The sequence below is a fragment of the Rhodamnia argentea genome, chromosome 4 (genome assembly GCF_020921035.1).
Source record: "Rhodamnia argentea isolate NSW1041297 chromosome 4, ASM2092103v1, whole genome shotgun sequence".
NCBI classification, from domain to species: Eukaryota; Viridiplantae; Streptophyta; class Magnoliopsida; order Myrtales; family Myrtaceae; genus Rhodamnia; species Rhodamnia argentea.
Window position 1 is genome coordinate 29,866,186 of NC_063153.1, and position 143,760 is coordinate 30,009,945.

A 143,760-nucleotide genomic window follows, 5' to 3' on the forward strand; every position below is an offset into this window, starting at 1 on the left:
TTCGATTTTGTTGAGTTCGACTTAATAGGGTTAGGGTTCTGAATTCCTTTTGCGAGAATTTGATTTTCCCCTATTTGTTGAAAGATCTCGGTAGGGTTAGGGTTCAAGTGATTTTGCCCCAATTGTTGAAGCAATTGATTTGTCTCATTCAATCCGAAAGATACGACGTCGTTTCCATTTTATTTGCTGATTCAGCTTTCCGGCAATCCACGTGGGTTGGATTTACATTATTTTAATGCCACGTAGGATTTTCCGGTGACCCAAATTGCCGATGGCACTTAAGTGGTCCATATTTAAAAGTTATGGTACTCGGGTGATCGAAAAAAAAGTTGTGGCACTCAAGTGATCGCCGTACAAAAGTTATGGCACTTGTACTGTACTTACCCCAAATGGGAACATTACTTATGTCACTAGAATTGGCATAGTTTATCTTAGACACAATATTATCCTTAAGAATTTCCTATATATTCCTAAATTCGAATTCAATCTTATCTCTATTTCACAGGTTTGGGAGGACAATTCTTGCCTTGTTATCTTCAATTATGAAAATTACTTCTTTTAGGACCTTTTGATAGGCAAACTAATGGGCTTGGGTAGTGTCGCACAAGAATTGTAATAACATTGCCAATAATAGAACTTTTCTTTCCCATCAGCATTTGGGTCACAATGCTTGTTTCCCCATCCCAAATGTCCTATTTGTCCTTTGGCAAAGCAGTCACAAACACCATTTCCTACCAGTACATCTCGAGCTACTAATGCTTTTTCATTGATTCATGTCGAGATTTGTGGTCCCTATCATACTCCACATCGTGATGGAGCTCGATTTATTCTAACTATTGTGGATAATTATACCCGCGCCACATAGGTCTTTCTCATGCAATCAAAGAGTCAAGCTTTTTCTCATTTGTCAAATTTCTTCTCCTTGATAAAAATCAATTTGACAAATCTGTTTAGCTCATTCATACGGATAATGGGCGTGAATTTTTCACTACCGTGTGTTGTTTCTTTTCTTCTCATGGGATTCTCCATGAAGCTCTTGCACTTACACTCCCCAACAAAATGAGATTGTCGAGCGCAAACATCGTTATCTCTTAGAAGTAGCCTAAGCTCTTAAGTACCAAGTGTCTGTTTCTGAAACTTTTTTAGGAGATTTCATGGTCATGGCTACCTATCTAATCAATCGCATGCCAACTCGAATCCTTGAAGGTCGAACTCCTTTTAAGATGATTTTTGGGAAATGTCCAGAGATGGATCATTGGGACAATATGGGTCGTCGTGCTATTCGGTGCATTTTCATGGGATATCCCTTTCTACATAAAGGTTACCATGTCCTAGAGATATCTAGGGGTCATTTCTTGGTAAGCCGCGATGTTGTTTTGCACGAAGATACATTTCCTTTTCAAGAAATGATATCTTCATCTCAACAATCAGTCTCAACATTATATCGCTGCCAGTTTCTATCTGAAGAGGATTTATCCTTAACTTCACAATATGCTCTTATTGCAATGGATTCGATATCTTCTCTATCAATCATGCATAATTCAAGCCCGTCATCAACTTCGGACCTCATAATTGAGCATCCAGGATTGCCATCCATGGAGAACTCTTCTCCCGCTTGATCAATAACATCTCCACAATCGAATTTTGATGGGTCCTCTTCATCTGTTCATGAATGGACTCCCACTGAACAATCTCAACGCTCCGGTCGGTAGATTCATCCCCCACATGGACCAAAGATTATATATGTCCAATTTGAATTTTCCAAGTACTCATTATCCTGTTTTCTCTTATGTTTCATTTAGTCGACTATCATTAGAGCATATGTGTTTCATTAGTCACATATCCGAGGAACAGGAACCTTCTTCTTATGATGAAATAGCTCATGATTCACGTTGGCAAAAAGATATGGAGGCTGAGTTACATGCCCTCATAAAGAATCACACTTGGGGTGTTGTATCATTACCTCTACATTGAAAAACACTTGGGGTGTTGTATCATTACCTCTACATTGAAAATCAATTGCTTGCAAGTGGGAGTACAAGATCAAGTATAGGGAACATGGTTTTGTTGAGAGCTACAAGGCTTAATTAGTAGCTAAGGGCTTCACATAACAAGAAGGTCTTGATTACCATGAGATTTTCTCTCCAGTTGCAAAGGAGGTAACTATTCGTTCCTTATTATCAATTGTTGCCTTACGCAATTGGCCACTCCACCAAATGAACATCCACAATGCCTTTATTCATAGTGATCTCGACGAAGAAATCTACATGGATCTTTCACGGGGTTTATGCGGGCAGGGGGAGTCTCGAGTATGTTGTCTCCGTAAATTACTGCATGGACTTAAACGGGCGTTCTGACAATGGTATGCCAAGTTTACCGGTGCACTCACAAATATAGGGTTTCAACATTCCAAACATGACTATGCCCTATTTACATGGACAAAAGGTACATCATCAATCTATTTATTAATATACATTGATGATATACTTATTATGGGAAATAATGAATTTGCTATCAAAAGATTTAAAGCATATCTGCACTCCACTTTCCACATTAAAGATTTGGAACCAACCAAGTATTTCCTTGGCATTGAGATTGCTCGGTCGGATAAGGGAATCTGCCTCAATCAACACAAATTTATATTAGAAATCATATCAAAGTCGGGGTTGTCGGGATGGAAGCCAACTATTACTCCGATTGGGCAAAACACCAAGCTAACGACCCTTGAATATGACGTAGGATCTTCATCATCATCGATAAAGATCTGCTACTTAAAGATCCATCAAGCTATCAGCCACTTATTGGAAAACCGATTTATCTTACCATAACTAGACCCAATATATGCCATGCAACGTAGATTCTCGGTCAATTTATGCACAGTCCGAAACAGTCCCACATGGATGCAACAATGAAAGTTGTCAAATATTTGAAGGGATGCCCAAGGCTTGGAATACCTTTATCTCGCAATCACGACATGAAAATGACAACTTATTGTGACATAGACTATGCTACTTGTCCAATGGCTCGAAGATCCACTACTGGTTTTTGCATTAAATTGGGGAAGTTATTGATTTCATGGAAAATAAAAAAAATAGTCAATCATTTCGTTGTCATCGGTTGAATCCGAATATCGAGCCATGGCAAAGATTGTTCGTGAAATACTCTAGATACGAGGTTTACTTTCAAACCTTAGCGTAAGAGCGATGGATCAATCGTATTATTCTGCGACAATGATGTTGCACTCAAACTTGCGGCAAACCCATTTTTCCATGAAAGAACAAAGCATATAGAAGTCGACTATCATTTCGCTCAAGATAAAATTCATGAAGGAAAAGTTACAACAAGAGGAATCGAAACCACCGAACAACATGCAAACATCTTCACCAAACCACTATGTCAAAGACAACACACATATTTACTAAGCAAGCTAGGCGTATTCGACATACACAAGTCGCTAGCTTGAGAGAGAGTGTTGGAGATTGGGTTTGATTCTCTCTATTAGATCGATTGTGCAAATTGTGGATTGATTGAATCCATAAATCCAAGATTTAATCAATCCATTAATCGTGGAAATTAAGTTTGTAGAATAGGAAAAGATTGTTTCCTACTTTACATTTCCTTTGTTCTATATATAGCCCCGTGTACATGTAAGAAAAGATAAGAAATACAATTTCCTATTTCCAAATTCTTCTTTTCATTTGGTGTCGATACGATAAAAGTATTCTTTTGATCATTCATTTTCATTAGCCGGTGATCAATTTTAGGAAATGTTGGTCGATCAGTTTGCTTCATGTAAAGAATGTACATAGCAATTTGGTTTATTAGAAGAAATCTAATAATGCTTAAAATTTCAGTGAGATTGAGTGATTGGCCGAATTAGCTTATTGGATGCTACATTTTCTTGAATTCCGCCTCTTGTTTGCTTACGTTAAATTTGCAGATTGTATCGGTTCGTGTTGCAACCGGCACAAATGAAATTTGTCAACTATAAGAATGAATTGAGTTTCGGGTATTATCAATTAGATCGATATAGGCCCCTAGTCTCTACTCTCCGGTTAGGAGGACGATGTCATGGTCCAGAGATTTTTAACGCATAATGAACCGAGGATAATTCAAGAAGACCAGGTGACTCTTGAAGCTTCTAATGTCCTAGGGTTTCTCTCTCGAATATTTTTAGGGGTAATATGGAAAATGCATGTTATTCTAGAGTGTTCTTGTAATTAATGATGGTAGTTGTTAGATGTGAACACGAAACCTCCACCGTTAGATCAATGTTAGATCTACAATTGTAATTAGTGAGTGTTTGCATATATAGTACCCCTCTCCCTCTCATTTGTATCATCTCACAGGAAATATAATTTCATAAATTCCCTCTCTAAGCGTTTCTCTCTCTAGAATCCTTGTGAGTGTGGAAAAGAAATTACTAAGGCCGCACAGGTAAGAGAATACTAGATCAATCGGCCCGTGACAATTATGTGAGATACTCATCAGCAAACGAAAATCATTCAGCTCATTAATCATCTATTTACCATCAAGAAAATGTCTTTGCTCCTAACGATCAATTTAGAAAACAAGTAATGGAATCTGCTTACATATTTCTTCGGTGATGGGATTGCAGATGCTCCTCATTTACTTTTCCGGATACAAGAAACTTTAGAAAATGATTCGTAAAGAAATTTGTTTTTTTTTGGTCGGAGATTCGTAAAGAAGATGATTAGGACGAAATAACTAGAAGAAGATCTGCAAGGAAGGATGATGATTTTCACACTTGGTCAAAAAAAGAAAAGAATCCAAGACCTTATTGATATCTCTATCCTACGACAAAAAAAGAAAAATGAATCCCTTCCCAATATGTCATGAAACCCTAGAACATATCTAAGTTCAACGATTCCTAAGTGAAACCGAGTAATTATTTACTAAGTACGGTTTTTGGTGTCCCTCCGGCAACCATGGCGGTGAGATTGAAACTCACTTAACGTCTTGACCTTCGGGAGGTTCTTCCCACATCGCTTGCAATGGTAGGGATTTGGTGGACTCCTCTAGGTTGAAGAGGAGGAGCGAGGAGAAATCTTCTTGTTGGGCCAGCCTTTGATTTTGCTCCATTTCCCATTTTGCTGAGGGGAAATCAAGAAGTCATTGTGTTGTTTTGCTTTGTGAAAATTTAAAAAAAAAAAAAAACAAAGAAGGGAGAATGCTTGAGAGGACGAAAGTTATAAGTGAGAAAATTGTGTTAAACTCTATATATATATTATATAGAGGATAATACTCACTTATCCAAGAAAGGGCTTCCTTAAATTCATAGAAGTTTCATTTCCTATGAATCTTCAAAGAATTTTTGTAAAAAAAAATCATTTTTTTGAAGTAAGTTTTGGTAGGAAAACATATACCATTGACTAGTTTTCCTAAGTGATCCAAATGTCAAAAAATGAGAAAAATGTTTTCGCAGAATTTTTTTTTCGTGAAACAAACGGGGCCTAAATGAGAAAACAATTTAAGATTCATTTCTCGGGACCTCCGCGCCCTAGCCCGAGTCCATCTAGCCCTTACCAGAGACCCCAATCACCATGCTCGACCTCGGTGCCTGTGCGCGGGTCTATTGAGGTCGAGACCATGCATAGGCCCTCAACTTTCGAGCCAAGGTCCCCTGTGTCCATATCGCGGTCCATCAATGCTGGGCCCGGGACCACGATGCCCAAGCCTGGGTCCATCAATATCGTGCTGCAACCTCGGCCCTCGAGCTCAAATCCAACAACATCATGACTAGGACCTTAGCACCCATGCCCTGGTCCTTGGTGCATGAGCCCATGCCGAAGACCCCACCCGCCCATGCCGGGTCCATCGAGGCTGGACTCCGGACCCTAGGTGCTTAAGACCAAGGCCCAACATTCAGTCCTAGGTGTAATAGGGTCAAGCCATAGACCTCGGCGATTACACTTGGGTCCATAGAGGTCGGGCCTTGGACTTCGGTGACGGCATGTGTCACGCCCTGACTCTCGAGCCCGCAACATCCCTACCAAATTGCCACGAGGTTACGAAGGATAATGTCACGGGCGTATTATCGACCTATCAACTATATACGCATGTGGAAACGGTTTACTCCCGGACAACATATAAACAAACGGGGATAGCATAGCAAGAGATACATACCAAGACGGATAATCAAAAGTAGCATATGCGGTTACAAGACAGCAGATGAGTCTTAACCCTATTGAGCTACAAAAATATGCACAACCCCATACTTCGGGGCAGCTCACTAAGACCTCAAAAGGTTACCAGGTCAATAAGGTTAACTTCTCATCTACTCCAAAAGACTACCCTCATAACTTGGCCTTGGTATCCATAAAGCTCCATCACTTGGGATCCGAAAATGGTTTTCATAACGGGGTGAGATATAAATCTCGGTGAATCAAGCCTAAGCTCGGTTAGGACACCGATTCGCCTATAACATTCTAAACACAAGGATTATAAAGCCACGATATAAACATATATCTAGCAATCATACCACATGGCAATAATCATCCACATGCATACTTACCAGCCTTTGACCACACATAATGCAATGATTGACTCCATTCAACAGCCACATCGGACAATCAACTGAACACGCATCACACTAACAAGTATGCACTAGACACCACACAAGTCCATTTATTAATGATGATCGCGCTCTTGGCGCCACGGTGATGAGGATCCACGCGATCGGCGTGATCGACTCTCACAATTAATGCGATCCCGCATTCTTCCGGCAGGACCGGGCTACATTCCTTTTCCCTCTCGGCAACGGCTACTACGAGCAGTGTATCCAAGTGCACCCGTACGGCACGGCAAGTAGGCATCCCTACACGGGGCTTCGGTCCATCACAAGCTGCGATCGGCATCCGATAATCCCTTAAAACCGTACGTACCATACGTTGCATGAATTATCGTGCTTACGGCAAGTCGTGTGGTTCCATAAAAATGATACGGTGTGTACTATGTGTACAGTGCGAACTTGCCAGGAAAAACTCATCATCGTTCCTTCATATGACCATACAGCACACCCGACACATCAATCAATTTATTCTCTTTGATTTAGGTCGGATGCTCACACAATGTGCTCAAAGACTCGGCCCAAGGCCATTTTCATGCTAAAATATGTCTTTGATATTGCACACGGTCATATGCATATGCAGACTACCAAATAGACGCTGCAAAGACACACGAGACAATTAATTCCCAAACGGATGCCAATTCACTCAACGAGCAATCGGGATACTCAAATTAACATTTCAACGAGGCGATCTGCCCAAACAAAGTCATCAATTCAACACGAATAAACCAATTCAATTAGGCCACATAAAGGCTCAATTTTGTGCCAAAGTCATTGATTAGCCAATTCGATTTATAATAGCCAATCGATCGCTCGTCCTTAACATATCGCTCGCTCGCGATCAAATCACAACATACGATCAAATTCACTTAACAACAATTAGCAACAGAAAATTCTAATTTAATCGATTATGGTCATTTATCCTAAACCGGGTTTCTAACTAATCCGACCATAATCAAATATACCTAAATGCCCTATCGACTAGCTAACTAATTTGAGGCGCAATTAGCGCCCTAACCAAGGATTAGGGTCAACTCACCAAAAACGGTGGTCGAGGTCGGGTCGGGCACGATTTTCGAGGCCGGGGTCGAAAATCACTATTCACGCGCGGAAATACTGTTCACGCCGAAAACAACGTTCACCGGCAACACTGTTCATGGCCGAAAACAGTGACGAGTTCGGCGGTGAAATCGCTGCAAACGGCAGCGGCTCAAGAATTGGAGGTCCGGCGAGCGACGGAAGCTGAAAAACGGAACCGGCGATGGTAAAAACAGGGAAACCGGGGCTAAATTGAGGGGAAAACGATCTCACGGACCGAGGCGAGGCTGGGGAAGGCTGGGGGACTCACCTACTGGTCGAGGACGACCTTCGGGACCAGCTTGGGGCGGTGGATGGCTGTCGGAAGCGGCGGAACAGCGGCTGTACGTAACCGCGCAGAAAATAGAGAAAAAACGGACGTAACAGGGGAGGTCCGATCGAGCTCAAATCGGGCTCCACGGGCATCAGCCGGCCACCACAAGCTCCGAGGGACGAGATAGGACTCTAAGGAGGTCGTCGGTGGTGGTGGTGAGCGGCGGAAGGCGGCGGAGATGGCCGGAACAGCGGCTATAACTCGGGCGACGGAAAATAGGGCGGACGGGTTTCAAATCCGTTCCGGGACTGTTCGCGGCGGTCCAAAGCGGTGTACGGCAGTGGGTCGGAGTTTGGAGGTCGAAGGGAAGGTGATATGGTGGTGGGTGGTGGTCGGAAGTGGTGCGGAGTGGCTGGAGCAGCCCGGGCAGCCCACGGATGCGAAACAGAGCGATCCGGTGCCGGGGCTGTTCCGGGCTACCCGGTGGTTCTGCGGCGGCCGAAGGCGGAGGCGGTGAGGTGGCGGAGGAGGCTGGTGGTCGGAGGAAGTGGCTGGAGGTGGTGGCTCGCGAAAACGAAGAAGGGAGAAGGAGATGAAGTTCGGTTCGGCTTGGGAGAGGGGGTTGTCACACAAAACAGAGGAAGAAAGGGGGCAATAGGAGAAAAAGAGAGAGAAGGGGAGGAGAGAGAAAACTTTGACTAGGGTGGCTGAGGATTGACTGAAGGTGGGGTCCACAATCACTTCAAAATTAATTTTCCTCGTCTTATATGTATAATATCAAAGGGCGAAATGGTCTTTTGATAAATCGAGACCGATCGGATTTTTGGCTCAACCGATTGGGAATAAAATTTGGATTTTCACGGGCTAGGTTCGGTTCGGGAAAAGCTTAGGCGCGAAGATTAAAAATCCTAAGTCGCGGTGACCACGATTTCGAGACCCAATCGAAATCGAATGATATTTCGGGAAACGTCCAAAAATCGTCACTTATGTCCTTGCGATCCAAAAATTTGCACCGACTAAAATTCAATTTCTTCCTCTTTATTGAATTTGGGCAAATTACATAGTCCAAATTTCTCGGGCGTTACAGTATGTAGGTCCATTGACGTCGTATATGAGACCACGGAGGTCATGCCTATGTCGATCAAAGCTAACCCAGGTTGTCATCTTTCATCGTTGAGGGATGGATGCATCTTGTGCCCCGACACTCCAACAATGACGTCAAAATCGCAAATCGCTCCATGGAAGACAAATTCTTCCTCGTGAAGCGACGTGATAGCTAGGCCAGCATTGCAACGGATGTGAAGCACAAATAAAATTGACAACGGAGAAAAATGAAATAGGAGCAGAGAATATTTTGTTGTAGGACAGCTAACGAAGAAAATGATGAAGACATAAAGAGAGATGGAGGAAAATTTTACCGAAATAACAATATACCGTGGACCACAAATTCTTGAAAGAGTAGAGCCCATAACATTTTCTAATTATTTGTTATTTACATTTTTGTGGCCCAGAATAGGCCGTTAATCTCACAGTGAATTGAAGATAATGATGTATCATTTCTCAAATGAAAATGAGAAAAGATAGGGCCCACCACTCCTCTTGACCGTCTTCGTTTCATGCTAGATAGGAAAATATGAGAACGAGGGCGGTTTGGTCCACACAAACAACTTAAAACATAAAAAAAATTAAACATATATGAATGTGCTGGTCCGGTTCAAGTAGGCCGGGTGGGTGGTCCCACACTTTGAATCGAGAACCGGATCGGCTCCACGATTCTTTTACACACCCCTATCTAGTTGCTAAGAACCCAAACTCAAACACTGGGGATGGAGGCCAGGCCAACCTCGATTGGCCCGAACACTAGGGGCCCAATGTCGATGGACACGGGTGTGGGTGTTAGGTCCCGTGCCCGATCTCCATGGATTCGTGACCGGGCCTCGATGGACTTGGGCATGGACACCAATTTTTCAGACCTGACCGTGATGGACTCGGGTCCAAGAGCAAGGGACCGGGTCATGAGCACTATTACCAAAGTCTTGGGCCCGGCCTCCAATAACCAAGGCTTAGGTGCCGGGTCTAGGGCCGGACCTTGATGGACCAAGGCCCGGGCATGCGGGACCAAGCTTTACCTCTGTAGACTTGGGCAAGAGCGCCATGGAGGGGCACATGCATTGAGTTCTGAGAATCAATTTCAATGGACCTAAAACCAATGTCTGTGCTTGTGCTTTCGATGATCTAGGTTGGAGACCCGGGTGCCCATGTTGGGTTACTTGGTTTACCATGCGCAAGTCACAAGTGTTTGGATATTTGTATGTCTGTTTAGGAAAATCAATTCCTTTCCCAACGATCATTCCATTTTAAGGTGAAGCCAAACACCAAAAAATACTCTCATTTTCCTGAAAAATGACTTCTTGAAAAGTATTTTTTAGAAATGTCACCCGAAATAAACAGATAGTTGTACTATGTTAAGAAAATATTCTATTTGTTTTGTTCAAATTCGGTGTGGCCCCATATAATTAAACAGATTAAGACTTTCTATGCTTTATGAAATGTCATGACATCAGAATTATAAGAAATTGCGTTTTCACAAGGTTTTGCACTTGCTTATGGTACTCACCACAGGTCTTTGTAAAATATTGCGAAATACGTAAAAGAATAACATTTGCACTTGGTTACTGCTAAACATTGGGACATTATTAAAGACAAAAATTATTTTAAGATGTTTTACACTTTAGAACTTGTTTCATCACTTTTTTTGAATTTTAGTCCATGAATTTTTAATTTTTTTAATACAGTCCTCGAACTTTAGCCCAATGTGCAATGTCGTCATTGAACTTTTAATTTGTTCAATATGATCCATGAACTTTTGATACATATTCGATTCAGTCCATGGACAATATGAAAATGTTCAACGTTGTCCCTAAATTTGAATTAATGGAAGGATGGCATTGAGCATGTCCAAAAGTCTTACGACTACATTGAACATGTCCAAAAGTTCGGAGACTACATTAAATAAATTAAAAGTTCAGGGATCACATTACACACTAAGTTAAAGTTTAAGGACTCCGTTGAACAAATTAAAATTTCAAGGATCATATTGCACATTAGGCCAAAATTCAGGGATCATTTGTGTCATTATCCTTTCATTTTATAATTTGCATAATGCAAATACTTAATGAATTAGAAAAGAAAATTTAACTTAAATCAACTCCATAATCGACCAAATTGTTAGCACAAACAGACCAAGTGCGATAAGACCTCAAAGAGGGCAGTAGTTTTCCCCATTAAAGTATTATGGAAATCACCAATCTCGTTTCGATTTTCAAAACATAAAATATAAAAAAGTAGGAAAGTTCGGTTGTCAAGCCACAATGTCCTATGCGAATAAGTACCTAGGTTGTTTCGACGTTAATGACCAAAGGATAGGAAGAATTCCAAATAAGAGTTTGAAATGCTCTCATTTTTTCAAATAAAAACTTGAAAAATGGCCATAATTTTTTCAAATAAGAGGCCGACCTTGCCCGGCGGCTAAATGTTCAAGTCGATCAAGAGCATTTTCATCCAAAAATAATTTTAACCTAAATTTTAGTTAAATTAGATTATAAATAAAAAAGATAAAAGTTCTTAAAAAAGAAAAAAAGTACATGTGGGGGGGTTTGACCACCGCCCCATTGTCGGTGGGGTGCCGACTATAGTCAACGGGTTGGCGAGGGTTGTCGGCCAGGCTGACCCCTCACCAGCAATCGGGTGATGGCCACAAGTGGAGGGCTTGGATTTTTTTTTTTTTTTGTAAAGTTTTAGCTTTTCTTTTAGTTTGTCTTTTTTAGGATTTTTTTTAACCTAATTTAATTTAGATTTCATATAAAAATTAGGATTCTGATCAAAACAACATCATTTTAGTGTTTTAGTTAACCTTAGCGCCACGGAGGATGTTGGGAGATATTAAAAAAAAAAAAAGACATGTCAACATTTTTCGTAACCCAAACTAGACAGAGTTAGTGAAAGGATTCGTTTTTTACACAAAATCGAGTCTTGGGTGAGGACCTACAAGCCCTTATGGCTGCTAGTGAGGGTCGCCTCACCCAAGTCCTCATCGCCCAAGGGTGAGTTGACCCACGCATCAATCTAGAGAGGCCAACCCACACCCGTGGCTTTCAAGGGCAGCCTCGCCCAACCCTCTTTGGGCATAGCTAGTGGTCGTCCATCGCCCGAGATCAACCACCACAAAAAGAAAATAAAAAGCAGAAGAAGAAAAACAATGAAAAAAGTGAAGGACAAACCAGCCGATGAGGTCGGGCTATTTTCTAAAATTGACATGGCCACTTCATACCTCTATATAAAGCGAGGTCCACTTCAATTTTTTATTTGAGAAAATAAGAGCACTTTAAGCCATTATTTGAAATTTTCCTTTATTTAAATGAAATGATATGTTCACTAGAAGCCCTAAAACTTGTCTCGAAAGTGCAATTGAGTCTTCAAACTTGCAAATATTGTAATCAAGTCCTAAAATTTGTTAAATGATTTCAATCGAGTGTTTCTATTAGCACTGTCAATTTGTCTAACGAAAAATGCTTACATGACATTTTTAAATTAATTTACCTATTCTACATGAAATTTTTATTTATTTTATTTTTAAAATCTTATTTAAATTAAGTTAAAAATGAAAAAAAAAAAAAAGCTAAAACTTTATAAAATAAAAAGATAAAAAATAAAAATGGTAGGGCCTCCCCGGTGAGGCCCCGCCACCATCGCCGCCCATCACCGGAGGGGCCGACAGAGGTCACCAACCCTAGCCGAGGGTGGCCGGCTCTCGCCGGCGCCGAGTGAGGCCTAACCCGGATCTAAAGAAACTAGAACCAGCTGAATTCCAACCCAACAAAGTCATGGGACTCAGTCTTATTCATACAAATTCAGTTTTTAATTTAATTTAAATAATATTTCAAAAAATAAAATAATTAAAAATGACATGTAGGATAAGAAAATTAATTTAAAATTTTCAAGTCAGTATTTTTCGTTAGACAACTAAAGGGCTCGATTTAACTAATTTGACAAGTTTTAGGACTTGATTGCACTTTTTGTAAGTTTTAGAACTCAATCGCACTTTCATCACAAGTTTTAGGACTTATAGTAAACATATCCTAACAAAAATAGAAGTCCATGCGCTATAATTCTATAAAAAGTTAAAAAAAAAATAAAAAAACTAAAAGGTAAAAGTGATTCTAGAATTGAGAATATGAATTCAAGTATCACCTGAGCCAGAGTAAGATGTTTCAAACACGAACACATCATTTTACATTCCAACTGGAACCATGTCCATCAAAGGGAAAACACAAAGAAAGAACAAGCAAGAACTCTAATTTGATCTTACAGCGACTCTCGCAATGAAGAGAGGAAAGTCTCTCCACTCACACATCCTATGCATTTTTCTATTACTCGTTGCATTTATACAAGAACAATTCAAGGAAACCATACATATTATCCGTCTGTGCCGGCGTCGGGGGGAAGGCGGAGTCGTGTCAAGCTTGAGGCTCTTCCAAGGATATGACGGTCTCGAAAGCTCCCACCAGTGCCTTCACCTTGTTCTTCCTCTTCTCCATCAGCTTGCTCGAGGTCTCTGCAATCACGTCATTGTATGCTGGCGAATCCTTCTTCGAGTTCCCCTGAGTCAGTCTCTGGCTCTTGGACGGTGTAATGGTCTTGATTGTCAATGGCTTTGCTTCTTCTGTCACTGTGCCCTCCATTGTCGCATCTTTCTCTTCATCATTTGGTGTTATGGGCTTGTTCTGGTTCTGTTCTTCACCTGCTTGCTCGGGCTTCTCACTTGTAGCCTCTGCTTCTCCAGTTTCCGCAGCGACAGTGTCGGTCTTTTCCAGTGCATGGTCTTCAATTTTATCTTCTGAGTCAGCTTTAGCGACTTCTGTTGACATCTCCTCTTGTATAATATTGGACTGATCACTCAAAATTTGATCTTTGTCCTCTCTGATCTTGTCACCAAGAGAGGTTTCAATAGCTTCTTGTTCTGCTAATTTGTCCTTGGTATCTTCTGATTCTCTCTGGGAAAATTCAGTTGAATCATGATCTTGGTCCACTGTGGAAATGACACAAGCCTGATCTAGCAGAGTCTCTTGATCTTTCACAAGTTCATCATCTGCCAGGATGATATCATCATGTTCATCAATGATATTTTCAGGTTCCTGCAAATCCGGGGCAACTTCTTCCCCATGATCACCCTCGACTTTCACAATGATGACCTCTTCCATGTCTTTCACCTCCTGTTTCTTGTTGTCTAAGTTTCCTGATTCGGCATTCGATATCTCTGAATTTATGTCGGGACTGCTCGGAGGTCTACTCAACCAACCGGTCTCCTTCTTGATGGTTGAAGGAGTTGAAACTGGGCTCTTCCTTGTGTTCTTATTACCAGCTATATTTGAAGCCTGAGACTTGACAGGACCAGCTTTAGGTGTTTTTAAGGTCCTATCCAAAACTGGTCTCGCTGAACCGGTGGAGAAAGATGAAGATCTAATTGTTAGGGACCTCTCTCTTGGACCTGATGAAGTGAAAGTCTTTTGCATCTGAGCAGATGAATGAGACTTGTCAAAAGAGTTTCTTCTGGAGAGACTAGGCTTCTGAGCAGAAGCTCCAGGCGACAATGAGACATGTTTCTTTGTTGCGGGCTTTTGCGATTCAACCCGTGAGCTCACTGTCGGTTTCAGATAATTCGGGACTTGCCTATCTGATGCTGTCGGAGCGCCATTGGTGGTCGCAGAAGATGATGAGGTGGATTGCTTTAAAGTAGTACTAGATCTTTTGGTTTGGACGGTGCCGGTTGGACGATGATCCAAAGGAGAGGTGACCTTCTTTTGCTTCCCCAGAGAAGCGCTCTCTTTCAGTTTTGTCGCCATGTCGCTTGTACTGTCGGGACTGAGATAGAGGAAGTTCAGTACAAGCTGCAATGTGGAGGTCAAAAGTTAATGTGTTTGCGGATTGCAGATAGCACAAGGATTGTTCACATGAGACTGCGTTTGGTCGCTCGTATTCATCCTATTTTGCATTCGCAAACATCGGCAGATAGGATAAAAGCAGATATGTAGTCTCAAACTGGCCAAAGGACTTTTCGCTGAATAAATCTAATCTATACAATCTGATTGTTAAGACGAACCGGCCAAATCAATAGCCATAGACCCTTTGGGAACCTATAAGTTGTCGTCCTGTAAGACCAGCAATATTTCAAATCCAATGGAGGATTCACCAGAAAGAGAATCAAATTAATCAAATTGGTAGGAGTAAACAACAGCCTAACAATTCTTTACCAAAAAAAACAACAGCCTAACAATTCTTTCCCAGCACGATAGGTAATCTTTTCATGCTGATTTTCGTCCAGGAGATCCTGTATGAATGCATTGCAACTGACTTAACGTTATATCCCGGATTTGACTATCGATAACCACAAAGAGATACAGTTTCCGGAAAAGGCTGCAACAAAATTTCCTGCACAAATAGGATCCTGATAAATATGCTAGAGGCCAAAAGAGGCAGTCGAATCTGCGCATTAACTGCATAACTAGAAATTGTTTGAATCTGGCTATCAGGACAATGCGCTTGCCACATACTCGGGCGATTTCCCCTCGGCAATATCGCTATGACTATGACCCTGCACGAAAGGTCTAGGAAAAAGGAATATGCTTAGGTCCGCTGGTGATAGAGAATGAGTTAATGTCGTGGATTACGGAGCCCCTGCAGAAACTCTAGCGAGAAGGGTACCAATCGAACGGCAAGCAATCTGCCAACTGAAAACATCCTGATCCTAGATTGGAGCAACAATGAAGACCCAACACACAATGTTCTTCTCGCATCCATGTTGTGAAAACCTATGAACACATGATATGCAATGAATGACAGAGATGGTAACGTACCTTGATCAATGAAACATCATGTGGAGGAGAGTGAATAGGAAGGGACAAAGGAGAGAGAGAGCAAAGAAGACAGAGACTGAATATTGAGGAAGGGCCAGCTAATTTAATTGAAGGAATTGGAAGAGAGAGGGAGGGGGAGGCAGAGTGGTTGTTTTGGGTTGAGGAGAGGAGAGTGAATCACGCTGTGAACTCAAAAGGGGTGGTGGTGGAGGAGGTGGAGGAGGGGGAGGAGGAGGAAGGAGGCCATGTCATTGCAAGCAAACCAAACCATCCAACAACGAAAAAAACCAAACCTCATGTTCCAGAAGAGGTGTGTGGGGGGGAGCAAATTGTTTGACCTTTTCAAATGCCCAAAAAACCCCACCAAAATAATAATAATAAAATTAAGAGAGAGAGAGAGAGAGAGAGAGAGAATTCTATCATAAAAGTTAACGGGACACCTCTACATCTCAGCTAAATGGGAAGTCTTGTTTGATTTGCTTTTGGAAGATTTTCCTAGAATGGACCGACGCACTTTGGTGATCTAGAGGTTCTTGTTAAGGGAGATCGTGTTCGCACGTTTTGGTCGATACTTCATGAGCCAAGGACCACGTCGGTCCGTTCCGGATACGAGCAATTCTTTTGTGCACAGCACGCGTGGAAAGAAAGAGCATCAGTAATCAGTATGCCATCCCATTAAGCTGACCGGCCACGACCAAGCTAAGAAGAGAAGCAATTCTTGTTTCGTGTCCGAGCAACGCTGAGGAACTATTCAAGTGGATTTATACTTCCTATCGACATGTACGCCATGGGTATAAGGGGGCAGAGCCCTGAGACGCCAAAGGGTTCAATTTGAGCTCCCATCTCACTGAAAGTTTAGGTTTTGACCCATGAACAGCTACTATTATACAAGCATTGGAATAAAGAAATGATAGATGATAATTAATAGTGAAATCATCTGCTTAATGTAACCCTAATTTAAGGGTGAACCACGATAAGCGTTGTGTTTCAATTTCTCTTCCCTGCATTTACCCTTTATTTCGTTATGTTTGTGCGCTTAATCCTAATAAAGGATGCATCGGACGCTCAATCACGCCATCGTTTGATCTATGGCGAGGCTTGTGTGAGCTGTTTTACTCGAGTAGATGATGTCCGAGCGGCCAATGCACGTCTTCCCATGGTTGCGCAAGTTGAGAACCCGGCCCCGGGCTTAATTTGCGAGGAAGAAGCAACTATCTTGCCTTGCTTCATCATGAATGATCTTTTTCTTGATTGATCTACTCGGACTTTTTCATTTTACTACTGTAGTAACGCTAGATCAGGAGCGCTTGAGCCGTAGTATTGGGCTCGACCTTACAAGTTTGATCAAGTGCTAGAGACAACCTCAACCATTTTTTCCCTTTGAGCCCGGCCAGCCCGAACGACATATTTTCTCGTCACAATTCCAAGAATTATCATGGAGTTGGTTACCGGGATACACTAATTCGGCGGTCCGAAATGTCGCCGGCCGGGCGCTTTTGGAACCAGCGTGCTAGACTCTGCAATTGGAGTTTCTCTTTCTCGTCTATCGTCTTTCTGTTTGGGGGGAAAATGGTCGCGGTGAACGAAGTCAATCGTGCAACAAATAAACAAATTTGATGGTATGATTATGATGTCCCCGGACGCTTTTGGAACGAAGTCACGTTTTTAACCATAAAAGTCAGACAAATTAGTTTTAAGGTTATTAAGAAACCAATGCAATGAATTGTAGGAAGTTTTCATTTATTGATGGTATAAGTACATTGGAAGTCCTAAAACTTATCACGAAAATGCAATTGAATCCTAAGATTTTAAAATAAAAAAAAAGTACGACCAAGTCTTAAAATTTGTCAAATTTGTGCAATCAATTCCTTCCGTATTTAATTTGGATAATGAAAAATGCTGATGTGACTTTTGTTTGTTATTTCTCTCTTCCACAAGACGCTAACATGACGCCAACGTGAAGAAAAGGCTAAACAATGTTGTTTTGTAACCTAAACATTATTTAAATTAGATTAAAAAAGTAAATGAAATTAAACTTAAAAAAAACTGTGGTCAGAAATGACTGGCAATGGAGGGAATGACCGACCAAGAGCCGGCAAGGATTGTCGAGCCCTGGCCGGGGGCTATTGACCCTTGAAGACCGCAAGCAAGGGCCTGCAATGGTGACCCTCACCTAGATACCTTGACCAATTTGGGGAAGGGTTGCGACCCTTGGCTGGCCCTTCCAGTTCTAGGCACTAAGAGGGAGGCAGCGGCGAGGGCTACCTCATTTTCCCTCTTTTTTTCTTTTCCTATTTTTTTTAAAAGTTCGCTTGTATTTTAATATAATTCAAATAAAATTACTATTAAAAAATCAAATTTGGATCAAAACGATACTACTTTTGCCACGTTAGTACAACGTAGGAGAAAAAAAAAAAAAAGGAGAGTCTCGTCAGTATTATCCATTAGCCAAGTTGGATTGAGTTTACGAAAGAACTTGATTGTATCAATTCGACAAAGTTTGTGACTTGATTGCACTTTTTGTAAGTTTTAGAATACAATTGCACTTTCGTGATAAGTTGTAGAATGTTCAATGCACTCACCCCTTTGTTGATTTGATAAAGTTCTCTTCCCAAGACTTGCAAATCGATTATGAGTTTCAAATACTTTACACTAGCTAATAGGTTAGCTATCGATTCTTCTTTTTTAAATATACATATCTCCAATAGAAACTTTGTTACTACAAGCAAATTAGTCATGGTTGTGAATAATTATATAGAAATACGATAATGCTAACATAGATTTGCAACTGTAATTGAGTATTTATTTCAATTTCATCAACTAATACACGTAATGTCGATAAAATGGAATATTAATACATTCATCCCAGAGTTCAGACGAAGCAGTGTAAGGGCTTTACTTAGGTTCCGTTTATATAATTGTATAGACATATAAAGAAATGTGAGGACCTCTAGGGTCATGGCTGGGATGAGATGTGAGGATGGCAATCCAATATGATATATGATTGCGATGGACCTAATACCCGAAAAATTTCCCAACTTTAGCATTTGTCTCAATTATATCCAATTTTTTTGTTAAATAAAAAAATATCAACTTTTACTTTTGTCACGATTCTACCACCGTCGGCCTTCCGTCTATAACCACTGTTAGTTAATTCTTGTTGCTTGAATTTTCACGCCGAACTTAACAATGAATCTTCGAAATCGGGAAATAGCAAGTTTCACGGACGACGAGATTTGAAATCGTTTATCCAAATAATGAGATCTCCACGTCTAGCCATGCTTTGGGTTGTTGAGTGCGGGGGAGAGTCCGAAACACGTCATCTTGTGTGGCTTTGTATCTTCCGGCAATGTGTAGGGGAAGCGGACAACGGAAGAAAAGTTGAGGATTTTTTGTATGTCGGCTTCGCTGAAGTGTAATTCATTAACGATGTGAAACTGCCACGTATGAATAACTAACGATAATTATGGATGGAAGGCTAACAATGGTAGAATTTAGACAAAAATAAAAGTTAGGTTTTTCTATGAGAAAAGAAAGTTTTGGATATAATTGGGACATATGCTACATTTGATTTTTTTTTTTTTTTTGTGTTAAATCGATAGAATTGAGACAAAGTAAAAGTTTATGATTTTTTATGAGACAAAAGAAGTTTTAAATACAATTAAGACAGTTACTAAAATTAGAGGTTTTTTTTTTTTGGTGTTGAATCGATTGCGATGCGACCTGATCTACGGTCACGGCTGCGGTCATTTCTTGGCGACCCTAGTAGCCACCTCCGCACTATTGAGTGCGAATTTCAAACTTTACTTAGGTATGTGTTTGGTTGGTCTAATATTCAAGCATCTTTAATTAATGATAAAAAAAACCAAAATTCCATTTTATGTCTTTTGCTGCAGCCTAGCGTCTACATTGGACTGGGATCGATTCCGAGAGGGCTTTTGCTGGGTTTAATTACTTGCTATGTTCATTAGTATTACCTTGTAATTATGTGGGAAAAAATTATCCAATAATTCTTAAACCTATTACTACACTTTTATCAATTTGATCTCAAATTTTTAGTTGTGCCAATTGAGTCCTACATTTTCACGTTTTGTCAATTGAGTTTATCCGACCAATTTTGGGCAGAAGTTCTTGACGTGGATGTCGGTCGTCCTACATGACATGGCCGGTGCTAACGTGAACAATTTTTTATTATCTGTTTCAAATTTTTCTATAGATTTTTTTAATTCTTGTTTACTTTCTTTCTCTTTTCTTTCTTTTCTTTTTTCTTTTACTATGACCAGTGAGGGCTGCCGAGCCCTCGTCGACCGCAAGCAAGGGCCATGATGCTTGCCTGCGGTTGACGATGCTGGCCTCGCCAGACGGGTGCAGCAACGTGTGAGGCTGCCTTGCGTAGACTTGGATGGGGCTAGCCTCACTAGTGGCCGCGACCCTTGCCCGTGGCTTGCGACAGCTCGACGAACCTCGTTAGCCACATTAAGAAAAAAAAGAGAGAGAAACATGAAAAGAGAATGGAAAAGAAAAGAAAATTATGAAAGTTATAGAAATTAGAAAAATATTAAAGCATTATTAAAATTTATCTACGTCGGCGCTGGTCGTGCTATGTAGGGCGACTAGTGTCTACGCCAGCGATTTTCATTCAAAATTGGCTAGATTGACTCAATTGGCAAATCAAGAAAAAAAAAACTTAGGATTCAATAGGTGCAATGAAAATATTTTAGGACTAAATTAAGAAAAGCGAAATATGTTTAGGATTTTTTGGATAAATTTTTCAATTATGTTGTCGTAGGCCAAGAAGACTTTTGCTAGATTTAAATACTTACAATATTCGACTTCTATTACCTTGTAATAATGTTGCTAATACACTGTATTTTTTAAGTAAGTGATGGAGTTCATTTCGACAAAAAACAAGTAATGGAATTGATCGTCGAGCTTATATGTCCGATGTAATGAAACTATAAACTAAGAAATTTTATAATCTAATTCTTATATATCAAAACTAGAAGAAAATATTTATAATCACATTCCAATTAAAACAAACTAACGACGTTTAAGATGATGAAAATAAAATAGTTGTCTCCATGCATAACTCGAAAATTTACCCGCGACCAAAAAAAAAATATTATCAAAGACGGCTGGTGAAGACTTTGGACCTAAGGCTGTAAAAATTCTAGGATCTTCGAGTGTGTGTAAGAGAGAGAGAAAGAGTAAAGGCTACATTGTTGCTCAATTGACTTCGCTTTTAACTTGTTAGAATAAATGGTATTTATATCCAAACAATATGTATATGAAAGGAAATAAAATATCTTAGAAAATACCCAGTATCAACCAATATCCCTAGTATTTAATAGTATCTTGACAATATTCTCTAATAAGGAAATCTATCTCCACAAATAGACTTCGTCAAAGGCGAAGAATTTTCACTGGCATGGATTGGACAAACACAACGAAATTTGTATTGCCTTCGGCCAGTCTCCGACCATAAAAAAAAATGAGTGCAGTCGCATTTGAGCAAGGCAACCTTATTTTGCCGCCTTGGTTCGACGCCTCAGGTACAAAAGGCAGCCGAAAGATATACCGTATCAAGCAAAGACGACCAGGCACACGCAGCATACGGTTCGCAACAAAATTTATCGCCTTTACTTATGGCCACAAAATTTGGACCTAAGGCGACACGCCTTAACCCATTTTTATTTTCTTTGTGCCATAAGATGCCATCAATAGTACCACTAATTAAGCAAATCAACCACCGCATCTACATGAAAAGGTTGTGTGAGTGGAGGAATCCACTTTAAGGTAGTTGTTCCTGACCTATTAGGTGTGGACTTATTCTTTTTTTTTTTTTCCTTTTTTGAGCTGAAGAAAGTAGGTGGTCGTATTGGGTCTCCCGCTAATACTTTATTAATTTCTAAAAGGTCTCGTAAAAACTCATTTAACAACAACAATCTACAGAATAAATAAACAAATAAATAAATAAAAGCGGGGTTCATGATTTGTTCGAAAATCAAAGTTCTGTTTTCGTACCCACCGGCTGGTGGCCGCGCTGGTTTGCGCTCAATTCCTTTCACGAGAGGTCCTGGATTCAAAATTTCGTGGTACCAGTGTCTTACTTGGGCACTGTGGTGGTGGGGTCCTGCAGTTGCTCCCGAGGACTAGTCGTGCTTCACCGCTGGTTTGAGCGCAAGCTCGCCGGCCGCGCGGACACCTCGGTTATCAAAAAAAAAAAAAAAGTTTTGTTTTCGTGACACGTAGAGCGTCGTCCCAAAAACGACATGTGCTACACACGGTGCTAAGTGAATCAAGCTAACTTGTGCCAGTGTGTCGTTTCACTAACCTGGCCGACTTAGTCCGCAAGTCGCCCCACTCAACCCTTTCCTTATTCTTGCATTTATTTGTTTAATTATAGATTAATTTTAACCTTATCTTGTGTGGCTTAACAAGCAAAGAAGATGGAGAAATAGAGTCAAAGAGAATGTCTCCTTCGACCCTTTTTCTTTAATCACCCAAGCGATATGAGTGGCTCGTAGTCCCTACCTTGTTACTTTCCACTTGGCAAAACACTCTCGCTCCCCCTATATATTATTCAAATTTCAAGACTTTCAATAGCGCTTCCAAGAATTCAATATTTTTATTATGGTTATGTTTATTTACGAAAAACAAATAATTTGAAAAATATTTTCCCAAAATTAATCGCTTGTATCGCTTGAAATGATTAATCGATAAAATCTTTTTCACAATTGACAACAATTTATGTCTAAACGCTTTAATAAACGGTGAAAATATTTTTTGTTTTTTTTTTTTTGTAAACGATATAAGCGATCTTTTTCAATAAATATTTTTCGTGAAACAAAGCACTCTATAAGATTTCAATTTGTTTTTTGTTCGATTGAGCTGATGGCTATAGAGAGAAACTCCTCCTTTGTTGCTTGTTCTTGGACGGTTCCTTTCCTCCAAACACCCAATCAATAATTTTTTCCACCAGCCGACCCAATGTGGTGGAAAATGTTAGGAAAATGCATAAAATCTTCGAGTCACTCTTTGTTGATAGCGATTATTGTTGAAAATTTTAATGCTAAGAACCTCTTTTGGTCAACGTCTCTACTTGCTTCTTCCATCAATGTGATCGCACGAGTTCCATGATCGCACGTCTTTGTTCACTGGAGATCGATTAGGAAGTTGTAGTTTTCATCGTGTGGTTTGGGTCAAACAATGAATATACTTTTCTTTTCTTGTTGCCTTATTGTCTAGCTTATAGAAAAAGGATAATTTGTACTTTTTCCATTTATATCATCACTAGAACTTTTTGTTAGAATTGGGTAAAAAGCGTCCATTCATATAAATTCCGCATAAATTGTGCCAGTCCTTTTAAAGTTCTCCATGCTTCCAAAAGAAAATTTTAAACTATGCCTATTGTGTTATATTCCATTTAAACTATTTTTTTTTTTACATTAAAAACACCAAACTAGGCCAACATGTGACATATTCATTCTAAATTTTTTTTCGTGATACCAAAAATCATAAACTTGTACCTATACGACATATTTACCATCTGTGAGATAATTTTTCAATAAAAACGACGTCGTTTTTATTTTGCTTAAGCCATGTGGATTCCATATCAATATTGTTAACTTTTCTGCACCCATATCGGTAGATCTTTAGCGGTTCTTATTGATGGAGGGTAAATGCAGGTACAGATTTGTGATTTTTTGTGTCACAGAAAAAAAAAAGCTTAAAATAAATATGTCATGACATGCATAGTTTGGAGTTTTTGACGGCTTCTGCTCTCAGGACAATAAGATAGACAATAAGATGGAAGGAAGAGTCCTAATCAGACAACCTTTGAGACAGATGGGTTCCATAGTTGCTCAATTGCTAGTGGTTCCCGTGACCTTATTGGAGAATAAAGGGGTGGGGGGACACCGGAATTTGGGATGGAATGCGTATAAGTGGTTGGTAGGTTTATGGTCCCTTTGCTCCTTTTTCTTCTTTATCTAGCTTAATTTTCCTTTTCTGGCCACTTTCCAAGAAAGTTCCATCGGCCGTCCAAAAGGGTTTGAAAGTCAGTCAGCGGCAAATCCGTGTAGCCTCTCCAAGAATGAATGAGATATAAAGAGAAACATAAGCTTATGAAAGAGAAGTTATTTTGAGATTCTATTGTTTTTATTAATGATTTGAAATAATCTAGCATATTTTTAAACTTTGTTACGAATGGATCCTAAAGATATATTGCGTGAAAAAAAAAAAAGACGGGTCTTTCCAAACATGAGATGGAGAAATTGGACAAACGTAAAAGTACATGGAGAAATGATTAATTTATGGTCGAGCATGACTAGTATAGTCAGCTATTGAATGAGAATATCAAGGAGAGAAAAAAAAATGAAAATTAGGTAATAGGTAGATATATTTTCAGTTTTTCTTTGCGAAAGTTCGAGCGTTGTACAACCAATATCTTCAAGAAATTACACTCCCTAAAAAAGATAATTTAAAAGAGGAATGCTATATTATATTCTCAAGCCGCATTAAGGATGAATAAGCTTAACTAGGCAACTTATCATGGGTCTATCCTTTAGGTCATGAATAAGCCGATACACAAAAAAAAAAAAATCATTTCAACATCACCAAAGTAGCAATTTGCTCAGCCTAATCATCGCCCTAATGAATCACACGACTCTTATCCAAGTGCTTTTTCTCCAAAAGGGTCAAACCATAATTTGGACTTGTGTAGAACATTAAGCTGTTATAGGTGATCTATTTAATGGAGATGATCATTGACTAAATGCTTCAGTTCAGATCCTCCTCATCTGATGTTTTTTCTTTCTCTCCTCTCACACCCTTAAAAGTTTGTTCCCATCAATTGTCCCCCCGGTGTAAAACATAACTTGAGAATGACCATGTCCTAACTATATAGCGATAGTCGATCCGGAAAAAACGTAATAACACATAGACGATATCTTATTCCAAATATTATTTTTTATTTTTTTTTAATTTCTATGGCCAAAAGAAGATGATCTGATTATCCTGAACGGCAAGATATACAAACGGAAAGGGGCCAAAAAAGGAAAATTCCAAAACAAGGATAATTGCCAAAATAAAATAAAAATAAAAATAAATGGAATTAGAGGATAGGCGGCCCATTGAGATATGTGGGCCCATGCTGCTCTGTCCACAGAAAAAAAAATTATTTATAAAAAAAGAGTTAAGAAATATTTCAAAAATCCGGAAATGAATAAATTAGAAGGTCCTTGGAGGTGACGTGAGAGTGACCACCGGCCGTCGATGATTGACTTTGACTCTCCCGGGGGGTAGCCGAATCGGACGGCCCAGACGCGAGCGAGAAACCAATGAACAGGAGGGCGGCACTTACTCTTGTTCTTGTCGCGTCTTTAGGACTTTGGGAATTCGCACGGTATTCATGGTCCGGCGACGCTTTTAAGCCTTGGATCATTCGCACACGTTTTCGCCTCCCTCCTCTCTCTCTCTCTCTTCCTGGCGATTGCTTTTTTCTCGCTCTAAAGCTTCCTTCTTTCTCCGTCCCAAGGGAAAGGGAAACGCGAAGAAGCAAAAGCTGTAACGAGCCCCAGAGCCAGAGGTAGATTAAAGTTCTGGTTTTTTTCGTGTTTTGCTTTTGTCGAACCCCTTCCGGCTTTTCCCCGATGGGATTCCGTTCCGGAATCGGGTTTCTCGGCGTGGGTTGTTTCTGTTATCCTCGTTCTCGGATTATTTATGTTCGTGCGACTCGAGTAAGGTGATTCGCGACGATCGTGGTTTCGGTTTTTTGGCTTCTGCGATTGTGTTTTTGTTTTTGTTTTTTGGGTTTGGGGTCTGTTTTACAATCATCGTCGTTCATAGAGTTGAGAGGTGCTCAGCTTTTCATGCGCTCAAATCACGGAGAAAAGTGATTTTTTTTCCGGTTTTATGGAATGGTTCAAACAAGGCTTTTGCTTTGGAGGAAAAAAAAAAAAAACAAAGAGTCCGACTTTATTGGGTTGAATTGCGGGTTTGTGGCCATCTGGGTCTCTCTTATAACGCTTGCTCTCTCTTTTTTTCTCCTTGTGTGGTTGTTTTTGGAGAGGGGGACTTCGTGGGATTTCCTTTTCTGGCTGATTTTTTCGCTGTGTGTAGATAAAATTGGTCTCCATCTGTGAGCTCTCCTCCTTGACCCTTTGCGTGACGTGTGAAACTATCTGGTTCTGTGGCATGATTGTGTTTTGTGGTAAACGCCTCTGAAATATGTAATTGCGCATAGGCTGTTGGTTTGTGGAGTTTCAGACCATTTTGTGCTGTTGGGTAAGTCTGATTTTGCACTTACCTGGTATTTGCTCGTATGATGGCCTTCTGATTTCTCTGCCTGCTCTTGAGGAGGCTTTGGGTCAACTTCGGTTGCTTGAATGCTGTTTAATCAGCGTATGATGTGGTTTTAAACATAAGTGATTGAGTTTATGTTTCATAGCTGCATGTTGGGGTACATGTCTCGTTGCATGAAAGCTGCTTTGCCTCCATGCTCTTTTTCGTTTCTTTGAGCCTTTCTGTGGTGATCACATGTAGTTAGATCAGTTTTCAGGCCGTTTTGGGAAAATTTGATTGGGAGCTGGTGTTGTCTGCACCTGGCATCAATCTCATTAGATAGTATGCATTCTGCAATTCTCTCTGCTCTTTTATTGTGGTTCTTTTCTTTCTTCTTTGTGTAACATTGTAATGCAATAGAGGAAGTTTTGGACTTTGCCAATTTCTTTGTTGTTTCATCATAGTAATTAACATCATCAATTCTTTTCTGTATGCTGGAAAAGTTTCTATCTGCATGGCATGTTTTATCACGCAGGATTTCACACGTTGCTGTATCAAAGTATTTTATTGCCTCAGTTAACGGAAAGGATAATATTCTCTGTGATGGATTTTCTAATGAGTGTCTTTCTTGGAACAAGTTATTTATAAATTTTGCTTCGCCCTCTAATTGATAGCTTTGTTTGATAGGAGGTTAGGATGATAATGAATATATTGTGCTGATTCATGCAGGTTTTGAACGCTGGATACCTATGAACATGGATGAATTTTCTGGAGAAAGAACTTTTCACAAGTTTTCTGCTCCTTCTAGGGGATCTAGTCTGGTTATGCAGGATACTGCAAGCAGTAGGGCCCGAAAGGCTCAAATTTGCAGCAGGTTGGGATGTAGCAGCAGACTTAACTCAGTAGGTACACAAACTGCCTGCGTAGACAAGTACAAATATGCGAGGCCCTCATTTCGTTCTTTAACAAGTGGAAAAGAAATAGCAGGGAGCTCTTCCAGAAGTACTCTCACAGCAAGCAGTCAAAGGAAATCCTTCCTGGATCGTCAAAAGAAATTGTCTTCTCAGCTAAATTCTGATTCATCCGAAACTAGTAGTGTTCAGGATGAGGCTTATGTTCCAGAGGTCAAACCTCCACCAGGAAAGATGCAGAGAGGAATTCATCTTGAAAGTGGAAGTGCTGAATTTAGGGAAGTTGTACCGACGGAGATGGGAAGTTCTAGTGCAGCATCGAGTTCAAGATCCATGGACAACAATTCCCTTGTTATTAGTTCCGATAGAACAGATAGTTCCACAAATTCCTCTGTTTCCATGGCATCAAGAAGCATCAGCCAACCTACCCGAACTAATCTTAGCCGCTGTGGTTTGAGAAACATTAGGTGTAATTCAGCATCTAACGTCATCCCTTCTAATGGATCACCATCAAATGCAATGCCCAACAGAAAGAAGGATGTGGTTAAGAAGTCGAATGTTGAATGTGAAGCTAGTTCTTCAACTAGAGGTAAGATTGTCGGCAGATCATCATTGGAAGGACAAAATTTCAGTTCTGAGCCAGGCATATCCATATCTGAGTCAAGAAGAGCAAGATGCAGGGCTCTTAACCGGGACAGTGGTGTTACGTCTTTGAGGTCTCAAAGGTCGAACAATTATGCTGAGCCAAAGGGTTCATATCAAGGTAATTTGAGTAGGTCTCGAAACAGGTCCCGCGTTATGACCATGCAGGCCCATCAATCTCCAATAGCTGCTGAAAATGCTTCCTCTTCACATTGCGACTTTTCTGTCGAATCTGCCTCGAGTCGTGCATCTACATACAGTAGGCCAAGTAGTAGCAATGAGAGTTCACGACGTGCGATACCATCTGGTCTTGCTGAAATTGGCATCAGTCGCTCCTTGATGAATCAGGACAGGTTTCAACATTACAATATGGAGGGTATTGCAGAGGTACGTGGTTTTAGGTTGAAATTTTCTTTTTGAGAACATCAAGATTTCAAATGAGGTGTTTAAACAAATGTTAATTTTGTAAAAGCAATGTACATAATAACCCTGCCATTGTGCAAGTTCACAAAGGTCTAGATGGTCCGGAAACTGTGCCTTGTTTTTTTGCAAATGTAGCCTGCATTTGAAATCAAAATCACTAGTTGAGGGTGATAAAGTTACACATGATGTCGACGCAGGACCGTTTTGTTTGGACAGGCCACTATACTTTTATGGGCGGGAAGTATATAGATGTAAAATGTCCAAATTATGTTATCTAGAGGTAGATGATGATAATGGTCATGGTAGGAGCAAGAGCAACAGCAGCAGCAGCAGCAGTGTCCTTAAGCTTATAGAAATTTAAAGCTTGGGTGCAATTATCAGTTGCTGTTGACATTGCTGATCTAGTCTCTTTCCTTATTTTACGTTTTTGTTGTGAGTGTGTGGCCAGGTTTGAGAATGGGTTGGGTGTAGGGAATTGTTCAACAATGTCATGAGGTGCTTTGCACCACATTGGATAATCCCATGTCGTAATGAGTTGGTTTCTTTCAACATGATATATTCCCTTATCATGCTATGGCAATGTTGTGCAGGTATTGTTGGCTCTCGACAGGATTGAACAAGATGAGGAACTAACATATGAGGTAGATTTTTGTAGGTTTTGATGCACTACGGAGTTGCCTGTTGCTTTTTACTTTCTATGACCATCTTGCAGCAGCAACGTGCTCTAAAAAGCAATATGTCTTCTAGTGCATCACTTTTATGGTCAACTTTGAAAAGAGAGTGGATTTATATGATGTTTTCATAGGTTCTAGTTGTGTCATGTCAGTGATAAAACTCGCTTTCTTTCTTTTGCTTCTTGCAGCAGTTAATTGCTCTGGAAACCAACTTGTTTCTTAATGGGATGAACTTCTATGATCAACATAGAGATATGAGACTGGATATTGACAATATGTCATATGAGGTTTGTCTATGCATTACGATTATGTCATAAATCAGTTTTATTCCTTCGGTCTCATGTTTAGGACCCCATACTGCTTTTTTCGGTTTCAGGACCTGCTGGCTCTGGAGGAGAGGATGGGTAATGTAAGCACTGCACTGACAGAAGAAGCATTGGTGACGTGTATCAAGAAAGAACTATACCATCCTGCAGCTTCTGCTAGTGGGCAGAGTGATGATGTCAAATGCAGTATTTGTCAGGTGAGAATTGAAGTTAACAGGTTTTGCAGCATAATATTCTTGTTGCCACGGATGATTAGTGAGGCTTGGCTTTATGCAGAAGCGATTTGTTGTTTTGGTATTTTGAGATTAAAAAAAAATCTAAAAATATTTCTCCGATCTGCTGGTGCTAAGGCTTAATAGGAATAAATCGCTTGACTCTAGGACAACCGTTCCATAGAATACACAAGGTCAATTGGGTTTGCCAAATCCATTTGCGAGCTGAATATGTTACCTAATGGTGTTGCTGTCTTAGAAAACTGCAAACCTCAGTCGGCAACCCGCAAGGCCATCATGAATGTGTTCCAAAATGGGCTAATAGATGGAAGGGTTGTGTGAATTAGCTGCCAAAGCTTGTATTTGTGTATTAAAAAGAACTAAGTTTTAGTTGCTTTTGAAGTAGAAATGTGTTTCAGTGATTATGATTTAAACTGTTATGTCTCCATGGAGTTGTGGATTCTATCGGGGGGAAAGATCCTAACTTGAGGTAGTGACACTTTTTTTCTAGTTTGACATATTATTTGCCTTTTAAGGCAATTGTTCATGCTCATCTTCTTATAGTTTGAGAACAACTTGGAGATGACTCATTGTCTCAAATAATTGTCTTCTGGTGTTTCAATTCTTGTGAGTTCTTATGAAAAATTGCAAACCATTATTTTTAAATTTACATTTCATTTTGGACAGAACATGAACGCATTAAACTTATAAAATGAAAAGGCACTTTATAATTTTGTGAACAAGACAATCAATTCTTTTCCAATATTTAATAGCTTCTCAACTTAAGAATAAAAAACAGCAGTTTGCGGAATTCTTTTGATCAAGCCCAAGACGTTCACCTAGTTTTGTTCCATATGCCTAATTTCTTATTGCAACTGCCGGACTGTCTTTTAATTGTATTTTTCTTTGCCTTCTTGTGGTGGTTGTATCTTGATAATTCTGTGTACTGGTCACAGGAGGAGTATGTAGCAGGAGATGAAGTTGGGAGGTTGGCCTGTGAACATGTGTATCACGTGTCCTGTATACAGCAGTGGCTGCGGCTCAAGAACTGGTGCGCTATCTGTAAGGGCTCGGCAGAGCCCTCGCTGTCGTCTTCCCCGTCACAACTGACAAGTTGAATTCGGTAGTCTGATAATTCTTTGTAAAGGAAAGTACTTTTCTCCGCCTCCCACTCTCCGGTGTACATATTTGATTTTTTTGGTGCCTCATTCAATCAAATAAACCCTGCTCTCTAGGCTCTTGGTGGCAGAGGATGAACGTTCCATGAAAAAGACTGGAATACAACGTCTGATGTTTTCTGTCTTTGCTGTTCGTGGTTGGTTTTATGGTTTTGTTTTAGGGTGAATGGTACTTGGAATTCCTTCATAGTCCTGCATTTTTAAGAAGGAAGGGCTTTGTCCATGGAAGATGCCATTTTGCCGCCCATTTTGGTTATTTGATACCAGTTGGTGGCGCGAACAATTGCCTAAGCCCTATTTCTTCATCTGAATTTGCCATGTCCATTGGAGTACTACCAAGCTCAATGATACCCTTAATTACTGCCATAGCTACAGCAATTAAGGGGATTGTTTGTGTTCGACACGGTTGTTTGCTTATGTAAAGAATTAGCTGTAGACAAAGTTCACTGATAAGGGCTTTGTTCTTGTTAACCAACTATATTGTGAAATTGGACCTTTGACATCTAGAAGATCTAGGATGTGGCGGATGGCAGGCGGGTCTCAAAATGAGCAGCTCTAATGCAACTGGACTGGGCATTGTGGAGTGATTCTTAGTACCTTGGGAAGAACGAGCGAATGTGGTGTTGTTCGATAGGAATGAGATAATCTCGTTGAAACAGATCTTAGGGTCGACGGCGTCTAGATGCGCATGTCTCCCAAAGGCACGGATCTTAGGGTTGACGGATCGGTCTCCCAAGTGCACGGATCTTAGGGTCAACGGATCGGTCATCTAGACACGCTTGTCTTCCAAGGGCACGGGGTGTGAAGCCATACATCAAGGTAATATGCGACGCGGAAAAATGAGCACCAAGCCGGTGAACTAGCCAGTAACTAATTGGAAAAAATAAGCAAAACAAAACAGAGAGCCATGATCTTTGTCCCCTCATCCTTGTATCCTTTCGAGTGCAGGATGCAATCGAAAAAGTAGCAGCTAAATCGAAGTGAACACAATTCAGAAATAGTTGATGTAACTTATGAGATCCCTGACCAGTAATCTTCGGTGGTCTGAGTTATTGTGCTCGAGTGAGCAATCATCGGATTCAACCATTCAAAGACAAATGAACAAAGAAGCATGTCAACGGGGTTTTCTGAGTCTCAAGTTCTGTTTCCAAACACCAGCTACTACTCCATCGGACGGCTCGGTCAGCGACTTGGGATGCCCTTGATAACACTTTTATAAGTAGATTTCTGCTCGAGAAACACTTTTAGAGCAAAAATCTATTTGGTAATACAACTTCTGAAGTAGAAATCTGTTTGGTGAGAATTTTTACTTGTGAGAGAAACTTCTACTTCTAAAGTAAATTTTCACTTTTGAAAGTTAAAAAAAATTACTTCTCAACTCAAGAAGTACTTCTCGCCTCTCTCTTTTCATTACGCCATCATCTTCTTTTAATTACGCCTCTCTTGTCCAACCACGCCTCCAACGTCGCTGCCCACCGCCCGCTGCCAACCACCGTCACCCACAACCGCCCCTAACCTTTGCCGGCTGCCGCCGACCACCTCTCGTCGTTGTCGCCAACCACCACCGGTTGCCGCCGACTACCGTCCACCTCCGATCTCTGCCGATCGCCACTAACCACCACTCGCAGTAGGCCCTCGGCGAGCGCTGCCTCCTACCACCATCACCACCGCTGTTGAGTTGCCATCTCCGGTCGCCGGAGTACAAAATAATTTTTTTAATAATAAAAATTAAATTTTAAAGAAATTTTAAAAAATTGAAAATGAGTAAAAAATTTTCGGCCACCAATAATAATTCATCGTAGAAGATTTTATGTTAATAATGGTCAAGAAGAAAAAAATTTTAACCGTTAACAAATGAATTTCTACGATTAGAAATCAACTTCTTGAGCAGAAGTACAAAAATCTTTTGCTTCTAAGTAGAAATAAAAAAATCAACTTCTGATCAAAAGTTCATTTTTGAAGCAAAAGTGTTACCATGTGCGCCCTTGGCAACAACACCAACGGTATTTCAGTTTTTTAACAATTAAGAAGTCGGTTTCCTACTACAAATCCGCGCACAGAACTAACCTGTATCGAAAACACGAGTTCACTCAGGAATAAACTCCTTCCCAGAGTGACAAGCTTCATACAATTAGCCTATGGAGAAGAATCTTAGAAGGGAATCGCGACTAGAAGTAACACCACTACTTATTCGGCCTCAACTTACACTACGCCAGTTTAGTTTAACCCAAAAACACTTTTCTGCAGCTTTCATCTTTCAGTGCTTCACCAACGCCCAAAACCTAAAATTCTTTCCTTAGTATTCTAGCATTCCTAGCTCTCCATCTTCGAGTTAACACGAAACTTTCGCTTGACATAACTTAAACCTTTGAATGAAGATCAAGTGAAGCTTTCACGTAATTAGTTCAGTGCTTGCTGAGACCAGAGTCAACATTCAGGATTACAAGACATTATACTTGGACAAACTCCGCGGCTACACCAGCCCACATAAATACAAAAGTTACTCTCTTATTGGCAGCATGACAATTTAATAATCTACATCAGCAAGGATCACCAAGGAGAGCTGCGCATTTGGATATCTGCCTCGTTCAGTTACTTGATACAAAAGGCCCCTCCCTAAGTAGGGAAAAATAACAAGATATGACATTTCGTAGATTATCTATATTGGATACAGAGCATGTGTTCTGTCTCTATAAACTGTACATTTATATCGGGAGTGGCTCAAGCAGAACAAAAAGAATTAAATTAAGCACTACATAAGTGCAACAGTCGAGCAAGATATCAACCGAAGTAAATAGGCTAGGTGAATGGAAGAGCCAAAACATCAAGGCATTCAAAATTTTAGCTGAAGCCCATCTGCATGTTTACCTCGACCACCTAGCCGCTGATTCGGTGACTCCTGTTTGGTATTACAGTGCGACCGCGAAAACATGAGATCTCATCTGTATGCATGTGCATTTCTCTGTAACCTGACTTTTTTATTATCAGGAGAGTAATCGCAACTTGGGTACCTGAGTCAGCCAAGGATCTAGCCCAAATTTTCTATCCTTCTCTTTCTGCCAAAATAGTAAAGATCACATCATCAATGTTGCTCATAGAAGAAAGACAACTAAAAACTTTCAACTAAGAAGTTAGGGCTGTAGAACCCTCCAGTCAAGAAGCATCTTTAGCAACCATATTAGGCATAATTAGTACATTGGTATTGCATCTGAATGACACAATTAACACCAAATCCGTTGGATAATAGAGAATTTTCATGTGTAGCACCAATTCTATTTATTCCTTTTCGGTGGACACACTAGCAAATCCAACAACACACTAGGACAACATCCAAGATGATTACTTGAGAGATTAAGGAAAGTACACAAGCACTTCAACTTCTGTGGACTAGTCTAATCAAACGTTTGAATTGAGAATTAATATGCTTAAATAGCATGTGAAGATCTAAAAGTATCCATATTAAGGACAAAACACATAATCTGCCTAGCCTGAGGAAACTGGAAATAGAGTGTCCTTAATCAACAGCTCATACAATACCCAATTTCCAGTATGTTGGGGTTCAACATCAGAATCCTTAAAACACTATTAAGACTGATGTTCCACTGTGGGTGTTAGCATAAGTTATTCAAGCTCAAAAAATATATATGCTTTTATTCAACTTCCATAATCACTCCCTTCATTATGTTCGGTGGATTCCTTTGCGAAGCATGTAGATAAGCTTTTCTTTTTCATGAGGCGGAATGCTGGACTACTAATATCTATCCTCACACTAACCCATGTATATACTTCATGAGGCATCTGTATCTAAGAGAAGCAGCTGTCACAAACTGATTTGTGCCCCTCAACTTATCATTATATACCGGCATTCGAGCCTCCACCCTTATCACTTAATCTTGCAATTTTCTTTCTTTTCCCCTTGACCATGTAACTTTAAAAATATTTTTCACGGCAAACTATACAGCTTAAGTGAATGATTAATTAAAGGAACATTTCATTTGAAAAGTCAAGCGTGTAAATTTCTAAAAGGTCTCTCCTTGAGAAATGCCCGAGCCACAGCTTCCAATATATTTCATTATTTGAACCTGGGAGGAAAATAAGTCCTATCTCAATGCTCATGCAGTTTAAGAAACCATGTCCATTCAAAACCCACAAAATGAAAATCAGAAACCATGTCCACTGAAGAAACTATAGGCAAAGACACTGAACTCCAATTGTCAAAAATGAATATATCGCATGCATATGCAGATTACAGAAAATAATTGTCATTCCCGTAAATAATGTGGATATGATACTTGTCAAATCCCTTGCCAAATTGGGTAGATAACGGGATCAATCAATTCTGTGCATCAAACGACCATTGGTGACAGGTCTCACTTAAGGAACTGAGCCAGCAAAACATGCCATTGTGAATCTATTATAGCACATTGCAATAACTACACTCCATCATTCGTTCTCAAATCTGACACAAAGAATAGACAAAACCTACCCGTTCACACAGAACTATAATTTCAGAGACTATGTTCCTATTAAGGGACAATATCTATTGTGCTTCATCTACACTGAAGACGCATTTTGGGAGAAGATGAGATCCAAAATAGTCTACTTAAGGATAGGGAAATTTCACAAAACCAACCATCGCCGGTCAGAGGCTATCCTCAACCGACCATATTCCATTGCCCAGCAGGAAAAAAACCTGTCCATACTTCACATCTAATGAAGCACAGCACGTGAATTGATCAGTTTATCCTTCCTCACATTCGCCATTCCCTAACTCATTGTAAAAAATATGGCAATGTAATTCAGGGTTTCTTCATCGGTAATGGAACAGCTTTCCAGTTAGGCCAAGTGGATGAGTGTAATCTTTTCATGGATGGGTAGGCTTTCTGTAGTTTATATATGTCTATATTCCATGCATACCATCGACATATGTTACGTTTGCAACATATACACAGATGTCTATGTTTATATTAGGTTTGTAGGTCATTGCCAAAGAACCAGAAAATTAAGCATGCAACTCTAGTGAGAGACAGTCAGAAATTGTATGTTCTCCAATGTAAGCAAATTTAGACCAAAGTAGTCAAAATTACCTTTTCTACTAAAAGTGCTCTGGTGCTTGCTAAATAGTTATCTTTTATAGAGCCATAGAATTTCATTATTTTGGAAACTACAACAAATATTCATAGGAAATGTTGTTAGATTTATAGAATTGTATAAAAAGCATGTATGCCATAAAAGTAATTGATTTTTAGACTGGAATAATTTAACACTAAACTCAATGAACAATTCCACCACACCATGGTAAAAACCACCGTTAGAAAGTCCAATCCAAAAGCTTAAGCCGATAAGTGGAGGGAGACCACATGAATACAAAGAGCATACGGGACCAATTTACAACCGATGTGGGACAACAACAATAACAACTTCAACACCCCTCTCACGTGCAAGCCAGATTACTAGCGGCACGTGGAAATTGATTAATGAGGGGTGGGCCCACGTACACGGAAAGGAAAAACACTAGCTCTGATACCATGTTAAAAAGTATAACCCAAAAGCTTAAGCCGATAGATGAAGAGAGATTACATGAATATAAAGAGCATACATGACCCATTCACCACAAATGTGGGACAACAACTTCAACCACCACAAACAAATCATATTAAATATATAAATCTTAAATACCGACATGACAAATGATAAAACTCAAAATTGTGGACATAGGAATTCTTTATTGGCAATTTTCTTCAAAGTCAATGGTTTATATCATGATTTTGGATTGTTCTCTCAAACTAATAACTTGCATTAGGAGTTAATGGGGAGTTGATTGTGTCTATCAAAGAAGAAAGAAATGTAAAACATGAGGTTGAATTGTCCCTCGTCGACTAGCTAGTGAATTTTGTCAACTTGCATGGCTTTATAAAGCGAGGCTACTTCCATCCTTGCTCATAATTTTCCACCAGGCTGTTCCCACATTGACTACTAGTTAAGGTTGTGAGCATCAATGGCTTTTATAAAGCATCATTTAGTGTTGAAAAAGCTCTTCTTAAACAATGATTATAGGTCAGCGCGCTCTAATATTGAGATGGCTTGAGCATCCTTTTTGGGCTTTCTTAGGAGGCCATTAGAGATGAAAGTAACTGGAAAAATGAGAACAACTCAGCACGAGTCAACATACATTTTTCACTAGTGCAGTAATTTGACTCATGATCCTATTGCTGAGTTCACTCTGATTCCATTTGTAGTATGACCCGACAAGGATTGACAGTTTTGACGTGTGATATCATACAACTTCATGAAAGCTTCGACTACATTTATTAGCTTTTAGATTCAGGATCTGATAAAGACAGGCAATGCATTCAGTGTACCAAAAGCCAGGGTTAGATGGTCTTAAATTAAACAATTATTAATAGAGATCTCTTGACTTCAATAAAATCTAAATGTACCTATTTTAAACAATTGATTGGAGAGATGATAGTAAATGCTCCCAAATGGGAAGATGTTTGCTCAGTTTTGACGTAACATCAGGAGCATCTTTTCCAGCATGCATCCTTCTCCCTGATATAAAAGAAGGCACCCGGGGTTAGCTACAACTCTTACATACTGAAATAGAACTAGAGAATCTCAAGGAAGACAGGGAAATAGAAGCAGCTATAGACTCCAGGCGACTTAATTCGTTTCAACATGACATTTCTGCGTCAAGACTGCATAACTTTAAGAGTTAAAAAGTAGCTCGCACGAATTATACCAAGAAAAGCATCTGGGAGAACGGAAAAAGAAATCGATTTCTAACTATGAAATTTGAATCCTTCGTGCAAAGCCCATGAATCCATGATAAAAAGACAACATCCTTAAGGAAATATAAATGATTGACCATGGATTCATTGCTATTGGATGTTCTCACCAAGGCAACTGAACATAAAATCTTCTCACTATATGAGATCTTCATATTCAACTGACGTTCAGGAATTGGTAAGAGTCTTTAACTAATTCTCGGATGATCAGAAATTGCATTTACACATACACATTTCACAGTAGTAAGCAGTGTCAAGGATGTCGCCTTGGTGTGCAAAATCTTCGTGAGAAAGGGTGACTGAATGTTGATACAGCTGAACCAAAGTTTTTTGGAGAAGCTGCTCTCTTTCATTGATTATGCACTCAATACAGCTCGAAAGCCGTCACTAATTTTTCAACAGTTTCAATTAAATGACGAAGATGTTTCAAAGGCCCAGCCAGACTGAAGATTCACCTGAATGATTGTTTTCTAGTCAAAGCACGTATTCGATCTCCTCATGAAATCACTGCTTTAACCCCTTCACTTTTGCACATTCAGGATACTGATAGAGCAGTTGCTTTTCAAATGAATACTGCCAGACGAATGGCAACCCCTAGATGATACATTCTCCATCTGTGCAAAGTATTTAAATAATCTGGAGTCTCCAACCCTTGGTCTATCCAGGTTATCTTCACAATGATCTAAATCCTCTGATATGATGCGAAATGTCAATAAACAATAGATTAAAGTTGATCAACTATTTGACAGTCTGCAAAAGTAAACATTAGGAACTGTGAAATTCTACTGCACAGGTTTTACCTTTGAAAATCAATCCAAGAAAAACCTCGAACATCCTTGAATTCATTCTCATGAACAATGCGTTGTGGGAGAGCAGAAGCTCTGCACTGACTAAGCAAGCGAGTAAACCACAACGCAAAACGACAGAGCAATTAACAAAGGGATCTTCAATGAAGCACCTCTGTCACTTAATTCTGACTTCTCTCATTCGCTGCAGCAGGCAAATGCAGATTGAAACATGGGCACGTACTTGATAAGAGTAAGGGCAAGGGATCGGAACACAGCCACTTTTCTGAAGACTTCTATTAGTGCAATGGACTGTCTAAGAAGAATATATCAACAAAGAGCATCTCATCTCATCCCTCATATGAATGCATGGAAATTTTTTCAAGCAGCAATGGCCAGTCTTCTCCAAGTTGCTGTGGTTTTAACTCCATTGCAGCCTTGAAATCAAGCAAGGATATAGAGCATGGCAAACTCTCTTCCTGCATGCCTCCTACTACAGAGCTACTACCTTGTGTAGCCAAGTGATTTTTCAACGGGGACATGCCAATGCTGACCCTTCCTGGTACCTGCATCTTCTGAAGAGGATGCCCTTTTGGAACATTTACAGACCTTGCTCCAACCAACTCAACGCAAGACCTGATCAACTGCTTCAAGTATACATCTAAAGAACTGTTCAAGATATTCGCACAATCTTGTGAGACCCCTCCAATTCCCTGACCTGCTGCAATCTGCTCCATTCGTTTCTTCAGTGTTTCTGAGTCAAACAGCCGACCATAGTCATAACAGCTAACATAATCACCATTGCTTCCTACAGGAAAACTTCTGGTGCCGCCACCTATACTGGGAGAGCAGAATGGGATCCCAAGGGGTGCAACCAGAGGATTCCTTGCAGAATCTAAGATGTGAGCCTGCTCCATATCTTCCCTCTCTTCAAGAACAGGAACAAGTGTCTGATCTTTGCCATGCACCCTATATTTACTAATTGCTTGCTGAATTGATCCTTCCTTTTCATCCTCAGGAGGCCGAGTAACTGACCGGATATGCTGCAATGGTCTCTGGTAATTTCGCGGAGTCAACTCACCATTCTCCCTGATAACCTTCCTACCACTCTCTTCAATACTGGCAGAATGAGACAAGCAATCCACTTTGCCATTTGGTCCCAAAGGACTCAGCCGATCCTTGAATTTGCGATCACGGATTCCAGACCTCACCTTTCTAGGGGACAGAGGAAGGACACCATTAGACCACACTGAAACATTTGGATTTTGATTCGGGATGACTGACAAACTTTGCTCATGTCCATCTTCTCTCCTAAGTGAACTTTGTGGATCCTGAGAAACGGATGGAGGTGGAATTTTGGCTTGGAATGCGTTCTTCAGTATTGACCGTACCAACTGATTGTGAAGTGAAAGATTCTCTCTCCCAAGCACCCGACAGCATAGCTTGTCAAACTCAACCTTGTTCAGCTTCTGGCTCAAAAACCGATCCAAATAATAAAAGTACAGTTTTGACCTCTCTCCTCCTAACCTCTTGACTATTTGAGTTTTCAGGTCAACTAGATCAATTCTCGAGCTCTGCTGCAGTTGCATTTCTTCAAAATGGAATTATCAAAGAAGCACTTTCGAATAAATGCAGCACCCAACCAAAGTCAAAATCAAAGCTCTCCCCACCTCCCAGAAGCCCAAAATTCTCTCATCTGAAGATCACTCATTGCAAGAACAGCCGACTGGAAATTTTCTGGGAAACAGGGGCGCTCAAAGACACTCCAATACATGTCATGATCCAGAATTCCCAATAGCAAACTCACAAGTAATATTTAAGTTTCCAAGGAACACAGAATCGACCAACCGGGGAGCAACACAGAGGAAAAGCAAGTCTCATATCTTCAACAAAGACAGAAAAACCACGAGGGCAAAGCAGGTTTCAGCACATTCAGCCACTTCAAATCAAGCCACGCCACCCAACCGCAAGAATCAGAAACCCTAAATTTTGAATCATCCAATGGCGGTGCTTCGTCTCTGCTACAGAAAACATCAAATTAAGTTACTCGCCCGTGCCACAGAGCACCCATTGTCACACATCACTCAGAAGCTACTTACTTCGAAACCTTTGAATCTAAGTCCAACGGAAGAGATCGGAAAGCTACAAAATTTCAAGCAAGAAACAGAGCAAAGCTACGAAGGAAAGAATCCAATCGCACAGAGCAAGCACAATGGAGGACGAGAGCGAAGAAGAAGAGCGTACACGTAAAAGGGTGCCCGGAGATTGATTCGAAAGTTCGACCCGCGAAGCCGCCGAGGATTTGAAGAGGGTGTCCGACGGGGAGCAATGACGGAGTCGAATCTTGCGCAGCCTCGGAAACCCAGCTGTCGATGTTCGCTTCGGACCGGAGTTTCGTCGTCGGGAGGACAAATTGTTGGCGAACTCGTGTCGAGAGGCTTTGATCTGCGGAGCTCCTCAGTAGATTGCGTCCCTCGATCGCTGCTAATCCTACGCTCCCCTGTCTCTCTCTCTCTCTCTCTCTCTCTCTCTCTTCGTTCTTGGTCGCTCTCCTATGCTTACTCACTTCTTCTTCTTTTTTCTTTTTTTCTTTTTTAAATAATAATGCGGAAGTTCGATTTTGCGCCGAATTTTTTTACCCCAATTTCACAATTGCCTCCATGTTTCCTTCTTTTTTATCTCCTAAAGTTTGCTCTAATGTGCCGGACGGAGGGAACGGGATTGGTCAAAGTTTGGGGAATTTTTTCCCTCATGGATTGAGTTCTTGGCTGTCGATTAAAAGAGAAAGAAAAATCGGGGAAAATTCCCAAAAAAGAAGCCCTAAAATAATTACCCGATTTGAAAAGTACCGCCTCACGGCGGCCGGCCCTATCTCAATTGAACTTACCCTGGATGACTTCAAATTGAGTGACCCCGAGCTCATCACCGACGAGCACGTCCAAGTTGCACATGCAATTTCATGGCCTGCATGACATCGATTTTGATTTTCTGATTTTGTTCTCCGAAACAAAAAAGGATGAGAAACATATTTGGCAACGTAAATAATTTTGATTTTCATTCTGTTCCCGAGAACAGTTTTGAATCAAAAATAAGAATTAAAAAAAAATTGATTTTGAAAAAAAGAATCACTTTTTTGAAATATAATATATATATATATATATATATATATATATATATATTACGTTTTAAAAGCATGAATTGAACAGGCTAAAAACACATATAATTAACATCCCAATTTTTTGACCAAAAAAAAAAAAAACACAATCCCTATTTAAGTTTTATACTATAATTGATCTATTCATTGTAGCCACATTGAACAACAGATCATTGTACCATACTAAAATTACTTATGAGCGCCTAAAATTAATTTGGACAAGTGAGAACTAAAATATAACTAACTAAACTAATTTGAAATCAAACACTAATCCAATATAGTCTCTCCTTTTTTAAGCTTAAAATGACTCGTTATGATAGGAAAATTAAATAAAATAGCGTGCAAAAATGTTATATACAATATGTAATATGTTACATAAGAGAATCAATATGAACTAATACTTAATTAATTCGAAATGTATGATAAAATTTCACAAAATAACTGCGTAATTATTTGACTTAAATGACAAAAATTAGGAAAAGAAATTGTTCCCAGGAATAGAAATTTCGTGCGGTTACCAAACAAGTTTTTGTTTCGAGAACAAAATTCAGAAATTTTGTGCGCTTATCAAACATGTTATAATTCTTCAAAATTCATACGGAGAACATAATAAAAAAATCAATTCTAATCAAAATCACTTTTTTAGATCATAATTATTGTCATGTAGGCCCTTAGTACCTGTAATACTTCCTTCGGGGTTTTTGCCTTCGATGATGGAAGATTGGGGGAGGCATGGAAGGAGGATGGACCGACGCGACGCGACTCGACGAGGCGCTATTATTAGCGAGAAGAATGTTGTAAGTTCGATTTTCTATTTAGAGAGTTTGATGCGAGCGCCAATATGTGCTCATTTTAATCCATGAGTGTGCTAATTGCGGCTCCTTCACGCGGATTAAGTCTCCTTCATCGGTGATGATCACTCTCGTTGAGCCTGTGATATGTCTATGATGTAACGACCCCGAAGCCAAGATTCAGTGTGAATGAATCTTGACAGAAGATCTAAGACTTTTAATTAAAGCTTTTGAAGATATAGGCAACAATTAAAAGGTTAATAACTATTTTTTCAATGCACCTTGCAATCTCAATTAACCAGAAAATTACTAAAAAAAAGTCCTAAAACTAATGTACTCGTCAAATCAGTCATAAACCTTTACTTTTGATCGGTTTATTTATAAACATTTCAATTATTTACCAATTTAGTCAAAAAAATTTCAGTTATTTCAAGTTAATCCTAATATTTCTAATGGTTAGCGAATTTAGTATTCCAACTGATTTTGGCCGAAAATCGTTGAAGTGACAATCTAGTCAATGGCCACCTACGAGGGCCTCAATGTCCTTGCCGACCCTAGACGATGGAGAGAAAAGGGAAAAAAAATTAAAAAGAAAAATGTTAAAAAAATTTAAAAAAAATGTTGTAAAAACTACATACATCAGTATCGACCGTGTCACATAGGGCGATCGATGCCGACTAGTCCTCCACATCATCGTTATATATATATATATATATATATATATATATATATATATATATATATATATATATATATAATAGCCGAAAGGATTAAGTTTGCTAATTGTCAAAAGGCTTAAGACTGGATTAGCAAATAGTCTAAATGTCTAGTGTTAAATTGACGCAATTGAAATATTTATGGCTAAATTGGCAAATCGTCAAAAGAATATGTGTAGCCGAGTTAATAGATCAAATCGACACAATTTGAAAAATTCGGGGCTAAATTCGTTAATCCCACAAACGATTGACAAAGCATGTATAAACTCAAAAAAGGGCAACACATCAATTGTAAAAATTTATGGAACCATGACAACTGCTCTAAAAGCTTAAACCGATAGAGGAATTTGTGGTTTAATATTCATTAGGGAGGCAAATAGAGACCTGGAAAAATTTGAACTCGGGACCTCCCGCTCTAATACTATGTAAGAATTTATGGGATAACGATCAATTGCTCTAAAAGCTTAAATTGATAGAAGAATGCGTGATTTAATATTTATATATTCCAACATCAATCCAATCACTACATATACACATGAAGCAAAAATTCACTATTGCATGGTCTCTTTTGCATTCGATAAAATCAGGGAACGAATGCGTCAACAATGATATAATCTGATCCCCTTGGACAAAAATATCAACAATTGCATGGTCTTGCATTTTCAATCTACACTGCATTCATCTGCATTTGAAAATTAGGGACATTTTTCATTTTAAGAATTTCGTGGCTGCACCGAATATAAAACACGGGTGAGGTTATGAACGCGATAAAATCGGCCGGACATGCGATCCGACTTTGAATTTATGAATAATTCCCAGCTGAATACATAAGACATACTCGGCCAAATACAGAGCTCGAAAAATCCAGGGAAGGCAAGGCACGGAAAAGAGAGAAAATCGAGGGTAGAAGAGGCCGAGAAAGAGTTGACTTTTCAGTAAAAAGACAATAGGAAATAAGCATATGGGGGATTCTAGGCCAAAGAACAGGGCAGAACGGAGAAGACTTTTGGGCCAAAATAGAGGAGCGAACCTTGGTTGGTGTTTGTATTGCCGGCCGAAATCGTCGACAGGTGTCGTGTAGGTCCGGCCACCGTCGTCGGTGGTCGCAAGGTGAAACATCGGATGTTTTCTCTTCCATCTTTCGATTAGTTCACTCGCATGAGCTTATTGTCCGTTCGTAGTGGTTTGATCCAAGTGTTTATCCCCCAAAATGGGTCCGTAATCCCAAACCGAAGACATGGCACGATTCGCCGTGGAACGAGTTTTAACAGCTTTCGCGTTGAATTATTGTGGATGTTTTTATAACTCGTCATCGATCTTGATCTCTCTATTCATGACTTGTTTCGCCGTAGATGCTCAATAAAATTAATTTGCTTAAAAAGTTATTTGGGTTCGGTTCGGTTCGGTTCAATTCAGGCTTCCATTCGCACTTGCACGGGCACGTGCACAACCCGCGGTTGTATTTAAGCTTGGGAACGGGCTAGACGTCCACTCTCCAGACCATCCAGTCCACTTTTCGATTTGTGTGGGCTTCTCCGGGGCGGTCCCTTTGGCCCACAGTCGATTGCTTTCAGCCAAGGAATAGTGGGTGTCGAGCCCACTCGGGCCCGCCCACGGTGGCCTGTAATCGGTGTAGGATTGTCGAGGCCAGTTCTGGGGCCGTTTCAAGCTGGGGAATGGGCTGAAATTGTAGTTACACACTGCATCTGCAGAAGCTGCTCGTGGAGACAAGATTGAGCCTGCTCAAAGGTGTTGATTTCCCAGCAAAATGCAAGATGTTGTTCCCAAATTTGTCTGTAGATGCTCCGGTGACAATTGTGACCTTCCTCGCTCATCCGATACATAAGATCGAACCGAAGATATTTAGGATGGAATATGACTTGACCCTCATCTGAGAGACATATAGCAATAGGAAATGCATCCACATCTCCTCGACGATCTCGTGCATCCAATGGGTTGCATTGCAGCATAGGATAAGGGTGTTCTCAAAATGTAGTTACCTTCTCCGTAACCGAATTTCGTGAGTTGAAGTGCTTTATGATGCTTCAGTTTCGTGGATGGGCACGCGGCGGGACATGTGGCACTGCATTTTTTGAAGCGTCTTGAAGGATCAACATTGTTCTTTGTCAGTCAGTCATGTAGCAGACTTCGTGTTGCTTCATAACTTGCGTATTCTTATGATAATGTCGAATCGCTCTTCTCCAAGTAACCGAAAGAAGCTATCTTTCCGCTTTTGCACAAGAGAGTCGTTCGCACACCTAGCCAATCAAGAACAGATCGTCACAGAGCAAACCGCGTACTTACTACATAAGGAAGGTCTGGTAATTTGGGTTATCAGTATGCTCTTTGTACGTGTTGCTCCCTGTTGTCTGAATGATGCATTTAATTCCTTCTGCAATGCCAAATTCTCTCTTCTTATATTGTGAAGTGAAAATGAACTACATGCCCCTTGATTTGTCCCAAACCCGGGACCTCTCTATCGCTCAAGCTTTCCTGAAACTAACCTGATCTAGTCTTTGCTCTACTCATATAACTAATGATCCGGGAATTGGGAGAGAGTTCTCTGTGAAAGAAAGAAAATCTCGATCGGCATAGGCTGTGGCAATAGGGTGTTTACTGTTAAATGCTGATTAGAAAACTAACGTGCATAAATCAGACGCTGCGCTATGTTGAAGGCACTTCCACTAGGGAATGCTGATGGGATAACAGCTATTGAACTCAAAGGAGAGCGAACAATGTGGCCATTCCATTCCGTTAGCCAAGCCAGGGTAACGCCGAACTAGTTCCACGGCCAATTCTGTCAATGTCATGCCAACTGTTCTGAGGATAACAGCCCAAAGCATTGCACTAGAAGGGAAAGGTTCTCTCAAGAATCAGTAATCACTGTAGAATTTGGAGAATACGATGCGATGAATGAGCAGAATACCAGATTCACCTTCGAATGGACTTGGATCCACATCATCTCTTGTGGCTCGTAGCAAGTGTAAGATTCTCCTTCTGGCCGAATCGAGCTGCTCTGTGGAGTGTCAAGACATTGTCTCTGTCGCGCCTAAGAGGCAACTCTGCTCTTTTATTAACAAGCAATGTTGCGGCTTCGGCATTGCCGACTTTAACAGCTATGGCAAAAGCGGTCTGTTTCCTGCTGTGGCCAATGTCAGAATCTCCACGGACATCCTCCCGGTCAGTTTCTCCACAATGTAAATTAAGCTCTTACTCCGGACAGGCGACAGCGACATGAAGCGGTCTCTCATCTGTCTTTGCAATGCTTAATTGCATCAGGGCCATGCTCAAAACGTTTTTCCATGGCCTCACAAGCACCTCTCAGGACGGCTTTGCAGTGGCAAGTAACAGCTTGAATCTGTTTCAGTGTTCTCTCCTGCAGTCGCCATGAAAAACAAAAATGCATGTTCAGGTGCATCAGTCCAATTTGCATGCATTATAACGTTCTATATGTAAATGTCCCCTCTTTATTCATTTTCGGAAGTAATCAGCATTTTGTTAGCTTACCTATTGATTCTCCCTCAACAGTTGCCTTGGTCAGTCTATGAAGAATTGGAGGCCATCCTATTAAGAGGCCAATTAACCTTCAAGATACAAAGTTCAACCCGTGTTTCCTTCCAAGAACTGCTTCTCCTCCAGGACCTTAACACAGACATTGCATCCCAAGCTTCTGGACAATACAACATATGCGTACAACATGACGCCGTGTGACAAAGAAATCCACCATGGCACTAGCGAAAAGTCCACACATTGTGGACACAACTTCATTCAGAAATTGGAGTTTAAGGTTTGAATACTGACGAGAATGAGGCTGTCCTTGTAGGCATTAGAGGCTTCTTGAGGTGATCGTGAATACTATAGTTTCTTCCCTATCGTGTCGTATCTTATATCATTTCGTGCAGCTTCTTGCTGAATGCACACAAAACTACGTCACGGTAAGAGGAGATTTCAATATCTTAGGAATCTGTGTGGCCATAGGACTGCTCCGCCATAATTTTCCAGCAATCTGATAACTCTTTTGTTTGTCTTTTTTAGTATGTCTTTTGAACAATGAATTGTTCTGGCTTGTCAAAATAGTATTTATCCGGCAATCTGGAAATGCAAGCTCTTTATCTTACCTGAACAAGATCCGCTTTTGTTTCTTCTTTATGAGCAGGATCCACCTCATACAAAGCTGACGCTATTCTTTGGACAAAAGGTCACATTCTCCTTTCTTTTCCCTCTGACATGTACGGTGACGTTGTGTGGATTCAAATTGTACCAAAATCACAGATATCAGACGAAAATTTCACTTTCACAAAGCTGAATCCATCCAAACAAATTGTACAAAGATCGACTTCAACTTGCAATAGATAGAGGAGGACCTATTCAGTCACATAGTGATAGTAACAACTCAACGGAGAGGCAAGGCTCTAGTCCCTGTGAAATATCATCTGGGGGTTCAAAAAGAAATTTTGATTTCGTTCACTGTGAGTAGAGAAATTACTTTCCACATATTCTGTTCGCATATTATCATGCATGTGCGTCTATTAATGATCTTTTTTCGTTCTGTCGTAAATAGAAGTTCCTTAGACGATAGAAGAAGATCATGGACCGGGTAAAGTGCGAACCAACAGCCGAATGAGTTCCCGAAAACAAGAAAACCAATCATGAAAATGGGTATAGGCGAATGAAGGTCACTAAATTTTCATGATCAGACACTCATAACAAGACTTAACCCCTCCCCCCCAAATGAATAGGGTTGATGGTGTTGTAATTCTCAGCGAAATCTACGCATATTATCGTGCATGTGCGTCTATTAATGATCTTTTTTCGTTCCGTCATAAATAGAAGTTCCTTAGACGATAGAAGAAGATCATGGACCGGGTAAAGCGCGAACCAACAGCCGAATGAGTTCCCAAAAACAAGAAAACCAATCATGAAAATGGGTATAGGAGAATGAAGGTCACTTAACAGCAAGAAAATTTTCATGATCAGACACTCATAACAAGACTTAACACCCCCCAAATGAATAGGGTTGATGTTGCTGTAATTCTCAGCGAAAACTATGTCTCAGTCATTAATTTTGAAGGGGAAAAAGCAGTTCCTGATGGGGTCAAAAGCAACTGTAACAGATGGAGGATTCCTTGTTTGTTGCATGTTCTTGCTCGACTGAGACTGCTTTGAAGCCATGATTGAGGACTGCGTGCTCGACAGTGTCAGTGAGTCTGTTACTGGTTTTTGCTTGTCTGATCCTCTCTGTTGTAATGTTTATGCCAACATGTGAGTGGGCTTTGTTGGGGATATGGGCTTTTTTAAGGAGGCTTGTTGAAAATGGGTTGTTGTGAATTTAGAGTAGGAAGGCCCAACAAGATATGGGCTTTAATTGGTCTGGACTTAACCCACGTGGAACCCTTGTCGGTCCGAGATCACAAATTCACTCGTATCCTGCAGATTTCGAACAATAACGACCATGCACATCACATGGTCGGTGGGTCTGTACACCCAAAAAAAAAAAAATCAAACTCTTCCAAGAATCCAGACAAACAAGTCCTAATTTCAACTAGATCTTGGCAAATTCCAGTAATCAATCGTAAGAATTATGTGACCCATATTATTATTATTATTATTATTATTATTGATGGTTTAATAATTAATTATATGCTAAATCTATTAATTTTGAAAAGGTGCAATTAACGTGCTTTCATAAAAAGCACCTCTTGAAAAGGCGTCTCTTGATAATGTTAAAAGGAGTCTGGTCCTCCCTTCATCCTTTACAACAAAACAGCTCTTATGACGTAGCTAAACGTCCCTTTTGTATTATATCCTCCATCACTAGATATGTTAAAGATAACATAGGGTTAAAGGAGAGAAACCATTCTTTGTTGTCTCTTGTTTTTTGCAACGGTCACTTGAAGATTTCGTTATGGAGAAATGTAAGTTTTCTTATTGTTCGTGAAAATCATGAAGATCATCGATTCTTGTGATAACGAGTTTCCGCATAAAGTTTACGTTAATCGCTTATAGTTGGTATCGGAGCGGGGTTCATGATCTCATGATTTTTCAACAATATGTATGTATGTTGTTTTTGTACTTATGAATCAAGGCTCAATGAATTTTTGCGGCTTTGATGAAATCATGGGGCTTAATGAATTCACGTTGGTGTTGCTATTTATGGATTAATTTTTTTTTTTTTTTTGGGTTTTTGAACGTTTTGCCATATCGGGCAATTTCGGGTCTTGAAAGCAAATGCCAAATTCCGACCACTCACCATCCAAAATTCGTACAGTAGGGTCGCACCATCATGTGCGACAAAAGTCGTCAATCAATTCGGAATAATGATGATCGCCAAAAGATGATTGAGTGGCGGAAAGTTTGGATTTTATGGTTTCTGTTCAAGAAGATTTCGCTCAATTCTAGCCAACTTCTTGGCCATTGTCGCGATTCCTTGGACCTGTGCGGTCATGACGATGAGATCTCCAAAACACCAATTAATTTGGTCAGAGGTGGGTTGTTGGGGAAGACCAGACGAAGAAAGAACACGACGAAATATGGCGGAGAAAAGACAAACAGGAGCGAAGGAGGGTTGCTCGCGCGAGCAAGAAAGGGCACGTGTGCCACATGCACCCGCAAGCCTTAGGCGCGTGTCCGGCACGCGCTTTTGCCTCTGACGTTCATCTTTTTCCTGTTTTGTCTTTTTGGTCAAAGTTACAGTTTTGCCCATGTTTTGTTTTTTGCGCAAGACTATAGTTTTGCCCCTATTTGGTCCTTTTACAAATAAAATTACATTTTTGCTAGTAAAGCCTAATTACATTTTCCCCCCATTTAGTTAATTTACAGTTTTGTCCCTAGGCATATATTTACCATTTTGCCCTTGGATGTTGAATTTACGATTTTGCCCTTGGACACGTGAATTTAATAAAGCTTGAGAAATTAATGGTTTGCTAGTCACTAAAGTGGTCGAACCTCAAGTTTATTCAGTTTTTGAAATTCATAGTGTTTTATTCAATTATCCATGATTAATTAATGCTATGATTGAAATTGATATGTTAGATATCTTTATTGATGTCATGGATATATTGACATTCATTTAGTAGAAGAACTTCAGGATTAATCCAAAGGTTAATAAATTTCTTATATTTCATGAACATAATGGTTGGTAATTCATATATCTTATTAGGTTTATTTGTATTTCCAAAGATAGCAAATCATTTTTAATAAGATTATTAGTAATTGCCAAATGAAAGTAATTAGCATGATTATGGTTAATGTATGAGTTTTTTCTTGCATACTTGAGTATATGTATCTGTTTCTCTTCATTTGCACGCTTTGTCTATCCTATTATTCAATGAAATGAATTCCATGATTGGAGTGAGCAAGTTCAGTTTCACTTAAGTATCCTATATCTAGATTTAGCACTTCATGTTGAGAAACCAACTACTGTTATTGATGAGAGTAGCGATGATGAAATATCTTTCTATAAAGCTTGGAAAGATCGAAAGGACTAAGCTTGATGTTCATGCGAATAACAATAACGAACAACTTAAAAACCTCTCTTCTCAAAATTGACATTGCTAACGAATTTATGAAATTTGTGAAAGAGCGTTCTCAAGTCGCTAACAAGTCACTTGCTGGTAATATAATTGTTCACGTACCATGCATGAGTGTGTATCATGGTGTGACTATTATCCCTTGTGATAGTCAAAGTGTTATACATCTTTCTAAAGATCGGATGTATCATGAGAGGACAAAGCACATTAGTGTGCAGTATCATTTTATTTAAAACATTCTTGTTGATGGCTATATCAAGGTCTTGATTATTGACACGTAAAACAATCTAGGCGATATGTTGACAAAGCCCTTGCATATTACCAAATCCAAGCATTGGGTTAATGTTTGCTATAGTTGAATTTAACTTTGGTGGGAGGAGAAGATTATTTGTTGCTTATGTCTATTTGAGGAATTCAACCTAAGGTGGAGATTGGTTGAGTATGTCTTGAATTCTTTAGGGCTTTGGCCATGGTTATGGCTTGAGAGTAGTATAAATATTATTTTTCTCAAGTTATTGGGATAAGAAGTAGAGACATAAAGAATCTTTAGTTTTTGAGCTACCATATCCTTGAATTTTTATATTGGATTTCACTTCTCCTCTCCCCGTAATTTTTCTTGCAAGGTTTTTCACTTAAATCTGTGTGTTCATTTATTCTTCTCGGTTTTAATTTCCTTAAAACTTCTGCATTAGTCATAACGAATAGGTTATAGCTAATTGGAGAAACTTTTGTATGAATATCCATCGGTTTGTTTACGGGTGATAAAAAATCGTAACTCGGATGGATTAACCATTTCCCAAACTAGTCCATTTGATCTTAGACTGCGTTTGGTCGTCCGGATGTCTAGTCGGGATAGGATTGGATATGATAGAATAAGAAATTCATACGTTTGGCCGTCTGGATTTCTAGTCAAGATAGGACTAAATAGGATTTAATAAGAAATTCAAGGATTTAATCATATCATTTCTGCCATTTAGTGAATTGTGAATTTAAAGTCGGACATCTTTATATCCTATCCTATCTATTGTTCGGTAGAAACTGGATATGACTGGATTTATGATTGGAGCTGATACATTCCAGATGATGAACTCGTAACTTGCCTCTCTCTTCGATTTCTTTGCATCATCCTTGGGGAAATGGAACAAAGTGGGGGTTGTGAATTTGTGGCTCTAAATTTCTTCAGAAATGATAAGAAAGAAGAAAAGAAAAAAGGGACATTTTGGGGCCCGATAAATCTTTGAGTTGATGGGGCCGAAGAAAGGGAAGACAAACTAGATCGAGATCACCACTGGCGGCCTCACCTCTGCCAGAGAAGCCGAGGTTATCGCTATTACTGACCATAAATTTCCTACCAATGATAGCACCAGAAATGGAAACAGTAACATAAGGATCGCTGGTTATCTTAGACATTTACCCTTTGATTTTGCCTTTAACCTTGACGGGAATTTTACCAAGCACGTCCCCTAATTTGCTATGAAACATATCCAAATTGGGGCGTTTTTAGGCATCCTTCACCCAAATGTCTAAGTTTCCATGTAGGAGTTGCAACTCCAGCCATTGCTTGCTGGTCTTAATGGGAACATTCTGTTGACCCTGGACATGGGATGATCCTCTGAAGGACAAGGTTTCAGCGAAAAATGATCGAGCCATGGAAAAACTCATCATTACCGATGGAACTGAAACACTTGCAATAGTGACCGCTGTCGCCGAAGAGGTGGCCCGCCACTAGAGAAGATTCTCGCCACAACCAGAGAGGCGGCCCGTCGCTGGAGAGTTGGCTGGACATGGCGGAGAGGCGAATGAGGAGTGGCGGAGAGGGAGTGGCTTGAGCGTACAATTTATGGTATTATGGATAAGAGAAATTCTATCTGGCTCTATCTCACCCTCCTCCTAGGATAATTTTATCTCCCTATATCCCCTTTATCCTGTCTTTGAATAACTACCAAACATAGGATATGATAAAACATATCTCATCTTAAGTTTTATCTAAACGACCAAACGTAGTATTAGAGTTCGACAAGTCTAGCGGAAACCCTCACTTGTACCGGATAAGTTAGGTTAGATCTATCATAATCGTTGAATTTATGATTCTCACTCGTAATACCCACATAAATATCACCCGATCCAATGCGTTGGACTGGATTTTAGGGAAGAGATATGGCAACCCTAGAACTAGGTAAGCAAGGCCAATCACCTTTTCATTGTTTTCTCCAAAGGGCCTCGGTCACTTGATAATGACAAAGTTGGCAATGCGCCGGTTGGATCCACCGTGCCTTTCGAATAAAGAAGTAGGAAAGGTTTGTTTTTCCTATGACAAATCTAATTGGCGGCTCATCACGATCCAATTGTTACCCAGTAAATTACTTCTATAGAAGATGTTACCATTCATCGTGACACACCTTTTCCCAACTTTTGATATAGAAGGACTAATACCATTAAAATTTCTCAATTAATATATTTGTGCCACATTCATTCCAAATTAATTTTCGCAAAGTTCAAGTTGATATACCCGTGATAAATCTATCAAAGTTTTGGGACGAAATTAAAGTGAATGTGGCACAAATGTACCGGGCTTGGGATTTTTGTGACAAGAAAATTAGTTTCGGATAGATGTGACACGGATGTATTAGTTCATAATATTTTTATGACCTAAAAATTAATTTGAGATAAATGTGACATGCATATATCGATATATAATTTTTTATGGTACAAAGAATCATGTTTAGTAGTATAATCTGAAATAGCTATGTAGGATGGAACGGATTAATGACCACGAGGGCAAGCATCAAATTAATGAAAAAAGTTTGAGGATCACGTCGTGCATTTTGGACAAGTTCAAGATTATTGCCGTTCATCGCTCTTCCCCTACTTCACGTCGAAATCAAAGGAGGCTCTGCAATCGCGGCCCCATCGTCCAAAAGCACCGGGACCTTCTTGTGCGCTGGGTTCGACTTCAGAAGCAACTCGCTCTTCCCCTACTTCAAGTCTTCGACAATGAGCTTGTACTTGAGGCCCTCCAGTTTCAGAGCCCACTCGACCCTCGTGCAGAACAAGCTCGTCGCGGAGACGATGAGCTTTAACTTAGCCATGGTCGTGTTCTCTTGTTCTGTGCAGTGTAATCGAGTCGGGATCTCCCGTACATAAACAAATATGAGATGGGGTCTCGAAAATGGCCGCCGTGTTTAGTCAAATGCTGCGAAGTTTGAATCTTGGCGCAGAGAAAAGTCGCGGCCGTTGACGAGGAACAGTGAAAGGCAAGGCCAAGAAGGAGAAAATCGGAATAGATTTTATTAAAAGAAGGAAACAACACGCATCCCTTGTTCAATGACAGAAAAAAAAAACAGATAATTTTGACCTTTCGGGCTTGAAGAGATGGTTGGTGATGAAGCTGAAGATGGATGGCTTCCATGCTTCTCTCCGCCACACTTCTCGGGTCACCTCCTTCTGTTGCCCCGGCGGTGGCTCTCTCTCTCTCTCTCTCTCTCTCTCTCCCTCTCTCTTGTCTGGGTGTTCTTCAGGTGAAAGGTGGAAAAGTTTAAGTGCACATTATTTTTCTTTTGTGGCGTACGTGTTTGAAAAATTGCTTTTTTTTCGTTCATGAACTCAGTTGTTTTTAGCCGAACACTGGAAAAATGTGTGATTAAGCACAAATCTGGAAGAGGGTGTCATGAATTGTAATCTTCCATACATCGGAAATTTTAAGCTAAATCTGACTGGCGAGTCTTTAATGTCTCTGTTATCCAAACAGGGGATTATGAGTACATCGACGTGTTGACCAAGAATGAGGATGACCATCAGAATCACCACCAGCACCATCAAACGAAGAGGCTGAGGCTGATAATGGAAGTGGACTTCAAGTCTCGGTTCGAAGTGGCGAGGCCCACACAGAGCTACAGGGAGCTCACGGACGTGCCGCAATTGATCTTCGTCGGGGACGAGGTCAAGCTCAACCAGATCATCGCCCTCGCCTGGCCCGACACTGGCGGTGGCTTGGGAGAGGAGATGAGAGGGAAAAAAAAAAGAAAAAAATATAAAAAAGAATAAATGATGAAAATACTCTTCGGTCAGGCTCTTTTTTGAAATAAAGAGAGTACTTCATGCCCATAATTGAGAAAATAAGTACATTTGAGGTCTTTAATTGAAATTTTTCCTCCTTTTTTTTTCTAATAAAAAAATCATCAATTTTTACTCTAATATTAAATCTGTTCCTATTAGACTTCTACCCAAAAATTATCTTTAGTTGTCCCTAATTTTCATATCTTAAAATGATTTCATTTTGGAGAATTTTGACAATATTTTTTTAGATGGATTTGTTATCCATGTAAAAATGGCACGTCGGTCCGTACCTATCACCTCATTACTTTTGTGATGCTGATTTTTCATTGATGTGGAAATGCCACGTCAAGTTTGGATGGTCCACATAGTAGAATTGATAATTGAATGAAAGTTTGTGGCATTTAAAAAATAAATTGGGACAGATTTGATATTGCACCTAAAGTTTGGGGTTTTTCCGAGACAAAAAAATAGTTCGGGAAGGATTTGGAATTTGATCTAAACATGGTGGATTATATTTTGAGATAAAAAAAATTTTGGGATGGATTTGAAATTGAACCTAAAGTAAGAGGTGTATTTTTTTTACCGAGAAATTCTACTGCCCCGTCGCCTTGCTCGTGCGTTCATTCGCTCGTGCACCATGATGGCGTGCCTCGACTTCGCGGCCCCATCGCCTCGCTAGTTCGTTCGCTCGTTCACTTGCTCGTCCTTCTTTTTCTTGTTTTCTTTTAATCATTTCTTTATTATTCAATTTGTTTTCTTTTAATCATTTTTTTAAATTTCTTTTTCTTGTCGCTCCGTGGCCCTGTCGCCTCGCTCGTTCATTCGTTCGCTTGCTCGTTTTTTTTTCTTGTTCTCTTTTAATCATTTTTTTATTATCCAATTTGTTTTCATTTAATCATTTTTTAATTTCTTTTTCTCATCGCTCCGCGGCCTTGTCGCCTCACTCGTTTGTTTGCTTGATGACGCGCCTCGACTCCATGGCCTCGTTGCCTCGCTCGTTCATTCGCTCGCTCATTTTTCTTTTTCTTGTTTTCTTTTAATCATTTTTTTAAAAGAAATAAAAAATGCGCGAGGCAACAAGGCCGTGGAGTCGAGGCTCGTCATCGTGGTGCATGAGCAAGCGAACGAATGAGAGAGGAGACGGGGCCGCGGAAAGACGAGAAAAAGAAATTTAAAAAAATGATTAAATGAACACAAATTGAATAATAAAAAAGATTAAAAGAAAACAAGAAAAAGAAAATTTAAAGGGTTAATACCATGGAAAACCCCAAACTGGTGCACTTGTGACAAATTTATCCCAAATTATTTTTTTGACCACAAAAAACCCTAAACCGGTACACATGTGACAAATTTACCCTCTGTTAATTTTCATTAAATTTAACTATCAAATTGTTGATTTAGTGACATGTGATAGTTGACGGGTATACCAATATGGGGTTTTAACCCTCTATTTGTTACAGGTTTATCAATTTGAGATAGGCGATCTTGGGATCCGACAGGTGCGGTCTCGTGGAAGGCAAAAGCATTAGAGACGAGGTCTTCGAGCTATCGCATTTCTTTGTAAGATCGAAGACTTGCTTTCCGTATCATTGTTACCGGGTTATCCTCATGGTCTCCATGGTCGGAATCTTCACTGCTTGGTCGCCCTAAGGCTTACCTATTTATGTCAAATCGTGAACCTCCTTCCTTCGGTAGTCTCTTCTTGTACGATGACACCATCCATAGTGCACGGATGGGTGGAGCACCAAGGGTTGTGTCCTCCTATACCGTAGCGGACCAAAAGCCAAAACAAAGTGATGATTTAACTAGGGGTGAATTTGTCACATGTGTACCAGTTGAGGGTATTTCGTGGTCAAAATAATTAGTTTAGGGTAAATTTGTCACAAATATACCAGTTTACGGTTTTTGGTGGTAAAAAAAATAGTTTGGGGTAAATTTGTCACATATGTACCGGTTTGGGGTTTTTCGTGGTCAAAAAAATAGTTTGTGGTAAATTTGTCACGGGTGTATCGGTTTAGGGTTTTTCATGGTATTAACCCAAATTTAAAAATAAAGTTGTTCGGCACGCAACTATCAAACTGCCGTGCAACACCCAAACTGGTAAATAATTTTTTTTAAAACCTATTTTGGTGAAACAAAAAAAAATTATATATACTAAATTGGAAAAAAAGCCCGGGGAAAGCCCGGAATTTTGCTTCCTTGAGATTGGCGGTCCTAAGAAACGGTCGTACCCTTTTCCGCTTCATAGAGCTCGGAAACGTGCATTTGCTGAACTGAACTGGTGCGGCGGCTCGGGTACTTCGGTTTTTCTCTGCGTCCGGTCGCGATGGAAGGGCGCGACTATGAAGTGTTCTTGAGCTTCAGAGGACGGGACGTGCGCAGGGGCTTCGTCAGTCATCTCTACGCCCGTCTCAGAGATGCGGGAGTCCGTACGTTCGAAGCCGGCGAGTATCTCCCCATCGGCGAAGAGATCGGCCCGCGTCTGCTCGGAGCGATTGAGCAATCAAAGATCTCCATACCCATCTTCTCTGAAGGGTATGCTTCTAGCAAATGGTGCCTTGACGAGCTCGCTCGTATGGTGGATTGCAGGAGTAGGAAGGGACAGATAATCATGCCTATTTTCTACGATGTCCAACCATTCGAGGTTCGACGCCAAACCGGAGGTTACGGGGAGGCCTTTCTTGGGCACGAGGAGCGAGTGGACGATATGACCATCTGCAAGTGGAGAGCTGCTCTCATTGAGGTTGGAGGGTTAAGGGGATGGAACGTGGCTAACAGGTACCTCATTATCTTCCACCCTTGATGAACGCTATAATGCAGGGGACCAAGAGATTTAAGTGCGAAACCTTTTGCATCTCATCGTACCGTGCTTTATCTGTGTCGATTGTTAAGAATATTTGCCACTAATTGCGTGGCCTGTTTGTCTAAAGCTGATTGCTGTATTGATAGCTTTCGGAAGGAATGCGTGAACTTTTTTTACTGCAAACTACTCTAGTTATTGGATTATCATTAACCTTTGTGCATGTGTGTTATGCACGCGCACACGCATTGATACAGCTTAGGCGGAGAAGCTTCAATCATCGATGGAGTTGTCGCAAATGTGTTGAAGGTATTGAATAGATACTTTGTTGGAATCGAGCATCATGTGGAGGGAGTTGTGGAATTACTAAATGTGGAATCTAGTGATGTTCGTGTAGTTGGAGTACATGGCATAGGGGGCACCGGGAAGACAACCATTGCCAAGTCCATCTACAAAAGAATTTCTCATCTCTTTGATGGCTGTAGCTTTCTGGAGAGCGTTAGAGAAAATGTGAAAAAACCAGGAGGTTTAGTTAATTTGCAAGGTCAGTTGATTTCTGACCTTCTAGGTGAAATGCATAGACCAACTCGTATTGTCGTTGACGGGGCTAAGTCCCTTAGAAGCAGATTCTTGCACAAAAAAGTTCTGATTGTTCTCGATGATATTGAACCAAGCTTTGACCTTACCCCAGTTTTAGGAATTCTTGATTGGTTAGGCTCTGGAAGCAGGATCATAATCACTGCCAGAGATGAACAAGCTTTAGATGAGCTTAAAGTGTTCCTGAAGTATAAGGTCATGGGCATGCAACAAGGTGACGCCCTTAAACTTTTCCTCGCCCATGCCTTTGAGGGGAGATCTGCTCCAGATGACTTTGCCACTCTGTCTGAAGACATTGTATCAACTATGGACCGGCTTCCACTGACTATCGAGGTTGTCGGCTCGTATCTATTTTCTAAGAGCAAGGACGCGTGGGAGCGGACATTAGACGAGTTGAAAAAAGTACCTGAGCAAGTTCAACAGAAGATGATGGTAATCATCGAAGAATTGCCTGACAAGCAAAGACAGATATTTCTGGACATTGCTTGTTTCTTCGTTGGAGAGGACGAAAGTGTTACATGCTACCTGTGGTCTGACCTTGATTCGGCAAGCAGAGTGGAATTAGAAGGGCTCGTCCTCTCGTCCATTGTTAAGATTGAGAATAAAAAGCTATGGATGCATGATGAACTTCGAGAGCTAGGTAGGAATATGGTCAAATGTGAACATCATGAACCTGGAAAGCGCAGCAGATTGTGGATTCACGAGGAAGCCTCAGATGTGCTCATGGAGAAAAAAGTAAGATACAAGTTCATCACTGGCTTACCTTATGATTGTATGCCTTACAACTCATGTTCCTTCTTCATAGAGGAAAGACAATTAGGATGCATTTGTTTCGTGGAAGATAAATGATTTCAAGAACATTGTCTTAAAAGAGATCGCTTTTCTTGAAATGATTAGTCAAGGAAAATTTTGTCATTATTGATAACTATTTATGTTAGAATATTTTTGTTGATTCGTTTTTGTAAGACATACGGTAAATCATTTTTAGGAAAATATTTCCAAATCATTCGTCTTTTGCGAAACAAATGGACCCTTTAATAAAATCTTTTTTTTTTTAGTTTGAAGTCTCCACAGAATTTGTGGGGAAATGCTGAGTCCCTTGGTAATCCTATATTCCACGTGCAGGGAACGGAAAGTGTTGAAGGTGTTCTTCTCAAATTTGACAGTAGGTCACAATGCAGTTTTAGTCCAGCACATTTTGCGAGTACATCCAACATGAGATTCCTTCAATTGGATCAGGCAAACCTCGAAGGGAATTTTGAGCGGCGTCTGTCAAGTTTAAGATGGCTCCATTGGCAAGGTTGTCCTCGGAATCTTGGTGCTGAAAATTTGGATTTGAAAAAGTTGGTTATTCTAGATCTTTCCTGGAGCAAGGTCAATGAAAAATGGAAGGGTTGGAGTGAAATCAAGGTAGACAAATATACTTTTTTTTTTTTAATTTCATTTGTCGAATGGTTGCAGAAAATTTTACTGATTTCATCCTTCTATTTTCTGACAGAAAGCAGAGAATTTGAAAGTTTTGAACCTCACCGGTTGTGTTGACTTGGTCAGAACTCCAGACTTATCTTCTTATAAACGTCTAGAGAGATTGATTCTTGAAAACTGCATTTGGTTGGTAGAAATTGATTCATCAGTAAGAAGTCTGCAGCGCTTGGTTTCACTGAACTTGAGGTTTTGCACTGAACTCAATAAGTTGCCTGAAGAGCTGGGTGTCATGGAATCCTTGGAAGAAATTCTTCTAGATGGAACTGCTGTTCAAGAAATTCCTTCCTCCATCGGTCACATGAAAAATCTCAGAAGATTCAGCGCCTGCAACTGTCTTTCATTGATCCAGCTGCCTGATTCAATGAGCCAGGTTAAATCTTTGAGCGTCCTTGCACTGAATGGGACCAAATTAACTAAACTTCCCACGTCTATTGGAGAGTTAGAAAGGCTACAACACTTGTCAATAAGTCATTGTAGGTCGATATTGAAGTTACCAACTTCCTTGGGGACTTTGGCTTCATTGATCGAACTTGATCTATCAAGCACTGCAATTGTTGAATTACCTGATGATGTCGAAAAGTTAAATCTTTTGAAAGTCCTAAAAATAGATTTTACTTTTGTAAGAAAGCTGCCTGATGCTATATGGACGTTGAAGAGGCTGGAAGAGCTGCACGCTTCAAGATGTCGGAGTTTGGATGGGGAAATTCCTAGAGATATTGAGAAGCTTTCGGAATTGAGGGTCTTAAAGCTTGGATACTCTCGGATTCATGGTCTATCAGATAAAATTTCTAGACTTTCCAAACTCCAAACGCTCGATCTGCTTCATTGTGACAAGCTCCGTAAGGTGCCCAAGCTTCCTTCCACTTTAATAAGCCTCTCTGTCAGTTCTAAATTGATGGACACAATCCCGGACATCAGTAACCTTGTTAAGTTAGGAGAGTTATTCGTGGCTGATGGATCCCAGGAACAGGTGTTACCTGTCGAACGTCAAATTGAGGCAATAGGATGCACTAATTTGCAGCTCGGGAGTTTGCTAGAGCTAACGATATTGCAGCTATCTGTGTTGAAGATCCAACCCGCTGGGTTGCATCACCTTATGAAGCTCAGGAAACTCTCCCTTTGCTGCATTCACTTGGAAGAGCTACCACACCTTCCTCCAGTTTTAGTCACTCTATCACTTCGCCATTACAAATCGCAGAAAAATTTTCCCGATCTTTCACATTTGCAGCTCCTGTCAGAATTCGAGCTTTTCGACTGTGCGTTAACAGAAGTTCCGGGCCTCGGGAAGTTCAAATCCTTGCGAGTTTTCAGAATATCTCACTGCAACCTGCAACAGCTGGATGAGCTGGAAAACTTGGTACTTTTAGAATCATTGAATGTTTCGTACTGTCAAAGTCTTAGGGAACTTCCCGATCTATCAAAACAGAAGTGGAACCATATTAAAATCAAGGGCTGTCCGAACATTCCTGATATTAAGAGTGTGGAACACCTGAATTCCTTCGAGAAGCCAAGCAGTTCAATGATTGAGGCAGAAAGCTCAGCCAAGGTAACCAACACTTGCATTTTCCCACATAGATGGAGGATGGCACTTGATAGAATGAATTGCTTCTTAATAACCAATATGCTTGACACGCTGAATTACGATGCGCGGGATATTTTTTCCCATTAACACATGCATAATAATTTTTCAAGTGAAATTTGTGTCATCAAGACTTTATATCTCTCTCATCTGTTTTAATGGGAAGATGGGTCCAAATATGTAAGTACTCATCTTCTTTTTCTTCTTTAAAAGGGCATTCTTTTTTTTTTTGTTGGGTGATATACAACCAAAGAATTTCTATTTGGGCCAATTAGTTTAATCATGCTTTCCAGATATGTTGTTACGTACTCAATCCAGAACATTGAATGTTGTATTGGTATCTTAAATCTTTGATGTGGTGCGGAAAAGCGCTGACCACTGTACTAGTATCTTAAATTCTGATGTGGTGCTTCCGTTATGTTCAAGTTAATTCTTAATCCTAAGAGCTGGCAATAAATTGGGATGAGTGGCTCATGGAAGGTTTTCCATTCTCCAAACTAGTCTCTTGTAATTCAGACTCGTTTGACGAGCTACTCTTCCAAAGACATAGTCTGATCAATACTGTCCATGAAATCTGAAAACTCGTTTGGTCTCTTTTCACATTCAGTCAGTTTGAATCTAAGCATCAATCTTTATAACCTTCTGACACATGGTAGAAATCTTAATTTGATGCACTGAATACATGCTTACCCAAGTTTTGTCACAGGTGGAGTTTAGCAAACCAGCTAATACCGAACCTTCTTCCATTCAGGGTGTCAAACGCAAATACAAAGGTACGCTCTACATTGAGATTGTCAAATCGGAGTTGTTCTATAAGATTATGTATGACTTCAACCATGAAATGTAGAACACTGAAAGAGGTCATGGCTAGAAAGCTGCCAGACTAGAAGGGATTATTTCAAGCTATGCAGTATTGTTGGAAATGGCTACACTTATTGACTAAGTCTACAAGCGCTGACAAACATCATTGTCCCGTTTTATCCTCAGATTACTTTCTGCTTGAAAATGGCACTTTATCTATCCAACAAAAGAGGCGAGGCGAGGCGAGGCACTTCGCTATGTGACCTTGTCTCCTTTCTCAATAGATGATTGACAGACATTTTTTGTGTAACAGCTGTTTCTCCAACTGATAAGACTACATCAGGGAAGGACGATTGCATCACTTTCCATGTTGATGATGAAGATACAGATGAAGGTAACGTTCTAGAAAGGAAGAAGAATAAATCTGCTAAAAGCATTGCCTTGGCGATTTTTGACAAGCCCAGTCTTCCTCCTAAAGCTCGAGCAAAATCTCCCAAGTCTGACAAGCCAATCACTGAAACTATGGGCACTTCTAACTTGTCAAGTTCTCCCTCTGTTGGAGTTTCATCAACCACAAGGGGTAGAGTGACGGTAATCCAACTGATGTCTTCCTTTTCTATTTAATTGACTCTGTCAATGATTAATTCCATATTTCTTTCAGACTGTCGCTTCCAAATTCAGCAGTCAGTCCATTTTCGGAAACAAACGAACACGCTCTTTTTCAAATAAATCAAACATAAGTTGTGTTGAGCCTGATAAGGATTCCAGTTTGTCGGTGGATCTGATAGGGCCCGAAACTACTGGCATCTCTCCATCGACAGATGGGACGAGGTCTGAGACAATGGATGCATCTCTCATTCCTAGTACGGACAATCAAACGGAAGGGATCACCGATGGCATCCATCAGAGGCTGTCGGTTCAAACTACTCCTGCACTTTTGCTTCTCCCAGGGCCAAGACAAGGTATTAAGTTTGCTTTGCTTCCCATCATAATCCATTCCATTTGTATCATCAATGTTAGACCTTATCTTGCCTTATCAGGCACTGAAGGGGATTCATTATCCATTCCACCGCCTCCAGTGAGTGAAGCTGTTGATTCGAGGTCTTCTCTGGCAAGGCAGTACGAAAACATTAACAGCCCTGCAATCGTCGATGGTCATGAGCCCTCGTCGATGCCCGTTCCTGCTGTTAATCCATCACCATCATCTCCTGGGCATTCATTGCCACAACCAGTGGGTCGAACTGATGTTGCGGAATCTTCAAGTTCTTCTGCCAAAGCCAAGGTTGCTCTTGAACAGGTCGCAAGGATACTACACTCCAGGGTCACTAACTCCAGTAATGTTACATCCGAAGCCTTGTTAGCATCTGTCATTACTGATGAAGTGATTAAGGCTAAATGGACCGAGTTTCTCGAACTCTCCCATGGTGGTTTCCCATCGATTGCAAATGACCCGGTAATCACCAAGCGGCTTAAGGCTTTAGCAAATGAACTATGTGGTAGTGATATCCGTTTCACAAAGTCTCTCAGGTTCAAGAAACAGTGTCAAGATTTCTTGGCTGAATTTCTACATGGGATAGACACTTATCAACAAAACTGCGAAAGAATCGCTGTTCTGGTAGTCTCGGAAAAGGACTGTCGATATCCTCATAGCTCCATCGAGGAAGTCTGTCGTAGCTTGAAGATCAAACAAGATGCCCTGCAGACTTTGGTGAATGACCGGGCTGGCCTTGATGCTGAGGAGGCAGACCTTGAGAGACGACTAGGCGAAGTTAGAAATCAACAGAGACTCAAAGACATCCAAATGGCTCAGATTGAAGGGGCTTTGTGGCAGGATATTGGTTCTTTTAATACACTGATGGGTGAGAAAAATCGACTCGACGAGGAGATGGCCGAGAAGCGACGCATCAAGAATAAGCTTTTACTTGAAAATAGTCGGTTTGACCATATCATGTCAACTTTCCAAAGAGAAGTCAGGGACTTTGTAAACAACATGTAATCATCGAGTGCATTTTAACTTCCCGGCCACGATCCTCCTTTTCGCGTTTCCTCTTGGGGAAACGGGATAAGGAAGAGGTGTGGAGGTATTGTCTAAAGGCGGGCCAACTATCCTCGATTAGATGCGGGCTCTCCCAAATTCATATCTTACGCGATGTTGGATTTTGTTTTAATTTTGATTTAGCCTAAGGGATTCTAGAAGTCGATTAGGCTGTCGAGATCGGCTAGAAACCAAACTAGGAACCAAACAAGACACGGGAGCTTGTCTTCTACATAATCGCTGCCTCTAGTTTGGCAGGATTGTTCATCTAAGTGATCAAGCGATTTTTACTGTTTATGATCCTAAAGGTCTTAATATCGATTCGTACCCATGCAATGTTCTTTTGTGGGGGATTTATTGTGTTCCTAAAGGTTGTCCTAACCATTCTAAAAAAGTAAAGGAAAAACCAATTTATTTAGATGTGCGGGAATTAAACACTCAAAAATTGAAATGACCTTAAAGTAAAAATGCAAAAATGAAATCCCGTTACATGTCGGGCAAAGAATACTAGTTCGCCTTGTTCTTAACTCACGGAACATAAACCCCATAAGCCTGAGTCGATACTAAGTCGGGTAAAGAATAGACATTGCTTTGTTGTAAGCCTTGGGACATGAACCCCATAAGCTTGAGAGACAAAGTCTAATTCTTGAATTTGAGCTAGACTAGGGCGAGCCTAAACTATACTCAATTTTATTAAAGGTGATAAGACTAATCTAGACTAAGTTAATCACTTATTAAGAGAGTGATGCTAAGTCTAATTTGATTTTTATTTGCTAACTATTCTAGCTAGAACCTAGGTTAGTTTGATTACTAACTGTTAAGTCTATTAGCTAAGCTAGTATAATTAACACTAAACTAAGCTTTGATTACTTACTAGGCACTGCAAAACAAAGCTAATCAGGATTGACAAGGTCCCCGTGGCGTGTAGGCGTTCACGTTTTTTGCCCCTTTACGTTTCTCAAGCATCTAATAAAGGAGAAAAGAGAGGGGATTACATAAGCTAAGGTTTGGTAAGGTAATGGATTGAGCTCTGACAAGTTAATTGGGCTTGAGCTACCAAAATATTATGGTCGCAACCCTTGCCGTAGTTGGCGAAGGCTCGTGTATATTGTCATGGATAATGTGATATCAAGATACTAAATGGTTACCAAAAAGAAGTGGGAGAATTTTCTTAATGTTTGGTGATAAAAACCAAGATAGGATATGTTTTATACCATCTTGTATTCGGAGGATGTCTAGAAAAGAACAAAGGGGAATATAGCCCGGATATGGGATGGGGTAGGATAGACCCGGACAAGATTTCTCAAGAGAGTAGACATGAGAAAAATCAGGTTTTTTTCACAACCAACACCTCTCCTCCATGCCGGGCCGCCTCTCTAGCTGCGGCAACCATCAAGTGGGGCCACCTCTACAGCGGCGCCGGGGTGGGGTCTTCGGCAGCAAAGCCAAGTATCTTCACAACCTCATTTTTTAATCGATAGTCTCGCATGATAGGAGATCGTACCCTTCGTTCTTTAATCGCTTGAACCTTTACAACATTCGAAAGGGGTCTAGCTTCCAAGCTCAATCTTGAAGCTCAACCCTTAAGATGCTAGAAATTTCTAATTCACAAGTTCTACCTTGGTGGCAAGTGAAGAGCATACTGAATCACATCGTACTACCAAATTAACAAAACGATTCTAAAAGCCTAAGAATCATGCTTGGATGAGAAGAAGAGAGGAGAACTTAGAAACTCATTTTAGAGAAAACTTCACACTGATATTCGGAGGCGGGCTTCGTCTGTCTGATTACATAACTCGGGGGGTCTTATATAGGCAAAGGGAAACACTATTGGACAAAACACAAACATTGGATACGTAGATCCACCGATGCTAATAGACAATAACAGTATAGGACTCGACAATGACTGGACAACTTTTTTGAAGGAAAGATACACTCTTACACATAGGATCGAAAGCCGGCAAGATAGAGCCGACATTCGACAAGTCTATTTCAATACACCACCAAACCCTTCTTGAGTCTTGTCTTCTAAGCTATCCGGGCCATCCTTTCGCCTTTTATAAGCACGCAAAAGATGTTCTTATTTGTAGTTATCTATTATATCTTATGGGTCCTAGGAACCTAGCTAGTGGTGCTAATAGTTGGAGCTAGATGGAATATCCCAAGAACTAGAAGGAATATCTTGGGAGCTGGATGGAATATCCTTGGAGCTATATGCATAAGGATCTTGAGAAAGTGGTCCTCCTCATGGGTCTTGGGAGTCTGTGTCCATTGAAGATTGAATTGGCTAGTTCTGGTGAAAGATCTCTAAGGCTTCTCGATTGAAGTCATGCATGTGGACCTGGTCCAATGAGGGGTATGTTACATTTGATGGCCATATTTCTAGAGGCATAGTGCGGTTTTCTTGGCACAAGATTCTCTGAAACTCTTTATATTTAGGAGGGATGGATGAAATAGAACTTGGTAAAGTCTTGTGAACATGAGCAACTTGTTGATTGACTTGGGGCTTATACATGGTTGTTCCAAGCACGGATGGCTCGGATCTCACGTCTCCAAAAGAACTGATGAAGGTTCATGGTCTATGAAAGATCATAACATTATGTCTTTCTAGTTCGAGTCTTCCTACATGCTTTTGCATTCTGAACAATTCTTTCCAAGCACTAAGTGGCTGAAACCATAGCAACATATCAATCATGTTTCTCTAGTTGGAGTAATTACCTGCAAGTGCTTTGGACAAAACTCTAATGATTGAAGGGATTTGATGTCTGAGGAAATTTTCCATGGGATTGGACACCATGAATGACTGACGGGATGGAGAATGAGGTGGAGAAGGTGCAAGAGGAGCTGAAGGAGTTGGAGGTGGGAGTGATGCCTTTGCCTTACCCGGAGATTTTTTTTAATCTTTTTCCCATTTTTCAAATGTTCTCAAATGGCTAGAACATTAGATTTGGGAGGTTGTGCAGCAATACTTAGAATAGCTGTGAACGAGGAAGTTCCCGAGGAAGGTTCTATTTTTGAAGCTGGGGTTGAAGAAGGAAATAGAAGAGATTTAGTAGAAAAGAGGGGCCTTTGATTCTAGAGGATCCGGAGTTGGCGTTTAGGCTTTTCAATCTCGGGGTTTTGATCTTCTAGACAATGGTTGGGAGGAATTTGCTTTGTTTCAAACAAATAAAGTCTATTATGAAAATCTTCCAGCATCTTTTCGGACACAGTCGTGGTCCGATCCACTCATTCTAGGGGGGTAGCAATTTTACTCAGTGCCACATTCCGAGCAAGTGTATTTTTTGTTTGCCAGTTTAAAACAGTCTCAGTAGGAGTAGGTCCCTTGCGTCTTCCTTGCATGTCAACATCATTGGGTATAGGTATTTTGAACGCATGGTAATATCTTTACTGTGGATCATAGAACTTTCCGAGTGGAGGAAACTGGATGGTTCTAGAACTGGATTCTGGACTTGAAGACTATAATGGAAGGAAGTCTTCATGTTGAAACATGCAGATGCTAGGTAGCACGGGGTGGTTCTGGTTTTGGGGCACATGTATAGGGCCGAGGGAGTTCAAAGGGATAGGAGTTCTTTTTTACCCACTTTTGAATGGGCTTGTATAAAGGAGAAGTGACTGACTTCTTTGGTGATAGTGGAGGAGGAGTGCTGGCTTAGGTTCATCTGGACAAGTGGTCGTGTAGATATGCAACCAAAAATAATCCCTAATTACTACTTAGAAGATAGTGGTAAGCAGGGGTCGAATCCATAGAGAAACTAAAACAAATTCCAAGATTAGGTCGAGAAAGATGATAAATTTCTATTTTCTAAGGACTAAATATTATAAATTGAATTCCTAGCTAAAAGCAAGATAAATAATTTAACTGGAAAATTTATGGAGAAAACTCTCGCCTTTAAGTCTCGAATCCACGATACCTTCTTATTTGATTAGCCTCTTTGTTTGCACTATCAAACCTAACAAACTACAAGCTTGCTATTGTTGCGAAGATAATCTACAACCTATTCTAGTTATAACCTATCTTGTCGATTACTATCGTCTTTCTCTTTCCAAGCTTAGCAACCTTAGTTCGATCATATATAAATTATTGTTGGCCTTGATCGTAAACTGCAATTAAAACTATTGCTTGGGTATGAAATTAGAATCACAGAAACTAAAATCATAAACTTGATTTAACAATAAAATTCTTGAATAGAATAGATGAAAACGTAGTATCTCCCAAACAATCAAATGCAATACCAAACACTAAATATAAAGTTTATAATTCAAATAAGAAGTATCGTTTCATCTAAACCCAAAGACGATAGAATAAATTTAGCTACTCATGGAAATGAATGGCGGCGAAGAAATTGAAGAAGAACTCGAAGAAGAAGCCATGGTCGACATGAATGTTCTCAACGTTCCCTTTTTTTTTCTTTTCTTCAGGCTTCTCCTTCTTCTTTTTTCGTTCGTCATCTCTTCCTCGTGTCTGCAGTAGTCACCTCTGTTGTAACCAGGGATCTCGTCGTGATTGTCTTTGATTTCGGCCTATCCTCTCAATCAAGAGCTCATGGAAATCCAAACCCGCTAAAGATAAGATTTTCCAAAATTCACTTTGGATCTTGAATTTTAGGAAATATCAGATTTAAAAAATCTCTGCAGCTAGAGAATATTTCAAATTCGGTCTTCCGCTCCAATGATCAAAATATGGACCGATCACAAGAGGGTGGAGGTGGTGTAATTTGAGGGGGCTTGGGTGAGCCGTACTCAATTATGTATTGCCATCTTCCACCATCTTCGCCAAGTGATCCCACCATAGGGTTACCATCAAGGTATCTCTGGTAGAGAGAGTCATTGGTTGATCATTGATTTTCAAGGTAGCTCTCTTGGATGACCTGCATATGTGCATATTCAACTTGTTAAAAAAGATTGAATAATTTCATTGTTCAATACTTATTTACTCACTTGACAAGACAACAATTAAGGCCAGCGGTTTCAAAGGATTCAACTCTAAATCAAGACCCCTGGACCCCGGGTTCTTCCGGATTTGCTCAATCGATGTTGTGCTAGAATTTAGATAGCACAAACTTCTGTTCAATAATAATTCAATCATCAATAATAATTCAATCATCAGAACTCACGATTTAATAATTTATAAAACATTTTGATGTTTCAGCAAAATATAGCCGATCTTAGCTAAGCCTTGCCTCTAATTATTTAATTTTATATCCGCAGTTTCCCAAACAGTAGATAGAATATTACAAAATCTTTGGATTTCTTACCCTATTTTATTCGGACTAGAAATCCAGATGCAGCCTAAAAGAAGAAACTAAAACATGAGGAATCAGCAGATGATCTTGGAAAATCACCTTTAGCTCTTTAAAAATAGAGATGAGCAAATAGGGAAGAGAATTGCCTTTTTAACACCAAGTCCATGGCATAAAGGTGAAGATTCCGACAGATAAGGAAAGCCAGAATTTACATTCTTACTCTACGTTTTCATATTTCCTTTTAGAGGCTCACTATTGCATGTACATATTCTATGATTGATAAATACTGTGAACTTATGTCTGATATTTTCTTTTAATTGGAAGACGAACCTACATGATGGGATTTAGATATCCCTTAAACCATGTCAACTCTGGGGGATAAATTGATTTAGATAAACATTTATTCGTTTACAATTTTCTAAATGTTATTTCTATTGGTACACATCGACATAGACATTTAGAGCAATTCAAAACGTATTGTCATAAAACCGTATAATGCATGGCCACCTTGCTAGTTTCAAAGTAGTTAGGCTCCGTTTGTTTCATGAAATATGAATGATTTGGAAGATATTTGTATAATAATAATTACTTGTATCACTTGAAATAATTAGTAAATGAAAAATATTTTCATTCCCGGCAATAATTTATATCTAAACATTTGGTCGACGATGAAAACATTTTTTGCTTATTCATTTTTTTTTAAAATTATTCATTTTTCGTGAAATAAATGGAGCTTTTAGTATGGTTTCCGATTCCGGTGAATAGATGGATGTTCGAGCTATGTGAAATTATTTAATCGATAGTTAATCAATCATCGAATAGAATAGAATAGCAATAAAACCGCGAACGAGGTGTGGAAATGACAAATGGTTTGACTCACCCAATGGTCGTTTGTTTAGTTGTTTACCTCCGGCGGTTTCGTGGAAAGCCTCAATGGAGCTGGTCCAGTCCAGTCCAGTCCCAGTAATCATTATAATTTGTAACTACAGAAATTCTGCAAAGACGCAGCACCTCCTGCTCCAGCATTGTCCTGTAAGAAGAAAATTCTCCGAGCATTTGTCCAGCTGCAAATGGCGAAAGAAGGTCCTCACGGCGGTTCGAGCTCAGCATCATCAGCTCCGGAGACAGGAAACAACTTTGACGTGTTCCTGAGCTTCAGAGGAGGCGACACCCGAGATGTAATCACCGATGTACTCTACAGCAGCCTCGTTGGTGCCGGGGTCCGCACCTTCAGAGACGAGGAAGAGCTTTCCGATGGGGAGTCCCTCAAGAAGGAGCTTCCTAAGGCTATCAAACTGTCCAAGATCGGCATTCCCATCCTGTCCAAAACCTATGCCTCGAGTAAATGGTGCCTCCGAGAGCTGGCTCAGATGGTCGAGCAGCTCGATAATGATGGGATGATCATGATGCCCGTCTTCTTCGAGACCCCTGTGGATCATGTGAAGATGAAGGATGGGAAGGGTCGCTACGCCGATGACATTAGGGAACACAGGGAGAAAGGAGTAGTTGACCCGGCTGAGATCGAGAAATGGGAGAGTGCCCTCAAAAAAGTGACGTCTTTGAAAGGGCGGCAAGTTGATTGCGGGTAAGGTTCAAGGATATGTAGCTAGTTCTGCTTTCTTTTCTTTTCTTATCTTCTCTTGTTAGGGGTTTCGATGGGCATGGCCCAGGGTCAATCTGAGTTTTTCTTTTGGGATTTGGCTTGTGGTCACTCTGAATTGACTAGGAGACACACTCTTGCAGTTTCATATTTCATCAGTTTCAGATCTTTAGCCACAGTTAACAGCGTCCATGACTTCGTGCTCTTTCCTTCTTTCTGAAACTTTTTCTGTTTTCTAGGCAAGGAGAATTTGCAAAAATGTTGTTTGCAAAAGTTTTGAAGAAATTGAGAAAGGCTAAGCTCAAATTGTCCGACAAATTAGTCGGTATTGAAGACGGCTTGACTGAGCTGAGAAGAATGATGGATACCGACTCCAATGACGTGCGGATGATTGCCATCGCCGGCATTTCAGGCATTGGTAAGACAACCCTCGCAAAGTCTCTCTACAATGATATCTGCCACCTCTTTTGTGGTTGCAGTTTTCTCAGCGATATTCAAGCATCTACAAAGAGGGATCTTGTAGCTTTGCAAAACCAGTTGGTTTCTGACATCATCCGAAAGGACTTGGCAAACTTGAATTCCTTTGAGGAAGGAGTCAGCTTCCTCGAAAAAAGATTAACCAATCTGAAGGTCCTCATTCTTCTGGACGACGTGTGTGAGAAGACTCAGCTTGAAGCATTGGTTGGAAGTCTTGATTGGTTCGGTCCAGGGAGTAGGATCATTATCACAACCAAATATAAAGAAGTTCTCCGTGGACATGAAGTAACAGAAACTTATAACGTCCCAGAGATGACTCAGGGTGATGCTCTAACACTTTTCTGTAGATACGCCTTTGGTAAGGATTGTCCAGAACATGACTATGTTGATCTCTCTAACAAAATTATGACTGCTACTGGAAGGCTTCCATTAGCTCTTGAGCTCGTAGGTTCACAGTTTTTTCTGTTTCGCGATAAAGAAGATGTACGGAACAATCTTGTGGATAAGTTGAAAAGAGTACCGCATGATGATGTCCAGAAGAAGTTGAAGATTACTTATGAACTGTTATTAGAGGGTAGCCAACGGCATATTTTTCTCGACATAGCTTGTTTTCTTATAGGAGAGGATAAAAGAATTGCATCGTACATGTGGAAGGAACTTGACCTGTTCCCTTATCTCGAACTCGAGAAGCTCTGTCATATGTCCCTGGTAAAGATTGGAGATGACAACAGGATGTGGATGCATGATCAGTTAAGGAAGCTCGGCAGGCAAATTGTTCAAGACGATCTCAAGGAACATGGCAAGTGCAGTAGACTATGGGGACCCACTCAAGCTCGGGAAATTATTCAACAAGATGAGGTAAGATTTGACATTGCCTTTTTAGTCTGCCTATTTGATAATTAACTCTCCTAGTTTTGATTCCTTTTGGGAAGAGCGAAAGATCAGATGATCCTCAGTTCATGTCTGTATTGGGGTTACATTAGCTTCTGTCTGACAATGGTGTTTGACCAACAGCAGCAAATGAAGGTCGAAGCTCTGTGTCTTGGCATGGATAACCACTCCTTCACCGAACAAAAAGACATGGATGATCTATCGCAGACCTGTTGGACTCCTGCCCAATTTGGAAGAGTACCAAATCTCCGTCTCCTTATTATGGATCACTCTATTATTGAGGAGGATTTTAGAAATCTTCTTGCTAAGTTACTTTGGCTCCGTTGGCATGGTTGTCCAAGAGCTTTTGATGTATACAATTTGCATTTGGAGAACTTGGTTGTTCTCGATTTATCGTGGAGCAAGGTAACCGAAGGTTGGAAGTGTTGGAATTATGTAGAGGTACCTCAAATACTTTTGCATTTCCCTTTTCTCTTGAATACTTGCTGCAGAAGTAACAGTTTCTCTCAACTTGCACTGTTTGCAGCTGTCAAGGAAGTTGAAGGTTTTAATTCTCAGAGACTGTGTCGACTTGATACAAACTCCGAACTTTTCTAATTTCAAGGCTTTGGAGGTGCTGGTTTTAGAATATTGCTCTCATTTGGTTCATATTGACCCATCGATTGGTGAGTTGCAATGTATGCAAATTTTAGATCTGAAATTCTGCACTGACCTCAGTAACTTGCCCAGAGAACTTGATTCTCTGAAAGCTTTGAGAGAGCTTCGTCTTGACGGAACTTCTATAGAAAATATTCCAGTCTCGGAAGACATGAAGCATCTCAAAACTCTCAGCGCCTGCAACTGTAAATCATTGGTACGGATATCTAGTGAAATTGGAGATATAAAATCTCTAGAATTTCTTTCGCTGGATGGCTCTGGACTTGCCGTGCTCCCAGATTCGATTGGAAGGCTAGAAAACTTGAAACAACTGTCTTTGAGGGATTGTCAGTTGATGTAGAAACTTCCAGACGCCATTCGAAAACTGACGTCATTAGAGAATCCGGATATCTCGAGTACAGGAATTGATAAATTACCACGGGCAATTGGTAATGTGCAAAATTTGAAGGTGCTGAAAATGGATGGAAGTTTCATGAGAAAGTTGCCTCAATCTATTGGAATGCTGAAGAAGCTGGAGGAGATTCGTGCATCACGCTGTCGGAGTTTGGAAAAAATTCCTGAGGAGATTCAAGGCTTGTCTCATTTGAGGATTTTGGTGTTGTCACATACAAATATTCCTAGCCTACCAGACAGCATCTCTAGTCTGCCCCATCTTCGAAACCTTGATTTATATAGCTGCGACAATCTTCGGAAGCTTCCTCTGCTTCCCTCTAGTTTAGTCGCTTTGTGTCTCACTTATGACTTGAGTAAACTGAAGTCGTTGGATATTTCAAGTCTGACCAATCTCAAAGAGTTGTACCTTGCCAATTATTTGGAAGAGGAGGCATCTCCCAGCGCAGACAGATCTTCGATGGTGGAGCCACTCAGCCTTTCTGGGATTGACAAATTGACAAAAGTTGAGGCCTTGAAATTGTGCCTCTCAGGCTTCGCTACACTACCGGACATGAGTGCTCTTTCGCAGCTAAGGAAGCTTGACCTTCAATGTCCAGACCTGCAACATCTCCCACAACTACCCAAAAGTTTGAAAAAACTGACCCTCCATGACTGCAAATCCTTGGAGAAATTGCCCGAGCTCAAGCATCCCAAGTCTTTATCTGGATTGGAGCTTCTCTCATGTTCAGTAAGGGAAATCCAAGGACTTGGCAATCTCTCATCCTTGGAAGCCTTGTCTATTTCTCACTGTGAGCTGGTAAAGCTAGAAGGCCTCGAATGCTTGACATCCCTGAGAACATTGACCATCTCATACTGTGATTCCCTACTAGAACTGCCAGATTTGTCAAACTTGAAGCTGAGAACACGTAACATTCATCATTGCAAGAACATACCTCAACAGGACAGCCTCTAGTAGTCGAGCTCCCTAGAAAGGCCAGATGTTCGCGAAGCTCGTGGTTGACTCGAGAAAGATCTATTTCATGCTTCCTCGAGCAAGTCTGAAGCTTCTGAGGCCGAGGTACATTGTAAAGTTCGTGCGTCTTTGCTATGTAGTGAGGATCCATGAGTTCCACTTCCATTGTTCGGACTTCCTTGTAACTGGAATGCTTTCTTCTCCAATGTTTCCATCTTTCTTTTCCCTTCTTTAGAGAATGCAGTATCTTTCCTTTGTGAAGTTATTCTCAACAACAAGGCCTTGCTTGGTTAAACTGTTGTAGGCAAGAAGAGAACATGTACTGTTTCTGTTTCTGATGACTTAGAATGCAATGTACAACTTAAACAGTTCAACTTCTTTGTCCAGCTTTCACTATTTTTCGAACTAGTGCATGAATCAGCAGCATTGCTGGATTTCCAAAATCATTCTGGTCATTGTTGTTATTAATTTTCTTCTATGTAACTAACTGACTGAAAAGTTGTTCTCAGTATGACAGATTAGAAAAGTTGCACAGGCATTGACCGAAATGTTTTTCTTCAAATAAATAATTTCTGACACGTATTATGGATGATCATAAATATTATGAAATTTTATCAACAACCACTGTCCTGCTAGTAAATTTGTATTTTCTCAATAGATATTATTACGTATGTTAATATCAACAGGATGGTTTTATAGCCAATTGTTATACTTTGGCTTGGAATGGATTAGATAACATGTTAAAAGTTTACTTTTTTATTCTTATAACATTTAAATTAATTACGATTTTTTTTAAAGAGATTCTTGGTATAAATTTATGGTGCTCATAGGAAATTTTCTTTCTAATTATAACGGTACTAAATATTTCTGTGAAAATTACCAAAAAAGTCTTAAATATATCATACGAAGAACAATTCAATCATAAACCTTTCAATTTGGTCAATTTAGTCCTCAACCTTCGGACGAATTGCCAATATAGTCCTTTCAACCAATTTTGTTTGGAAATCGTTAACATAGACGCCGGCCGTCCTACGTGGTACGGTAGGCGTTAACCTTAACAATTTTGTCAAAAGTTTTTTTTATATACTCTTATCTTATCTTTTTCTTTTCATTGTGGTGGGGAGCTCCAGCAACAGTTGTCGGCCACAGTGAAATAACAAGGAAAGGAAAAAAGAGAAGAAAAAATAAAGTTTATACAAAAAATTCAGAAAAATTTTAAAAATTTTGAAAAAATTATCTAAGTCAATGCTGAATGTGCCATGTAGAACAACTAGTGTCCACATTGACGATTTCAATCAAACTTGGTCGGAATGACTACTTTGGCAAATCATCAAAATGTTTACGACTAAATTGGGCAAATTGAAATTGTATTCGTACAAGAGGTTTAAGGTTTTTTTTTGGTAATATCCCAAATATTTCTCTATTAAATTTATTGATTTTCTACAAGATTCATCTAATAGTGTTATCGTCCTTTTGGAACTTAGAAATTGTTTTACTTCCTATTTTCGAATGAAAATTTCTTGCCTTTTCTCATACTCATACGTATAAAAATACGATGTGTTTTCAACATTTTCTTTCTATTCATACCATCTATATAGATATTATAACTATGAGGCACAACATTTCAACTCAAACTTTTCGCTCAATTTATTGTTGTATTTATAATATCATGAATTATTGTCCTCTAAAAATAATTAGTAAGTGGTGTCATTTGGTCAAAAGTTGCAGTCTTCCATAATAATAGTATGTCCATTCATATAAGAGTTACATATGTACATAGTACTTCAATATTCATGCAAATAATGTGTCTTTTCAATTTACTTATAAACAATTAACTATTAGGAAGCATTTCATGTTCAAGTAAGTTTTTATATTTACTGTGTATGTTTACCTCCCAAAAGAACTATTGTAAATCCTTAAAGCCGTTCATTTGTCACTTTAACTAAACAATCCTTCGATCGCAGGGATAAAGAAAAAGAGAAATGCCTCGATTCACATGTAGCGAATGCATAACATTTGCTTGGTGCGCTTGTTTCACCGACAACTACATGATAAAGAAGAATATTATTCATAAAAATCTTTTTCAAGAAAAGAAGTTAATATTCATTTGTTGGAGAATTAGAAACATGATTTCTTTCTTGCCGGAAAGGGAAGTTGTTTTCCCCATCCAAGCTTATTATTATCGATTCATGGAATGTGATTTTTATATATCGATCTGTCCGTCGTCCGAACACTAACAATTAGAAAGCAATTTCCCTGAAAAAAGTTTTCCTTCGAACAAGCGGGCCTATTACTTACTCAACAAAAATCACTTACTAGACGCCAAACGTTTCTATTTTTCCTTATCTCTTCGTTTACCAGACAGACCGCTTGAGTATTGTCGACGAGATTATGCTTCAAGCAAAACATGATCATTAAAAGATCCAAATAAGATTCACTAATTGACTTGAACATGGCTACTTTGAAAGGAAGAGTTAAATCTCATTCTGTCAAAGAGAAAGCAGCCCCCATGCATTAAACTGGTCACAGCAAAAATCTACGACCCTGACCGCCGGGGGCGTCGGTTTCTGTTGTTCTATAGACTAATAAAAGCGTCACACGCTTCTTCGTCATCATAATCCTTTAGACTACCTCCCATTTCTCATGACATGATCTCTACTGCTTCGAACGGAAAGCCCCTCAGAATGTGTAATGCTGCTGAATCGAATCGATGTCCAAGCCTTTCAGCTTGACCACGGATTCAACATGGCCCTTCAGAGTATGTAGCTCGCGAAGCCTGCAACAACGGATTCAGTTTGCCTTACCATCGCTTGTAGGACTTAAAACAGCAAAAAGGAACTACTAGCAGCGAATGGTTTAGACTTTGTATTGGAGAAAGTAACGCCGTTAAAGCCGGAATGGCCTCTAAACTTCAATTACAAGGCAAGCAAACAGTTGTGGAAGTGAAGAGGTGGAACTATGTTTTTCCTAGTAAATAAATCGATTTTCTTAGAAGCATCAACGCATGAGAATTAACATGCTTACCTTGCAACCTCAGCTCGTCGCTTGGCTTGCTCTGCAATCTCGGAAAGCTCCCTGTAGTTGCTCTTGTCAGAGAAAAGGTTGCTGGTTTCAGGAGGCTGAAGGCCATGCAGAGTCCTCTGTGCAGTTGCCCACTGAGCTTCTCGCTCTTCTTTGCCATAGTCTTTTTTGGTAGTGAAGGCGGTCTGCGTGATGAAATCGGCCAAAATTAACAGAATGTAGGCTTATTCTTAATACATAATCCGTGGTGGTGCATTTCTTAGTGGAAATACCTTGTTATCCAAAAGGGTATTCCATGCTCTTCCGCTCAGGATGTAGCGGATTGCGAATTTAAGAACATCGAGCGGAATATATGTCACCAAACTGTAAAGCCAGATGACACCGGCCCACCCCCATCCAGCTCCTTTTATCCTTGCGAAACCCCAATTTGCATAAACCGCTATAAGTGTCGCAACCTGTCCGCGAAAAATTTTGCATCAGGGAAGCATATTGGTGAATGGTGATTGAGTTATCGATTGTCCAAACTTTTCGGAGGACTTCTAACCATTCACCCATCAGTGAAAGCTAATAAATCTGTAGTTCTCACTTCAACCGGACTCCAATCAAGTCAGTAGGAGTTACCATAGCAAACTTATGCTCCCAGTAGGAAGTGAACAGACTGTGAACGAGAAATTCTTACCAGCTGAGCAACTACAAATGCGCTGACCAAGAGAAGCCCTGGGCGTTCAACGAAGGACCAGCTGCGCGATCTGGTGACAAAGATGAGAGCCTGGCTAACTATACTCACTTGCAAGTATAGGGCTGCCATCATTTCTTCGGGGCTATGCCTGATTGATTTCACATTAAACTTGTCCTGCACATAGAATAGGTTAGTGACATTTTATTACTTTGGTTCCAATAATTCAACGAAAGATATACATGAGAAATAGTAGAAAACCAAACAAGAAACAGATACTTACTGAGAAAAATTCAGTATCTCTCATGGCCCAAAAGAAAATTACAGTCATTAATGCCAGGTAACCTCCCAGAACAATTCCAGTAGCGAAAATTTCTTTCAACTTCCAGCTATCTGGCTGTGGAGATGGCTTCACTCGATCTTTGGAGATCGTCATGATTGTCCCTGAGATTGGTATAGATAATTAATCAAACTGGTGCTTCTTGATCGGCATTTGTGATGAGAACTGGGAGTACAAGAATGAAAAACTATGGTCTTACCATCGTTTAAGATGGCAATGATCAAAACCATAAAGGGCGCAAAGTCGAACTTCCAGATCAAAGCAATGAACATAAATCCAAACTGCAGAAGCAAGAGGATGAGACTGGTTACATGAAATTTTACGAGGGAATAGTCTCACTATCTTGAGTTCACATTTGATACGGAGCACTTACCACAATACGGATCGTAATGGAGACTGCATAAATCTGCAAAGATCAGCCACCTTGGAGTAAGCTCGGAATACAGTTAAGCATATGCAAAATTTTGGTGCATAATAATCCGGAAACACTATTGAAATCACTAACCGTGTAATTCTTCATTCTTTGGAATATAGCCCTGCTGGTCAACACAGCACTTATTATGACACTCAATCCCGGTTCAGTGAGGACAATGTCCGAGGCACCTCTGGCAGCATCAGTGGCATCAGCAACTGCAATGCCGATGTCTGCCTTCTTCAAAGCCGGGGCATCATTCACACCATCTCCAGTCATACCACATATGTGCTTCCTCTCCTGCAGCTTCTTTACGATTTCGTACTTGTGTTCTGACATGCACCAATTAGAATGTCAGCGCACAGAAATTGCGCAGTACTCTTAAAAGAGGATATCACAATCTCACAAGGTTAAATATATTAATTGGTGGTAGTGTGATGCGGGTTAAGTTTCTTTTAGAATCGAGTTTATGAGAAGAATCATGGAAATAAGCAGAGCTTACCAGGAAATACTCCAGCAAATCCATCCGCCTTCTCAATCAATTCATCTACAGGAAGTGCTGCGATCGAAGCATCTTTGTGTTGGCCAAGCAATGAAGAAGAAGGATACATATTGGTCCCCATTCCAAGCCTTCTACCAGTTTCCTTGGCAATAGCAAGTTGATCACCTGAAAATTAAAGGAGGACAAAAATTACATCCGTAAAAGAAAGCATTACCTAACGATTGATGGAGCTCCATGACGCCAGTTCATACCAGTAATCATCTTCACATTGACACCAAGATTGAGGGCTCTTCGGATTGTTTCTGCACTATCGTGCCTGGGAGGATCGAAAAGAGGCAACAAACCTACAAACTGCCAAGGAGCACCTGGGCTCTCTTTTGTTCTCTCGGGAACTTCCTGCAAATCTCAAATAGAGGAAAATAAATGAACCATTCCGTGGTCCTCGCAATTAAATATATGGATCGACATACTAGCACACCTGTCTTGCAACAGCTAGAGATCGAAGTCCTCGCTCAGCAAACTTGTCGATCACGGCATGAGCCTTCTTCCTAACATCTTCCTTGCAATTGCAGAGGTTTAATATCTGTCCACGGCATGAGAATTATAAGTACATGATTCAGGGCATCCAAGAATCTACCGTTGCCGCAACCATCGAAGGAAAGCGAGCGACAGTACCTGCTCTGGAGCACCTTTGCTTGCACGATGCCAACTCCCATCTGAGTCAATGTATGTCAGAGCAGTCCTCTTATCCACAGGATTAAATGGAAGGAAATGGACCTCACGGATACCAGCTCGCGCCTGCCCAGAAGGAGAAACATGAATAACAACCCATACACTTCATGGTCCAATAATTTTAATAAGTCACGCACATTCCAAAGCTGTATGAAGAATTGAACTAATATGAATCGTACCTCCTTTGGATCCGCAAGCATTCCGACAATAGCAGCATCAATTGCGTCCTGATTTTCAGTCCTAGATGCCCTAGCTGCGAGAAGCATGACATGCTCCTTTTCGACACCCTTGGCAAACACCTCTATCAAGTTCCTATCCACAGACAGCTTATTCAGGGTCAAGGTTCCTGTTTTGTCGCTGCAAAGAACATCCATCCCCGCCATTTCTTCAATGGCGGTCATTCTCTTGGTAATGGCGCCCTGCTGAGAGAGCCTGTGGGATCCAATAGCCATAGTAACGGATAAAACTGTAGGCATTGCAATCGGAATCCCTCCGATCAAAAGAACCAGCAAGTTGTCGATCCCGTCCCTGTACTTGCGGTGTTGTATTGGGTACATGACTACGATCTCTATTGCTATCCCAATGGCAATTGAGCAAATGCAGAAGTTACCGATTGCAGTGAGAACTTTCTGGAAGTGACCGACCTGATTGGTGCTGTCCACCAGATGCGCAGCTTTGCCGAAGAAAGTATGCACACCAGTAGCGATAACAACTGCTTCTATTTCGCCTTGTTTGCAGGTCGAACCAGAAAATACTTCATCTGACGGGTTCTTAGTAACGGGAAGGGATTCACCAGTAAGAGCGGATTGATCAATCTTAAGGGGATCGCCCTCAAGGAGACGGGCATCCGCGGGAACTATATCACCCAGTTTGATGCTGATGATGTCTCCAGGCACTAAGATCGAAGCATCCTGCTCGCTCCATCGGCCATCTCTGAGAACCTACATTTACAACCACAAGTGCAGATTCTACTTTACGATCATGCCAGTAATAGAACTCTTATTGGTCCACCCCATCAGAAAGCTCTCTTCTCACCTTAGTTTTGGGAGCAAGACCGGCCATAAGGGCAGCCGCCGCATTTCCAGCATTGTTTTCTTCAATGAAACTAATGGTGGAGTTGATCACCAACAAGACGATGATACCAACGAAATCTTGCCAATCTGGAGGCTGTCCTTCACCGTTTGCCAGTGCAATGGCCATCAGAGCGGCGGCTTCCATGACCCATGACAGCGGGTTCCACATAAAGCCTAAAAACTTGAGAATTTTGCTCTCCTGCATTTAACAGGCCGACACATTAATTGTATGGAAAAGCTTCAAGGAAGCAAACTGAAGCTTATTGATAAAATCCATTGTTAATCAATCTAAAAAGAACCTTTTTCTCTTCTAGTTTGTTTGGTCCGAAAACCTGCAGCCGGTGGGCTCCTTCGTCCGCGCTCAGACCTTCTCTTGAACATTTCAACTGCTCGAACACTTCCTCTACCGGAATCTTTTCCTGCGAAAGGGAAGGCCACCATCAGAGCCCATTCCACTTTGATACGAATCTAGTTGCCCGGGAGCTTTAGGAACCCATCGAGTTTTCACCAGCCACATAATGATTCTTTCCCCAAAACACATCTAGAACAACAAGCAGTGCCTCCTCTCACATGTAACTAAAGTCTGGATCAGATGGTAGCGACAACACGACCGTGAAACTACTTATGACAGCATTAGCTTGAACTGTGAATTTGCTGCAATTCAGTAAAGACTCTTTCACCAGCACAGAAATGAAGTGAACCCAAGCGGTGTAGCTATTTCAACAAAGCATCTTTCAATGGAAGGGAAGAAGTCAGTCAGCTCAAAGTGAAATGGTCAAAAGATGGAAAGAAGTTGGACAATAGCACTGAACAGGCCGGTTGGGCGGCTGCTAGAAAAGGCCATCACCAAATTAAGGGGAGCTCTAGAAAAGATCAAATTAGTCGCACCCATCAAGTGAACTTGAAGACTAATCGGGATTCCACCGCAATTTAAAGTCATGAGGATGGTTGCCCTCGTCTCTCTCCATTACTTCAGGTGGTGACTGTGATTGAGATAATGCAGAGTTGAAATTGGTGTCCACTGGCGTGCACAAGCGATCATTTTTTCCAATGGCTTCTAATCATTCATGGTTTGCGAAAAGCACAATCCACCCTCTACAATTTCCCCGACTTGTGTGTCGGTACCGTCCAAATTCGGACATTAATATAAAGGAGTTTGACCAGTTATTAGCATGTTCATTTGAACTACTACGCGCCTTGCACTTCAAAGACCAAGAATGATTTTGTTGGTGAGGAGAGGCAAAGCCAACCCAACAAAAAAAATAGGACCAAAAATAGATTTTTCCTTTTCTTTTTCTCTTTCTCTTTCTCTTTCTAAAGTTAGAAATGTAAGCTATGAAAAGAAAATTTGAAAAGAAAAAGAAAAAAAGAAAAATAAGTCTCACTTGGAAAATTGACCGGAGGAATTAAAAGCATTGGATCTAACTACAGAAAAAAAAAGAAAGAAATAAAAACAGGAATTTTGGAAAAATGGGGTTACCAGAAATTCAGAATCGCCCCCAGAAAAATAAAGAAGTTACACCATTAGGAATTAAAGAATTTGGATGGAAGGCTTCATTCCACAACGTTCGTTAAAATCTCGATACTTAAATGAATTTAAACGCGCACATACTTAGCGCATGTGGTAACATCCTCGAATTTGACCCGAACTCGGCACCTGGCCTTCACGAACTCACCGATTACGACGGGTTCGGTCCACCGTGACTCTAAATTCAGGCAAGAATTCGCGATCATCGAAGAAGGATTGGGTAGACATGGCCACGGGCCGTGAACCGCCGGTTCCGGCTCGTGGGCATGCTTGAACCGGAACCGGCTGTTGAAAGGGAGGTCCCAATTTCGGGCCGGTTCTGATTCGGCCCAATTTTGGGCTGTTGGGAAGGGCTCTTTTCCCCCTTTTTTTTTTTTGGCGATTCGGAACCGGCTCAAAACCGCCGGTTCCAAATTTTTTTAAATTGTAACCGGCCCATGAGGGGCCGGGCCGGTTCCGATTCGGAATCGGTGGTCCCTGTCAACGGGCCGGTTCCGGGCCCAAATCGGCCCGTGACCAAGTTTAGGATCGGATTTCCGGGTTAGGCCGGGAACGTGCCCGGCACGTGGGAGAGAGGGTACCGAAGCCGTAAGCAAAGTACTCCTCCCCCGGGGAAAAGCTACAAGAGACCAAATCCAGAAAAGACGTGGAGAACAGAAAAAGGATTCAAGGGAAAGAAAGGCAAGCAGCAGCCCAGTCCCAGCCAGGCGGGAAAGCCATCAATGCCTGCCACGTCAGCCGCTAACGGAACCCACGGGTCAAACGTTGAATTTTTTTACCCGACCGAACCGGATTCACGCCGCCGCCTACGCAGGTTAGGAAAAGGAGGAGGCAACCCAAAATAAATAAAAAATGAAAAAAAATATATAAGAGTTTGATTTTTCGGCATCACGTAGTAAATCCAAGGTCTAAAAATCGTCCGCATCGATGCTAAAGTGGGAAAGCGGGAAGAAGCCGAGCCGAACGAGACCGAATGAATTCCCCCACGCGGAATCGCTTTGGGCGAACCCGAATCCGAATCCGAATCCGATTCCGATTCTCCCGCGAAAAAAGAAAGAGGAAAAATCAAGGAATGGAAAAAAAAAAAAAAAGAAGAAGACGAGGGAGGGGGAATTCCGTTGCTAAATCATGAGATTTTACGAGGATTTTCGACGCTCCTAATGATCTCAAGCATGCTTAGAAAGAGGCGGAAATGATACGCTGAGAAAGAGGAAGATCATCATCATCAACCTGCGACTTTCAAGGATTTCTGTTGAAACCTAAAATTCTCTGTCTCTCTGTCTCTCTCTGTTTTCTCCTCCTCCTCTTTTTTTTTTTTTTTTTTTACAAAATTTTCTGTCGGCTGAATTCTCTCCTCTGATCCAGGAAAGGAGGAATGAGAAGAGAGCGGGGTATCTTACCAGATCGACGGTCTCGTTCTTAATCTCCTCGAGACTGATGCCCTTGTTGCTCGCCATGGCTCGGGAGCTCGGCGCCGCCGGAAACCGAGCAGCGGCGGAGGCCGACGGAAGAAGACGACGGAAGAGGAGGAGAAGTGGGAATCGAGTTTCTGGGAGAGGGAGTGGTTGTGGTGGTGAGTGGGGGAGAAACGAGAGGGCCAAACTTTGCAATGGCTTGGCTTCTTCGTCTTCTTGCGTGCCCCTCCGTCAATTTATACCGCGAGACTTCGTGGGAACTCGGCCAAGCAGTGGCGCTCTTTGTGTCACACGCACCGTCTGCCCTTCCTTCGAGTCAGCAGTCGCACTTCTTCGTCTCCGGCCCCACGCTCCTGTACCCCGCGCGTGATGGGTACCGCCTCAGCACAGTTGGTCCTCGGCGGCTCGACTTTTAAAGTCGACATAGAATAGAATATCATGATATCATCCGTGTTTTGTTTGTGCTTAAGATAGAATAAAGCCTATGACCAAAAAAAAAAAAAAAAAACGATAGAATAAAGCCGAATATAGAGATATAGATCGGATAAAAATATCTTATAAAAGAGACGGAGTAATAGGAGATAGGATTTGTTATGTCCATAATATAGATTTATTTTTCTAGAATAACAAACTTATTAAACTGGGGAATAATTAAATATAAAATAATATTTGAGTTCTAATAAAAAATTCAAAATATCAAAAAGAAATGAAACCAATAGAAACAAAAATAATTAAAATAAGTAAACAAAAATGAAGTAGAAGAACACTGATTTTAAACGAATAATTTCAAACTTGAAGAAGGGTATTTTAGTTTATGTTGAAGTTTTATGACTCATCCGTAATTCCTTGATTTACATCAAAGCTTCACGAAAGCCGCACGAGACACGAAGTCCCTTCTCCTCTGTAACTCTCGAGTTCACGTCAAAAGCCCACGAAAGCAGTTACTTCTTCTCCTTTGTAGCTCTGTAGTTCGTGTTGAAGCTTTCCCAAAATGGCGAAAAAGTTGCAGCCCTGTATATTTAGGAATCGCAAGGTTAATGAGCATGTTTTCTCCCTCTTACTAAATTTGGTATTCGTTAGCTGATATATTTTGTAGATGTTGTAGCATGTTACACGTCATAGTCGAACTTATGACTCTAGAGTGCTGCAATGAGCTCCTTTTTTTGTTTAATAGTTAGATCATCTAATAATTATGGATTGATTAATGTTTGTTATCTACGTTTGTGTTTTTTTTTTTCTAGGAGCGAATCATGAAAATTTTTATCATCTCTTACCCATTTCAAGTTCACTCACACTGATATGCTAGTTATACCAAACAATTAATATAATAGGATATGAAATAATTCAATTTTATTATTGCGATTCACCAAGTAGTGAATAGAATATATCAAAATCCCTAGATTTCTCTATTCTATCAAGTCACATCCCGGTTGAAAAGCAACCTAAAAATTCTAATGACTTTCATAAAATTTAGGTGATGTTAAAGAGGGTCCTCGTCATGTTTAGGAAATAAATATATTTTTACTAAATCTATTTTACTTTATTTTTTTGACATTATATTTTACTTTATTGAAATATAGCTTTTTTCTCAATTTTAAAGGTGCATGAACCCCAAGGCAACCATCGTGATTGAGCTACATTGTCATGTCGGATGTCAACCTGACCAAATTGACATCAACGGACTAAATTTTTCGCGTTGGAAGGGCGTAAGGAGTTAATTGGCCAAAATTAAAATTTAAGAACCGAATTGAACATTGAAAAAGAATACATGGACTTGTATTATTATTTGCCCTACTCATAAATGAAAGGACTAAGTGAGCGAAACATGTAAATATGAAAAATGGCAAATACTAAGGTTCCATTTATTTCACGAAAAATAACTTTAAAAAAAATATTTTTCAGATTTTCCGGCGTTTAGTTCGCCAAAAATAAACAAGTCAAAGACAACATTTTTCACTTATGGAAAAAAAACATATTCAAAAGAAAGAAAAAACATTTTCCTTTTTTTTTAGAAGAGGAAAAATATTTGCCATCATCTTTCATTCCTTCACTCTTTCATATTCATTTTCTTTTTAATTATTTTAAAAATTCTAAATATTTTTATTATTTTTATTTTATATAATTTTTTCTTTTCTTTTTTTATTTTCCTCAATTCTTTTTCTTTTATTTGTCTTTTTTTTTCTTTCTTCTTCCGCCAATCCCCAACCTTAGGTGAGACTCCATGATTCACCTCGCCAAATTCGGCGAGGCTCAAGCAACCTCGACCTCGCTGCGGGCAAGATTCGGGCGAGCTCGACCTTCTTGGCCTTGAGTGAGGCCGACCCTCACCAGATAGGTGAGGTCCAAGGCTCCATCTCGCTTGGGGCGACCATAGAAGAAGGAAAAGAAAAAAGGAAATAATAAAAATAAAAAAGAAAGTAATTAAAAATTTAATTTTAAAAAGAAAATATAAATAAAAAAATTAAAATAAAAGTAAGAAATTATTAAAATGAGTGCAAGGGAGAAAATTAAATCGCATTTTCCTTTCCAAACGGAGAAAAATCTTTTCTAGTTCATTTTCGGGTTTTAGCCAAATATCGGAAAATGACTTGTTGGAAAATATTTTCTAGAAATGTGATATTTTTCGCAAAACAAACGGAGCCTAAGTAGGTGTACAATAACCAGAAACAAAACATAAATGACCTATTTGTACTAATCTAAACCTAACATATGAAAAAAGGATTGAATCAAACGAAACAAGTAGGTGACAATAGGAAATTGTAGAAAAATCGAAAGTTACAGTAGTAAATTGCATATTGGGGACAAAACTACGGGATAAGATACGTCTTTACCCTATAATGAAATAAAATTACCATTGGAATGCCAATTAATTGACCGAAGGAAAACTTGTTGTTGGCACCCAAAATTGGCCCCGGCCTTGATAAGTAGGGGTCAGTATGGTACGGGTGAGCGGTTCTACCCTAGAACCTAGAACCTAGAACCGCCCATTAGGGACCGACTACGTAAAATTGAAACCAGCAACCACTCGTTGATTCCATGGATCACCCATGAACCGGTTCGGTTCCTAGGTGAGTCCATGGAACCGGTCCCACCAAGTTTCACCGACAAAATGGTTATTCAAAATTAGGAATTTAGTGAGTAGATGGAAAATTAGGGATTTTAAATTATAGCAAGTGGAGGTGATCAAGAGCGAGATAGGGAGATGATTAATCGCCGGAGGCATGGCCGTTAGTTGATAGGAGTCGAGGCCATGAGTCGATGGGAGTCGAGAGACGAAGACAGAGATGGAGACGAAGAGATTGAGGTGGGAGTGAGACATTGATAGTCTAAGACGAGAGAAAGTAGAGATCGAGATAAGAATGAGAGTTTGAGAAGAGATGAGCGAGTTTCATATTAGGAATTTAGGATTTTTTTCCTTTTTTTTTTTAATTATAAGTGATCTATAAATTATATATTACCAATCCGGTTAGGATGGACGGGTGACCGATTCCACACGTAAAGCCAGGAACCGGACTGGTATCCACCGATTTCCTTAGGAACCACCGATTTTGGGCCAGTTCGGTTAGGTTTCGAGCGGTTCCCGATTCTTTTGCACACCTCTATTGGTAGGCAGGAAGGCCTGTAAAGCGTCATTGAATCGAGGGCCTAGTACGCATTGGCGTCCAAGTATAGGTCATAGCCAATGGCCGAGAAAAGGATAGCAATGGCAGTACTGAGTAATCGGTACACAACATAGATACCCGATCAAGAGAAACGAAGCCAAAGGTTCAATAGTCTAGTGGATAATGCGGCACTTACTGAAAGCAAGCCCAGGGATCTAGGAATAGATTAGTATTTAAAAAGTAACCACTACCGACGGTTATTTCTTGTACTTGATTATAAATAGCCGAGTCGAGAAGAGCCTTTGTAAAGGATCCGCAATCAATGACAGTTAATCATTATTTCCTGCAATTTATCTTCCCAGTTCTTCAGTCTTGCTTATCGTTCTTTATTTACTTTATCTGTTTGATTCTTAACGTAGCCGTTATCCATTACTTCATATCCGAATCTCCCCTTACTCGAGTCACTCTAAAAGCCGAAGTTCACCAGTTCTGGCGAAACACTTAATTACCTCAACGATGTTGAGAAGTCCCTACCATAGAGGGATTGCGTTTCTTGCTTTCCTTTTGAGCATTAACTAGTACACTAAAGACAAACAAGACGTAGGTGATAAAATTCCAAGTCTAGAAAACAACAACAATGCGTTAAGTCAAATATCTCTTTTGACTAATCTGTATTGATACTCTTTATGCTTTTCTGATTTAAAGATGGGCCGTCGTTTAATAATTTCATTTCATTCGTCAAATTTCTCTATGAAAGCACAATCAAATACCTATTTTTTACCAAATTTCCTCGCCATCTCAATGTTGAGGTCCCTACAGTAATTTGATACCTCCCTCCCTCCCTCTCTCTCTCTCTCTCTCTCTCACAACACTCACTTTCCTATTATTGAAAATAGTTCATTCATCCGCTACCGATTAGTTACTATTTTTCATCGTAACATATTGCTTTCGTAGGCCAAACCCTAGAGGAGTACTCTATGTATGTAATCACACAAGCTGATGACCATTTATGAGTAGGTGTTAATGTTAGAGATCCGCCATAAAGCGACTATGGAATAGTTACATATTAGAGGTTTCAGTTGTATTTTCAATTTATTATGTAATTAATGGCAAAAACGTATTTATTCATTTGTCCAATTATTTACTTATATGAATAAATTCCATAAGATCGGTTGTGGCTGGACCTATTCTTGAGACGTTGAGAATATGTGTGACGGGTTCACGGTTAGACCGAATCTTTAAACTGTTCCCGGTCGATGGATCATTGAATGGATATCAAAGATCCTGTTGAGACCAATGTGTTCTTAATTTCACCATTAAGTATTAGATACTTAAGGGAATGACGAGTCACAAGTCATTGGGTATTGCGATGCCCGAGTTAGAATACAGGTGCTTGTACCGGACAAGTTCACCGAACGTGACACGCATTAAACGATTAGTAACATGAAAGATTTTAGCATGGTCAATGTCTAATCGTTCATGTTTTGGTCTTGCGTAAATAATCCTTAGACCCGAGGCACAGTGTTGACTTGTGTGTTGGATGCCTATGGTTCACAAGTGCGCACATTGGCGGCTCATTGATTCGTCTCTGTACTTGATGGTCATAGTTCATGCACATACGAAGTCGCATGTGTGCGCAAAATGGAATCTGTCTCCTTGTAACATGCAAGGTATGATATCCTATGTGATCTAGTTACGACAATGCATTGAAATCTTCGGCCGGGATTGTAACCGAGAATAAAATGTTCATGTCTCGTATAAATACATGTTGATTAGATTTGTGCATATGATCGAATTGGTGATTTGATAATTATTCCATGGTCTTTGTTCGATCGGGATATAGTAAGACAGAGGGATTGAATTACATCGTAGTCAAAGCCGACGGGTTCATTATGTTCTTAAAGCATTCACACTGTCTGGATAGCCATGATATATTGTTAAATGTCACTCATGACTTGTAGGACCTGGAGATTGATCGAGACAATCAATTCTCTTGGATGTTCTAATGTGTTAGTGCATGTTTTACTACTAACTCAGTGATGAACCTAGGAATGTCACACACTATAACCAATTCATGATGACGTTGAACGGAAAGATGATATTGCAAATATGTTTACAATCACGACTATTGAATTAGTTGGACTGAATTAGATTAAATATGATTTAATTTAATTTTTTATTTTTGGTCATGGGCTATGTGCATATGATGCACACGCACGTCCTAAATCGACACATATTGATGCGCCCGAAATTGCACACATGCTAGTATATATATTTATATATATATATATTGATTTGTCTTTATATATATGTGATATATCAAATATATATTAATAATAATAATAAATTTAAAAAAAAATTGTGTGCACGTAACACACGGCCAGCACATTTGCTGGCCATGTGCACGTCTCGCACGGTCAACAAATAGTTGTTGACCGTGGGACGTGGTGCACGTTGCACACACGATCAGATCGTGTGTGCCGTGCAAACGGTTTTTTCTTTTTCTCTTCGTGCACGAGCTTGAAAACAATTTTTACGCTCTTAGTGTGTGTGCCATTCTAGTGGGCTATTTTTGAGAAAAAGAGCATTCTCGCGAGTGCGTGTGAAGAGGTCCAAGAGAGATAAAAAAATACTCTCTCGCTTTTCATACGAAAGACCAGAAATTTTTAGAGCTGTGAGAATTGATTCCACAATATTGCTAGCACAATTCAAGTGGTGATTCTTGCGAGTTCGTCCTTTCGTTTGACGTTGCGATTGGTGGTGTGTCTGAACTAGAGGCCCCGACACTTGTGGGGCTCGGATCAAAGAACATCTAAACCTGTTTCGTTTCAAGCACGCTTCAAGAGGTAATCCGTTAAACCCCTTCGTTGCACATGTTTTTTGATTGAAACGCACGAACGACGCCTCTAGAGATACGTGTATATGTTTTTATTTATTTACGCTGCATATTTTATATGTTTTATTTGCCTATGCATGTTGCGTATATCCCAACAGTTAACTCATATACCACTTAACAAGGTCTCCCCCATTTGCCTATTCACAAACCACACATTTATCGGAGGGGTCTTGCTCTAATACCATTTATAATAATCAAGCTCATATCACGTGGCCAAGCCCCCAAAAGAGTACTATGAGTAATCAAGCCAGGTGTTGGCCATTTGGGGTTGGGAGTTAGCTATATATACGGGAAACGATAGAGCCTCTCCATACTCACAAATAAAAGGAGAAAGATGCATTTTTAGGAACTTAAACCTCTTTCTTCCAATAAAATTAAACCTTCCAAAGAATAAAATGTTAAAGGCAAAGGTTGTATCCTAAAAAATCTTGAGAAGTCCCGACGACATTCGAGGGATTATAGTCTCTTCTTGCCTTCCTTTTGGGCATTGACTAGTTCGCAATAGACAAATACGAGGTAGATGATAAAATTGTTAGCTTGAAAAGAAAAAAAAGAAAAGAAAAGGTAAAAATGCCTTAAATCCAAGTACCTCTTTGCCCTAACCTTAATGGATAGTCTTCATGTTTTTCTTATTTAAAAAGATGTGTCGTCGTCAAATAGTTTTATTTCATCAGTCAAAATTTTCAATTGGAATCACAAATTTCCTCATCGCAATCAATGTTGAGGTGGATGTAGTAATTTGATCTCTCTCTCTCTCTCTGAAAAGTATTTTTGAGCTAAGTAGAAGACCGGTACTCAGGACGCCTCTTAGAGCAAGAAATATTTAGGGAGAGCTAACATAATATAGGCTTCTCTACAAAAGTCTCTTTATGTAATGAAGTTTTTCCTTCTATTTAGGGCCAGTTTGTTTGATGAAAAATCATTTCGGGGGAATTATTTTCGGATTTTCCTGCATTTCGACGACGAAAACGAGAAAAATGTTTTACATGGATTGAAACAACAAACTCAAATTAGGGAATACGACTTCCTGATTTGGCAAGAACGAAATTTTATTCTTATGACAAGTCTCAACTGTTTTTTGTTTATAAAAATCTTGTCTAACATCTCCTAAAACTACTTCATTAATGCCCATGTTCTTCTACATTCCCAAAAAGAACACTACCATATATAGTATTTTTGCACATATGATTCCAGTTTTTCTTTTCTTATTTTTATATAATTCTTGCTATTTTGATGGATTATAGAATAAAGAAAGAAGATGCGATCCCAGTTTGATAGCTATAATACATCATATTTAACAACACAAACTAATTTTTTGTGAATTAATTTACTATCAAGTACCATAAAATCGATTCGTTTAACTTGTTCTCAGTGCAAACGAACACCACAATACCGTTTACTCTCTCTCTCTCTATGAAATTGAACTTTCTAAAACGCTTTTTAGCGACGGGAAGTTCTTAATGAATCAAACAGATCCGTAAAAGTTCTCTAAATGAACAATTGTGGATTCAGAGCTTCATGTTTCTTCTCACGATCTCAAATTTCCATTATATAATTTAATAGCACGACGTAATTTATCCTTTTTTTGGAGGTAAAATCCAAGCGATGAGAAGTTAAGGTCGGGGTTCGCTATGTCTAAAAAACCAGAAGCTATTAACATTAATTCCCGACACGACTACGTCTCAAAGACCAGAAGCTATTAACATTAATTCCCATCCCCTTTCCTAGAAATTTCTCTCCGTCTTGCTGATTCGCTCGTGCCACAATTTTTTCTAACGTGAGTCATGCCCTACGATAGAAAAATTTAAGATAGAGAGAGAGAGAGGAGCGACTAAACCGATTTACGTACGAACTGTCACAGCAAAGTTTGAATAAGAAACTCAATGCTATCACTACGTAAGAAGCTTCATGCTCATAGCTATCCGAACGTTGAAAATATAGGCAACTCTAGAAGAGCACGTAAGCCTTTGTAAGCCGATTTTATTCAAACCACGAGCTATCTTTTGTCATTCTAAGAAAGAGATTAGTCCTCATGAGATAGCCAGATTTCTAGTTTCTCTCTTTGTCACGGGGGCCATTATGGGATTACTTCCAACCGTTAGGTGGATAGTGACTTTTGGACCCCGCCAAAGGAATGGCTTAATTTCATGCTGAAACTTCCAACTTCACGTCAAATCCTAAGGTGGTTCTGAACTTTTTTTTTTTGTCTTAAAAAAATCGTAAATTTTAACCGTAATCCCAAATCTATCCCATCGTCCAAAAATCGCCACTAGTTTCTTCAAAAATATGTGAATCGAGGCCAATTAGATATTCATTATCAGGGCCTACATGTTCATCAATGCCCTTGTCTTTGTATGGAATGACAACAACCTCTTGACGTTGACAATTTCGAAGAAACCCGTGGCAATTTTTGGCAAGAGGGCAAATTTGGGACTATAGTGAAAATTAAAAATTTCTTCTAGATGTAACTTTCCATACAGAGAGGGAGATATAGAGAGTGTGTCTGTTAGGATACTGTGTTTGTGGTTTCTACTTAATTGTTAATTGGACAATAAACCATTGTGATTAGCATGGATCTTTAAGGGCAATTATTAGGGTGCCTGGGGTCGCTAATGGTGGTGGTTGAATTGACCTCTAGAGCGGTAGCTAGGACGCAAGGCCCCACTAATTACAGTAATTAAATTGTCTTAATTCATGTTGACTGGCCCAAAAGTTTCCGCTAACCAAATCCGACCCCGTCTGATTTTGCATCCTTCAAAAAAAGACCGAAAGCTACGTACTTGTGCTTCAGACAAAAGCAACTTTGATGATACCATAGTCACCTCTTAATTCTCACTTTTCAACCAAACCTAGCTAAGTGGATTCGGAACTGATGTGGCCGAGGACAAGCACGTGCGGTGCCTGGCGAGGCGGAACGTCAAGCCAATCTTCCTCCTTTAAATCGTTCCCAAGACCAATACGGCGAATTGCACCATCATGACTAACCGGACCAAGCTCCCTCTATAAACTCGTTCTCAAGGCCGGACAACTCCGGCTTGAGCTTGCTTGCTCGTCACATCGAGACTATATACATCCATGGCACGTTCTAAGTTTAAAAATTAAGAAGTACACGGTATAAATTTTGGAGAAAGCTACTTTGTCCCACTGCCTTCTCTCTTACGGGTCCTAGAAACACATTTATCAATTGCATGATTATATAGTTCTTTATTCTGAAGTATGTTGAATAGTCATTCTGTTAAAGTATTCTTCTAGACACCCTTAGTCAAGAAGAGTATATATATCAGTTGGTTTTATGTACGAAGTGTACCCACTTGGCTAGTTTATGAAAAACCATTTGAATTTAGAGGTTACAAGTAAATTCGTTCGATATAAGAGGAAGTGCATGTCTGATAACCCAATTAAACATCGAAAATTGAAAATTCAGCACCTAATGAGATTAAACATTTTGATAACCTTGATTAGCATTAACTGAATAGACTCGATTAAGTCAAGAATCACCTGATGAGGTAAGTAATGGGTTGCTTAATTCAATTGATAGCAACTAAAGATCTTACTGGACTACCTGTTGTTAACGCTGTCTTCATATGGCTTGTGTATATATAAATTGTTCGTTTCACGTACTCAAATACACATATCAAAAACCTCTAATTTTTTGTCGTATACATCAAAGGAGATTTACCTAAACGAATGTACTTTTCTTCAAGGCAGTCCGTTAAAATATACATCTCTTCACCTTTCTAACGGTACTTTTCTATTATATTCGTAGCCTCTTTGTTATACTACTCATGATTTCTATAATTTCTCTGTTCATAGACAAGATATACGAGATAAGGACAGTAAGAGTGCCATAACTTTCATATAACGCCTATTTGAGGGTTATAATTTTTTTTCCGCTAACTTAAATACCACAAATTTAAAAAATCAACCACTTAAGTGTCATCGGTGATTTGCCTTGCTGGAAATCTAACTTGGAAGCCAGAAAAATGGACATGGAAGCCAAAACAACTAACGTGGACGATTTTTTTTTCAAAATTTCTTACCTTTTTTTTTTTTTTTTTTTTACTTTTTGCTGATTTTTATTGAATTTTTTTTCTTTTCTTTTAATTTGCCTCCATGGACGTGAAGGCCGGGGGCAAGGTGGTTGCGGCCTCGCTAGTCGTGGGTGAGGGTGCGAAGGGCTTGGGTCTAAGCTTTGTGGCCTCTCCAGCAGCTAGTTAAGGGCTTCACGACCATGCCGACTGCGAGCGAGGTCACGAAGACCCTTACCTCGTTTGTAGTCGACGGCGGTGGTGGCCACGGTTTGGAACCCGCCGATTCCGATTCGTGGCCACCTTTGAACTAGAACCGGAACCATATTGGGCGGTTCATGTTCCGGTTCCGAACCGGTGGTTCTGGGTCGATCCAAGGGCCCATTACCGGTTCCGCCGATATTTAAATTTAATTTTAAAATAATGAATTACGAAATAATAAATAATAAATTATCAAATTATGAAATAATAAATTATCAAATATAAATTGTAATCAAGTAGTACATTATAATCAAATTTGGAGGGAAAAAAAGGGGAGGGGGAATGAGCTTGAACTTAATGAATTATCATTAAGCGCCTATATATCTTTTTGGGGATAGAATAATCAAAGCCCATGTAGTTCTTTTACCTTTGATAACTCCAACTTACCTCAATTGTCGCTACCCATTTCGGTACCCGTAGGGGTGGTATTTCCATCATTATCATCGAAGAAATCGACTTCATTGTTGCGATCCATCTCTTGTTGTTGATGTTTAACCTTTGTCCAATCATTGACACAAGCTTGAGCCTTCACCGAATTTGAATGTAATCTTGAATGTCGATTATCCAAAATGTTGCCTCCAGCATAAATGCTTGTTCAACTGCAACTATTGAACAAGGAGTTGCTAAAACCTATCTTGCGATGAGAGCCAGAATTGGGAATTCGGTCGAATGCTTCTTCCACCACTCTAGAATGTTGAAATTTGTGCCACCTTCAGAAACATCAAACTCAAAAGAAATAGTTAAATAGGTCTCTATTTCAGAAATATTACCTACTGCTCCCTTTTGTCTTTTTTGCCTACTCATCAGCATTTTGTGCCATCTACTAATTCTACCTAGGTCATCCCTTTGTATGTTACTATGTTGGAAAGATCTACTATCACCTACTAGATTATATCTACTACAGAATTCATTATATAATTCTACTATTGTTTGGTTAACCGTTACTTGTATAGCTCTAACATCTACCACTTCATTCAAATGAAAACATTCACAATACGTAGTCAAATAATCACCTAAATCATCTAATTTGGTACATGGATCGAAAATAGAAGCAAACAAATAAATAAGAGGAATTTCGGTATAATAATGTAGCAATTTTGTTTGTATTGCTATAAAAGTTGGCGCTAAATGATCATTTTTTTCATATTCTTTAAAAACACTAGCAATATTCATACACTATATTAAAAATAAACGCATAATAGGATAATAAACACCGGATAAAGTTGCATCGTTAATTTTTTAAAAAAAACTAATTTTTTTGTGCAAATATCCCACTCTTGTGGGAATAAATTAATTTTAGAGACATTATTCAAAATAAACGTACATAATAAATATTTATATGCAAAAGATTAATGAAGCAATTCGTACGTAGAATTCCAACGAGTCAGAACATTTTTTGGAAATCTTTTTGGCTTTTTTTTATGTGCTTTACAAAATCTACCTCATTGTTTCATAATTTGGGGATGTTACCATAAAAATTGAATTACTCTCTTTATTGGGTTCAGAAAAGCATTAAGAATTCATAAAACCATCTTGTACACATAAATTTAAAATATGGCAAACACATCTAACGTGAAAAAATTATCCACCAAAAGCATGTTTACAAATCCTTTCTAAATCGGAAATGGAAACAGTATTTGCCATAGCATTATCAAAACCAACCTAAAAAATTTTATTAATCAAATTATATTCTTCTAAAACTTACCTAATTACTCTATAAATATTATTGGCCGTATGTTTATTATCAAAAACTCGAAATGCAATAACTCTTTTTTGAATGTTCCAATTGTCACATATCCAATGACATGTGATACCCATATAAGAATGAGTTTACCAAAGATCACTTCAAATGTCACTACCTATATGCACACGTCCATGAAAATTCTTAAAAAAAAAATTCAACTCTTGTTTTTCTTTTTTATAAAGCCCAATAAGTTGGTGTTCAAGCATATTCCTCGGAACAGGTTGTGTTTGGGGAGTACATGCAGTGTTTATAAAATGATTAAAACCAAAATTTTCATCAAAATTAAACGATAAACGTTCGGTGGCAGCAAATCTACCTAATTCTTCTTTATAAACTTTTTCATTGTAACGAAATAAAGGAGAAGTGCTAGAATTGGTATACTAAAAAATTTATTGTTGGCTGGTATCGATCCCTACTTTCGTTGGATGTTTCAACCTCGAGTGCTGTTGAAATGTTCCATACCCGCCTCCACCTGTAAATTTATATGTTACCCCACAATATTTATATTTTACCCGATACTTATTTTCGCCGAAATGTTCTTTGATGAAGTGTTCTCATATTATGGATGTACTCTCCCATTTTGGCTCCTTTGTTATTGATATTTCTTCGATATTGATAGGAGAATGAAGACTTTCTTGCAATGGGACATGCTCGACGTTGGGAATAATGTTGATATTATCATCATCGTCTACCCAATATGCAAACACACGAGGTTCATATTCATGAGGATAATCGGAATCCCCATCGGCATCACGCTCTTTCCCTTGTCACCAGATTTGCTTCTACTTGCCATTTTTTGAGAGAATCGAGCAAAAAACGGATTCATAAAATTGAGAGAATTGAGCCGGGATTGAGAGAATTGAGCATATTGAGAGAATTGAGAGAATTTGTGAAAAAAAATGAAATGGGGAGAGGGCCATTTATAAAGATTTAGGATAGTTTTAATAATTAGAAAAAAAAAAAGGTTGCTGTGGGAGGGGGGGGGTGACGGTGTTGCAATGGTCAAAGGTCGGATGGGCCGTGGGGGAAAGAGCCATGGGCCTAAGCCCAACGGCTAATTGCCTAGTTCGGAACCGATTATGGGCCAGTTCTGAACTTTGGTGAACCTTAACCGGCCCGTAAGGGCCGGGCCAGGTCCGGTTGGTCAACGGGCCTGTTCTAGGCCCAAATCGGCCTGTGACCATCTCTAGTCGGTGGGGCCGCGGGGCCGCGAAGCCCTAGTCTCGGGGTCTTCGCGACCCCGCCAGTCGTTGGCAAGGGATGCTAGTGACCCTCACCGGCAAAGGAAAAAAATAAAAAGAGTGAGAAAAAATAGAAAAGTCCAAATCATAATAAAATAATAATAAAAATTCAGGCGGCAGTTTTGTTTATTTTAAAAAATTTCACGTCCGTTGAAAAATTAAGTAAAAATTCACGTAAATCAATTTGTCAGAAATGACATTTAAAGAATTAATTCTACTCCGATATTGCACTTAAGTGAGCGAAAAAGAAAAAAAGTTATGAAACTAGTTATGGCACTCCTAGTCTCATGCTGTTCTTATCCCCAAGATAAACCTACCACGTAACGTTGAGTTGAAAGATAAAAAAAAGTAACCACAGATTAGTTTATCTCATTCAAATAATAACGTGCTCACTTCTTGTATCAACCATATATTACTTGGAGAACCAGTCACGGAGACCAGCGACACTCGTTGATATGCCATTTTACTACCATTCTGAAGACACCCGGTTTCTGTACATGGATTGAATCGAATTGCCCAGTAATTTTGAACTCGTAAAACCACGAGTTCTGCAGAGCTGACTCCTAATTTGGCAACGGTGAACAGCCGGGAACCTAAAAAGTCAACCGGTCAAGGAACGTGCTGCGCCCTTCGTGTTTGGGGGGCAAGAAAGAGGTGTGTGTCCATTGGATTGGTCTACCTCTCTCAAAAGGACTCGTCCTCCATCACCCAACATGCATCGCTAGCACGAAAGTGAAAAAATTCCCCTAGTGCCTAAAATTCTAGTTGGACCCACATGCCTTCACTTCATTTGATCTTGGAGATTGGCATATTGGAAGGCAGAGAAAAAGACAATTTAAATCAAATTTTTCGCAAAAGAATTTGGAAGGTAGGCATAAAAGATGCCTGAGGAATACTGTGTTGGCCTCCATTGCTTTTTGGGTGAATGATGACTATGAGGGTCATTTGTACCCATATTCTAATTTGCAAAGATTCTTTAAGGGGACATGGAAGTGTTGGGTGCGTGTGGGCTACTATTTATGAAGTGCTAGGGCAAGAGAATGTAGGAAGAGATTCGTCCAAATCAGTCCATCCACGAAGAGTGATCCTACATAGTGCAAAAGTGCCAAAGGCAATCTCCTGTTTCCATTCATAAAGAAGTGATCCTACATTTGTGAATTGAAAGATCGTTATCGTGCACTGCATAGGTACTATGAGCAAAATGATGCCCGAGCATAAGGGTGATCTGGCGGTGACCCCTACCTACCCGAGCCCTCGGATCATGTCTAACTTGTTATCGAGATGAGTGGGTCTTGCTCAATCGCAATCGGGGGCAAGCCGAACTTTGGAGCTTAATGCCAGACCTACCCAAGTTTGCCTTCGGCTTTTCTAGCATCAACGAGCTTAGATGAATCCTTGGGCGCTAAACCCACGATCATATATATATATATATATATATATATATATATATATATATATATATGTAGACTTGCATGTTTGAGGAAGCTATACTGACATCGATACATAAGTGACATACCATTCGTGATCGTCATGGGAAAAAATCGGTGACCATGGGTACCATAAACGGTCTCACGAGCCATGTCTATTGAGCTATATGGGTGTGCACTTTTTAATTTATAAGAGGCAGTGAAGTGGATTATTTCATCATCACTCAAGTTAGGATTACAATTACTCAATTGGAAATAAAAATGGCTGTGTGGTAAGTGCACAACAAATTATTCCGTCGCTGTTTCCTAAAGCATCTCTTATTGGAAGCCCTTTTCACCCATGTGTGGCGAAAGCAACTTCCACTAGAAGGCTCGACGTGTCGATCGATTAATATTTATTGCAAAATCCCGCTCTCAATGAGGGTTGGCCTAGTTCCCTTTCAAATGTCTGATAACTAATCTATATCAAGGATTGTCTATAAACTTCAGACCTAGGACACGTGTTTGCTTCATCTTGCATAAAGTTGGCCACCACCTAAACGATACAGAAGAATTTGTCCAATCAGTTTTAACCTTATCGTATTGATGTAGTCTCTCCATTCAATTTTTACAAGAATCGCTGATGTGACGGCGTGTCACGTAGGACGACCAGCAATGACTGGACTGCCATGTCAGCAACATTCGGCAGATAGGAAGGATTAGGTGCGAATTTTGCATAAAAATTTAGCACTAAATTGACAAAATTGAAAAGTTCAGGTACGATAAGTTTAGGACTAGCCAGTTGAATTTCCCAAACAACACCAAAGTATTTGGAGAAGTTTCTCATCAAGCGATTTCAACCTAATTAGTAATGGCAGGTAGGTTAGGCATCTCAAAAGAAGTTAATGAAAGCCCCCCATTTTTTTTGCTTTATCTTACTTCATCGTCATTACCCCTCAATACCCCTCAAAAGAAGTTTGAAGATGGCCTATGAAGGGGTACAAAACGTTGACTTTCAAACCGACCCCAACAAGGAACACATTTGAGGGAACCCCAAGGAAGAAGATGGCTATCCAAAGCTTTCCCATCATAACATTTCAAGGCTTAACTTTGTTTTCATATTTCCAGTTATTTCCGTTTCGCGAGAATGTCGCAAATAGAAAAATAACGAGCAACGTTTTTACTCGATTCGGCATATCTTTCGCTTAAAATCAGAAACATTATAAATAAATAAATAAAAATTAAAGTTAAGTTCAGCAGGCACTTGAAAATTGCAACTTATGGGAGAATTCTTGTCTCCTGTAAATTTTTTTTCGTGATATTATCTTCTTGGTAAGCATAGACCTTTCCTTCACGTGGTCACATGCATGAATTGACACGGCATACGAATAAAAAGAAAGCGATAAAGTCCATGAAGCTTGGAGAAGACGTCTTTAGCTTGCCTACTCCTAAAGATTAGTCAGACGAAAGAGCATATTTATGTGGAATTTGGGAAGCCTTGTGCTTCACGAACGTGCAATTCCACATGAACTTTGGAAATTCGAGGCGAGAGATGAACGTTTGTATGGCTGATGAACGTGTGATCTGTCAAAGGAGTGTGCTAATGACACAAAGGCCAAGAATTAGCTGGTCTTTGAACCATCTATATCTAGATACATAAAGTACTCACAAACCATTATGAGATTATTCTGATCTAGCTACGTAATGTCCCAAAAATACCGCTATGAGACAAATTGATTAAGCGATGCGTGTTCATACAGAAGTACGATCCAAAGACCACCGCCTCATTAGGAACTATGGACGAACGGGGAGCTGCACACGCAATATGAATTGAGCAGAACCCGACTTTAGTATCATGTTAGAAAGTCCACCCTAAAAACTTAAGCTAATATAAAGAGTATATCAACCTCATTGACAGCTACGTATGATACTTTGACAGATCATCTCTTATTCTCATGTCCACACAAGTTTTTTCTTACACTCATAAACACATATATTTAGAGAGAGAGAGAGGGACAGAGAGAGATATTTGGTTACGGAAAGCATGATTTGGTAAAGGTTTTGGTGTTGAACTTTTGCCTCGTGGTGGAATGAGGAGACATAATAGGCCACTATCATTAGTTTGATTCATCAAAATCTAAAAACCAGGAGTGAACGACAAGACTTCAACAGTTTGCGTGCGTATGCTTTCGACCTAAAAGTATGCTTCCGTTTTGAATTTTTTAGGGGAATCTCTCTTTTACACCTAATTACCATGGAAAATATAAAAACGGGAGAAAAATAAATAAACTAAAGTTAAAATTGAAGGAAAAAGATAAATATCCATGTAACATTAGACAATAAATATTTTTCCAACAAATATAGCCTAAATAAGATAACTCAAAAAAAAAAAAAAGCAAAGTAAATGAATATGAAAAAGGCCTCATAACAAAATGGTCATCACAAAAATCTATCGGTCGTTATGTGCATTTAAGGGGCTAATTAATTTAGATAACAAAGTGCTTAAAAAGTCACATGACCTTATCTGTTTCATGGAAATTTTGACACTTCCGGAATAAATTGTCCAAGCAGTCAATTTTTGGAAAACGGCAATATTTTCCGATGTCTAGCTGAAATCTAGAAAATGAGTTGGAAACTAATTTTCGCCGCTTGAAAACAAAAACACACTTTCATTTTCCTAAAGAGACATGCAACATTCATGCTACTATATATTAAATCTCACTAAATTTTCAATAAAAACCTTTTTTCATAGCATGAAATACTTTGATAGACCGTGAGCAATTACTTTTCGCTCATGGAACTCGGCCACCGGTGCTTAGGTCCCAAGCCTAGTCTTGGGTTAAATGGGATCAAAAGCAAACCCAAATAAAGTAAATGAAGTACGGGAAAATAAACACCCCGACCGTATCGGGTAACAATAATCAAAGTCTCGTTATTAAGCCCGGAATCAGGACCCTCATGAGCTATGAGTCGAAATCATATCCTAAGGTGTATGGAATTTCCACTTTATTTTCTAGATTTCAACCAAACACTAAAAAACATTGCCATTTTCTCAAAAATGGTTTGCTCGGAAAATATATTTAAAAGTTGATGATCTAGCGTGTATATAGCCCTTAGGGTGCACGAATAGTGCATGTCCTTTCAGGAAAATAAAAAGCAAGTTTTTTCTTTCAAACAATGAAAAATAATTTTCAATTCACTTTCTAATTTTAGCCAAATACCAAAAAGTATTATAATTTTTCTTGAAAAATGACTTCTTAGAAAATATTTTTCAAAAGCATCAAAATTTTCACGAAACAAACGTAGCATTTGAGGTTATTTAATATTTTTTTTGTTATTGTTTATATAGCAAGAAGACAAGGAGCAAAATTACAGTTCTGTTCCATTTTGTTTTTGTTCTTATGTTTTATCAATGGATAAGGTAGCTTCTATCTGTTGACCTTGAGGTGATTTTGGAATTAGCTATGCCGTTGCCATTCTACCCTCACGTTTGTGTTTGGGCTCACTAATTCAGCACCATTTGCCGGTGCTTCTGTCGTCCGATCATACAATACGAACGCCAAAAATAAGACAAGAAAATAATGTTTTAATGCATAAGAAAACCAAAGTCGTGCTCGTCTCTGCACCTAAAGAACTGGAAGGAAAAACAGATAGATTTGCATAGAATTGAGGGTTTCAATTGAATTGTGCGGTGGACATTATCCGCGACATGGCCGTCCTTGATCCAACAGGAGATTGGCTGGGACGGGATGCGCGAGCGCTGGATAATCCTCGTACCCCCATTACAATTATGTTTTATTTTTCTTTTTCTTTTCTTTTCTTTTTAGGGCTTGAACAATTCGGGTCCATCGCACGCGCGATGACCAATACCCTCCCGACCGTGACGTTTGCGTGCACCCTCTTCCTCAGCTGTTGCACGTGTTTGTATCGTGGAAAATTATTTGATAAAGAAAGATGTGCTCCCTGGAAATTATTTTGAAAAATAAAAATTGGTTTTTTTTTTTTTTTTTTGGTGGTGTGCTGGAAAGTAAGACAAAAAATGTCTTGAGTGGTTGGATCTCATTTGACGAGAAATAAAACCTAAGAAGATAATAAATAAATAAAAACTGGGTTCTTTCTTGTCATAAATGGAAGTATTTTTTTTTCCATTTAAAATTTTTTTTCAGTCCACGAGAACGCTTTCCATTGGTTAAGTCATTTTTCGTCATCATAATCCTAATGGTTTTTCATCGGCAAAAGGATAACTAGGTGCTAATATTAGTGTACGGCGCTCACTTTATTGTCAATATTTTTTTTTTGGATAACTTAAGTGCCAAATTGAAGAAAAAATGATCACTTAAGTGTCAATTCCTACCAAACAGTACACGTGGCATTTTTTAATAAGTTTTTAATATTACATGGTAATTATTTTAAATAAAATAACCCACGTGGCATCCACTTGGAATCCACGTGGCATCCACTTAGAGTCCACGTGGCGTCCACATGGATTATTCAAATGGAAAAATCACTTTAAAAAAACAAGAAGTAGAAGTTGCAGATGCGAGGGCAACTGCTGCCTTTTCTTTAGTTTTTTAATATTACATGAATTTTTTAATTGATTTTTAATTTATCTTTTGCTTACTTGGAATTTTCGGTGAGCCACGTAGATGCCATGTCAAATTTCTGGCGAAGCTCACCGGAGTTGGCACTGAAATAACCGTTTTTCAAAAAAAGTGGCCCTTCAATGATTCAAAAAAATGTTGACACTAAAGTAAGTGCCGTACACAAATATTGTCACTCCTATTATTCTTTTGCCGATTTTTATCAAACAAAATGACCAAATATAAGGAATTATTGTCACAAACTCACAAATATTTGTAATGATCCATCATTACTTAGAATTGATAGACCATTTAAAAATACATAATGGGTATCCAAATTTTTGTCGGCCTAATTCCCTAAAACATACCCTCAACTTTATGTCCAGTCTCAAATCTACTCCCAACTTTTGATCTAGTCCCAAATCTGCCCTAATTTTTTTTTTTTGTCTCAAAAACATTCCAAACTTTAGGTCCAATCTCATATCTACCCCGAACTTTTTTTTGTCTCAGGAAAAACCCCAAACTTTAGATCTAGTCCCAAATTAGCCACAATTTGTCCAAATAAATTCACAAAATCTCAATTTATTCTCAAATTTACCCATGGTCCAGTCCCAATTTGATGTGGCATTTTCACATTGATAAAAAAACGCACATTGGCAAAGTAATGATTCCATAGGGACAAGTCATTTCCACATGAATAACAAATTCACCCCAATAAAAATTATTGAAATTCTCCAAAATGAAACCGTTCTTGGATATGAAAAATAAGGCACGATTTTTGGACAGAGGGCAAAAGGGGGTACATTTGAGATTAGAGTAACAGAGTATAAATTGATGACTTTTCTCTTAGAAAAAAATGTTTAGGTTATATTTGGGACTAAACCTAAAATTTGGGGTTTTTTTTGAGACAATAAAAGGTTTGAGAAAGATTTAGGACTGGACCGAAAATTAGGGGTTTTTTCTAAGACAATAAAAAGTTTGGGGTAGATTTGGGATTGAACATAAAGTTGAGGATTTTTTCTTAGACAAAAGAATTTCAGGACAGATTTGGAACTTGACCTAAAATTGGGGATTTTTTTAGGGAATTAGGCCAATTTTTGTCATCTAACCTTTTTCGTTATCGAGCCCTTTATTATTTTTTTTTTTTCCTTTCTACTTATTTGGGCTGCTTTTTCTGAAGATATCATATTGGTTGTGTTAATTTTTTCATCAACTTTTTAAAAAAATCATTAGCTTAGAAAATCATTATTGATATTTTCATGCCATTACAATTTTTCTTAATTTATTTTCTCCATTTTCTTTATGTTTTAATTTTCTTATAGAAATCAAGGGTAAAAGAGAAATTATTATAAAAAAAGAAAACGAAAATACATATTTAGCGCTTAAAATAAAAAAGGTCATGTGCATTGCACATGCTATAATAAAATGGAAATACCAGGGTAACCCTTGAAAGTTTATGAGCTACTGTATGCTACCTCAAAGTTCAAGGGAGGTTTGCGTAACTTCCCCGAGAATAAATTACCTTCTCAGCTGAAACGACAAAGAAGGGGGGGTTGAAATTTCCATGGTGAAAAGCAACTAATTTTTCATGATTAATAACAAATAGTAAAACGAGTTGGAAAAAGTAAAGAAAATTAATTTGGGTGATCTATCGCTTCAATTTTGGCGAGCTGAGTTACATGTTCGGTCCTTAAGAATTATAAGAGAGAAATTATAAAACTAGTCCTGGTACTGTTACACGAGTACTGTTTTGGTCCTTGTACAATATTCCTAATACATTTAGTCCTCCTACCATAGTCTTGTCAAAACTAGGAGTGAGCAAATCGGACCGACCAGATCGGAACCGCCCGGACCTGACAGGGTCGGAGGTCCGATTCTCTGTTCTAGAGAGCGGCAATCCGGTTCGCAGTTCTTAAAATTAGAACCGGTAGTCGGGCGGTTTGGTTCCTAGTTCCAAGGGCATAAAATCGGACCGGACCGGTTGAATTTTTTTTTAATTTTTAAAAGTAACCCTAAAGTTTTCTAGAGAACAACTACGTGGTCGCTAAGGAAATCTATGAGAGTACAATTCATCAGCCATCTGCAAAATCTCCGAGCAATATATATCTTAACCTTATGTAAATATACCTCAATCCTCGAAGAACAACAATAAATTTTGTAAAGCAAATCGACAATTCAGTATCATCTCAAAGCACCAGCGTTCCGAAGCTTAGTTCTACTGCTTCTGCTAGGTCAAAGGGAAGTCGGTCCTCTAAGAAAATTGCTGCAATAGAGGGTGTGGAAGATATGAGAGTAAGTCCCAGCAATACTGACAGTGGCAGGAGTCATGGTGATGCAAATGAGTCTAGTGAAGAAGGAGCTTTCACTATAATGCTTGATGAGGTCCTTGATCTGTTGAGCCGAAAGTGGGATAGAATCAATGGAGCACAAGCCCTTAGACTCTTACCAAGAGAAACTAAGCTACAGGTGTATAATTGGCAGAAGTAGGAATCAGACACCAGTAGTTTTAATGCTAGAACATTTCTTCTCTAGAATCATCTTGCAAATATTTCTCTGGATTGCCATTATGTTTACTTCGAACTCTCTGTCCAAGAGCCTAATGTGGGAGAAAACATGCGCGATTCCATTTTTTGGCACGATCATATGTTGACTTTAACGCTGTTTTGTTCCATTTTTTGTCATGTTACCAGTTCCAAGGGACCGCTCGGGACGGTCCAGTTTAGTTCTCGATCCCCGGTTTTGAAAAATGGGAACCAGGACCACCGGTCCGGTTCCCGGTTCTTGAGGGGAACCGGACCAAATCGAGAACCGATCACCCCTAGTCAAAACAGGTCATAGACCCATTTTTGGCCCATTTTTTATGGGCTCGATTATTATATGAGTTGATTATGTTCAATGAATGGGTTTAATATGTGTGTTAATTGAATTCACAACTTGTTTAGATCCAATCCATATTTATAACTCCCTCTTCACTCTCTCAATCTCGAGTTCGCTCACTCCGTACTTTCACCTTAATTTATGTATGAATTTTCCAGAATTGTGTCAAATATAAAAGTGCTTTAGTAATATAGGTTGAGTCAAATATGAGTTGGGTATAAGTCGGATCGGATATGAATCACTAGATTTATATTGTATGGAAATCGATCAAAACATATAATAGGTCAATTTGAGTCCGGTGACCTGACTTGATCCGATTCACCTGTGTGCAAGGTTCTTAAAAGTAACACTTTTGGTCCTCTAAACATTTAAGAATATGCTATTTAGTCCTTATACTTGGTTTAGATGTACAAGTAGTCCTTAAACTCTCTTTTGATAAAAACTTAATTCCCTTCATCACATCTTTATTATAGATCTTACGGAAAAATGTCAATTTGAAGCAAATTATTAGTTGGTGATTTCTGCGTTTACAGGTAAACACAATCAGATAGATAGTCCCAGCAAGATTAACAAACCTTATGAATAATTTAACAACCTTATTTTCACTATAGATTCATATAATAGCATCCAGGACTCCTTGGAAGAAACAGGATAATTTTTAAATAGTTTAACCACAGCTTTAACTCTCTCTATTTCATAGCTGAAGTATTTTTAAAAAGTTTATAAGAAACCTTCGAATTACATATCAACAACTCTACATCATATTGATTGTGAAGATATGCATATGGCAGCATCCATCTTGACATGACTTTCAATCAGATTGGGCAGACTTGTAAATGTAGGAATTAACGATTAATGCTGGGTTTTAATTTGACATTCTCATAACATTTGGGATTAAGATGTGATGAAAGAAACCAATTTTTTGTTGAAAATAAAATATGAACACTAATATTATGACTAAAACAACTTACAAGGACTAAAACCAAACATTTATAAAACAACATGGATCAAAAGTGTGATTTTTTTCAGAAACTTGTACACGGAGACGCCAAATGTCAATTTGTCGGTGCTAACTCAGCATATCCCGTCAACATTCGGACGGAAAATTGAATTATATCCTTAACTAGTCATCAAAGATAAGGTTTGGAGACGAAATCGCAACGAGACATAGTGCAGAGACCAAAATTGAATTCGACCATGGGGATGACCTTTGTAATTTCCCCAATTTTTTTTTTTTTTTTTGTGGGGTCAGAAAGTGAAACATTTCATTAACCAGAAAAAAGATAGAAGGGCCCGATAAATGGGCTTCAGTACATAAAAGCCCCAAATTATACCGACTCATGGTTGAGCTTTTTGAGAGCTTAGAGGATAATGAAATCAAGAGCGCATCTCGTTGTAAGTTAAGCTTGAACCTCAAGGAGGTTCGTAGTGCAGCGTCAGAGGGAAGATGGTTTTGTGAATGGTCAACACAAATTTTCCACTTGTCTTCTGGGTCTAACATCACAGATTTCCTAAAACTATTTTTGGAGATCTCGAAGGTTTGGGACGTGGATGGGAAAAGATGAGCAGGACACTCCAAGATAGACAGGGTCATAGTCTGCCCAAAAGATTAGACAATTTCTCATAGTTAAAAAGGTCAAGGGAATAGCTCATACACCATGCTAAAAAAATTCAGACAGATACATGACAAGATAGCAGTAGCCAGCCTCAGAAGCAGAGATGAAACCGAGTCGGACGCCAGTGTCAAACACCTGAGCATCATGGCGGGAGTAATGCCATGCTCATCCCCCAGATCGGAGTTGAAGTACACTTCTCCCAGAACAAACACAAAGTTGCCGGGGTCCATAAGAACCAAGACCCGGAATACGCATGCATTGCCAAGGACTTTCAAGGACTTCTCATTTCAACTACCCCAACCAAAATGTTTGTATCTTATAATCCACCACTGTCCACCACTCACCTCTAATTAGCCACCAAAAAATCCAATCAATTCGACACTTGGTGCTGGATAATTTACAAAATCATTAACCATGAAAAATGTGCATCCTAGTTGATTCCCTTGGATTCAACCTCATCATAGTCGAGGCTGGAGGAAATGCGTACATCAGCTACAGTAACACATGGATGTCGGCATCAGGTCTCGACCATGGGTTCAGGCCCAGATGGCTCTGAGCATGATTTTTGGGATTGGCGGACAGAATTGAAAAGAATATCTTTAATAACCTAGACGAGCAGGAAGAAACAGTCAGTGCATTGCAAAATAACAAAGCACATAAATTGAAGTCACCTATTATGATCAATACTAAGCCCAATCCAAAAGTCGGAATGAATGCTCACCTGTGACATTAGGCCGTGCACTTGCTCTACGGTTATTTTTGCACTATCACGAGTAATCTTAGTGAGTTGAGAGTCTTCCTGCAATTCACCAAAAAACTATGAACAAGATACTCTAAATTGTAAAAGAGACGGACTAGAAAGTAAATTTCATGGTGCTTTGTGAAAAATGGTATAGTTGGCCATAAAATATTTGGGCATTCAGATGAACCTATTCTTTTCCCTCTAAGCTAACGGCATATAAGATGAGTACCAATCCACAAATGGATAGGAGTGACTTTGCTCAATGGAGCAATAACTCATCCAGACAGGAAAAAAAAATTTATACAAAATCAACCATTATGTATAACCTAAAAGAAAAAGGCCAGGGCACGAAGTAATATCAGAAAGCCAGCTTTGTTGCAATGGACAAAACCAGGATGCCACTGAACCGTTTGCTTTTCTAAAGGAGAATAGAACCACCACACTACTTCGACTATATAAATGCTAACAAATTGCATGGGGATCTCATATTCTTAAGAGTACACCCATCATCATCATAAAATTGTAAAACCTTTACATGGCTTACTCAAGCTTACTGAATTGTAAACTAAAAAACTGAAGAACTTCATGCTATAACACAGGTATGCAACAAGGACAGCAACGAGGACAGATATTGCATTGTGTATGCAAACGTGACTTCCAGGGAAGTTGACAGCTAAGTCTCCATTCCAATATCGAAAGCTAAGTCCCCAGGAGAATGATTCCCGATAACATTGTATACTGATCATTCCAGAGAACTTTACCAACAAAATCATGGGAAATCATATGGATTTCCACATCATACCGTGGAAGATCAAGCCAAAAGCTAAGAACTGAATCCCAAAAAGAAGACTGGAAGTTTGCCATTATTCGAGAAGTTGATCTTCAGATGTCTCTGAAATCATTCACCTTCTATATTGACTGTGCAGGTTATCTTGCATTCAAGAACAAGCTAAAACATAAAATCCTCAGGGGACGTCCAAATTTGATGATCCCGCGGAACTTGGGGTTTTTGATGCATGCAAGTATTTTTGTTGGAATGTTGATATATCACTAATGGAATGCTTAAAGTATCTCCATCGCCCAATAAAATAATCTTGTCAGTATTGGTATAAATAATCTTTCCCTCATGTTCAGCCATAGCGGTAACCCCTGAATCTAGGGAGGTCCAAATTTGATGTTCTTTCCATTCAACAAATCACTCCAACAGGCTCCATGTAAACTGAACTTCTCATAACTCATCCCACGTACAGCAAATTCTCAACTACCATTCTCTTTTTAACTGCTGATTCACAATCAAAAAAGGTTTACGTGCCCATCTAGCAGCAGAAAAGGCCTGCTTTATGTCATTTTCTAGGGTTGCCAGTGCAGAAGTAGACATAATCTCAGTATTAAATCATCTCTCAATTGCCAAAGAAAATCACAAAAAATATCACCCCATGTTCCTTAGAAGGCCCCAATTATAACATAAAATAGTTAATTAACTTTCAACGGCACTCTAAAGCTTACAGAGAAGGGCCACAACTGATTCAGGAACGTGGTAGAAGTTAGTAAAATTTATACAACCAGAATAAAAGCATAGTGACAACAGAAAACCCAAAGCAATGTTTGGTATGACAGCAAGAAAAGGATGAGAGAAAGCAACAATCACCTCTTTCTTTCTCTGAGGAGGTGCTATCAATGGCCCGAGGCGAGTATGTGCCAACTGATTTTCCGCTTGCTCCAGCTTTTCAGCTGCATTGTTATCAAAAATCAATACATTTGACAAATGAAAAATCTGGAAAGAAACAAATAAACCGCACGTTATTAATTGGCCAAAGAGAAACTAGAAGAACAGATACCTAGATCAGAAATCTGTCCAGCAACATAGTCTCCATTTCCTAATAAGGGTGAAGAAGAAAGAGTGTTCACCCAATACTTGTTCCACAACAGATCCAGGAGGTGAGAATCAAGAGAGGACTTAAAATAAGTGATATCAAGAGCATAATACTGCAGAAGCAAATATGACAGAGTTAAAGCAGCAGTACAACACAAGCTCCAAAAATTGAAACTGAAGAAACACTTGGAAACCTGTTTACAGTGCACACCAAAATCCTCGATTTTATTTAGAGGGATGGTTTGATACTCGGAAACAGGGTCATCCGGAGGCTTATATCCTTCTGGATATGTCCTGAAAGCCCCAATCTCCACTTTACCCGCAGACACAGTCCTTGTCGGATCAATGACAACCGCCAAAAAGGGTTCTTGAAACTGCTGGTTGAGCATTTGTGTCGAGACATCAATACCGGAGAGCCAGCATCCATATCCAGGATGCGAATGGTACCAACCAACAACATTCTCCAATCTCCCAGCCTAAATATAGAATTTTGTACTTAAAAAATCAGAATGAGTACTGCTACCATCTCCGGCTATCACATAATTCAAGCGAAAGCATCGCGGGCAAAAGAGAACAGAAAGCATACAACGAAATTAGAGAAGTCCACAACAACCCTCTGATTTCCTTGACACCCTTTGGTGGATACAATAAGCTACCAAGCCCCATTTTCAGGGAACAACATTCTCTCCCACATTTATAATTAGATACCGCTTAGCAACGGTGAAGAGGACAATCTGATAACGAAAAGACAGAAAATCAACAGCCGAAAACTAGGGTTCGAGGGAGAGGGAACAAGAGCGAATAACCAAACCTGCTTGTTGGTCTGCGAATAATCGACCATGTATTCGTAGGCGTCGGCCTGGGCATTAACCCTAGTCTCGGTGCCCTCGACGGGCAGAGCGAAGGCGTCCATCACGATGATGGCGTCGCCGTCGGTCTTCCCCTGCATCAAGCCCATGACCTCTATGGTCCCGCCGGAGCGGGCGTGGACGACCATCTTCAGGAGGGCGAGGGCGGAGATCTTGACGCGCTTGAAGTAGTGGGGGTCGTTGGACCAGGGCTTGTCCTGCTGGAACTTGACCTGGGCGACGTCGTCGTAGAAGAAGATGGAGTCGGACTGGTCGAGCTTGGAAGGGTCGGCGGCGGCGGCGGAGGCAGTGGTGGTGATGACGTTGTTCTCGAGCTCCCATGTCTTCTGGGCTATGGCCGCTTGGGAAGCCAAGGCGTCCATGGTTCCTCTCTTCTTGCCTCTGAGATTTTGATTCGAGTGTGTTGGAGAGAGACTGCATAAGAAAAGGGACTGAGGACGGCCCGAGGACTTAATTGCAAATATGGAAAAAGAAGAGGGACCGTAGGTCGGCGGGACGAAAGGCCAAAAAGAAATTTCAATAAATTTAGATCGGCGAGTCCAACCAAAAAGAAAATTTTTAGCCGTGCTGCTCGTCTAGATATGGGATAATGACATAAATAATCTCTAACTTAATATGTAATAAAATTTTTAAACTTTTAATTTGATTAATATGATCCTTAAATTTTAACACAATATGCAATGTGATACCTGAACTTTTAATTTGATCAATATGGTCCTTAAATTTTAACACAATATGTAATGTGATCATTGAACTTTTAATTTGATCAATATGATCCTTAAATTTTAACACAATATGCAATGTGATCCATGAACTTTTAATTTGACCAATATGATCCATGAACTTTTAGATCATGTTCAACTTAGTCCTTGAATTATAGGACAATGTTTAATATAGTCATTTCATTAATTCAAATTTAGGGATTACAACAAAAGTTCGAGGACCCTTTGGGTCATTTTGCCTCTAGATTTCTAGTGTTAAATAGGATAATATTTTAACATATGAAAATCAGAGAATTTGTTTTATTTTATTCACTGTTTTGTGAATTAAAATGATGTCTTGAGCAATTTACACATCAAGGACCCATGACACAAATAGACGCGTTGCGAGTTCCATACTGATTACTTCTTAATACAATTTCTTTCAAATTCAGTAAAATTTCATGTACTGATTCATGATACCTCCTATGGTAGAATATTCATGTGGTATTTTTTAAAATTTTGCACGGATGATACATGTTCCCTGTATTTCCCCAAGCAAAGCTCTTCGCATCGCAATGCCTATTGTATCGGCTTGCCCTTTCATAAGTCTATTTATGAGATGATAAAGTATAGCAAAATTTACACCAAAAATTGGTTCACATAGGAATGCTCGAAGTGGTTCACGGAAAAGTACACATAGAATACCAAAGGGAGTTATTCATGTTCAAGCAAGTTTCAATGATACCATTATGACTGTTATAGATGTATGGGGTTAGGTAATTTCTTGGTCCTCTGTTGGTACTTGTGGATTCGATGGTACAAGAGGGGTACACCATTTGCTGCTCAAACCGCAACAGGGAATGCTATTAAAACCGTGGTAGATCAAGGTATGCAACAAACATAAGTCATGATAAAAGGTCCTGGTCTCATAAGAGATGCGGCATTACTAGCTATTCGTAGAAGTAGTATGCTATTAAGTTTCGTAAGTGATGTAACCCCTATGCCACGTAATGGCCGTAGACCTCCTAAAAAAAGATGTGTGTAGAAATCAAAATGAAAGAGATTTCAAGAGAAATAAACGATTCAATAATCTGATCAAATAATATTATTATGGTTCGAGAGAAAATAAGAGTATCTACTCGGATACCACAGTGGAAGTGTGTTAAATCAAAAGCACAAAACTTTTCATAATTCTTTCTTCCCTTCCGTCAGTGTATAATGAAATTCTATAAAATAGTAAACTATTATTTTTTCGATTTTATTATTCCTAAAAGTTTGTAATTCAAGAAAAAATAATTTTTGTACTATGAATATTGGAAATCCTATTCATGTTTATCCTATCTCGAGTATTTTTATCCGAGTTATCTCTTTTATATATGACTTTATCTTATTTCAAGTAATAACAAAACACATGATTGAATATATTATCACATCTTTAATTTTTATCTTGACTAGAAAACTTGTAGCTTTGTCTTTCATGCTTTTTTTATTAGTATGTTCTCTGCAAGAATAAAAATGACTAAGATTGCCCCAAGTTACTTCAGTCTTTTTAATCTAGTTCTTCAGGAAAAATGTCTTATGTTTATTACATTAAAACTGTTTTGGACGGAGAATACCAATCTGAATCTATTGAAGGAAGAACTATTTTCATCACACGAGGGATTGGAAAACATAAAATTACCCAACAAATTTACGATGTTTAAAAGTTACCACAATCAATATAATCATAATTCATTCCACTGATATTCGGATCTTTCATCAAAAGAAAAAGCTCTCTCCATTACGAGATTCGTCTTACCCATAGTAAAGGTAAGCATGGTTCGGGTGGGCAATTCCCACCCTAGAATCGAGAACCGCCCATCAAGGACCGGTTCCGAAAAATTGGAGTGGGGAACTGTTGACACCTAATTTTGGTGATCTCGTATTTTGTTTTGTTTTATCTTATTTTATTTTATTCCATTAGAATATTGTCTAATGGGTTAATTATGCGTTTTTTTTATATGTATATATATATATATATATATACATATGTGTTCTCTTGTTTTTATTCCCAAAATGGAAAAGAAAAAAAAAATATAAATCTTACAAAAAATTTTATTAAAAAAAATGAATTAAAAAAAAAAGGGAAAGAGAAAGAGAGCAAAGCAAAAAAAAATGAAATGAAATGATAAGCTATTGAATATACATATTTTCTTGTTTTACTATAGAATAAAAAAAATTCAAAATTCAAATTTTATTTTATTATTTTATTTCTTTTTTTTTTAAGAAAAAAAAAAGAAAAAAAAAGAAAAGGAAATAAAATCAGATCGGGCCGGTTGGATCCGAGCTCACGCAGGCGAAACCCGGATAGTGCGGCCCGGTTGGGCAATTCTTCTTGTCAGTCCATTTTCTTCTCTTTGTCTCTTGGCCCACACTTGATTCATTCGGCCCAAGTCTTTTTCTTTCCTCTCCTTTTTATTTCTTCTTGTGTTATTTGCCCTTCTCACGTGTGTTTCTTGCTCCGACCCACTCTTCACATCACTCACCTGCACACACTCACGTCGCTTTCATTTTCACCGCACATCTCATGTGGTTTTTCACCAACCTACGTCTCCATCAACCAGATTTTGCGCTCGTCCACGCAAGCAAGCTTGGGGAAGGAGTCGGCAAGAAGATAAAAGAAAGAGAGAAGGACAGGCTCATGTTGGCTCGTTCGGCTCCGGGAAGAAAGTTGGGTTCGGCAAAAAAAAAAATAAAATAGAGAGGAGATAGAGAAGAGTTGAGGGGGAAGGTGTGAGTTATACGGTTGAAGGAGAAGAACCCTTCTTCCAGTTGATCTCCCGAGCTCATCGGCGGCTTCGTTCATAAAGGTTGGTCTCCTCTCTCGAGTTTGGTTGCACCGTTTCGGCCACGACACTCGCCGGTCCGAGAGCTTCGATTTCTCGGATCGGCGGGTCTCGAACAGGTTCCTATGATATTTTGGCCATCGTAGATCTTTCTTTTGAGTTGTTGATGCGCATTGATGCAACACCCATCCCCGGCCGCTAGGTTTTGACGCCTTTTCTTGGTTTGTCGTTCGGTCGCGCTTGTTTGCCTGTTAGTTTATTGTCTTTGTTTGGTTTCAACTGTGGGTGTTCTTTTTGAGCGATTAACTATTCGGTGGGGCTGCCCCCGGTGAGACGGCGCGAGTTGGTGGAGACTTGAGCCTCGATCGAGTTCGTCGTTGGTAGTTCGTTAGTCGAGTCCGTCGCTAGTGATCGTCGATCCTTCGAATGGTTGTGGGTCCGTTGGAGCATGACCCGGCGGTGGCGCGGTGATGCGAGCCCGAACGGCGGTGAGCGGAGACGACGTGAGCTCGAACTTAGGCGAAGTGAGGCCTGAACGGAGGCGACGCGAGGTTGAGCCGAGGCGGAACCGACCGAGCCGGCAAGTGAACTCGGGCTGAAGCAACGCGAACTCGGATCCGTGGCAACGCGTGTATGAACGGTACGACACTCGAACTCGAGCCCACGACAATGCCAGCGTGAAATCCTGGTTGCGTAGGAATCGAGATAACCATCCCATGTCTCGATTGGTTTCTAGCCGACCTTAATAGGCTAGTGGCGACTCTTAATAACATTTTAATTTGCTAATCGGTAAAAAAAAATCCAATGTCACGCGAGGTAGGACTTGGGAGAGTCCAAGCCATTGACCGATGGCAATACCTCTAAACCCACCGGACCCTCCGCGGGAGGCCGAAGGCTAGGTCGCGGCGACTTGGCGACTCCTTTGGGGAAAATTAGGTTAAAAACCTGTGTAGACTTAGGCCGTAATAACCAGTTGATTATTTCCTAACTTGATCACCATTTTGCTGTGTTGGTAGAAAAATCGTGTTAATTTGCTAATTTTGTAATTAGATGTTTTTGCGGGTTTGGAGTTATAAGGGGAAGGGTGATTGTTGACATATACTTTTTGCGAGGAGTCGTAGGAATGTATGTTTTTTGGATGTATATAGAAGCAGTGTTTGATATACCCTGCTATGCATGTTTTTCATACACTACACTTTTTGCACACACATCCAGTGGTCAAACCCGGACTGCGACCCCAGGAAACCCTTAGGAGGTATCAGAAATAGATTGGGCCATACGCAAGTCTGCAAATGGCACGATCATTTACGATCCCGCTCATCATCTCGAAATATGTGCCCCGACCCGATTATCTTTGTCGGCATTTTTGGGGCGGTACATCATTCCGTTGTGGTGGGAGCCTTTAGCCATTAGTCTACCCTACCCTTTATGTGTCAAATCTCACTGTTAGCATGCGTATGTTTATGCCATCAACGAATAACATTCAACAACTACTGTAAGTATAATCTCTACTTTGTCCAAATTTTTTCCATCTCTTTCAGTTATGTTTTTTTTATGTTCATTGACGTACTGAAATACTCATATATGTTCACTCGAGCCCGTTCGGGTCCATAATGGCGAACATAGAGACGGTCATGATTGAACCCGACAACTTGTTAGCCGAGCCCGAGGACGCGATTGTACACGAAATGGCACCAACTCAGCCGGATGAAGGTCATGACCGAGAAGCCGATTCTCCGTGGAATCAGCACTACTGGGATCAAGAGTTTTTGCGAAACGCGCATGCTTCGGGAGAAATAGTGGATACCTTGGGGCAACCGAGTGGCGGATATGATTTTACGGTTAAGTATTCATCCCCGCCTTGGTTCTTTGAGGAGCCCGTCCACGAGACACGACCTTATTGGAGCGAGTGGGGGGATGAGTTTGACACATTGGAGTCCACTGAAGAAGCGATCGCTCCGATTGAAGCAAAACAGCCTGCCGACATCGAAGAGGTCACTCCCGATGATGCGGTCGTCCCCGAAATAGTGCCAGATTTGAATGAGACGTTCATTAGTATGACAAAGCCTGTTGTGACAGACTTGACTATTGAAAAGGATCCGGGCAATTACCAGCTTGAGGACGAAGGCCACAATGACCTCACTTCTGAAGAGTTTACTCGGATAGAACTAGATAATGATCCTTCCGGATTGGGATATCCAGGAGTTCGCAACCAACCCAACGGTCCCACCGTCCGTTTGCTTCGACGTGGACAACGTGCTACAATTAGTCCCTACTCATTTCGCCTCCGAAGTAGTCGATACGGTCGAGGAAGTCGGGGCAACCAAGAAGGTCATATGGATGATGCTGTCCGCTTGGTGGTAGGCGAGGGTTCTGGTAGTCAATCCATCGGGAATCCCCCCAAGCTGTTTTTTCCTCTTCCGCCCGGAATGCTAGAGGACACAAGCCTCTCCAGCTTAGAAGGGATAGCGCAGCTATTCGAAGAGAACATTGCTGACACCAACATCACACCTATTGACGTTGACGACTTCTTTGAACCACAGACTCTTGAGGATAAGCCAATCAACTCTCGGAAGATCATTCCCGAGGAGCCTTTCACATGTGTCACCGCATCTAAGGAAGTGGAATCATCGGCCGGTTCCCCTAACTCTCCAGAGTAGGGTCGTGGGTTTGTCTATTTTTTGTCATGTACATATGTTTTTCCTGCTCCCGCCAAGTCTTGTGTTTCTGATGTGCTAACCGTTTTTTGAATACCCCCAGGTCTCGAGCCGTTGGCTTGGGGGAAGTACATGTTGTAATGCGGCTCCTAGTTAAATAAAACGAGCACATGTTTATTAAGGACGTGTGAAAGTATCTTGCCGATCCCATGATGATGCGATTATGAGCCTAAGTATAAGCCTGAGGACCGGACTTTCACACGTTTCCTAGTTTTGGCTTTTTCAAAAAAATCCGGATGACTCGATGATATGAGGGTATTTCCCGGGGCTTACCCATCCGAAAAATGTTGTTGTAAATATGTTTTCAAAAACACACTTTTCTGCTTTTTGTTTATATGTCATTGAAATGAATTAACGTTTCTGCATCATGTCTCGGGCATAGCATTCTTCATATTCATGATAAGAGCACATGTGACTCGGATTCGCCAGGCAACGATTCTTCGGACTCAGGCAGCGATAGTGACGATCCGAAAGAGATTGAGATTGAATGGAGTCACCACGAGGAGTCAGAGCCGTTGACATTTGAACCGACGGTGACGGTGAATTTGGGTGCTGAAGACAATATCCGAGAGACCAAAATCAGGGCGGGGTTACGGGAAGCAGAAGCCGCCAGATTGGTCGGCCTTCTTCAAGAGTTTCGGGATGTATTCGCTTGGTCGTACACCGACATGCCGGGATTGGATCCGGATATCGTACAGCATGCACTACCGACTAACCCGGATATACCGCTGAAGAAACAACGGTTGAGAAGGATAAAGCCCGAGTTGTCTAAAAAGATTAAGGAGGAAGTAATGAAGCTCCCGAAAGTCGATTTCATTGAAGTCGCTCATTACCCGGATTGGATAGCGAATATTGTCCCGGTGATGAAGAAAGACGGGAGAGTCGGAATGTGCGTTGACTACCGTGATCCGAATAAGGCCAGCCCCAAAGATGACTTCCTGCTCCCGCATATCGACGTGCTAGTTGCGATGACGGCTGGGTTTGAGCTTTTCTCCTTCATGGATGGTTTTTCGGGTTATAACCAGATTCGGATGAAAGAAGAAGACAGAAGCAAAACGTCCTTTATAACCCCATGGGGAACTTTTTGCTATAGAGTCATGCCTTTCGGCCTAAAAAATGCGGGTGCCACGTATCAAAGAGCCATGGTGGCCTTGTTCCATGATATGATGCACAATGAAATTGAAGTATACGTCGATGACATGATCGCGAAGTCAAGATCGGGCAAAGACCATGTTGCGATTCTCCGCAAGCTATTTGAGCGCCCACGTAAATACCAGTTATGTCTCAATCCCGCAAAGTGCGTATTTGGGGCAAGGTCCGGGAAATTATTGGGCTTCATGGTCGGTAGTAGGGGCATTGAGATTGATCCGTCCAAGGTGAAAGCCATATGCGAGCTGCGACCCCCGTCTTCTGTAAAAGAAGTTCGCAGTTTCTTTGGGAGACCGAATTATGTGGCAAGATTCATATCTCGGTTGTCGGAGGCTGCCAAGCCATTTTTCAAACTTCTCAAAAAGAATGCAAAGATTGTGTGGGATATCAAATGTCGGACCGCTTTCTTGAAGATCCAGCATTATCTAACTCATTCCCCTGTTCTGGTTCCACCTGTTCCCGGGGTACCTCTGATCCTTTATCTGACTATCTACAAGGAGTCCTTAGGAGCTGTATTGGTACGTAAAAGACCATTAGATGGAAAGGAATGCGCGATATACTATCTCAGCAAGAAATTCTCTGATTCTGAAGCTAATTACTCGGAGGTCGAGAAGACTTGCGTAGCTTTAGTTTGGGTATTACATGCATGCGGCAAGTATACCCTTCACTATCAAATTATGTTAACCACCGAATATGATCCCATCAAATATACGCTAGAAAAGCCGGCGTTGGTTGGCAAATTGGCCAAGTGACAGATTCTTATTTCTGAGTTCGATGTGCGGACCATGACACGGAAGTCGGTGAAAGGTCGAGCTATAGCAGACATGTTAGCAGAGAGCGCTGCGAGATCACGGGCGAAGATGGGATAGTTCCTCTCGATGATCGTGTTTTTGCGATAACTACAGAAAAGTGGATCATGTACTTCGACGGAGCCGTTAACTTATCCGGATGCAGTGCCGGGGCAGTCCTTATCTCCCCGGATGGCCAGCACTATCCGGTTGCCGCCAAGTTATTGTTTCCGTGCACCAATAACATCGCTGAATACGAGGCCTGCATTCTCGGGCTACAGGGTGCCGTGGAGATGGAAATTCGGAGACTGCAAGTTTATGGCGACTCTGCCTTCATTATCCTTCAAACAGAAGGCAAATGGAAAACTCGTGACCCGAAGTTGATCCCATATCACGAGTTTCTGGAAGATATAATCGAAGAGTTCGATGAGATAGCGTTCGAGTATCTTCCCGCAGCCCGGAACCGGTTCGCAGACGCGTTGGCCACCCTATCCTCAATGTTCCAAGTGACTGCAGGTTCGGACATCGAGCCATTGAGAATCGAAATCTTGAAGCATTCTGCTTATTCCATGCTAATAGAAGAAGAGGCGGATGGAGAGCCATGGTATCAAGATATTAAGGTTTACTTGCAGACCGGAGAGTTTCTTGAAGGTAGTGAAGCAGGTGACAGGAAGTATTTGATGAAACTGTCTTCAAAGTTTTTCCTCAGCGGCGATACATTGTACAAGAGGTCATATGACTCCGTTCTCCCGAGGTGCGTTGACGCCAAGGAAGCCAATCGGTTGATGAGTGAAATCCATGAGGGTGAATGTGGCCCCCACATGAATGGCCACCTGTTGAGTAAGAAGATCATGAGATTGGGATATTCTTGGCTCACCTTGGAAGCCGATTGTATTCAACATGTTCGTTCCTGCTATCGGTGTCGGGTCTATGGAGATAGAATCGTTGCTCCTCCCAATGAGTTACACCGGATGTCCGAGGCGTGGCCTTTCTCAATGTGGGGGATCGACGTCATAGGGCCAATTAATCCCAAAGCTTCAAACGGACATCGTTTTATACTTGTGGCAATTGACTACTTCTCGAAGTGGATTGAAGCGAGTTCGTATGCCAATGTCACAGCCAAGAACGTAGCCAGGTTTTTACGTCGAGATATCTTTGCTCGATATGGAGCGCCGGAGGCTATAATCACTGACAACGGCTCAAACCTCAATAACAAGGTGGTTGATGAGGTTCTTGGTGAGTTCCGCGTTCGGCATTTGAATTCTTCGCCTTACCGCCCGTAGATGAATGGTGCGGTAGAAGCGGCGAACAAGAATATCAAGAAGATTCTGTCCAAGACAGCAGAGAATTATCGGGATTGGCATGAGAGGCTCCCCTATGCATTGATGGCATACCGGACGTCGATCCGCACTTCAACCGGGGCAACTCCTTTCTCGTTGGTATATGGTATGGAAGCGGTGCTACCGGTGGAAATAGAGATTCCATCACTCAGGATTTCGTCACGATTGAAACTATCAGAAGCAGAGTGGATTCAACAGAGATATGAACAGTTGAATATGATCGACGAGAAAAGACTGCGGGCTATCTGTCACGGTCGGTGTTACTAGAAGCTTGTGGCAAATTCGTTCAACCGTAAAGTTCGTCCCCGGCTTTTCGAAATCGGTGACTTGGTGCTGAAGAAGAGATTGGCATTTATACCACACCCCGGAGGCAAGTTCACGCCAAACTATGAAGGGCCATATCTGATCAAGAAAGTTCTCCCTGGTGGCGCGTTGATTTTAGGCGAGATGGACGGCCGTGTGCGGTCGAGCCCCGTAAATGCCGATATGGTGAAAAAGTATTTCCCATGAATAAAATCAAAGGCTCTGATGGCCTTTTCTTGTGCAAATCCGAGTCTTTGTGATTGCAAACATCATGCATATCATGCATACATGCATATCATATACGTTTTGCAGATTTAGGTATGATACTCAACGAAACCGAGCCAAATGACTGGATTAACTTAATCTGGAGCGCCTTAGGTAAAGGAAACCCGCAATTGATCGTCGCTCGAGGTCGCATGGAGAGCCAGGCCCCGCCTCGGTGCGATTGCTTAAATAAAAGCGAAGCGCCCCTCATGACGCCAACAGCGCCATAGCCTGGTGGTTAGGGGAATGAAGACGGTCCGGAGCGCTCGGGGTTCGAACCCCGGAGATGGCATCCCAACGAGCCCCATTGTAAAAATGGGGGGGCTCCCTTGTAAATAAAATAAAATAAAATAAAAAATTTTGCACTCACTTCATTTTTTGCAATAATAAAAACTTTTTGCACCTCTTTTATTTTTTGCAAGAGGAGGGGAGCATTTTCCCGGAACGAAATCGGGACGATTGGAGCAACAAAGAACTGCGTCGCTATCCATCTTAAAAAGTGCCCCCGCCACATCGGTTACTACACCGATGCACCAAACTCTTTTGATAACTTTCGGGAATGAGACAGTTCGTAAAATCCCAAAATGCTCTGTTAGCACAAATCCTCGGAAGAGTAAACACAAAGGGTCAACTGGTCTTTGCAGCCCGGGTAAGTATCCCTCTCCTAAAAATTTTGCAAGAAGCATGACTGTTCAAATGTTTCATCCCCATGTGGATTATATTAAATGTTCAATCGGTAAAGCATAAAAAAAAAAAAATTTCTCATCTTATTACGGTTGGAGTTTATGCTTCAGCTCATTCAAAAAAAAAAAAAAAAAAAGCATCCACGTTCACCGAACGGGTGCGTCCATTCATGCATGCATGCATCTTGCATTGAAATTCCTTGCGGGTTTATCTGATGAGATGATTTTTACCAAATGAAGTGGAGGTATTGAGTTTGCCAAGTGAGAGTGCTTAGGATGAAAGGCAAGCCCCACCTAAACACACCCCCGATACACTCTGAGATTGAGTGAAGTGAGAACAAAATTTGTGTCTTGGGATAGAGGATCCATTCGCAATGTATACATGGGTTGAAGTGATGAAAGACAATTCCTTCTTTTCCCCATACACAATATATCCCTTGCTAGCCACTTTGGGCTTGAGAAAGGAGAAATTCAAAATACCCCTGTCAAGAACCACCCCACATCGGGGCAAATGCAGGAGATTATAGTTGAAAATCAGTTGGAGAAAGGTAAGAAAGATTTAATTGCCTTCACTTGCGTTAACCTTTGTGTGGTAGCTTCAGGTGAATATTTATGGAGGCTCGAAGCGTCCCAAAATGAAGAAGAGCATTTCTTTCTCTACCTAAACACCAATGTCCTTTGCTAGCCAAGTTGAGCCTGAAATTATTCATTTCTAAACCAAAGTGGTGATCATCTCCCCAAATTGGGGGCAAGACAAATGATTTACCGGAAAATCAGTATCGATGTGAAATGTCTCGAGAGTCCAGAGAGCTTATGAAAATAGCAAAGAAGAGAAGAAAATAAAAAGAAAATAAAAATCAAAGGGCTAAAAAAGCAAAGTGCCTAGTAAAAGCAAGGCCAAAGCCCAAAGAGGAAAAGGCCAAATGCAGAAAAGCATTGAGCTTACCTCGAACAGAAACAAATGCAGAAAATAGAGAAAAACTCTTTTCTTGCCAAGCAAAAACAGATAGCTCATTGAACTCTCGAGGCAGGTTGTAATCCCTAGAGTCGGATGGTTTCCCCAGTTGGAGCGAGATTGGTAAAAACACCAAGATGGTCATCAACTCATAAATCCCATAAAAAAAAAATCATCAGAGCCTATAAGCCTTCCCAAACCGACATTACAACCCATCCGAAGACTCTTCCGATTGGGATGTTTCGAGTTGACATGAAGACTTTACAAAGAAGCTATCGCTTGAAGGAGTGGAGTCAATCATTTCTTGTCTTATCTTCCAGGTTCTTGACTTGTAAACCCGGTGAAGGTAGTAATTTCAAATATTTCCCCAATGTGGCCTCAAAGCAGGAAAAGCCCCTTGTGTAAGCCCATGACTAAGCCAACATTACGGTCCCCGAAAGACCTTTCAGATTGACAAAAAATGTATGCATTGCGAATATGTCCGAAACCTTAGACATGAAAAGAGTGCGAGGTCTTGAGAGTATTTGTCCTAAAACTCTCGAGCGAGTGATTGGGATCAACAGAATAGCCCCCAGCGAGAGTGTGTGAGAAACCCTTTCGGGCTAAGGATTTTAGCCTAGCAAGCTCAATAAACCCTTTTCATGAAGCAAAATTGTTGTTTTTCATGAACCAAAGTTTTCAAAAAAAATCAAAAAATAAAAATAAAAATAAAAATAAATCAATCAAAAAAAAATTTAATTAATTATCATTTTCGGGAATGACAGTTCTCCCTTCAATCAATTTTCCCCATGGAGTCTAATAGTCAGCGATGTCATCTAACCGAGTGAGAAGCTTTCGGTATCACGTTGTGCCAAGTAGCTTCCCCGACAAGTAGATGTAGTTCTATCTGCCCATGCATTTAATGTCATTTGTGCATCATTCTAAAATTGTTTCGAAAGTCCTAAGTTGCATAGGGACCCGGCTTGAGCGGTTCAATTATTGGCGACAAGTTCCAAGCTATGAAGCGAACATATCAGAGATGTTCATTGGCGAAGTTCCGATCGACATGCAAGCGCTAAGGTCGAGAGCTTGCCCGTGCAATCTAGAGAATGTACTCCAGAGGCCGAAGTGTAAGTTCAGCCCCGAGTAGCACTCTCTCCCCATTGGCATATTATTTGTTAGAGCTAACCTTTCTTGGACAGGTAAGGTGAACTTTAGCTCCCCGATGCCTATTCTATAAGCGGGTTTCCTCATTCTGGTGAGCATGATACAATGCTAAGCCCACTATGTGACTTTTTCAAAATAGCCTTTTCACGAGTCAAAAACTCTGAACCGAGACTTTTTAACAACCTTTTCACGGGTCAAAGATCCTGAACCGTGACTTTTTCAATAACCTTTTCACGGGTCAGAATACCGTGAACTGTGACTTTTTCAATGGCCTTTTCGCGGGTCAGAATACCGTGAAGCGTGACTTTTTCAATCACCTTTTCGCGGGTCAGAATACCGTGAACCGTGACTTTTTCAATCGCCTTTTCACGGGTCAGAATACCGTGAACCGTGTCGTTCCCTTTGGGGCCAAGCCCGTATCATTTATACGGTCATCCTAGAGGTGTGTTTGTTTGAGCTAACCTTGCTCGAACAGGTACGGAGAGGCATGATCCCCGAAGCCGGTTCTCCGAGCAAGTCCCCTCAAGTCTGGTGAGCCTTAAAGCCCGGAGCAAACGCATTGCCAAGTGAAGGCCAAACTCGTATCGTTTATACGGTCGTGCCATTTCCATCCGAGGACCAAGCCCGTATCGTTTATACGGTCGTCCCAGAGTTTTGTTTGTTTCGATTAACCTTGCATGCACAGGTACTAAGAGGATTGGAGCCCCGGAGCATATTCTCCGAGCGAGTCTCCCCATTTTTGGTCTCGATAGTTGCTTTGGCGGTTCTCCCCAAGCACTGTCGGGTTAGTTTACTAACAAAATTAGATGTCATTTCGTCTTGGAATGGAACCTCTTTGAGCTCCCTTTCCAAGAGGGGCAGTTGTTGACACCTAATTTTGGTGATCTCGTATTTTGTTTTGTTTTATCTTATTTTATTTTATTCCATTAGAATATTTTCTAATGGGTTAATTATGCGTTTTTTTATACGTATATATATATATATACATATGTGTTCTCTTGTTTTTATTCCCAAAATGGAAAAGAAAAAAAAAATATATATATATAAATCTTACAAAAAATTTTATTAAAAAAAATGAATTAAAAAAAAAGGGAAAGAGAAAGAGAGCAAAGCAAAAAAAAATGAAATGAAATGATAAGCTATTGAATATACATATTTTCTTGTTGTACTATAGAATAAAAAAAATTCAAAATTCAAATTTTATTTTATTATTTTATTTCTTTTTTTTAAAAAAAAAAAAAAAGAAAAGGAAATAAAATCAGATCGGGCCGGTTGGATCCGAGCTCACGCAGGCGAAACCCGGATAGTGCGGCCCAGTTGGGCAATTCTTCTTGTCAGTCCATTTTCTTCTCTTTGTCTATTGGCCCACACTTGATTCATTCGGCCCAAGTCTTTTTCTTTCCTCTCCTTTTTATTTCTTCTTGTGTTATTTGCCCTTCTCACGTGTGTTTCTTGCTCCAGCCCACTCTTCACATCACTCACCCGCACACACTCACGTCGCTTTCATTTTCACCGCACATCTCATGTGGTTTTTCACCAACCTACGTCTCCATCAACCGGATTTTGCGCTCGTCCACGCAAGCAAGCTTGGGGAAGGAGTCGGCAAGAAGATAAAAGAAAGAGAGAAGGGCAGGCTCATGTTGGCTCGTTCGGCTCCGGGAAGAAAGTTGGGTTCAACAAAAAAAAAAAAAAATAGAGAGGAGATAGAGAAGAGTTGAGGGGGAAGGTGTGAGTTATACAGTTGAAGGAGAAGAACCCTTCTTCCGGTTGATCTCCCGAGCTCATCGGCGGCTTCGTTCATAAAGGTTGGTCTCCTCTCTCGAGTTTGGTTGCACCGTTTCGGCCACGACACTCGCCGGTCCGAGAGCTTCGATTTCTCGGATCGGCGGGTCTCGAACAGGTTCCTATGATATTTTGGCCATCGTAGATCTTTCTTTTGAGTTGTTGATGCGCATTGATGCAACACCCATCCCCGGCCGCTAGGTTTTGACGCCTTTTCTTGGTTTGTCGTTCGGTCGCGCTTGTTTGCCTTTTAGTTTATTGTCTTTGTTTGGTTTCAACTGTGGGTGTTCTTTTTGAGCGATTAACTATTCGGTGGGGCTGCCCCCAATGAGACGGCGCGAGTTGGTGGAGACTTGAGCCTCGATCGAGTTCGTCGTTGGTAGTTCGTTAGTCGAGTCCGTCGCTAGTGATCGTCGGTCCTTCGAATGGTTGTGGGTCTGTTGGAGCATGACCCGGCGGTGGCGCGGTGATGCGAGCCCGAACGGCGGTGAGCGGAGACGACGTGAGCTCGAACTTAGGCGAAGTGAGGCCTGAATGGAGGCGACGCGAGGTTGAGCCGAGGCGGAACCGACCGAGCCGGCAAGTGAACTCGGGTTGAAGCAACGCGAACTCGGATCCGTGGCAACGCGTGTATGAACGGTACGACACTCGAACTCGAGCCCACGACGATGCCAGCGTGAACAAAAAAAGAGGCGTGTGACCGAGACCAGCAGCGGTTCGAGGGGATGATAGCGTGTCCGGCAGTGATGCGGCGAACCGGTCCTCGCGGTGCGGCGACCCGACGTGGCGACGAACGCGGTCGGACATGAGGTGGGCTGAACCGGTTGCCATCCCGGAGGTCCAGCGGTGTGTCCCGGTGGCGGCGCAATGAGCGGTTCCCGGCGTTGCGGCGGCGAGGCGAGCAAGAGCTGTTAGCGTCACGATGGTAGAACCACCGTCGGTGTTACAGAGAAGATCGCACACGAAGAATAAGATGAACAGTGAAAATGGGGGGGTCGACTCGCGTTTTTTGTGGGCTGTTTGTGGATTGAGCATTTTTGGTGGGCTGATAGGACAGGCCGAGAAAGATAAAAAATGAGAAGGAGAAGAAGAAGAAGAAGAGTTGGGCTAATGAAGGAGAGTGGGTTGGTTCGCGTGGGCTGCTATGGAAGAAAAAAGACATGCATTTGGGGTGAAGAGGGGCGTGTGGGCTGGCGTGAGAAATAGAAGGGAGGTTGATGTTGGTGGGCTGCTCCAAAGAGAGGAGACTAGGCCCGCGTGGGCTGCTTGAGCGGGCTGGCCGAGAAGAAAAAGAGAAGGGGCTGGGCCTGTGCCGGAGTCCGGCCCGAAGTGAAGAGAAAAAGGAGAGGAGATTGGGCGAGTGGGCCCGAGCTTCTTTTTTTTGCAATCAGGCCCGGTTCGGGTCCTCTCTCCCGGGCCCGAACAGGTCCGACGGCCTGATCCAGGCCCGGGTCCGAGAACCCAACCCGGGCCCGGTTCCCTCTAATAAAATATTAATAAAAATAATAAAATAATAAAAATAATAATAAAAAATCAAAAAATAAATAAAAATTCAAAAAAATCATAAAAATTTCAGAAAATTAGAAAAATGTTTTCTTTGACCTTTTTACCCATAATGTGAATTTTAAGCCTTAAATTGGTGTTGATTGAAGACCGATGTCCAGTCCGGTCTGATAACTATTATAATTCGACCTTCGAGTCGAAATTGTTTGTTTAAATATCGTCATCATAGATTTGGTCTGCATGTGCTTATCCCGATCTTTATTTGGCATATTTATCTGATTGAGTGTTTACATACACTGTCTTTTGAAAAATTATCTGTTAATCGCTTTCCCTATATGTTAGGTTAAGGATAAATAGGTAATTGCACGAAATGACGAAAAAACATTATGCATGATCATTTAGTACTAGTTAGATACCTGGTGAGTTTAAAATGATATGCAGAATGTGTGGTCACCTTAGGAAATATCAACTGGTTAGGTACCGAAAGGGCGCTAATTATCTAGTTAGCTTAAACAAGTCTCCGAACTTAGAAACTGCGGTTGCGTAGGAATCGAGATAACCCTCCCATGTCTCGATTGGTTTCTAGCCGACCTTAATAGGCTAGTGGCGACTCTTAATAGCATTTTAATTTGCTAATCAGTAAAAAGAAATCCAATGTCACGCGAGGTAGGACTTGGGAGAGTCCAAGCCATTGACCGATGGCAATACCTCTAAACCCGCCGGACCTTCCGCGGGAGGCCGAAGGCGAGGTCGCGACAGGAACCGTCCATTGATTTCCGATCCGATTCCCGGATGGGTCTATGGAACCGGTCCCACCAAACTTCACCTACCAAATGGAGGTTGAAAACTAGGGATTTGACGAGTAGATTGGAGATTGGGGATTCCAACTTATAGCAAATGGAGGATACCGGGAGTGAGAGAGAGGGTTGATGAACGGCCGGAGGCATAGCTGTGAGTTGATGGGAGTCGAGAGACGGAGGCAAATATAGAGACAAAGAGAGCGAGATGAGAGTGAGATACATAGAGTCCGAGATGAGAGAGAGTTGTCGCGACCCTTGCCCAAGGTTCCCCTCTTGTTTGGGGTAGGGGAAACGCTTTCAAAGGTTAATGGGCCGTTGTTGTCCAACTTGTCATGGGTGGATTTCGAATGCGGGCCCCTCCCAAGGCCCATTACCCAAGTCGCAACGACGGAAGAAATTAAAATCAAGATCGACTTTAGTGTGGTCGGGTGACATGTGCATAGTATACATGCCATCGGATTCGCCATCAATCATTTCTTGGAGGGTATGATTGGACACCCTATCAAGTAATCGGGAGCCACTACTTGATTCTACGAAAACCAAAGAAGTGGATTTGGGGATTCGGTTACGTCGAGAATGTCATTGACGCCCTTTCGGTACCAAAGTCGAGTGTTTTTCTAACCTAAGAATTCATGCATATGCTTTGGGAGGTGAGGTAGGCGCTAACGATCTATGGATATCATGCAAATGGAAATTTTTTACCCTAACAATCACAATCAAGAATTAAAGTGCGCAGATCAAAGAATCAATGACGACGGATAAATCGCATCAAATTAATCAATCGGATCAATATGGGATACCTAGTGCAGCACCTATTGGCTTAGAGAATGGCCTAATAAAGTTCGGGGGTTGGTTCGGAAAAGGTTTAGGGCCAAATGCCCGGAAGGGTAAAATGGTCATTTTGAAGGTTCGGGAACCCAAAATCGATAAAATTAGGTCAAACCAATTGAATGTGGTCATTTCCCAATTTTTGTGATTTTTGAAAATTTTAAGGAATTTTTCCTATTTTTTCTAATTTCTTTTATAATTTTTATGATTTTTCCTTCTTTTAGTGATTTTCCTAATTTTTTATTATTTTTATATTTTCCGGACCGGATTGAATGGCCCTCATGAATTGAACCGCCTGGTCCAGACCCTATAGATCCCAAACCAATCTAGACAAAACGGAGACACTTTGGTATTTTTTATTATTTTTTTATTTTTCTAAATTTTTTAACTATTTTTTGAAATTTCTAAAAATCTAATTATGGATCGGATGGCTCAGAGTGAGCCACGTGGCTCAACCCTGACTGTCCGATCATTTTTATTAAACAAAAAATGAACTAACGGTCTCGCCGACGTGGTTGCCCCGTGTTGCGCTACGTGGCGCCACGTCAATGACACGTATTGAATGGCCCTCATGAATTGAACTGCCCGGTCCAGACCCTATTGGTCTCAAACCAATCTAGACAAAACGGAGACACTTTGGTATTTTTTTATTATTTTCTGATTTTTCTAAAAATTTTAACTATTTTTCAAAATTTCTAAAAATCTAATTACGGATCGGATGGCTCGGAATGAGCCACGTAGCTCAACCCCGACCGTCCGATCATTTTTATTAAACAAAAAAATGAACTAACGGTCTCGCCGACGTGGCTGCCCCGTGTTACGCCACGTGGCGCTACGTCAGTGACACGTCGGACGTTAACCAATTAGCACGTCTGATTGGTCTTCGTCTTCAACCTCTCGCAGCAACGGAACGAACAATCGAGAAATTCTCGGCGATATCCAATGGTGAAATCTCAACCAAGTGAGATAAAACCGATCCCATTCAACTTGTCTCATCATCCTCTTTAACATATCTAAGAATCAAAGCATTTCATCCACGGACTCAACATACATAAAGCTCGCACAAAACATACAGAAGGCATTCCAATCCAGCAAACCAGAGCACATCAGGCCAATTCCATCATAGGATACATCCAAATAGGGTTCGGGGAGCTTACATGCAGGTCCAATTGACCTAGTTTGGTCTAGTTTAAGCTAGACGAGCTTCGACAAGTTCGACGGTGGCGGAGAGATTTGCAAAGCTCAAACGCAAGGTTTGACGCGAAATCAATGCAATCAAAACACAAAAGTATGTTCAATGATGCTCAAGGACAAAAACGCACACAACAATTTCAAGAATCGAGGTTGGAGACGAGTTCCGCCATTGATGCACGGTAGCGAGAGCAAACGCTGGACATACCATTTTTGGAGGAGATGAGCTGCGAAACTTGGTGCGATCGACTCCTAGAAGTATAGGCGAGCTTCCGTTGACGATTAGGGGCTCTGATTTGCCTTGGATTGCCGGCAACAAACTTCCATAGTATAAGCTTGGAGCTTCGATGACAGTGCTCGTCGAGAGCTTCTCTCTCTAATTTTTTCTCTCTTTCTCTCTCTACTAACTGTTTTGCAAATAGAATGCCAACCCCCGCTCGCTCGAAAACACGTGGGAGTTCATATACCCAATTCAAATTTCTCACACGAACTCGAGGCCTCCACCGACTGAAATTCACATGATCTCACGTGCATTTTGGCACGCCGACGGTGAGAAAACAGCAAGGAATTCCGTCAAGTTCGTTACTAGGTCCAGCGAGCACGATTTGGATGTGAAATGGTCGATTTGTGCTCAAGTCATTGTAGTTGACTTTTCTAAATTCTTGCGGTATTGGCCGGTCCCGGCGGCGCCACTCCGGTAGTCTCAAGCGGTGGTACCGGTTTCGATCGACGCAGGGTGAGGCGGGGAACAAAAACCCCACACAAGCTCCTCCGATTATGGCCAATTGGTGCTCCAATTTCCTGGTCGAATCTCGGGCTGGAAATGTTCAAATGGAGCGGGAAACCAAGGAAGAAGAAGAAGCGTGCAAGCCGAGTCGTTGGGTCGGATCCGGCTCGATCTAGCGAGACCTGTTATCCCATTTTCGTCAAATTAATTTGGGAATCCTCAAAATTTGTCAAACTTAAACTCAAAATTGGGATCGGGGGCATGAATAATATCTAAAATCATGATTTTCCCCAAAAATTTGCAACAAATTATAGAAAAAGCTCAAATTTGGATTTTGACCCGGTAGTGAAGATTGTTTAATTCAAATCCTGGATGGCCAATTCAGACTAACCCACCCCCACCAATCGATTCGGAAGATCAAAAACTATAGGGAAGTGGTCTTGGTTTGCAATGGCAGTCCCTAAATTTCGATTAATTTGACTTTGAATAGGATCTAGGGACTAAATTGAAAAAAAAATTATGCAATTAAGTCCAACTTGTGCAATAGTGCAATTTCTAGAAATTTAAGGACTCGGTTGCAATGCAAGGTAATCAAGTTGAATGTCAAGACTCCAAAAATGTAAAAATTGCAAATAAAATGACTCAAATGGTAATTTTTGAATCAATTTAAGCCTATGCTCAATGAAGAGACACATAGCCCTAAATTGAATTTTTGGACTTAGAAGAGGTCAAAATGAAAAGGATATTAAAAAAAATATTGACTATTTTTGCATATTTATGAGACCTCAAATGCTATTTTTCTCAACTTTTCATGCATTTTTCTATTTTCAAAAAATATTTAAAAAATACGAAAAATATCATAAATTATTTTTTGTTCAAAAATGGTTCCCTAGGCTTGGCCAAGGCTACCAAAGTTCATTTTGTAATTTTTTTTACTTTTTATGAATTTTCTATGGATTTTTAAAAAATTTCTTGAAAAACTAACGATAAAAAATCGGGTATCAATAGTTGCCCCTCATTGAGAGGGATCTCGATGGAGGTTACTCTCAAAGACAAGATGACACTTGAGCTTTAATTGACTCTACTGGGAAAATGAAAGAAAACAAGTCATGACATTTAACTTTCATACCCATCAATGTAAACCATAATTGGAAAGAGATATATGCATTCTGCTCTTTTTTGGATAAGAGAGAGATTGAGAAGAGCGGAGATTTACCCGTAACTTACTTGTCGATCAGCCTGGATGCATGTTTGTTTGAGAAGTGGTATGAAACCTAAGGTTTCGTTATAAGAACACTTAGGATGAATTGAAGTTGACTCACCATGGAAATCTCTTTAAGGACGAAGCTCGACCTATGGAAGGAATCATCCTTTTTGGAATCACCGAAGAATATATCTAGATGTCACCCTTTTTTGGGGCAAATATCTTCCGGCGTCTGAATAGTCCTCTCAGATCGTCCGTCCGTCTGAGGGTGGTAGGCGGTCTTGTATTGCAACTTTGTTCCCATTGCCTCTCGCAGGCTTTTCCGGAGTGAAGCGGTAAACTTGGGGTCTCTGTCTGACGTGATTGTCACAGGGACTCCATGCGATCGAACGATCTGCCGTATATACGGTTTGGCATATCTATCCATGGCGAAATCCTTTCGCACTACTAAGAAATGTGCAGACTTGGTTAGCCGATCCACGATCACCCATATAGAGTCATGTCCCCTTTGACTCCTCGGTAAGGCCATAATGAAATCTATCGTGATGTGCTTCCACTTCCACTCGGGAATCTCTAACGGCTAGAGTAGGCCTCTCGGTTTACAGTGCTATGCCTTCACTTGCTGGCATGTCGGGCATTTTGCCATGTGCTTCGCGACATCCACTTTCATCCCGTTCCACCAATAATGCTGTCGCAAATTCTGATATATCTTCGTGCTACCCAGGTGGATACCGTAATTACTTCTGTGGGCTTCCGATAGGATCCTTTCCCTTAACTCCTCATCCTTGGGTACACACAGCCGTCCACGAAACGTCAAGGTCCCGTCCTCTGACTCTTGGAAATCGGGCTTCCTTTTCTCCTTATCCATCTCCAAGATTTTTTGAACTTCATTGTACGTAGGTTGCGGGGCCTTAATTCTTTCTCGAATCTCAAGTTCCACTCTCAAGATAGCCATCAAACGGGACAGTTGGCACACTTCAAGCTTAAATCCGGAATCTCTTATTCCTTCCAACAGAGTCCACTCTTTGACCATCAAGTGCGCTATGCTCGCCTTCCTACTAAGTGCATCCGCAACCTTATTCGCATTCCCGGGGTGGTATAGAATGTCGCAGTCGTAGTCCTTAAGTAGTTCCATCCACCGACGTTGCCTCATATTCAATTCACGTTGGGAGAACAAATACTTCAGGCTTCGGTGGTCAATGTAAATCTGGAACCTTTCTCCACACAAGTAATGCCTCCAAATCTTTAATGCGAATACAATCGCTGCTAGCTCCAAATCATGCGTTGGGTAGTTCATTTCATGAGGCCTTAACTGTCTCGACACATAAGCAACTACCCTTCCATGTTGCATCGTAACACATCCTAATCATTTTAATGTTGCGTCACTTTATATCTCGTAGCCTCTCGGGCCGGAAGGAATCGTCAACACCGGCGCGGTCGTCGACCTATGCTTGAGTTCTTGGAAGCTTCTTTCGCACTTGTCCGTCCACTCAAACCGTATATCCTTCCCGGTCAATTTCGTCAAAGGAGTTGCTATTGACGAGAACTTCTCCACAAATCTCTTATAATAGCCGGCCAGTCCTAAGAAACTCCGAACTTCGGTGACTAACGTGGGCCTCGGCCCGTTCAGAATCGCTTCGATCTTTGTAGGGTCTACCGAAATTCCATTTCCCGAAATAACGTGCCCGAGGAATGCCACTTCGTTGAGCTAGAACTCGCACTTACCGAACTTGGCGTAAAGCAAGTGCTCTCTTAACGTCCGTAGAACCACGCTCGGGTGTTGCTCATGTTCCTCGGAGCTCTTCGAATAAACCAGGATGTCGTCGATGAAGATGATGACGAACTGGTCCAAATATCCCTTAAACACTCTATGCATCATATCCATGAATGCGGCTGGAGCGTTAGTCAATCCAAACAACATAACCGTGAATTCGTAGTGCCCATATCTTGACCGAAACGCCGTCTTCGGTATATCCTCCCTCTTTATCCTCAAGCGATGGTACCCAGTTCTCAAATCTATCTTAGAGAACACTGCAGCTCCTTGCGGTTGATCGAACGGATCATCTATTCTAGGCAACGGGTACTTATTCTTAACCGTGACCCGATTCAGTTGTCCGTAGTCAATGTATAAGCGCAAAGACCTGTCCTTCTTCCTTACGAACAAGACCGGCGCTCCCCACGGTGACACGCTTGGACGAATAAAGCCCTTGTCCAACAGTTCTTGCATCCGAACCTTCGGTTCCTTCAATTCCGACAAGGACATCCGATACGGTGCTTTTGAGATCGGTTCCGTTCCCGGGGCTAACTCGATCACGAACTCTATTTCTCTTTGGGGCGGCAGCCCCGGCAATTCCCGAGGGAAGACGTCGAGGAATTCGCGCACCACCGCTGTATCTTCCAACCTTGGTCCCTCGATCGTCGTGTCCACCACTGAGCCCGGATAGGCTTGACATCCTCCGCTCAACAACTTAGTCACTTCAAGTAATGAAATCAAAGGAATCGATGTGCCTCCTTAACTCCCTACAAATTCGAATCTAGGGCAACCGGTCGGGTTGAACCTAATCGCCCTGCTACCACCATCCATAACGGCCCCTTGTCTACCCAACCAATCTATTTCGATTATAACATCAAAGTCGAACATGGTTAACACAATCAGGTCTATCCTTCCCTCACTACCCCCAAGAACTATCTTACGGTCCTTGCACCCTAACGAAATCAATACTTTATCCTTTAATGGGGTAGTTACATACAACTCAATATCCAACGGTTTCAATGTCATTTCGATCAATTCAGCAAACCGAACGGATATAAATGAGTGCGATGCTCCACGGTCAAATAATACATAGGCAGCATAATTGCATAATGTAACCGTACATGTGACCACACCGGGCGTATTCTCCGCCTCCTTGCGAGCCACAACATACACTTGTCCTTGAGCGGCGGTTTATTCAAGGTTATTTTGCGGAGCGGTTCCAGTTGGCGGTCCATATTGAGGTTGTTGCCCTTGAAACCGAGATCCTGGGGCTATGCTAGGGCAGCTCCTCACTTGATGAGCCAGCTGGCCACACTTGAAGCACACGCCCGTTCTACTCGGGCGGGGTCCATTCCCGTGCCTTCTGCCGGACAAGCGACAATTCCAGTTGGTCTAATGGATAAGCTTCCCAATGTTTTTCCGGACCGGAGGGACGAAGCGCCTGCTACCCGTCATTGGCCTCTTGCCAACTTGACGATTATCCCCGACAAGAACAAATCGCGAACCAAATGCGACAGCCCTTTCCTTCATGTCTCTTTCGATCATCCGACATCGCTCATACATCTCTTCATAGGTCCTCGGGTTCGGTGCAATCATTTGGCTGCAAAGGTTAGGCCTCGGTCTATCTCGAAATCTCTGTGCCTTGTCTATTGGGTTCTCCACCATCTTCGACGCGTACCTTGACAGCCTAGCAAATTCCGCCTCATACCGATCGATCGTTAACCGGTTCCGCGAAAGCTGCTGGAATTCTACCAGCTTCCGCTCTTAAGCGATCTCCGAGAAATATTTCCCATTAAAAGCCTCAGTAAAGGCAACCCAAGTGAGAGCAGCGCCCTCGGGAAATACTCCTCCTCCGGTGGCCTTCCACCAATCATCTGCGGTACCTTCTAGGCGATAAGCCGCCGTGGTCACCTTCTCCTCATCGATGCACCGGAGAACCTCAAAGGCCTTCTCTAGTTTCTCAATCCATCAAGGTGCAATCTCTAGATCTCTAGCACCATCAAGCTGAGCTGGCTTCGGTTTTAGAAATTGGTCCACCGGCCGACTCATCGGGCGATTCCCGTTCCCATTTCCTCCTCTGTGGTTGTTCTCATTCGCCACATTGGTAGCGGCCACGGTAGCCTTTGCGGCCTGAGCAACGGCAGCAGCCCTTTCCTGAGCCTATCTGCCCATCAGATTACCAATATCTTCCAGGGCCCTAAGAACTCCATCAATTCTCGGGTCCTCTACCGCAGCGCCCTCAAGCTAGAAGCTCCCTTCGTCCCTCTAATTCTGTTGCTCATCTTGGTTATTCCTCACAACACCCGAACCGTCCATAACCCCACTCGGGAGTCAGAGACCTAAGTTAACGACTAGCCTACCAGGTCTATATCATGACTCCCGATGACAGCCACAACAAGACAAACACTTTACATGGCAAGCAATCAAACAACAAAGGGCTCACACTCCAGGGTTCAAGCTCTTACCTCGAGTCTAGACGCATCCGCAATCGGCAAAATCACAACGATCATTTACTTGCCTTACAAATAGCACACCAAGCCACATCAATCGGTGCCAAGTACGAAGCTCCCATAGTCTTATAATCACGAAGGTGATGCCAATCCAATATGCCAGTTATAAGCGCCAATTCATATGTCATGCATTTCGTGCCTAACTTTAGCGAGTCTCCTAAGGTCTCACTACTCGGTCGTTTCTAAGTCATTCCTCCTTATTACTCCAAACCTCAATCGTCCTGGATCGAGTTGACCTTGCTCTGATACCACTTCAACGGGGACATCACGCCTCGTGTCCTTCGAGTGCGCTAACATCCCTCATTGTTAACGAACGTTCTCTTTCTTTTCCTAGGATCGATACTACGATGAACCTAACATGATGTAATATGCACATGCGGAAGCGACACAACGCCCAAACGAGAAACTCAATAGAATGACTTAAGAAGACGGGAGGTTCAATAACGTAAAATATAATCATTCATACAAAGCAATAACATAACAATACTCATAAAAGGGGCTCGACGAGGGTAATATAACTCAAAAGGGGTGACTACTACCTAAACACCCAAATCATTCCATACTAAGGGTCGGGCTCGCCATCCGTGGACTCGGCGACGGGTGAAGCGTACTCGGGCTCTGACTCCTCGGACTCCAACACTAGCTCGGACTCGGAAGTATCCATGGAGTCGTCCTCGGCACCCCTCGGCTCTACGATCTCTCCGGCCTCACCAAGGTCCTCGGGCTCCGGAAGCTCCGACTCGACCACGGGCTCCGGCTCGGCAAGCTCCTCCTCGGGAACAACGGCCTCCATCTGTCCCGCGGCTCTCAGCACCTCGTCCGGTATGACGCAATCCCTCGGTGGCCCAAAAAGCATGTCCCCATCCTTGTACATCCAAGACGAGAAGGTGTGCGGTATCCAACTTTCACCTCCCTCATCGACCCACAAGGTGTTAGCCCTCCTATAGTACACCCGGTCTGGACCTACTGGATACTCGGTGACTACGAATTCAAAATCCTTCGACAGTCCAAAAAACGTCGGCATCCTCGGGATCGGTGGTCTAAAAAAGTGGGTCCCGCAGAGGGGTGAGATAAAAATCCCAGTAAGGTGGATCTAAGCCGACCCTAGGTTACAATACCTACGAGCGAACTAAACCCCAACGATCAACCAGGCACTCGCAGACGGATCAAACTATACATAAGATTAATTCAAATTGGCACAACACAAATTCTCAACTCGGTAGTCGGACCTTTTATACTACGGAGCTTTCGACTTAGGCACTATCACTCATCGGTCATACGTGGCATCAATTTCGGACAATCAATTCTCAAGCCCGCGTCGCAATGCCTCAAGCCTATAGCACATACTCTCAATCATCTAACCCGCGTAACCACGCATCGGGCTTAAAATACACACTTTCATAATATGGCCTGCGTAATAACGCATCAAGCTATCATATGTATATTAATGAGCTCAATTCATAGACCCGCGTAATAACGCATCGGGTCGGTCCCGCGTTTAATGCATCGGGACGGGCACAAACCCCGTGTTTAACGCATCGGGGTATGATGTGCATACAGATATGCCATAGTGTGATACGATCGGCTATAAACCCCGCGTATAACGCATCAGGGTACCAGTACTCATAATTTCACATCCGGAGATTTCATTAATTAACCTCATAATCAAATATAGTATATAAAGCTCAATTTCACAATAATTCGATCGCACTACCTAACACATGGTCCGTGCATCACAATCTAGCCGATTTCCACATTGACATTCCAGAGTTCACATATCCATTATAATCACTATGACTCATCCGTATCGCACCAAATTTACAATCCACCCAACCATGCCACAAAAGTCTCAATCTCATTCCCACCTAAATTAATCATGCCTTGACATAATTTCAACATTCCAATTTCACGCTTCCCCACATGTGGCCAAACATACCAAGGCCATAACTCAGCACTTACACAAATTCCACAACATCATCGGTCATGGGTTTTAAACATGGCAACGTTCACAAATTAGCATCCAAGTAATCCTCAACCCACAATTATCATGCTCAACCCCTCACCTTCACATTAGACCATCATTAAACACTTCAAATCAATTAAGAAACATGCTCATCTCCCATCATAATTTTCGAGTCACAAGTAGACCACGCAAACCAGAACCGGTCTCCATAAATCACGCACCATTTAGCCCATACTTTCACTAAATCTACACCATAACATGCTCCTTAGTAACCCATAAGCCTAAGGAAGGATTAGAGCCACTTACTCGTCCTTTTTGGCGAAGAAAACCTGGCGGATGACCGGTGACCTCGCACGACCAAATTCTGACCTAGGGGATCCCACCGGTTTCAAGCACAAAATACCAACTTTAGCTCATGAAATTCCCCTAAAACTCAACCATGAATCTTACTTATAGTCTCTTAGGATCCCATGGCAAGATTTCAAGCTCCTTACCTTCGAATGGGGCTGAGAAAAATCGGTGAACAACCCCTTCCTACGGCTATTGCTCCGGCGTCCGTGAAAGAGAGAGAGAGAGAGAGAGAGAGAGAGAGAGAGAGACGGTTCGGCGACGGCGGTGGCTCACGGTGGCCCAGCAAGGAGGGGTGGTGGTCAGCATCTCCTTGGCGTCACCGAGAGAGGGGCGAGAGGGAGAGAGATGAGAGAGCTTGAGAGAGAGAGAGTTTGAGTGAGTTGAAGAAAAATGAAAATGGAGAAGTGAGGGGAAGAGAGTGCTCAGCCAATAAGAGGTAAAGAGAGAGAGTGAGTGATTGATTCTCCATTTCCTAAGAATGACAAGATAGTGGAGTGGTTGTATGACGTGAATAGTATTGTTAGGTAGTGAGGTTTTTGGGGAAAATGGGGTTTTTGGGGTCTTAATTGCTCCTTGAAACTTGAACCTTCAAGAGCCAAATTTCCCTCCAATCTCAAATGGATAATTCGGCTGAAGGTGGGGGGTAGTTGGGTGTGGCCGAATTTCCTTCGCGATCTCTCAAGATGCTGAACGAAAATTTTCGGCTAAAGTGCACTTTCCGCTTCGCAATCTGATTTTCGCATTTTCTGACTTATACTGGAGACATAAAATCCTTATTAACTCTGGCGAGGCGACATCCAATTTATTTGCATTGGAATTCTCAAATACTCGGCCGCCGATTTCGAAGTTCACTTCGTGCTCAAAATCAGCCGATCGCAATTTCAGTACATCTCAAATTGACGGGCGGCTCTCGGAAGTTACGTGTATCGACCCGTGATTTTTATCACGTTTAAGAATTATTCGCACCACGGCGATCCTGGTTGTCATGTAATCGCGAGGGAGACCGTCGGCCCTTACGGGACGCGATCGTCAGGAATCGCCTCGGGGTCATCTGCAAATCATGTTATGGTCTAGCGGAATCACCCGCGGTCCAATTGCACGACGCTAGTAGATTGTTCTGACACTAATCTTAGATCGACCTATAATGGTCTAGAATGTACCATCGACGATCCTTGTGGTCGGGATACTAGTCCGCAGCCGAGTTCTTTAGTCCGCGTACTATCCTATTTAGCCATTCCCCTTCGGTTAGTCGTCTCTAGAGTGATCAATTCCAAGTGAGATTACTGAAATACATCGATACTCATTTTATTCATAAACTTCGAAATAGGGTCGGAATTCAAAATGTCACAAGTTTTGGATGAATGAAATGTCTCATTAATGTATTTTAGTCGAATCTTTTGAAGCTTTGGATGAATGAAATGTCTCATTGATGTATTTCGGTCGAATCTCACTCAGAAATGATCCCTCTTGAGCGGATTAACCAAATGGGAATGGTCGCCTTAGAAAATCAAGTACGTGGACCTAAGAACTTGATTCTGGATTGACTCTTTGGCCATGAAAATTGTTGAGAGAATATTCTAAACCAATAGAGGCCGATCCTAAAATGATTAAGGAACGATTTGGATAATATCCTACGCTCGAATCACGGATGATTCCGTTTGACCTCGTATGGGTTCCGAACGTCCCTAAATTATTTTTTAACGATTGTGTCTGTCGGGACTAGTGATTGACCCTCGCAATTGAATGACTATCAAAGTCGCCATGACTCGAGAAATTCTTAAACGTGATATTAATCACGGGTCGATACGCGTAATTCCTAAAAGCCACCCGTTAGTTTGAGATACACCGAAATTTCAATTGATCGAGATTGATCACGAATCGAGCTTCAGAATTTGACGTCGGACCTTCGGAGGTTTCAATAATTAAATTTTGGACGTTTCCTCATCTAGTGTACAATTTCTTCGCGGTTCGTCCTATAGGGTTCAAGAAAAATAAAATTTGGACTGGAAATGGGAAAAAGACCCATTTGCCCTTGGAAAATATCCAATTTTCCACTTTAGCTCAAGGGCATTTCGGTCAATACCCCTAGTGGCCGAAATTTTGACTAGTCTTTGTGGGGGAAATTAACCTTTTTCCCCTCTTGACTTTGAAAACCCCAAAAATATCTATCCCAAATATTATCCAACCTTTTATTAAACAATTTTCTTGGTCTTCTTCTCTATTAATTCAAGAACACACTCTCTCTCTACCTCATGCTCTCACTTGGCCGAAATTCCCTCTCCCCCATCTACCATTGCAGAAAATTCCCAAGCTCTCGCCGGATTCGCCTTGAACTGCCGGAGCTCAACCACTACCGTGATTTGCCCAAAACCGCCGGATCTTCGTGAGTTTTAGCCGACCAAGAGGAGTCGCCGGAGCCGCCGGTTGGGGTCACATTTTCTCTCGACTTTTTGCCAGAAATTTTGCTAGAGCTTGAAGTAAGTTGGTTCCTAACCTTAGATTAGGTATCTAGGTTGCTAATGGACATTAGGTTGAGAAGATTTGGTGAAATTTGGTTGAATTTGCTCTTGGATCAAGCTTGGCTGAATTTGATGATGGAGGAGAGAGAAAATGTGTTCTTGAGTGAATAGTAAAATGCATGAGTAAGATTGGATGGCTAGAATTTAATCTAGATTTTCATGCTTTAATCCAACGGCTTATATTAAATCTTGCTTAGGAAGATTGATCGAACGGTCGTGATTAAATCCTGCTTTTTGTAGAATAATCGGGTGGTGGAGATTAATTGCACGTGAGGATATTTTAATTGTACGATCCCGATTAATTGCCATGTTACTATAGTTTAATTGTACGGTATGTATTAATTGTACGTTAGTATAATTTTGATCGTACGGTAATTATTGATTGCTACGTTGGTATAATTTCGATTGTGTGGCGTAGATTAATTTTTGTGGTGACAAAAATTAATCGTGCGGCCTGATTGGCCGACGGCTTGAGTATGATCTAATCGGGTAGACCCGATTTATTATTTATTCAACGTGAGTGAATCACGTGGTCCCGATCCAGTATTTGTTCAGTATATTTAAATCGAGTGGTCTCGATTGGACAGTTGAGGAGTGGTCTTGATCTTTTATTAGAGAAAATTGGTGAGATCGTGTAGTCTCGATCCGCTAATCAGGAAGTTTAGCAAGATCACGTGGCGAAGATGGATCGATCGGAAGGATTTAAGTGATTTTGTGGCATCGGAAGAGCGATCGAGGAATTGTTGTTCTTATATGATCTTTATGAGGATTATTTGAGAGGAAATGTGGAATTTTACCCCGAAGCGTTTTGACGCGGGATTCGTATTTTATAAGACCATATTTTAGCCTGATGCATTATGACGTGGGCTCTGTTATTATTATTTTAGCCTGAGGCGTTATGACGCGGGCTCTGTTATTATTTTACCTTGAGGCGTTAAACACGGGGTTGTGTTTATTACTTTATCCTGAGGCGTTAAACGCGGAATATTAACCTGAGGCGTTATTACGCGGGTTATAGTGACTTGAGGTGTTATTACGCGGGTTATAGTGACTTGAGGCGTTATTACGTAGGTCCGGACTATATAATGGCCCGAGGAATTATTACGCAGGTCTGTCCATTTATATGTTAGCCTGATGCGTAAAACGCGGGCATTTGAGTAACGTGCAATTTTATATGATAGCTTGATGCGTTAAACACGGGCCTTGGATCCACGTGGAATATTTATATTATAGCCTAAGGCATTAAACGCGGGCTCTGGAGTACGTGGATTATTTTTATGATAGTCCGAGGCGTGGAATGCCGATAGGGGAGCAACGTGGAATTTTTGGAAAAGGTGTGGCAATTTTTGGAGAAAGAATGGAATATTCTGGAATTTATTTGTGGAATTTTTTATTGAAGAAGGAATTGTTGGAAATTGCTCACCTAGGATGTGTTTGGAGGCACTAGCGCTCTAACCTAAAATTAGGGACTTTCTTGCTGAGATTTAATCTTACCCCGTCGTGGGCTTTCTTTTTCAGACCCTCCGCCTCAATCATGAACGATCCGCCCCGGAGATTCGGAATTCCTCGGGATATGGAGACAATGGTGATAGAATATCCAGTAGGGGTCGATAAGGTTTATTATAGGCACACTACAACTATATGGGTGGACATCGGAGAGAATTTTTGGAAACCACATACATACCTGGCTTGGACTTATAGGCATGGGGACATGTTAGTAGGACTAACGAAGGGCTTCGATATCCCCTATGACGGAGTTGGGGAATGGGACCCCACTCAAGCTGCACCTCCTAACGGTGTAGTGACGAGCCCGGACACCGGCCCCGAGGATTCGAAGTTCGACCCGGAGGACCCGGTGCTAGAAGAGGATGTGGAGATCATAGAGTCAATGGATGTGGAGCTGCCACCCGAGATAGATGAGGAGATGGAGGAAGCTTTGGGGTCCGAGATCGATGATAGTGAGGATGGGGCCTAGGGTAGTTGGCCTCTTGACTTTTGTTGAGTGAGAACTTTTGAAGTATAGTTAGGCTTCGACCACTAGATCTTTTGTTACATGTGATTGTAGGCTTATACGGTGGCCTCTGAGCTCATAGGGTTCGGGTCATGACATGAGGCGATTCCACCATTGAGTGAGCTCTTTACATGGGACCAGGATGATCTTGATGTCTCCATTCCCCATTATCTATAATATGCGAAAGAATGATCCTAGAATCAATTATCACGGATTTTGATGTTTGATGCATGCAATGTGATGCAAATGTTATGCATATCCACTAATTTAATTCCATGTCATCTATTGGCGAAATAAGGGTTAAAAACTCTTATTTGACCAAAAGGAATCAAATAAAGAGTTTAAACCAAATTTCACTTAAAGTTGTCATGTAATTGACTAGAATCATTCAAGTGATTGGAAAGAAAGCCATTATTACATTTGTCGATCACAACATAACAATTAATCTCAAACGATGCACATATAACTCAGACGATCT

At 40.7% G+C, this 143,760-nt stretch overlaps 8 protein-coding genes and 2 long non-coding RNA genes across 20 annotated transcripts; 5 read left to right on the plus strand and 5 right to left on the minus strand.

Annotated features, from left to right (window-relative positions):
• Positions 1 to 13,213: 13,213 nt before the first annotated feature.
• Positions 13,214 to 16,083, minus strand: LOC115748801. Its single transcript, XM_030685426.2, has 2 exons — positions 15,854 to 16,083; positions 13,214 to 14,887 (listed from the first exon to the last, which is right to left on the minus strand). The coding sequence occupies exon 2, from the start codon at positions 14,840 to 14,842 to the stop codon at positions 13,457 to 13,459; it is 1,386 nt and encodes a 461-aa protein (XP_030541286.1). The 5' UTR covers positions 14,843 to 14,887; positions 15,854 to 16,083; the 3' UTR covers positions 13,214 to 13,456.
• A 9,092-nt stretch (positions 16,084 to 25,175) lies between these two features.
• LOC115748804 lies at positions 25,176 to 30,636 on the plus strand. 5 transcript variants are annotated; one of them, XM_030685434.2, is made up of 6 exons: positions 25,176 to 25,452; positions 26,867 to 28,077; positions 28,704 to 28,754; positions 28,976 to 29,074; positions 29,164 to 29,310; positions 30,282 to 30,636. In XM_030685434.2, the coding sequence occupies exons 2-6, from the start codon at positions 26,887 to 26,889 to the stop codon at positions 30,441 to 30,443; spliced, it is 1,650 nt and encodes a 549-aa protein (XP_030541294.1). In that variant the 5' UTR covers positions 25,176 to 25,452; positions 26,867 to 26,886; the 3' UTR covers positions 30,444 to 30,636. The 5 variants fall into 5 exon arrangements, with proteins under 5 accessions (XP_030541294.1, XP_030541292.2, XP_030541291.1 ...); XM_030685432.2 differs by having other exon boundaries at positions 25,176 to 25,431; positions 26,863 to 28,077; XM_030685431.2 differs by having other exon boundaries at positions 25,177 to 25,442.
• A 2,355-nt stretch (positions 30,637 to 32,991) lies between these two features.
• On the minus strand, positions 32,992 to 40,649 carry LOC115748805. 6 transcript variants are annotated; one of them, XM_030685436.2, is made up of 6 exons: positions 40,321 to 40,649; positions 38,092 to 40,094; positions 37,747 to 37,982; positions 36,944 to 37,055; positions 35,591 to 35,667; positions 32,992 to 33,559 (listed from the first exon to the last, which is right to left on the minus strand). In XM_030685436.2, exon 2 carries the CDS (start codon positions 39,663 to 39,665, stop codon positions 38,427 to 38,429), a length of 1,239 nt encoding a protein of 412 aa, XP_030541296.1. In that variant the 5' UTR covers positions 39,666 to 40,094; positions 40,321 to 40,649; the 3' UTR covers positions 32,992 to 33,559; positions 35,591 to 35,667; positions 36,944 to 37,055; positions 37,747 to 37,982; positions 38,092 to 38,426. The 6 variants fall into 6 exon arrangements, with proteins under 6 accessions (XP_030541296.1, XP_048133070.1, XP_048133069.1 ...); XM_048277113.1 differs by lacking the exon at positions 37,747 to 37,982; XM_048277112.1 differs by lacking the exon at positions 35,591 to 35,667.
• Positions 40,650 to 53,221: 12,572 nt separating this feature from the next.
• Positions 53,222 to 67,838, minus strand: LOC115748810. The gene is made up of 3 exons (XR_004016261.2): positions 67,825 to 67,838; positions 64,971 to 64,975; positions 53,222 to 53,397 (listed from the first exon to the last, which is right to left on the minus strand). It is a non-coding gene; the product is annotated as an uncharacterized LOC115748810 (long non-coding RNA).
• Positions 56,634 to 63,830, plus strand: LOC115748806 (disease resistance protein RUN1-like). The gene is made up of 8 exons (XM_030685441.2): positions 56,634 to 57,100; positions 57,380 to 58,454; positions 58,845 to 59,129; positions 59,218 to 60,750; positions 61,490 to 61,556; positions 61,898 to 62,175; positions 62,246 to 62,546; positions 62,625 to 63,830. The coding sequence occupies exons 1-8, from the start codon at positions 56,649 to 56,651 to the stop codon at positions 63,578 to 63,580; spliced, it is 4,947 nt and encodes a 1,648-aa protein (XP_030541301.1). The 5' UTR covers positions 56,634 to 56,648; the 3' UTR covers positions 63,581 to 63,830.
• A 2,054-nt stretch (positions 67,839 to 69,892) lies between the features above and the next one.
• LOC115748808 (disease resistance protein RPV1-like) lies at positions 69,893 to 72,830 on the plus strand. Its single transcript, XM_030685443.2, has 4 exons — positions 69,893 to 70,450; positions 70,705 to 71,800; positions 71,957 to 72,274; positions 72,360 to 72,830. Exons 1-4 carry the CDS (start codon positions 69,936 to 69,938, stop codon positions 72,828 to 72,830), a joined length of 2,400 nt encoding a protein of 799 aa, XP_030541303.1. The 5' UTR covers positions 69,893 to 69,935.
• Positions 72,831 to 72,947: 117 nt separating this feature from the next.
• LOC115748809 (disease resistance protein RUN1-like) lies at positions 72,948 to 74,091 on the plus strand. Its single transcript, XM_030685446.2, has one exon. It carries the CDS (start codon positions 72,948 to 72,950, stop codon positions 73,833 to 73,835), a length of 888 nt encoding a protein of 295 aa, XP_030541306.1. The 3' UTR covers positions 73,836 to 74,091.
• Positions 74,092 to 76,230: 2,139 nt separating this feature from the next.
• On the minus strand, positions 76,231 to 83,683 carry LOC115748819 (plasma membrane ATPase 4). Its single transcript, XM_030685465.2, has 16 exons — positions 83,520 to 83,683; positions 80,891 to 81,010; positions 80,554 to 80,790; positions 79,698 to 80,459; positions 79,462 to 79,584; positions 79,265 to 79,369; positions 79,038 to 79,182; positions 78,787 to 78,951; positions 78,378 to 78,616; positions 78,246 to 78,278; positions 78,072 to 78,153; positions 77,816 to 77,976; positions 77,536 to 77,709; positions 77,129 to 77,311; positions 76,860 to 77,041; positions 76,231 to 76,611 (listed from the first exon to the last, which is right to left on the minus strand). Exons 1-16 carry the CDS (start codon positions 83,574 to 83,576, stop codon positions 76,515 to 76,517), a joined length of 2,865 nt encoding a protein of 954 aa, XP_030541325.1. The 5' UTR covers positions 83,577 to 83,683; the 3' UTR covers positions 76,231 to 76,514.
• Positions 83,684 to 107,767: 24,084 nt separating this feature from the next.
• LOC115748845 (COP9 signalosome complex subunit 5a-like) lies at positions 107,768 to 111,698 on the minus strand. 2 transcript variants are annotated; one of them, XM_030685485.2, is made up of 6 exons: positions 111,212 to 111,698; positions 110,595 to 110,876; positions 110,366 to 110,513; positions 110,176 to 110,258; positions 108,507 to 108,584; positions 107,768 to 108,392 (listed from the first exon to the last, which is right to left on the minus strand). In XM_030685485.2, exons 1-6 carry the CDS (start codon positions 111,629 to 111,631, stop codon positions 108,303 to 108,305), a joined length of 1,101 nt encoding a protein of 366 aa, XP_030541345.2. In that variant the 5' UTR covers positions 111,632 to 111,698; the 3' UTR covers positions 107,768 to 108,302. The 2 variants fall into 2 exon arrangements, with proteins under 2 accessions (XP_030541345.2, XP_048133653.1); XM_048277696.1 differs by having other exon boundaries at positions 108,507 to 108,602.
• On the plus strand, positions 109,202 to 109,821 carry LOC115748846. Its single transcript, XR_004016270.2, has 2 exons — positions 109,202 to 109,501; positions 109,691 to 109,821. It is a non-coding gene; the product is annotated as an uncharacterized LOC115748846 (long non-coding RNA).
• Positions 111,699 to 143,760: the final 32,062 nt, after the last annotated feature.

Coding starts and splice junctions, on each gene's coding strand:
- LOC115748804 (XM_030685432.2), top strand. CDS start 25,195: ATGAACAGGAGGGCGGCACTTACTCTTGTTCTTGTCGCGTCTTTAGGA. Junction 25,432..26,862: donor GCAAAAGCTGTAACGAGCCC/CAGAGCCAGAGG, acceptor GTGCTGATTCAT/GCAGGTTTTGAACGCTGGAT. Junction 28,078..28,703: donor ATATGGAGGGTATTGCAGAG/GTACGTGGTTTT, acceptor AATGTTGTGCAG/GTATTGTTGGCTCTCGACAG.
- LOC115748806 (XM_030685441.2), top strand. CDS start 56,649: ATGGAAGGGCGCGACTATGAAGTGTTCTTGAGCTTCAGAGGACGGGAC. Junction 61,557..61,897: donor TGTCAAACGCAAATACAAAG/GTACGCTCTACA, acceptor TTTGTGTAACAG/CTGTTTCTCCAACTGATAAG. Junction 62,547..62,624: donor TCTCCCAGGGCCAAGACAAG/GTATTAAGTTTG, acceptor TTGCCTTATCAG/GCACTGAAGGGGATTCATTA.
- LOC115748808 (XM_030685443.2), top strand. CDS start 69,936: ATGGCGAAAGAAGGTCCTCACGGCGGTTCGAGCTCAGCATCATCAGCT. Junction 70,451..70,704: donor GGGCGGCAAGTTGATTGCGG/GTAAGGTTCAAG, acceptor TCTGTTTTCTAG/GCAAGGAGAATTTGCAAAAA. Junction 72,275..72,359: donor AGTGTTGGAATTATGTAGAG/GTACCTCAAATA, acceptor CACTGTTTGCAG/CTGTCAAGGAAGTTGAAGGT.
- LOC115748819 (XM_030685465.2), bottom strand. CDS start 83,576: ATGGCGAGCAACAAGGGCATCAGTCTCGAGGAGATTAAGAACGAGACC. Junction 78,279..78,377: donor AAAGAATGAAGAATTACACG/GTTAGTGATTTC, acceptor TGATCTTTGCAG/ATTTATGCAGTCTCCATTAC. Junction 77,042..77,128: donor ATACCCTTTTGGATAACAAG/GTATTTCCACTA, acceptor TTCATCACGCAG/ACCGCCTTCACTACCAAAAA.
- LOC115748801 (XM_030685426.2), bottom strand. CDS start 14,842: ATGGCGACAAAACTGAAAGAGAGCGCTTCTCTGGGGAAGCAAAAGAAG.
- LOC115748805 (XM_048277114.1), bottom strand. CDS start 39,665: ATGCAACTGCAGCAGAGCTCGAGAATTGATCTAGTTGACCTGAAAACT.
- LOC115748809 (XM_030685446.2), top strand. CDS start 72,948: ATGGATGGAAGTTTCATGAGAAAGTTGCCTCAATCTATTGGAATGCTG.
- LOC115748845 (XM_048277696.1), bottom strand. CDS start 111,631: ATGGACGCCTTGGCTTCCCAAGCGGCCATAGCCCAGAAGACATGGGAG. Junction 110,259..110,365: donor TGGACAGATTTCTGATCTAG/GTATCTGTTCTT, acceptor ATAACAATGCAG/CTGAAAAGCTGGAGCAAGCG. Junction 108,393..108,506: donor TGCACGGCCTAATGTCACAG/GTGAGCATTCAT, acceptor CTGCTCGTCTAG/GTTATTAAAGATATTCTTTT.